We start from the raw sequence: 144179 nt of genomic DNA on the forward strand, positions 1-144179 counted from the left end.
AGATCAGGCTTGAACTGGGCTTCTACGTCGATTGCGCCAAGAGACCGACGGTCAACCATCTCAAAATCCTGGCGCACATCTCAACCACCTGCAACAGACTATAGCCGACAAAGATACCCTGCTCACAACTTATAAGGGCGATCGATCGGTCGGTGGCTAACAACGCAGCGTCAGTATGGTCGGCTGAAACGAGCGACACGCAGTGAATAAATCTACAAAACTGCCAGAATGCAGCACTACGTACGGCTTCAGGCTGTCATCTTATGTCTCCACGAATTAAGCCAGATGATGGTGGTGAAAGGGCGCAAAGCCATGCTATCGAAGCAATTCCTTATGCAAACCATCCTAACATTGCTCTGCTTCAAAACGATCCATTATGCAGTCAAAGACTTACCCAAATGGCGTTAGGGGCCGGGGTCTGAGCACAGCGCTGTCTTAGGCGATAGTTTGGTAAGTAAACTTTCACAAAAGTGCGAAGAGTTATAGACTGCGATTCAGCAGGGAGGGCCCAGCAACATTTGCTTTGTATTCGACCCAACCTGCTTACAGCTTCTGGCTACGACCAAATATTCTTTGAGTAGCATACCACCCGTATTTGGTAGCGAAGTTTCATAAGATAGCAGGCGTTGGCAGGACTAACACCATGTAAGCGGCTTAAGGAGCAGAGCTGACAATGTCTATGGCCCAGTAGTCACAGCTACAGTGGACGTCTGTTTGATATATGAATGGCTATTGACTAGGAACCCGTTAAACAAAAAAAAACATGAACAGACACGGCCATCATATCAATTCTGGAGGGGGGTCAGGCGCCAAGTGCAGAAATCGGAACCCGAACTTGTATTTTCTAACAAAATGTCCAGAGATCAATGGTTGATTAAAGTCACAAAAGGCTCGGCAACGTATAAAATGAATCTTCCTTTCATCCTACAGAATGGAACTAAAAGTATATTTCGTCTTTAAATACGATGGGTTTTTGGTCAAGCTCGCTACTTCGTACGTTCGTCCGGTCGCTTAACTAAATCTGTCGATTTTCATAACTATTTCAGGGCGGATTAGTCAAAGATCCCTCGACTAAAGTCCGCTTCGTAAAATTGCTCGGACGACTCCATGGGGCTATTGGAATTTAACGTTCTCTCTGAACTGGGGCATATGAATAATGCATAGAAGGCTTCACCAAGTGTCTGGATCTTTGCGAATTGGTGACGGCGAACGATCTAACAAAACAGCGCAGACGTGCAACTTCGCTGACTTGGTCATGCTGTCCAAATTAATACCAACAATCCAGTTCAAAATTAATTTTTTGACATTCCTACATGCCAGTGATGAAAGCTCTGCACGCGGACAAGGCGGTGCCCATCAACGCTTTCCTATCAAATTTAATTACAATTGAAGTCCTTTTAAGAAGTAGTAAGGTCTGAAGATCCTGCAGTTTTGGATTGGCCATGTTTAGCTAATACTCGGAAATCTTGTTCTTAATATAAATTTTTGGATAATAAATATCTATCGGTGCCAATTGACACGCTTACCGCCTCCGAGATATCCCCAGTAATAGTGACGCAGGTTGAGGACACTCTCCCTTGCTATCACTTAGTATTTTTATTTGGCATCTATTACTACAGTTCACATTAGTAAAAGGACGTGTAAACATGACATCAATTTCCAAGATGATCGGACAGCACGATTTTTCAGTCTGGTACTTTTGCAGACTAACAGCCTCATTGCGTAAGTCGTAAATTAGGCTAAGTTGTACGACTCGAGAACATTGACATTGGCTACTGTTGTGCTGAAATAAGAAAACTATACAGTGCTGCCAAGTTTTTCTGTTTTAATACACTAGTCGAGTGGAAATTTTAGACAATGACGTGAAACTTTCGATACGATTCGACTATCGAAAAATGACCTGCATTCGACACGACTCTCGCAATGAGCGTGTAAAAGCGAGTCTTAACTTGTCGCTTGATTTCTTTGGACTAGAGTCAGTCTACAGTTCATGAACTTAGGAATACAAAGTAATATCGATAATTGAATTAAAAAAAAAAATATCGATATATTTAATGAAAACCATATCGGTGAACATATCGATGAAAATTATATCAATAACAATATCGGAATTATATCGATAACTACATATATCACAAACTCATCGATAAAAATATCATTAATATAAATATCGATAAATGTAAAGAGGATGAAACGAAAGAAAATTATGTATAATTACGAAACAATAACTTTTCACGAACGTTGTGGAACTTATTTGCTTGAACAAGATGAGTTTGGAAGTGTTTTTATTTTCTTCTGTAAAACTTAAACAAATTGGACTTATTTAATTTTCACTCAAGGCCAGGGGTCCCCGAGATACTCGACAGGGGTCTACGTTGGCGTGAAAAAATTATGGGGGTTCACGAATTGAAATTGGGGGTCCACGAAAATTTATCTTGCTTCGATAGTAAAGAACAAAAATGGTTGCTTGGCTTTATCTTTCAATGTAGGCAGGCAATACACTACGCCAAAAAATTAAGGGAGAAAAAAATACCAAATTTTTCGGTGGTTTTGACAAAACATATTTCGTTAAAACATGGTCGTATTGAAGGTCTAATAGCCTATTTCCACCAAAAGCTTAACTGCAGTTAAGAGCTCAGAGAGCCCAAGGTTTTTTTCTTAAGTTTGGTTTTTTTCCTTTCCTTTGCTTCGACTTAATAGGTGCAATTACCCCCTTCGAGTTGTAATATTCGTTTTTCAAACGGCATTACCTGCAGTTAAGGCTTGCTGGAAATCACCTATAAGATTCTAGTTTTTCGTGGCTAACAATTTTTAGGAGTTACGGTTCTCTCGGTAATCCTGACAGACAGTGCGAAAAAATAATTTTGCAAATTTTTTGTTTTTTTTTTTGGTCCATGAGATGTTTCATTTAAATAGGCATTTGGATCATTATTTAGCTTTAGTTTCCTATTTTTAAAACCTCCCTTAATTTTCTTGAGTAGTGTTTAGTGATCTTGACGCACTGTCACTTACCGTCACTTACCTTACAAATCGCTAGATCTAATCTTCAAATTTTTTGACGAGCTTTGGGAAAATGTTTGAAATATAGCATAAGGGGGTCTACCAAAACCAGAAAAATTTTGTAAGGGGTCTACGAGAAGAAAAAGTTTGGGAACCTCTGCTCTAAGCGTTCGATATGTATGTATGCAGATATTCACTTTTCGTCTTTTATTTAAAGACACTCAGGTGGTCATTCGAGCAGTTACCCTTAACGACAATTAATAGAAAATTTATGCCATTTATGTTATGTTATTTAATTCGACACCTGTAAAGTTTGCCATATTCATGGGACATTGGCTAGTAATGCAGTTCGACAGGTCATTTGATAATAAATAATCACTTGAAAATCGCCTTTTCACACATTTTTCACTGTGTCATGTTGTTTTGGTAAGAGTGTCACTTACTCGCGCAATGACCGAATATCTTTGACTATATACCTCACATGTGTGCATGTACGAGGGCAATTTGAAAAGTCAGTGACTTTATGAATAAAAAATGTATTTCTCGGCCAAAAAGGATTTTATTTCTCAACATAGTCTCCTTTTAGCTCGATATATTTCTTTGGGTTTGAAAACAGGAAATAGTCGCTGGGTGCTAAATCTGGTAAATATGATGGATGAGGTAGCAGTTCGTAGCCCAATAGGTAGATTTTTTCTATGGTGACTACATGCGTGCGCTCGCGTGCGTTCTCTTGTTGTAACGGCACTTTTTCTTGACCAAATGTGGGCGTTTTTGTTTAAAATCAATGCCGAATCTGTCCAAAATTTCTGAATAATATTAGCCAGTGATCGTTTTACTATCGCCGCGTGAATGTTTGGCCTTTTTTGGTGCTCCTTGGTCTCTGCTGTGTAGTGGTGGATCCTTGTTTCGTCAACGGTTACGAAAAGGCACAAAAACTCGTTCGTATTGCGGCTGAACATCGCCAAAAACTGGTTTGAAGTGGTCCCACGGTTGCGTTTATGATCAAGTATGAGAAAACGCGGCGCCCATCCCGCATATACATACCTTATGTATATCCAAATATTTATGCAAATGGTGTTTCACCCAGTCACTCAGTTGAGATTCTCACAGCTTCAGCCACCTCACACACTTGTGCTGGTACGACCACAACGGAAATCAGTAAGCGACTTTTGAACCATTTAAATTGATGGTGCAGAATTCCCATAATACTTATCAGGCCTTTCCTTGGTTTCGGTAAGGGATTTTTTACGCAAAATATAATGCTTAGTTCGCACACGAAATACACTTTCATTCCTTTTAGTTGAAACTAACGAGGTTGTCTGCTTATAATGGCTGTCAAACACAAACTAAATGGCGCAGCTCAGTGTTGACGAAAAAAAGGGTCACCATATTTTTTTTTCTTTTCTTTAATAGTAAAAAATACATCTGAGATCCCAAGTCAAAATCAAATTTACATGTATTATAAAGTCTTTTCGCTGCTAGAACGTTCCGCTGTTTAATTTAAGAAGAAAATAGCGGGACAAGCTTCAAACAAAACATAGAAATCAAGTTACTGCAAGGAGAAGAGTTGAGTTTCCTTTAAAAGTTCTAAGTAGTGCATTTTCTCGTACTTACAGGAGGAAATATTTTTTAATGGCATGGTTCTGTTAACATTTCCTAAAACAAAATCTCTGAAAATGGGCAACAGTCGCACATAATTTAGGAAAAGGGCAAAAAAAAAAACAAATTTTCAAAAGTCGGTTCAAAGGGTATTGGCGCCTAAAAAGGGTCAAATTGCCCCTTAAGTCGCACAACGGCAACACTGGCGCAGCTTGCTCAAAATTTTAATCGATTACAGCTGGCTGACGGGAGCAGTATTGAATTTAAAGTTACGGCGCGGAAAATTCAAAAAGTTACTGGCCTTTCAAATTGCCCTCGTATTTATGTTCATCAATCTACATATGTATATGTGGCTACTTCAAAACCGGTGGTGTTAATTTTTAATACGAAAATTTCCGAGTAGTGACAACAAGTGTAGACCAATACAATTACCACAAACATATGTAAGTATAACAATAATATGAGTATCTATGTAATAGCAAAAAATACCCATAGCTACCCGTTTGCTTGACAATGGACGAATGATATCGGTACTTCACAGGTGACACGGACGCTACCAGCAGTGGTGGTGGAAATGCTGTTGACGATGATGAAGAATTCTTGAAATTTGTCACCTCGCTGGCGGCAAAGTGACTTTGTATTGACCACTGCAGCTACGCAATGCAATAAAAGAACATCCGAAGGGGAGTTTCTTTCATTTTATTAGTGCGCCCATGTTGCCCTAGAAGGTTTCAACGCAACGGTAAAGTACTCGTATGCGTGATGACTTATTTGCTTTAAAATTATTAAAAATATGCAACTACGTGTGTATACATGTGTGTGTGTGTGTGTGTGTCTGCGAGTTTGCACTTATGGATTTACGCTTTTATTTTTGTATGTAACTGTAACTGTTTGCATTTGTTGTAGTTTTTTTTTTTCTACCATTCAATACTTGTTTTGCTGTGCCAATTCTTAAACGAATGCGTCGAACGGAAGTCGGTCGGACAGTTTGGTGTACATTTCCGTTAAAGCCTTTGCTGAACGCTCAAAAAGAATTGGGGTTAACTACGGTTTTACAGACTAACATAGACACAAACATGTACATTTATTTGCAATTATAAATATGAATTGTCAGTTTTATGCTTCGGTGGTGGGGAAGCAAGCAGATTTATTAATTTGTGCTAAACTTCTGAATTTGGTGAGAAGAAAGTACTCGTATGGCTGGACAAATAACGACGATTTGCTGTTAACAGTTTTTCCTGCTTGAAATTGCATTACAAGGTTTCTTACTGAAATTGAGTTCCTCCAACAAGTTGAGTTAAATAACTGATCTATGAAACATATATCGTTGAAAAGCAGCTATGACTCACTTAGGCTGAAAAAATCCGGAACAGACAACACGTCTCGGACACAAATATATATAAAAAATAAAATACGTCTTGTCTGATCCGGTGTGTTTTCAGCCTTAGGTTAGGTTGCTCTGAAATTCAATATAGAAGAGAAGCAGACTTGGGCCGTGTGGGTACCAATTCTTCGCCTGCTTTGCTAGACAGACAAAGAGGTGGTTGTAAAATGAGCGGTTTCTTGTCCACGAAAGGGTAGGCAAACGACGGAGATAATGTTCCACACTCTAAATTTCTTCCTCTCTTAGCATGCTTGCCCATCAAGCAGTGTGACCCGTTATAACTTCGGTCACTTGCCTTAGAAGAGGGCGTTCTAATCGAATGAGTGTTTTGGATCTTTACTTATCGAAGCAGAGCCAGATTTGTCGAGTTGTACTCCACGTGAATTCTTCCGATCATCTTTTATTTGCCTTCTGGACGAAATGTGTTTTAAGCTATGCTTTGAGGTAGATGAGAAGGCTGGTCCTCTTCCTCGTAAGCTCGTCTGTTATGTATGTCAATGTGGGTAGTAGACGTTGGAGCTAGCTCCTTAAGGTCTTTTCTACATTCAAACGCAATTTCTGACGAGGTTGGCCGCTTAGCTATCGAAGTATAGGTTGCTGAGGGTAGATTAAGAGCACATTCGATAAACGTAAAGCCATTTTTTTTGGCCGCGTGGAAGCCACGACAGTGGCTTGTCAGCCGAAAACAGAGGTTTAACGAGATATCCTTCCAGTATATCCAACTCCCTATTCTTAGATCTGGTTTGAAGCCATCGGTTTAAATGGCTGTATGGTTAACCTGAATGTCCGAGGCCAAATCACCCTTCCAGTCTTAGGCTCAGATACTTTTCTGCTACATTTGTGGTTGACTAGTTATTTCCGGTCCCTAAAACCACCCAGTAAATGCTCTGCTGCCACTTTCTTAAAATGTTAAATTCAATTTAAATTATAAGTTTATTGAAATTTTACAATACGGATGCAAACGGAAGAGGTTTAAAAAACATGTTATTACCAAAATATTTTTTAAGAGGGTTGCCACCTGTTTAAAAAGCTAAATCCTATTTAATAATAGGTCAAATGAATTATTACAATACCGTTGGTGGACGAAAGGGATTTCAAAAGGATTTATTTGGAAAATATTTTGCGAAGGGTTGCCACCGGTTTAAATTAAAATTAAATATTTGTAATAAGCAAAATATAATACATATTACGAAACGGGCGAAAAACCTAACACTTTTGGTTAGAAAAGATTTATTGCGAAAATATTTTTGAAGGGGGTTGCCACAGTTTTAAAAGAAAATTTAATTCAGTTCAGAAGTTCAATGAAATGTTACAAAATGCATGTCAAACGCAAGATATTTTATTTAAATGATCAATTGCAAATTGAATAATATATTTATTAAGACAGCATTTGCAAAAGAACTGTTACCTATAAAATATGTTACAAGTTAATATATGTATTATAAATACTTGCTACGAAATACAATTTGTTCATTTTTATACTGACCTCACAGATTCCTATACAGAATCTAGCCTAGACAATGAGCCTGCTTAGTCTTCTCCAAAGTTACAGAATTTTGAAATTCCAGAATTAAGTAATAGCTCATACTCTCAAAGATCGACTTCCTAATCACGTATAAATGGGATTCCCTGCTTTATTGCTGCGCACAGTGGTTCAAAACTGGAATTTACTGTTCATAATTCACTGTAGCCTTAATTTTTTACTCAATTTGATTAATTTATTTTATTAATTGTTATTGATTAATTTTCTTAATATATATAATAAAAATATAAACTACACAATACGCAGATCTGTAGCCACCTGCAACTTTCACTTTATGCCAAAATTTCATGATCCATAAAACTACATACCCAACATTTTTCTAAGAACGAAAAAAAAAAAAAAATATTTTGGTGAATTTATGTTGGTGATTTTTTTTTTTAACACTTCAAATTTTTTCGTTTTGGAGGAACCCTACGATTTTTTCAACTAATTTTTATTATGTAACCTTTATTAACTGGAACAGTAGAGTCGATTTTCTTCAAAGTTAAGCAGGAAATTTGCACTAAAAAATTTACTACAAGAAAATGAAAATTCAAAAATCGGACTCAACTGGTCTTTTGTAAATTAAAGAAACAAACTTTCGTTAAAAAAATGCATCAAATTGACTGCAAAATGAAGGCTCCTGTGAATTACGAACATCAAATGGCAGTTTTGGTTCACTGTGCAGCGGGTGAGTACGAATTCTGCAGGCAACCGTCCATATAGCTGCCCTTAGAAACGGGCTTTCTAAGATTGAGCGTTGTGTTTATGGCCGTAACTATTATGATTTTTTTTTTCAAAAAAGTCGATAAATAATCGTAATTTTTTCATTGATATGTTTACGATCACAAATAGCAGTTAACTATCGATCTTCATATCTTATTTAAAGTAAATAGTTTCTAACTTAAAAGTTTACAAGCAGATGAAATAGCAATACAATTTTAAGTTTTATTTTTGATTTGAAGACAAAATTTTACCTTTTATAATTTATCGAAAAAAATTCAAGTAAAATTTTAACTATTATTTTAGACTGAAAAATGGCTAAATTTAAAAAGTACCGGTAAAAAATAACAATTAATTTGACTTGTTTGAAAAAAAAAAATTAAATCGTTTAAGATTAAAATTAATGAAATATCACACCGACAAAATCTTTATGCTCTTGAACAGAAATTTCGAAAACAAATAACAGTTATTTCGATCCCCCACATAGACCCACTTTATAATAGAAAAATTGACTAGGCAATAAACCCCCTCTTTTCAATGTGGTTCTCTCTTGAAGACAACACAGCCTTGAAAAGTCGGTAAGAAATTTGTAGACGCAACGATATTTTATCATCTTCCACTTTCACTCACTCGCTTTGTAGGCGCGGTCCGAAACAAATGAGCGATGGCATGACCAATATGCTTGGAGCGCACTTACAAAAGTTGCGTGAGCAATAAGCTATGATCTTTGGTCATACACTTAGCTGGCGACCGAAAGTAGTTTCAGGCACAACAGTTACTGTCAGACTAGTTTGCCGTTATGGGATAAGAAAATTAAAAAAAAAAATCAAAATTAAATCCATCCACCTTTGTACTTAGATAATACTGAAGTTCTTGTTCCATGATCAGGGTTTTTGAGAAAGCTATTGGATTTCGGTATACGCAATTATGGGCAAAATGGAAAGACGTTGCCTACAAGGATATCCTGCGTACATGGAGCATGGTTAATGTGACCAACCGTACTTCTTTCGGAAGTACAGTACTTCTTTTTTAGCTCTTGTACTTCGTACTTCGAAGTACAGTCAAATATACTTCTTTGCAATATTTTGAACTTCAGGTCCTGTAGTTCTCCGATCTTCCGGACGATCGCCTGGGCGATAAATTCGTTCAAACCATTCGCCTGTGACCGATGACATCATACTTGCGAACTGCGTGAGGCCCGGGTACATCCCCAAGGCTTGGATGATAGTCAGTGTTGCGTTCATCCCGAAGGCCGGAAAAGGCTCTTATGTTTCTCCTAGTGATTTTAAGAGTATCAGTCTGTCTTCGCTTTTGCTAAAACCGCTATAGAGATGGATAGACCTGTACATAAGCAACGCAATTCCTCGTGACTATCTTTCAAGAGCTCAAAATGCTTATTGCAAGGTCAGTGGACACCACCCTGCACACATTGCTAAGGTGGTCAGAGGAAGCCTTCACGCAGTAAGGGCCTTCCTCGTTGTCGAGAGGGCCTTCAACAATGTCACTCCAGAGGCAATAGTCAAGTCTATTCATAAACTTGGGGAGCGCCTGCACTCAGCGCAGAGTCAATAGGGGCACTCCCCAAGGTGGTGCTCTCTCTCCCCTGCTCTGGACTGCGATTTTAAACGACCATCTAGAGGAACTGGAAAGAGTGAGCTGTCGGGTGATCGCCTTTGTAGATGATGTGAAACGTTTTTTTTTAAGGGACGACTTCTATCCACCCTTTTTTATCAGACTCAAAGTTATCTGAACCAGGTAACTAGGTGGGCGATGAACGACGGCCTCGCAGTGTATCCCAGCAAGATGGAACTGGTCTTGTTTACCAGGAAGTACAAGGTACCCGTTGTGGCCCTTTCGTCTGCCGCTCTCAGACAGGGTCAAGTACTTAGGCTTGGTCCTGGATAAGAAACTGTCGTGCAAGCCTAACATTGAGGAAAGGGTAAGAAAAGGCGTCGGTTGTCTTGTACTGCTGTAGGGTTGCTACAGCTCTATGGAACCAGATTTAAGCTTATCTTGGTTCACCGAGATCTTGTCTGGCCTCTAGCTGCCATCAAGGAAGCGGTGGACTCACTGCTAAGGGCATTAGAATCGGTAAAGGAATGGTGCCGGGTCACTGTGACGTCGTGGAAAACTGCGTGGCTCATGACCTGGCGTTGAAAAGGCACCCTTAAATCGTTATCCCTAGACAAAAAGCAACTAGGGACGCCACCGTCCTCCTGCGGTACACTCTTGGATGGTTGGGCCTAGTGTGAGCTCGGCCCTTACCTTACTTAATACCTAATAAAATGGACAAAAAAAAACCATGCTCCTTTTGTGACATAAAGGAGGAAAATAAGACGTTTCTCCGCTGCAGCAAATGTTTTTATAAGGCACTTCAAAATACCTTTTGCAGCGCAAGTAACGTGTGGCCCATCGTTACCCCTTAAAGGGGCCGAATACCACGTTACCTCTTAAGAGCTAGTGATGAGGGTTCTGACAGGCTATTGTGCGATTGATATTCACTCGGTAAGACTAGGAATTTCAACTGATCTCTTTTGTATCAGCTGTCAAGAGGAAGATAAAGAGGAATCATCTCCACACTTTCTTTTACACTGCCAAACCTTCGCAAGGCAAAGATGGAAGCATTTTGGCTCGCTCTTCTGAACTGACGCTGAGCTCTCAGGAATAGAAATTAGCCCCATTCGAAATTTCGTAATCGGCTTGTGGTGTTAACCTAACCCAACCTAACCTGTACTTTGAGCTATGAAATAGTTGGTCACATTAAGCATGGTGCTCCAAAGACAGATCAACCAAACGACAGAAAGCGAATGTGAATCGACTTTGAAATAGATGGTCATGAGCAAAAGGGACAGCTATTCAGTATTGGCAGGCATTATCCCTTGTACATAGGTGGGCAAAGTGGCTACCATGAGCCTTTTGGACTTAGGAGCCGGCTTGGCACATTTAGATGGTAGATGTGGGGCAACATCCAAAGCCAGCATGAAGGGGGAACAAGAGCGTATTCAAATTTCTTGTATTCCGACTCTCATTACTAATATGTATATATGATGTTTTTAATGTATTTTGTACACCCCCTTTACCCTGAGAACTGATTTACCTCTTGCTGGCTCTTTGAATGCTTTAAGAGCCAAAAATCTGCCCATCCCTACATTAGACCATACCATCTTACAAGCAACCAAAAAATGTTCGCCGTACACCTCTGAGTTGTAAAGTGTTGTCGCAAGGCGATTTCGAAACAAATATTTTTTTATGGCCGAACCTTAGGGCCGACTTTTTAAATTTTTCGTCATACATATCTTCGGCATTTACAGACGTATTACAAAGTATGATTTATCGATGTTCTTGAGGAGAAAATTTTGCGTACCAAAAATTTATTGATCTCAAATAACCAGTTCTAGTACTTAAGTACAAGATCTCAGTTCTTTTCACGCCAAAGTTCTACCCTAATTCTGCGCACATATGTAAAAACCTCTAAAGTTGACGGATGCCATGTCCGTTGCTAATCGGTTACAGTGCATTGGTTACACGTAATCGACAAATGAGAATCATAAAAATGCAATAAAAGATATATGTACATGCATATACCTATATAAATATATTGTAGTAAGTGTTACCTAATAATTGACAAACCCATGTCGTGTGCATAAAAATGAGGACGAAGAAAGGATCAATGGGAAAATTGTTTGGAAATAAAAGGCGAACTGCGCACCGTAAAAAGGATCAATGACATCACGGCAGGCAACAACAAAGGCACACAGGAACAAAAGAAAAAATATCTAAATACATACATATGTATGGTGTGAAAAAGGTACAAAAGGGCACAAGCGGGCGGGCAGGTACTTCAAATCGTTCAAAGTAACCAGAAGTTTTGCTAAACAGATAATAAATAAGGTGTAATAAGTAAATGTACAAATTTTCATTGGAAGTGTTTTCAAATCGTTTGTTATCATAGAGTGTGCATATGTTTGGAAAAAATTTACTACACCGGATTTTCTAAGTCAGCTCGAGTGTAGCGCACATTTGCACCATTCTTTATAATGGCTCAAAATTTCCCTTGCCTTTGTTTGCAAGTAAATGCTTTCATGCATTTTACGCCGATTTTACTCACCGCTCATTTTCTCACTCTCCCTAAAAATGTGTGTTGTTTTGCTGTTTACCTGTTGCTGCAACACCTAGCATCAATTCGCCGCGGAAATTTTTCTTCAACACTGCTCAATTCACAATTTCTTAGCAGCGTTGTTTTCGCCGCCATTCTTCTTTAAACGCAAAGAAACTTTACCTTTACTACTGCATCGCTTGTTTGCAGTGGCTGTCAAAAAAAGGGGGTAATGAACATAAGAGAAACTACAGCAAAATTACCAGAAGACTCGCTAAAAATCTGAGCCCATGTTGCGGCAGCCAGTGCATGGTCAAATATTTTTTATTAAAAACATACCAAGATTATGAAAAACCCTAATATTTCACAGATATAGACTCCAGATCTACTGCTATAGTTTCTCGATAGCTCAAAGCTGATGAACCAGGTATGTAGGATTGCGGTTTTGCTCAGAAGAGCTGTCACTAAACCGCAGCTTCCAGCTCTGTGACCATTGCGGTGTCTTTCTACTTAGCCGCATTAAAGGTCATAATGTAAGGGTGCCTCCGGCTCAGTAGCATTTCAATTGGCGGGGAGCCTTCAGTTAGACCTAAGCTCTGAGACCGGCTATTATACATGGATATACATAGCTTAAGTCAGACCGCTCTTCGCGGTCAAAACCACAGTAGCGGATGTTAAACAGGCTACTGTGCGCATGTAGCGGATGTATCTCGCTGTATTTCGGAACAATTTTCCCTCATTCCTTGTCAAGTTTTGGTGGAAGTCACACCAAAGTTAGGCCATCATTAGTATCATTATTCGTTCTCATATGCTCTTATCTTCATTCATACTTCGATTCAGATCTATCTCTATCGAACTAATGAACGTTTGGTGGTCAGTCTAACTTACATCCTAGGTAATAAAGTACAGGTCAGGTTTCAATGAAGAGAGATCAGATATGCTGAACCGCCAAACAACATATCTAATGGCAAGGCACGATAAGCAAATGTGTTGCCTGGACTCTTGTCATGGCTCCAGAGACGAGAAAAAAATGGGGAGTATTGAGCTCTGTTCTTGAGTCGACACTTCCGGCACTCTTGCAATGCCTAGCCGACTCCGAGAAATCGTGGACATGCGGTATCCTCAATGTTTTAACGCATCGACAGCACCGAAATTTAGCACCCCCTGCTCTACGGGTGCATGGATTTCAAAGTCGCACTGCTCTGACGGCTGCAACGGCCTAAGTTCAAGTCCGCGCCTGGGCTTGGTTTGGTTCCAATGCGCGGATATACGTCGCTATTTTTTTAGGGTCCTGAGTTCTTCAGAGTTGAAGTGAGTGTGTCGCTGGTTAATGCCCATTCACTGGCTCCTTTCATCGTATAGTCGACTACTGACTGTGTGTCGTAAACACCTCTCCAACGGGTAGTTTCAATTGGTTCATCTGCCGATTGCATCGAGGGCACTCAAAGAATACATGGTGGACGTCTTCTTCCACGCCACTTCCGCAGTAGTCCCAGTACGGGTCGTGCTCATGTTTAAATTTAAACAGATAAAAATCTACGGTGATAGGTAGCAAAATCAACGTAAATAAGGTCAATTGACACTATTTCGCATAAAGTCAATCGACAGTATTACCTTTTCAAAAGCGAAATAAAATCCGTTGACATTATTGCTCTTTCAAACATTAAATTTGCGTAGCTTCGTGGCGGCCCGCGTCCGCGCCTTACGACTCGGTAATACCACACTGTGCTACTGCTAAAATATACAAATCGTATGATCCTTGCTTAAGAGTGCCGTTCTGCTTCCAGGAGAGTGGCAGACATCGTAAGTTAACCCCTAACAAACAAAAACTCTACATTCAAATTTTGCTTTTTTTTTTTAAATTTAAATTCAAACAAAGTGGCAATACTAACTTCAAACTCGCACTCGTTAAAGTCGAAAGGCGAAAAGACGAAGGCGAAAGCAAAGTAGGAAAACAGAAGAGTGCCTTTGCACACACACAAACCCATAAGTAAATCAACAGACACATACTTGCTGACATATGTCCATATACGCGTGTATGTGTGTGTCTGCATAGCACAATTTTGTTTTTGTTTTCGCGCGCCTTGTAGCCCGTTTTTTCGTTTCGTCTTGACTTGACTTGGCTGGCTGGCTGGCTGGCTGACTAACCGCTGCTGAGTTTCGTGGTTTCTTGGTCGTTGCCGCCGCCGTTGCTTGGTACTTTTGGTGTTGGGCTTGTCGGCCGGCTACTTGTCTCTTTGCTGGTTCACCATTTGGTTGGTAATTCAGATGTTTCCCAAGCAAGTTTTAGTGTGTGTTTGGCCTTCGTGTGGTATGGTACAGTAAACGGATAAGATATTTAGTGCTACCTACATAACTAACTGCTATGAAAATAAGAAATAACTAAGAGATTTTGCAATGCTTCATTGACTCTAAATACCTGATTTGTTTAGTGAACTGGCACTCTGTGGGCTATTCGTTAAGCACAGCGTTGTGTATAATTTATAATATTTTGAAGCCGATTTGATACTGTGTGCATATATAGAATTAATAAATCTGCTGATGAAAGAACAAAGCAAAAATAACTGATTTAATCCGATTGCGGCGTATAGGGATACGAAAAATAAAGCAGAAAAAACTGAAAAAAAATATATAAAAAAAAACTGTGAAAAAACGCAAGAGTCTGCGCGCGTATAAAGTGAAATTTTTACGATAGCGAATGCTGCAGTAAACGTGGAGTTGGTACGCGTTTGCCTTTGGCAAATATTTGAACGCGCGTTCGTTTCGTGAGTCTTTCGTTTGCGCTGAACAATTCAAATCGCTTTCAAACTTCAAATAAACTGTAGTGGATTTTCTTTGTGAAATAAATTTAATACAAATAATGATTCAAATGACTCGACTCCAGGCTCATCGTTAAGACCAACGCTCTTCAAAAAAAAAAAAAAAAAAAACAAAAAAAAAAACAATAGAAAATTGCACTCAACAGCAGCAACTCCATTTTGCACAAAGAAATAGGAAAAAGGAAAACTCTAAGCAAAAAAAATAAAATAAATCCAGACAAATACCATGAAAGTAAAGCAGCAAAGCTTATTGAGCATAAGAACCAGAAGAAGTAGAAGTAGAAGACAAAGAATAAGGCGAAGGAGCAAAAATTATGCAAAGGCATAAAGTATTTTGCAATTAGAGGTTGTGCTGCAAATGTGCAAGTGACTCGCCGAGGGGGGATCGGACAAGTGGCAGCAGGCAATAGGAGTGCATGGTGGTGCATGGCAGTGTACACAGGCGAACGGCGGTGCGGTTTAGCGCGAATGCAGTGCCGTAATAAAGTGGCCGATATGTGGTAGAAATATGCACATAAATTTGTTTGCATGTACATATGTACATATGTATGGGTACAAGCACCAGATATGTGGCAAGTGGCACAGCACATATATACCTACATATGTATGTATGTATGTAGTGCTGCTATTGGCACAACAATTTAAGCCACGAAAATCATCAGCTCATCCACTTCATGCAGCGTTGTTACTGAAACTTTTTTGCTATGGTTATGGGTGTGGGTGCGGCTGCAGGTGGAGGATGGCGGCCAGCCGCTAACTTGCACTTGCTCTGTCTATTCACATAAGTATGTAAGTACTGTAATCGATGCCGTGCGAATGGGCGAAATTGTGATGAGTGTTGTTAATTTACTGCTTTTTAGAGTTTTCATTTCCTTTAAGTCAAAACTTTAATGAGTGTTAAAAACTTGTAATGGTTTTGATTACACTTCGATTAGTAGAATTCTAAAAAAATCTTTATGATATAGATATTTAGAGCTTTTGTTCTAAAGAAAACCATTTTAGGATTTTAATTAAAAAATAATAATTCGCTCAAAAAATTTAAGACATTTTGTTCTGCAAAATTAAACTTTTTATAAATTTTTTTTTAAGTTAGAATTTTACTAAAACAAATTTAAGAAAAAAATGTGGTTGAAAGATAAAACTTGAATAAAAATTGGTTAGTGAAACTTTAATTTAAAAAATTTTTTTTTTGTAATTCTTTAGAAACAAATTACTTTTTTTTTTTTATCTGAAATGCTAAAACTTTGTTGGTTTTTGCTTTCTATATTTTTCAGAAATATTTTTAGGTGAGCTTTAAAACAAAAAAAATTAAAACAATAAAGAAATCAACCCAGTAATATTTTAACAGAAACAACTACCTTTTTAAATTTTTTGTTTCAAATTGTTTCAAGAAATTTATTTCATAAATATTTGTTTTGAAATCAATTTATGCTGTTATTTTTTATCTAAATCATCAAAAGACTACTTTTAGCTAAAATTTCATTACTTTTATAAAGCTTTGTATATACAAATTACCTGAATTTAATGCTAACATTAATATAATTAACATTTTTAAACTTGAAAACCTTTCATATGTAATTCTTAAGATCCTTGGACTCCAAAGATATTTATTTAAAAAAAAAAACGCTGAAGATATTTTAAACATAGGCAAAAGGTAAAGTTAAATAAAGTTACGTAAAGTAAAAAAGTTTAAGCTTTAAATTTAAATATGTTTTATCAAATCAAAAGAACCAAAAATAAAAATTTTAATATTTTATCAAATCAAACAAAAAAATTTATGATGTAAAGCAAGTAAAGTAAGGTTACGTAAAGTAAAAAAGTTTAAGCTTTATCAAATCAAAAAAAAAAAATATATTAAATATGTTTTATCAAATCAAAAAAAGTAAAAATACAAATTTTAATGTTTTATCAAATCAACAAAAAAAAAAATATGTTGTTTAATCAGTTAAAAAAATTTAACTAATCGCAAATGTTCTGCTAAAAATTGTTTCTATGACAAGCAGACGTTTTATCAAATCAAAAATATGATTTTAATTAAATTTTTCTTTGAAAAGTATTTGAAAAAATTGTGTAAAAATTGGTTTTTGTAGAGATGAACGAATATCTAACTATTGCATTTTTTTTTGATATTTTATTACAACGAAAAAAATTATGGTCCGATTTACCCAAAAAATAATATTGTCCACTATTTTATCGATTCAGAAAATTTTGTTTTACCATAGTCATGAATAAAACTAAATTAGAGTTTAAGAAGAAATTTACAAAAGCGATACAACAAGAAAATCGTTGAAAAATAAATTTTTTCTAAAAATACTTTTTTCCAGTTTATTTCTTCCTAAAAGCTGCAAGATTTGTAATGAAATTAGCAATAGCAAAATTGTTTTCAAAACTTTTTTTCCTAAAATTTTTCTCTAAATAATAAAAAATTTCGACGTTAATTAAAGAAAGCTCTATGAAAAAATTATTTCCAAAATTGGTTTTTTTTTTTGTATCTTCAGTTTTTCCTAACGAAATTTGACTTGGCAAGATCTTTTTGCGTTCTATTTTTTAAATCCCCTTTAAAAATGAAAAGTGTTGAAAATGTTCTGACAAAAAACGTTAACATTTTACGATATTTTAAAATGAGTTTTATTTTTAAAATACTTTTGATTGCGGAAAAATTTTTTCAAAAATGTATTAATAAAAATTTATCTTTAACAAAAAAAATGTTTTACAGGAGAGAAAAAAATCCCTAAAAAATAAAATGGTTTCTCAAAAGAATTGGATAAAAAACGTTAACATTTTACGATTTTTTAAAATGAGTTTTCTTTTTAAATACTTTTCATTGCAGTTCATTTAAATTTTAGTTCATAAAAATTTAAATTTTTTCAAAACCAAAACATTTTTCCTACATGTTATCTAAGAGAATTGAAGTTTTAATTAAAATTTTAATTTTTTTTTTGATGATTAAGATAAAAAAGGTGAAAAATTGTTTCAAAAATTTATTAATAAAAAATTTATCTTAAAATAAAAAAATATTTTACAGGAAAAAAAAAAATTCCTAAAAACTAAAATGATTTCTCAAAAGAATTATTTAAAAAGGCGCTCTTCACAACTTCATTTTTTTTTTTAAGTTTTTCTCAAAAACTGTATTAGAGATTTAAGAAATAATACTCATTTTTTCTTTAAAACCCCTTAATTGGCGTTGCAAAAATTGTAGAGAAATTATATTATGATCTTGAGACATAGAATCTTAAAAACGTAATTTTTCTAAAAAATACATATTTTCTTAAGCTCAGTTCCTTTAATTTTTTTTTCAAAAAACCAAAATTATTTTTCCTTTAGGGTTTTATCTAACATTTTGTTTTGTAAATGTGTGTAATCGAAAATTGGTTAAAAATTAGTTTATTTAGCTTTCTATTTATTTTTTATTACAAACATATAAGTATGTACATATGTAGTTAGTTTTCGCAGTAGTATACAAAATGATCAGGAAAACTAAAAAGTATACAGCTTAAAAAGTCCTCAAAAAAGGTTTTGACGAAATAATACATGAGTGGAAATTCAAGTAGAGCTCAGACACGCACCAACCCGCCTACTACGATTGAATTCATCATCCACTACTCGAAATACACCTTTTCAACTCTCTTCGAATAACAAGCCTATTTGAAGATCTAACATAGCCTCCAAAGCGATGACCCTAGGTATTAAATAAAAAAGCCTTGCCTGAAAGCTTCAATTTAGAAGCGTTACTCAGTTGAAAAGAAATCATTCAAATCGAAATTACTAACGACTTAGGAGGGATAAGTCGAATATATTTCATTATTACTGATTACTTAGTTTTCTTGATTTGAAGATTTCTAAGCCGGGCTGCTCTCATTTATGTACATATCTACATTTAACGATACATATTTACGGACATCTGCATAATATTACACGTCGATTTCTACTCGGAAGCACTAACTCACTCATCTTTCCTTGCTATGAGATACAGCGTCGTGGTGAATTCCACAAAATTCGAAATCTCAATTTTCAGTATTAACTGATAGAAATTTGAGATCTATTATACCAATAAAATGCACAAAAATTGAATAACCAAACACAAAAAAATGTTGTATAAATACGTATGTATGTACATCATTTTTTCACTTCGAATTATTCATTCCCTCTGCTATAATCCATATTCGCCTGCTGCTGTGCTTTACCTGCCACGCTATGTACCACAACCGCCGCCATGTCAAATCTATTCTGTGTATATGCCATTCCTCAATACCTTTTTACGCTATTATCGGCTTAAAATCACTATAAAAGAAATAGGAGAAATAAAACTAAAATAAGGAATAAAGTTGAAATAAGAAATAAAATACAATACAAGTACCAGTAAAAGGAAAAAACAAAGCGTTGATGGTCGCCTGCTGATGTATTGAAAGGTGGTCAGGGAGTGGTGTTGCTGCCGCTGCTGCCATTGCTGCCGGTGTGGCGGCTAGTGGTGCCAATGCTAGTGCCATGCAAAAGAAAAAAACAAATACGAGAAGCAGTGTTTTTAGTTCACTAATAATTCAAATGGCCAGCTAGCGGCTAATGGCCGTCAAACAAATTAAGAAAGCAAAACTTGTCGCATGAATAATTTATATAATTTATGGACATTCTTACACACTTTGCATACGTTTGTATATATATGAGTATAGTAGAAAATTATATAAGTATATATTTAAAAAATGTATGCTTTAGAGCATTCAAAAGACGTGCGAGTTTTTGTGGTATTTTTCAAGCATCGAACGCAATGATAGAGAGAGCTGCACTGCACTGTTCTTTTTTTCTGTTGTAAAATGTTTGTTTGCTGCTGTTGTTGGCATGTCGTTGAGTGCACGAGTGTGTTACTTTTTTCAATGGATTCTCGAATGCTGAAATTTCGTTTGCTAAAAGAAGTTACCAATTAAAAATTTTTTTTTTTTCACAATTTCACAACAGCTGCTATGTATGGCTAATCAGTTGTAAGCCAATAAGTGTAGTATCTTAGAAAAAGTGGCCATAAAACAAAAAACAAAATCGAGAAATTAAAAAAATAGAAATTAGCGAAGGCTACAGACAACAAAGCATTTTGCAAAAAAAAACGAAATTATTAAAATTATAAAAAAAAAAAACTGTCAGCAGCTGTCTGGATGTTATTTTATGAACGGAAAGCTACGGAAATTGATGGTGAGTTAGAAATAGAATTAGAAATAAATTCATACGTATGTACATAAATATTTAAGTCTACATGTATTTATAAGTATATGTAAATATATATTAACATACATAAAAATAGTTAAAAAACACAAATCAATATGTATGTTTGGATACAAAAAAATCATATTTTATGAACTAATTAACTTCGTCTTTCCAACAAAAGATACTGAAATTTTAAAATTTCTAGGCAAACAAAAAATTTTTAAATTGCTTAACTAGAAAGCCAAAAATTTCGTATTTTTGAAAGTTTCATTTTTTTTTTTTTTAAGTAAAAACCGGACATAAATTTTTGGCCCTTGGACATCGATTTTTTTTTTTTGAAATGTAACACGTGGACATGATTTTCTAAAGATTTACATCCTGGACAAAAAACTTTGAATTGAAAACTGGAAATCAATTTATGGTAATACACTTTTGGCTATTTAGAAATGGGTCATACATTTTTCGTAGTCATAAAAGTGAACATGATTTTTTATTAATTTAAAACCTGGAAAAAATTTCGGTAAATTGAAAACTAGTATTCAATTTATGTAATTTAAACACAACAGGGTATACTCTTTAGCAATCTCGAAAGTGGTCATACAATTTTTGTAGTCGAAAAACTGCACATGACTTTTTAATTATTCAAAAATACAAGTTCCCAGTAAATTTAAAACTGGACATCAATTTGTAGCAATTTAAATAGTTGGCATAATTTTTGGTATTATAAAAGTAAACATGACGTTTTGATAAGTAAAAACTCGACATCAGTTTTTAACAAATTAAGAATTGGACATAAATTTTCGTTATTTTGAAAACTGTACGGTAATTTAAAAACTGATGTCCAGGTTTTAGCAAATGAAAAATTGGACAAACATTTTCGGCATTTTCAAAACTGCACATACATTTTTGGGTACTTGCAATAGAGGACATATATTTTTGTTAATTAAAAACCTGGATAGACCTGTATTTAAGACTAGACATAAATATTTGTATTTATTTAAAAACTGGCCCATAAAAAATAAGCGGTTCATATTTTTTATTCAATTTTTAATGAGTTAAGATCTTATCCAACTTTTCTGTGCCAATTTTATATTTTTAGTTTTTCAAAGTATTCTCCGGAGTATGCCATCCTGGCGCCTTAGGCAGACGAGTATTTCGAAGGTTGAACATCCTGGCTAGGCTGTGCAAGAAGATTTAGATTAGCATGAGTTATTTGATATCCAAAAAATTATGTCCAGCTCTTAGTTAACCAGAAATTTATATCTTGGTTTTACTTTCAATCTGTTATACGCATTTGAGAGAAAAATATGCGAACATTTTAAACAAAAAACACATTTCCTACAAGCGTCGCGGATATGCACCTCTTTCTGAATTTTAATAGACGAATATCGACTTTGTTTCGCTTTATGTAATCTCTACCACGACATAATTTATAATGAAAAACTAGGCTAGTTTCATTAGCATTGCAATCGATTTGAAAGCATATCAAATCAATTAATTTTTTTTTTATTTTGTAAATTTATGATTGAGTTCAATAATGAAAATCTGTTTTAATTTAAAACGGCTTGATCATCTTTTATGTGTGTGTGTAAGTTTTAAAAAAAGTTTTTAAAAAAGTTTATCTAAGACGATCAGTTAAAGTGAAATTTCAATTCTTTCTACCGAAATCAGTAAAAGCAAAACTGATGCCATCCGTCACAGTTGTAATTGAACGCCCCTACATATTTACCCGTAAATAAAATTTGTTCATACTGAAAGTGAAGTTGAAAAATTGTAGACAATTAATTTTGTTAAATTTAAGCTTGCGTAAGAGGTGTGGGAAGTAAAGAGTTAAAAATAAACACGACTTAGACAAAAAAAAAAAAAAAAAAAAATTTGACAAGCACTGGATTTCCATCCGAGAGTCAAGCTAAGCCAGTATACCAGTATGCTACTATTAGTATTGCAAAGACTCCAATTAAAAGAGCGTTGCTATTGCACGCAAATCAGTAAAGCATCTGAAGTTACCGTCCAGGCTGGCGGTCCATGCCACAGTACCATTTTCCATCTTTGAGCCGTCAGTATTGAGTGTTTTCATCGAGCTTCCCGAGAGAGTGTCTGCATTTCTCCATTGATTCCTTTGTACGAAATCTAGCGACGTGCTTTCTTCCAAAGTATACTCCAGATATCAGAGGCGCCCGTAATGCCTATACATACACACGCTCCTTTATAGCCTGTTTAACACAGAAACCGTGCTTTTGAACATGGTTTTGTGCCACCATACTACAGCAGAGTTCGTGACGATTGGTCTGATTAGAATAACATGTACATTAGAGTGGTCCAGTTTTTGTGTGGAAAAAAATTCATCCTAGAAAACGCGGCACCCCTTAGTTTTTTTTCCTTTTGATATTTGCAATATCTATATCAACTTTCAGTTTTCTACTGCAACCGATACAAGGTGCTCAATGACCTTGAAATGCGCTACTGGATCGAGACTCAAATTTAAAAATAAATTTTTATTTGCAATTTTTATGCAAAATTAAAATAAATAACAATTATTTTTGATTTTTATATTATAAATCCAAAATAACAATTATCTTTGATTTTTATATTATATGTCTTACTGTTACTTTAAAAAGTCATCAATATAAATCAGTCACCGACTTTGAAATGTTTTATAAAAGTCATTAACATTTTTCGCAGTTAAGAAGGTGTTGGGAAACAAACGTTTACTGCCACTTATACAAATGACTTTTATAAGTGTTAACTAATAAAGGTAAGTGACTGTTTTTTATTCATGATTTTTATAAATGAAAGTCTTCGATAACTGTTATCCAAGACATATAATTTAAAAATCAAAAATTACTGTTATTTGCAAATTATTTAGAAAAAAATATAAAAAAATTGTTATAGTGGATATATAAAATGAAATTCAGAAATAACAGTTATTTAAGGAGTAATTAAATAAAAGTAAAAAAATAATTCTTAAAGAGCGATTTTTTTTAATAAAAGTTTTAGCAGTTACGGTCCCTGGGCAAAAATATTGGTGATTTTTATGAAAAGCTACTGTTGCCATGACAACTGAAATTTGAGTAATTTTAATAGATAATTTTAATTTTCTTTATTTGTCCACTTTAAAAATAAAACTCAACTCAAATTTTGCCGCCACTGATGCAAAGTGCACCATTTATCAATCTTATTCGGGATTCTCTGCATCTTAACACAGACCTCTCTGAGAAATTCAACAGATGACAATGCAAAAACATCATCCACGTGAGCTTGGATGTGAACGAAGTTTTGCATTGCCATTAGTAGGGAGTCTACTAAAAATTAATCTAAACTTGCAATTTGTTCAAATTTAATTTTTTGGCGGAAGATTTCAATTATACCAATTATTAATTGAGTAGCTCTTAACGATACAAAATAGATGAGCACTAATAAATTTACAACAACAGAAGGCGTTACAGCATAAAAAAAATGATGGCAAATAATGAGAACAAATATTTCAGTTTGCTAAAAAGCTCAAAACTTTTTGGCCATACATACACCTACCTGCTGCTTCCTGAACATTATTCTTTTCTTTCGCATTCTCCACTGGCGCTGAGTCGTTAATTGTAAAATTGAAACGCGTTAACCCAAATTCCATTGGCACAAAAAGTGTGAAAGACGGCGAGCGATGAAATGATGGGTTTGGAAGAAAAAAAAGGAAAACATGGACATATACTCATATGTACAAATACACAAATAAGTATTTACAAATACAGGCATCTGTTGTACTGCCCAGGTAGTAGGTGCTGTGGTCAATAAATTACATACTACATACACCACGAGGAGTTGGCTAAAGAAATAGTACAAAAATACAGCAGAACAAAAACCGCTATACTATACAACCCAATGGCCGCAATAAGCATTACGAATTATTGTTGGAGTATTGACTAAAAAAATTACCGCTAATATTTTACACAAATAGAAATAGCGAGCGTTTTGTGGAAGTACAGGGTATAAGGCAGAATTTGGTTGGAGCGGTGGTTGTAACGGCGAGTCATGGGCTGCGGCTGCGGCTGCCAAGCGATGGCGAAAGCAACGGAAAATGCTTGTGAGCTCATCGTAATTGCGTGGTGAATACTTAAAATGCATTAATATGAATGTAGGAGTATGCGCTAATAGCAGCAAAAATTTATTAAACACAAATCACGTTCTGAATAAAAATTCTTGTAATAGTTTTTGCCTAACTAAAAAAAAAAATCAGCGCAAAGCAAAAAATTCATTCAACGGCACGACTACATAAACAGTGGGGAGCAGAAATGAGTACATGTTGATTTTCGCTATAAATGTTCAAGGCTTTTAAAGTTAAAATTTTTTGTTACTTTTTTATAAAAAGTAATTTTTAGCATAAAAAACCGACTTCAATTCTAATATAAAAAAAAAAAAAATATATATATATATATCTCATGATCCACTGATCGGATCTGAACCAGATTGGTATGATGCAAAAAAAATTATCGAAATCGGTTGACGTGGTCCAAAGTTATGCGGTAACACACATAAAAAAAAAAAAAAAAATATTCCGACGAACTGATAACCTCCTCCTTTTTGTCGGTTAAAAATATGATTCATGCTTTAAGGGCTGTTTGCAGCTCACAAGAACAATCACAAGAAATATTTTTCATTGTTTTTGTTGGTTGAAAAAGTACTTTGCGTCCGCTGCAAATAAATTTACTTGCAAAAAAAAAATAGGTTATCCAAAATTTTTTTCTTGAGAGCTGCAAACAGATTTAAGATATTTTTATAGAAGAAAATTTCTTTTCCATTTTTTGAGCGTAATTTTATATCAAAAACTCTGTGGATGATTGTAAACTCACCGTATTATGTCACAAATAACCAACTCCACCGGGATCTCAAGATACTCACCGTTTCAGAAGAAATAAAAAAAAAAACAAGCTGCAACATACAACTTGAGACTACTGAGTTACCCTAACCCACTCATGACAGAGTTGACTTGACATCCCACTCAAACATTTTTACCCGACTTAATGCGGATTTACTGCTTTAATAATGTTAGCTGATTATGCACAGGAAGTGGTGGTGCCATTGGGTGCATTAAGCTAAATTAGTTATTAAATGTAAAAAGTACAGATTGTAATAAATAGCGGATATCAAAACAAAAAAAAACTATATGAAATTTTCGTTTTTCTTGAGAGATGCAAACAGCTCTTGAACCAACAACCATTTAAATTAAACTTTATACAGAGCCTAGAAAAATTTAACAAATTTTCATAAAAATTTTAATTTTTTTATCTGATTTTTTAGAATTGGTTTAGTATGCGCATTAAATTTTGGTATAATAAAATGCAAATTTTCAGCCGCAACTCGCGTTGATTTTTAATAAAAAAAAAATAAAAATAACTTTAAAACCTTAAAAATATTTAACAAAATCACCGCGTACTTTTTTCTGCTCCCCACTGTATGTACTTATGGTGTGTGGTATTTGTATTTGTATGTATGTATGTATATATTAGGGTGCTCCATATAATATCTACATCTAAATTTTATATGGGGCACCCACCCCTTTATTTTTTTTCTACGTACAAAGCAAAGGCTTTCACGAAAAATCCAAAATTGAAAACAAATTTTTAGAAGTCGCTACCAAGACTTGAATTTTTTTTAAATCGCAAAAATTCGACAAAATGCTAACTTGAAATCTGATAAATTTGACATATATTTTTATAAATTCATAAGTCAAAATTATATCGAATTTTTGCGGTTTAAAATATTTTTTTTTTCAAACTCCGCTAGTGACCCCAAGTTTTTTTGTTTAATTTTGAATTTTTCGTAGCTGTCTTTATTTTGTGCGTAGACCATAATAAAACGGTGCCCCTTGATGTTTATATTTCAAGGACCACCCTAGTAGGTACATATGTACATATGTGTATATACATATGTGTGTAAGCATACATATACCGTCTATTAATTTTGCGCGCTAATTAGCGGTAAACGCTAAATTTTCTCGCCATTAATAAAATTCTATAGTCAGTTACTGCAAAGCTGTTGATGAAGTTATTTATTGATTTATTTTAATGATTTGCGTGTTGAAATGTGCATTTTTTACAGCAGAGCAATTGTGTTTGTACTCTTTCATATTTCATAGTATACATACGTACATATTATAAGTACAATTGCAGTGTAGAATTAATCGAAAAATTTCTAAAATTTATCGCTCACTTTTTCCATATATCTACTGTTCTAATACTTTTGCTCTCTACATACATACATTCCACCTTATCTTGAAAGAATGTATAAGCTTCGATGCTTTATTTTAATAAATTAAGTGTTCTTTCTGAAAAGCAGCAAAGTATAAAAGAAATAACCTTTCAATCCTATAGATTTCAATTATTAACTATGCAAAGGCCAAGTTGTTAAACTTGCCGAACAGGATGCTAACAGCAAATGCTAACAGCGATGCTTTGTGCAAAAGAAACTAGTTTATTAGTCATATATTTTTACTCATAAATTCACATTTTATTTGTTTAGTGGATTTTGTTTCAACGTGACTTTGGTTTTTTTCTTAAGATTTGATGAAAAAAAAAAAAACTGCAATATGGTGCCAGTAGAAGATTATTTTTAATATTTAATCTTATGAATACTACAAACAAGGTTGTAAATTATATGTACACTAGCAGAATATCCCACGTCGTTCGAGGTGAATTAATATATAATAATAGTGAATTTAAAATTTCACACCTATAGCATGTGCCACGCCTCCTTGTATAAACTAATTTACTTATACATTACTAGTACGGTCTCACTCCCACGTAATGTGCAAGTGGTTCCGTGGAGGCAGCTTTTGAAGAGCTTCGCACGGGATAGGTTGCTTATACAAACGTCCTTAGAAAAATACCTTACTACAAGTATAAGCATCTTCCATACTTATGTCATCATGCCAAATTTCAATGTACGACAACCATGGATGCCACGCCCTCTTGTAAACACTCATCCCCTAACATTAATCTCATGCGATATATGGTTCCGAAACTGTAGCTGATAAATTTACGTCTATGGATTTGCTATGCCGCTTGTCTAAACTACAACCTTCATAAATATCTTTCGTCTGACACTCATATTGTGATACATATTTCAATTATCTAGTTCTCTTAGTTCAAGTTGATTTTGACTTTTTAAACAGGTGGCAACCCTCCTACATATATGTAGTTTTAAATGAAAGCTGTTTTCAAGTGAAGACTTTTTACAACCATTTCCTCATATCAAACCCGTATTATGACAACTCATTTAAATTATTAAATAAGTTTACTTTGATTTTTTCGTAACATGTGGCAACCCTCCTACAGGTATGTACTTTTAAAACGAAGACTTTTCAGAGTCATTGCCACCAGTATTATAATAATTCATTAAACCTATTAAATAATTTGGATTTAACTTCTTAAACAGGTGGCAACCCTCTTTAAACACTTCATTCATGTTCAAAATAAAGATTTCTTAACGCTATTTCATTTCACACCCATATTTAAATATTTCATATATCTTCTGTATAATTCACTTAAATTTTTTTTTCAAAGAAGTGGCAACCCTCGTCACAATATACATTAGCTATAAAACGAACCCTTTGATACCTATATTTTACTTTTTATATGATTTTGGATTTGTGTATAAATTACTTAAATTCGATTTCTCTCCCCCCTCTTCAAAATATACACAATCGTATGTACGGTGCCGACATATATAACTTTCCAACAAACAAACATCATTTTTAACCGACTTTAAGAAAGGAGAAGGTTATAAATTCCTCGGAATATTTGTTTTCATCTTTTTTTATGTGTGTTACCGGATAACTTTGGACCACGTAAACGATTTTCGATAACCCTCTTTTTATTGGATAGTTAGTAACTCAAGGGTGGTCCCATACTAATTTAGTTTAGGTCCGATCATTGGTTCATGAAGAAACTAATGGTACTCCTAAATTTTTATATGAGCATTGAAGTGGGTTTTTTCATAAAAAATACTTTATATATATATATATTATAGGTATATATGCGTGTACAAATATAAATGATGTTTAGAAAAAGCTTTTATCCTAAACTTTTCTATATCAGTGACGACAAAAGAGAGCTTTCACTCAAAGCGTGTCCATATAAAAAAAGAAAGACTAAAAAATATCGCACCGTGGAAGCTTTTTCAATCTTCAACGGGTTAGTACACAGTAAAGAATTTCTCTGTTCATCATTGGTGTAAAAGTTATAAATAGGTAATTTTAAACAGCTGCCTTCGTGGGCTATGTTTTGGGCGTAACTGATTTCGTCTATATCCATGACAATCAAAAGGAGCTTTTCCCATTGCTCACGCTTGCATATAAAATGAATAGAGAGCTTAAAAAGCCACGGCAGTGCCCATTACACGGAAAATTTTAAAGCCCCGGCGCACAGTGCCGCGACTCCATACAAATGATGGACAAAAATAGAAGGAGTGGTCAGAATTGGCTGAAACTTCACACCTAGAAGTATTATGCCCCTCTAATTTCAAAAATGAAATCGGTTTTTCTGTACCGGTTACTCATTTCGAGAAAACCGAGTTTTTCTTGCATTTTTATATGAAAATAGTCATTGTGGACATGTGTTGATATAAGTGGAAGGAGGCATCAGAATGGGCTGAAACTTTACACCTGAAAGGACTATATCACGGTAATTTAAGAAAAAAAAAAACGTTTTTCAGCATCTGTTACCATTTAATTAAAAACTTTTTTTTTTACAATTTTATAAAAAGGTAAAATAACTCATAATCATCGTAGACATATGTTTATAAAAACCGAAATAGTATTCAGAACTTGTTGAAACTTTACACCTAAAAGGACTAACCCATGCTTATTTCAAAAATGAAATCGATTTTTCGGTACCGGGTACCCATTAAAAAAAAAAGATTTTTTTTTACATTACTATATGAAAGACAAATAAGGCATAATCATTGCTGATTGTGGTGTTTACGAAAACAGGAAGGAGTCGTCAGAATTTATTGAAACTTTACATCTGAAGTGTCTATATTACTCTAATTTTAAGAAAGTAATCGGTTTTTTTTGTAACGGGTACCCATTAAAAAAACACCGAGTTTTTGCACATGATTATTTAAAAATGAAATATGGCATATCATTGTTGCGAAGTGTTCAGAAAAATAGTCTTAATAGTCAAAATTCGTCTAAACTTTACTTCCTAAATGAATACATTATGGTAATTTGAAAAATTAAGTCGGTTTTCCTTACATGTTAACCTTTAGAAAAAAAAATTCTTTTGATTTCATTTAAAATAAAGCATAATCACTGTTAAGTAAGTAAGTAATAATAACTGTTATATGGTAATAACATATAATATGTTAATAAAAACCGAACTAGTTGTTATAATCACTCAGTTTCAGAGTCCTCAGAAGAGGAGGAAGTGATCACTGATTCAAATGATTCCATGCTTTTGTCTGCTTCGTCACTTTCAACAATGTATTTATTAAAGCTGAGATCAGAACCCTTTAAATATTTGTTTCTCTGTTTTATTCTTTTAAATGCAACTAATGGATCTGACGATAATATCAAACGGGTCATTAAATCCGTATTGCTTTGTACTCTTCCAGTTTTTCGAGAACGATTAAGCCGATATTTTCTTATGTTTTTGTGTGAACATTCTAAGGCTTCTTCTGATAATGAACCTGATAAAATAGGTGGAAATACAGAATAAGAAAATAAATGAAAACATAGCTTTAAAATCATTACCTATTGGTAAATCAAAGTATTTAATTACATCACGTCCACGTACTAAAACTTTATGCACTGAACTTGGCATGTTATACCAACCATAATTTCTAAGGTATAACTCTCTTGTTTCGTTCAACAAAACACTAAACTCTTGGGTTTTTATTTGTTTTCCACAAGAGAGGACTCTTAGCACCAGAGAAAAATTCATGAAATTTTAAACTCGCGTTGAGCTACATTTTCCACTAATAGTAAAACGTTGAAATTTTTGCACAGGTAATGTAATTAGTTAGGTGAACAAAATTATAAAAAGACTCAAACAAAAAAAAAAAATATATAAAAAAATTGGACCTCCATGATGTGCATACATTTGTACTATCATTTTCGCAAGCTGTTTGCTGCTTAAGCAAAATAGTACTCTTTATGCAGATGAAGAGTAATAGGTATGTTATTTATTTTTATTTGCTTTTTGTTCGCCTTTCGTCTAATCATTGGTTAACATATTATTTGTAAACTGGTGTCATTGCTCTATATATATATATATATATGTATATATATATATATGTAAATCTTCGTATACCTTTGTTTTTGGCTCCCATACCGTGATGCATATTTAAGTATTTTAATTAGCTGATAATTTTTTTCATTTCAAAGCACCCTGTACCTCTTAATTTTTTTTTGGCACTTTTAGCTTTAATTCAATACCTTATTTTTGAAAAGCGAACCAAAAATTTAGATCTTAGGGCATTCAGAAAAAGTATTGTAAATATAGATCAGCTAAAATAATACCAAAAAAAAGGCATTTAGTCACTTTTTCAAAATTGAAAATTTTCAAATATTGGAAAAAGTTGGATGAGATTTCGATTGTTTCTGTTAGTAGAAGGTCCAAACTACCATAACCAAAAAAAAATTTCACGAACTTTCAAGATGTTTTTTTTTTTTGTCTCCAAAGTTTACCAATTTTCGGATTTTGGTATGTTTAATCATATATTTATTTATTAATAAAAAAAAAATATTTGTATAAATTTTTTTTCCATGAACCATACATTTTTTGGTTTGTCGCATATATCTTTATCAAAGTGCAAAAGTTGATCTTGCTAGGAATAAAAATGTATTTTTAACAAATTTTTAACTGCGACCACTTTTATGTGCGAATCGCCGAAATGAAATGGTATGTAGAAAATAGGTGTACTTTGAGGGGGTGTGTGAGGCTGAAAGTTGTTTTTATCACAAAATAACTTATGAACTTCTCTTAGTTGGAGATTTAGCTGTAACTTGACATCAAAACATCTAAGTTTCAAGACAGTCGATTTTTGTATTTTTGTCCACCTTCGCGGCACTGTGCGGCGGCTTGGTTAAGTATTAACCGATTTACAAAAAAAAAAAAAAAAAAAAAAAATGTTGGTCTACTTACCTGCAATATTCTTCAATCCTAGAGTTGGCTAAAAATAAAATATCGGACCACTCTAATGAACATTAGAACGTACTGAAAAAAGTTCGGCGTACGCCGCTTAGACTAGAGTATTTTCGCAAATTAAGATAAAGCTCGGCAAAAGTAATTAGAATTTTGGTAAGATTCTAGTACGTGCCCACCTCTGCTCAGTTCCTATAAACCTAGCGTACCACCCTAATGTCAGTAAATTAAAGCTCGCCGAAAATCATTAAACTTTTGTTAAGTATTTCGATTCGTAGGAAATGTCGATTTTTTTTGCAATTCATAAGGATTGTTTTTTTAATTTTTCATTATATTCGGCATTAACAGTCGGATCTTAAACTAAGATATAGCGATGTTCTTACCTCGAGAAGAAAATCGTTTTATTCCGAAGTATATTGAACTCAAGTACCCGGTTTTAGTACTTATCAGCCAGATCTCAGTTCTTATAACCCTAATGTCAGTAAGCGAACTTTTTTTGTTTACACGCAAGGTGGTAAGCTCCAATGTCATGTACATGGTATGTGCCACCACGCACAGAAAACGAAAGTTGTGGGTCTAATTTTTCCTGATTCTAATAACTAGTAATTTTTAGCAAAAAAAAAAACCGACTTCAACTCTCATATAAAAAAAAAAATATATATATATATCTCATAATCCGCTGATCGGATCTTAACCAGATTAGTATGGGACCACCTCTGAGACACTACCTTTCCGATGCAAAAAGAATTATCGAAATCGGTTGACGTGGTCCAAAGTTATGAGGTAACATACATAAAAAAAAAACTATTCCGACGAACTGATAACCTCCTCCTTTTTTGGAAGTCGGTTAAAAATACTAAAATTTTTACGAACATATTTTCTCGTATTTTCTGCGACGTGTTTAAATATAAGATAAAATCAGAAAGAAAGCTTGAAAGCTGAAAATGAGAGAATGCTAGCGATTACAGCAAGCTTACGCTATACGCTATAATAATAATAATATTAAAAAAGTGATAATAGATTTAGGTGTTCTGTTTGTTGTTTTCGAAGCTAATAATTCTGTATTTTCATACATAACAGTGAGCTTCTTAAGTTCTTTGTATGAACTTATTAAGCATTTATTAAACAATGAAAAGTGTGAAAATGATACAGAGCACTTTCGCCACCATCAACGTAATACCAAATTTTTCACACTTCCACTTTTCAACAAGCAATAGTGGTATTTCCTCCAATCATATATATACGAGTTGAAAACTTTATCTGTTTTTTTGGCATATACGTGCGAAAATGTACATACATACATACAACGCCAAAAGTGTAGCGCATTCATTCGTCCATTCCCGCAGCCAAAAATGTTTGTTGGCCAGTGAAAACTTTCTTCACTTTCATTTCGGCGCTTTCGTTGCATATAAGAAATGGTTGCCAGCGGCAGTGGAGGCAGCAGCTGTTACTAACTATGACGTACTGCTGTCAATCAACGACAACTAAATAAATACGTGCGAGTACAAGCAGCATTTGTCTGTCAAGAGCGGCGGCGCCGCTGACACTAATTGCATGGCGCTTTGTTCATAAACATTATAGTTAATATAGAGATATTGTGTGTAGTACGCGTACATATGTATGCGCAGGTCAGCGATAAGAAATTTGGAAATTTTCTCAATGAGGAAACCACAAAATATGTATTTCATAAACTGGCCTATGGGATTTATGATTCGCTAACTTAAGTAGTATTTGCTTCGGAAGCTGTTGTTTGATGGATTGTTGTGATAATGCACTTTCTCAGCGTTAATGGCGTTCGGTTAATGATTTTTTTTTGTTTATTAATAAAAACTGTATGAAACTCTGGAATTTAGTTGCATCACGCGCTCAGCTGAGGGAAAATTATTACATACATATCTTGTATAACTTAACTTTTCTTCATAAACAATAAGTAACATTATGACTGGGCAAATCTGTGGGAAATTGTTTATATAATTTTCGAAGTATAAATTATTTTATCTGAGCATTTAATGCTGAAGATTTGATGAAATTTATCGACAAGCTTTTTTTGTTTCCATAAGTGGAAAATTTATCTAACTGATGATTTCACAAAACAAGCAAGCCAGGCTCATAAGTTCGAACTGGCAACACAAAAAAAGGAAGTCCTTTGCCTCACCAGAAAGCCAGTATCGCAGAAAGTGATGAGACTCGATTCCAGTTATCTAGCCTTTCATCGGCTATTCCGTTGCCTTCGGTGCCGCCATGTCCAGAAACCCAGCAGAGAGCCGCTTTGCCGTGACTCCCTCCAGGCATTAGATATATGTATACCCATCTGACAAGTATACTGAATAGTTGCTCATTATAAGAGCTACCCCGGTACGCTACTTTATCTCTGTCTCTTATGCATATAATGCGGCTTTCCGATGCCTGGGCTAGAATTGAGGTCTAAATTTTATCAGTCAGATTCGTGCAGCATGAGCCATACGCTTTCTTTATAATTCCAATAGCCGAATAGGTTTAAGAAAATATTTTGTGGAGCCTCGATGATTTAAGGAATCTTCTTTTAAGGCCCTTCTTCGACTTTTGCTACTGCTTTTCCTATAGTTTTCCCAATCCTAGAATCCAAGATTGAGATTAAGGAGAAGATGAAGGTGAAGATAAAGATAAAGGTGAAGATAGGAGAGAAAGCTGGAGAGGAAAATGAAGAAAGAGATGCAGGTGCAGGTTAAGTTGAAAATGAAGATCAAGGCGGTGATGAAGATGAAGTTTCACTTCCTTCACGCGTAGGTACTACTCGCACTCAGTTTTTTGATTCGACTATTTTTTTAATCTAATTTAATGATAAATATTTCATATTTTTTTATATTTTTTTTTCTATTTAGAATTTTGTTAATTAACTCTTATTGAGTATTTATCTAGTATTTGATTTTAACTTAAATTTTGTATTATTTGAGATTTCTTGTTCCCAAAAGCTTTTATTTTTTATGTGTTTGTTCACTTCAAAATTTGAATCGATTTTCAACCAACTTCCCAACAGAACGCAGTCAAAATTCACTGCTAGATGGCGCAGGAGTCGAGATATTTACAAAAATAGTATTTACGGTATTCATTCATACTTGGAATGTATTTTACTTAGAAGAAGGAAGTAACCCCAATAAATATTAAGCCGATAGGTGGCGCGGGGTTGATAAATATATTTCGAAAACCTTCCTCCGTGGTCTGATTTAGTTTATATTTATAATATATATTACTTTCATGAAACGGAATAACTCCAAAAATAATTTTACCGATACGTGGGATGTTTGGAGAACCAGTATTTATGATCTGATTTATAGTAGTTTATATTTATAATATATTTTGTATATTACTTAAATTGAAAGAAATAACTTCGAATTGAACTTATTTTATTTCATTCTTTTAATTTTAATGCACATCTTTAATAAAAATGTGTTATTAATTTTTTTTTTATTATTATTGACGTGAAATTTTTGATAAATTTTTATGTTTCAATATTTGTTTAATTTTTTAAGCCATTTTGAATTTAAAAATTTCATAATCTTACCCTGAGTAACAGATTTTCATAGGGTCCAATTATATTTAAAATTTTTGTCCGCCATATTGGATCTGACACATTGAATTTCAAAAAACGCCACTCATAATTTAAAAGTTAATATTTTTACCGAAATTTTAAAAAATTCTAACGAACGGAACTAATTTTGGAGAGACGACTGCTTCAGTTGACAAGGAACGCCTCGTATTAATCCTCCTCCTAACATTTTCCAGTAGAAAAAAAGTACTTTCATTTGTTGTCTATAAATCTGACCAAATACAATCAGTAAAATCCAAGCTGCTTATGTACGACCAATGCCTTTTGTATTAACTCATGTACGTGCACACATACGTACTTATGCATTCACATCACTCCCAACTTTTACTAGTATTTTAATATACATATTTTCAAGGTTTCTTTTGTTTGTTTTTTTCTATTTAATTTGAAAGAAAGTGTCAACTAATTTCTAGCCAAAAATTCATTAAGACCTTTCATGTACACTACTCTGTAGCGCCTGTCCCTTTACCTTTTCAAAATAATAAGTATATTAGCGACGCTGCGACAAATCTTCGTTAAGGAAAGTGACTGCGATTATAATTTGTTTTTTTTTTTTTCTTTTGAAACTTAATGGGTGTATATAAATTGAGTTGTAATTATGTACATTTGTACATTTATATTTTGCTATTAAACCCCAAACATTGCGACAACATTTATGTATGCCGTTAAAGTTGCACAGACAGCTTAGGAATGCTTTGTTTACCACGAAATCAGTTCCAAGCCACCGACAAAGCATCAAGTAGCGAAACTGTTTGTTTTAATTTGCTTTTTCCTCTTAAACTATTTACTTAACTTACTTGAACTGCTTAAATTGCCGCGCATTATTTAGTTATTATTATTGCTTTTTGTAATGGGCAAGCAAATCAAGTGCAACAATTGTTGCATTATTGATTTGAGTGAAAATGCCACAGAGAAAATCAATGCGATTGTAAACATGAATACTTATATACATATGTAGGTATGCATGCACAAATAAAAAACTGGCAACAGCAACGCCTTGCATATCGCGAGTTGCCAGCGCAGGTTTGTGTCTTAAGTCTTTTGTATGCACAACTGGTCTGCAAACAAAAGCCTTGTATATATGTATGTATGTATTTACCCGTACTACGAATAGCTTAGCCGCATGTGTATAACCTGTCAAGTGGTTGAAATTGGAATTTTTTACAGCACAGCTGCAAGCGCGTACCATTAACCATTTTGTTTGATGTGATTTTTGTAAACAAGTTGTAGTTTTGGTCAGTTTGTTTTTCTGCGCTGACGCACATTTTTGCGCTGGGAGTAGGTGCCGCGTCATCGCCGAAAATGGTTGGTTGGTTGGCTGTTTGATTGTTTGGAAGGTGCTGAAGTTGGCTTTTAGGGAAAAGAAGCAAGAAAAATCAAAGAAAGCAAAAAAGCGATCAGCTAAAAGTAGCAACAACACTTCATGTACAAGCCGTGTGCAAATTATAGGCGCACCACAAGTTATAAAAAAAAAATTTTTGATTTTAATTTTAATTTTAGCTATTTTTTTTAACAAAAACTATATAAATTCAATTTTCAAACTGTGCGCGAAAGTAAATTATTATTTTTTGTGTGTAAAAATTAGAAATGTTTTGAGTGCGCAGTTTTGCAGCCCATTTTTTTCTAGAACAATAAAGTGCAAATTTTAGATAGCTTGGACCTGGCATTGATTTTTGGCAATTTTTTTGTGGAATATGTTGTGCACTTTGTGTGAAATTAAAACAAAAAAAAAAAAAAAACTTGAAAAAATTAGAAAGTTTTGAGTATGAAACTTTGTAGCGAATTCAATTCTAGTACAACAAAGTGAAAATTTGATGTAGCTAAGACCTACCATTAATTTTAGGCGTTTTTTTTTTTTGTGGAATGTGTTGTGCATTTTTCTCCACATAAAAAAATCGGCGAACATAAATGCGCTAAAATAAGTCCTCGCTACTTCAAATTACCTCTTAACTAAAATTTTATGGGCCATAAAATTGCATACTCGAAATCTTTTTACGATATTCAATTAAAAAATTAAAATATTTACGAAAGTTTATTGATTTTTTTTTGTTTGAAAGTTTAATTTATACAGTTTTTGTTAAAGTATTAACTATATAAAAAAAAAACTAGCCAATATCCGGCGTGCTTGTCTGCGCATTAAAAGTATTTTTGTGTGGTTTGATACCAGTATTGCAATATTTTTTTTATTTTGTCAATTTAATTGAATACCATGTTTTCAAACAGGTGGCAACCCTCCTCAAACATATTTTCGGCAGTAAACCTTCCTAAACCTCTTCAGTTTGATACCCATATTGCAATATTAAATTTACCTTATCAATTAATTAAAATTAAAATTTTCAAACATGTGGCAACCTCCACAAAAATATTTTCTTTCTTAAACCGCTTTCTTTTGACAGCCATATTGCAATATTTACTTAATCGTATCTTATTTACTTAAACTGCAATTTTCAAACAGGTGGCAACTCTCTATTATTTTTTTTCGTATAGTTTAAGTTATACATCTAGCAATGCACTGGTGAAAACTTTATTAAATTTCATGCATTATTTTTCAAGTGATGCGCGTACAAACATACAGATAGGCAGATAGACAAAAGTTCTAAAATATGTTGATTTGGTTTCTATTGCTCTAATAACGACCCCACATAATAATTTTTCTTTAATATCTATAATATACAGACATCGGCCTGTTACAATTTTATTATACAAAAATTTGTTAAAACTTGTGTTAGTTGCGCCCATAATTTTGACACGGGGTGTGTATATAGAAACGCAAGGCGCGCTTTGGCGGCTAGAAATACCTGTTTCACATATGTAAATGTATGCTATGTTCCACCACTTTGTTTTTATTTCGTTTTTCACATTTTTAGTAGCGCATAAAATTCAGGTTTAGTTTTGACTTACAAAAATAATATATGTATGTAAGGCGTCTTGCCTTTTTTGCTAAGCTGAATGCCACACCGAGGGCTAAAATCAGTAAGAGCAATTGTTTGTTAATTTATTTTTTTTCTTCAGGTATTTGCTTTTGGCAATTTAATTAAATAAAAGATTAATTTGGCGTTTCATTAATTTCATGTTTCATTGGTTTTGTTTTTATGTGTTGTGCCGCTTTTTCATTTGATTAATATGGCACAAGTGGCTTGGATTTGATTGAATTTTAAACGCCTGCCTCATAGCGCAATTTGAATTCCTCTCAGCGGCGGACGCGTTCGCTGTAATGGTTTGATGATTACAAATTAAGAAAAATAAAATAATGAAACTTAATGTTCGTTGTTGTTGTTGCATGTTAAGTGAAAGTGCTACCACTGACCAACATTTGTATACTAATGTTTTTATTTTTGCTTTAATTTACTATGAAAAACGCGTTTTCTTTGGCTATGGGCTTATTTACTTGCGGTGAATCAGGTGTCAGCAGCAATAAAATTAATTGCGGGATGGCAAAAATAGCACTGGGTGTTAAAAGATGAGCTAATTTGAATAGAGTCCTTGCCGGCCAAATTGTCCTCTGGATATAATCGCTACTTAAATGACTGAATGAATGACTGCAACGCGCTTGACCACGACCTCTGCTAGTGTGTCAAAAAGAACAATCATCACAAAAAAAAACTATTTTTCATCTCTTCGACACTGAAAAATACAAAGCTCTGAAACGTTGCCTTCTCCTATAGACGTTCACTATTTCTTATATTATACTTTCAGAAAATATCAGCAAAATCCGGGCTGGTTTGAATTGTCATAAAATTGTCGCACTGGAGCGTTGTTTCTATAATTTTGATTTTTAATATTTTTGAAGCCAATATTAAAAGGAGTGCTTGCCTTTGGAATCAAAATTTACATACAAATTAATTGCTTGCATTTGAAATGATTTTCCTAACCACTCATACATACATATAGTGGCGAAAATATAAATAGTGAAAAGACAATTTAGCATTCTTTGGCTATCTCCCTTTCGATTATTTAATGTTCATTAGTTTTTTTATGAAAGCGTATTTCATGATTTAACAAAAACCATGTAAGTCACAATTTCAAACTTTGTACAAAAATTGTGAAAAGTTGAAAAATTTCATCAAAATTTTGACCTTTTTAATTAGATTTTTTAGAAATATTCTTAAGCAGCTAGGACTTACCGTTGGTTTTTGGGCAATTTTTTTTTTTTTTTTATAGAAGATGATGCTCATTTTGTCCATGCGAAAAAATTGTCGAACATACAACTTTGTATGGAAAAAACGCTCGAAAAAAAATTGCCAAAAATCAACGGTGAGTCCTAGCCACTTTAGACTTGCACTTTATTGTACAAAATTGAAGGGTCTACAAAACTGCAAACATGCAGAATCTAAAAAGTTCTAAAAACTCTTATTACAAAGTTTAAAATTTTAATCAACATTTGTTAAAATCCGTCGAGTTTTTATACATATGTAGATATTCTACAAAGTTTGAAATTTTGATTTACATGTTTTTTTTAGATAGTAAGCTATGTCTTTAAAAAAAAAAAAACAATAACCATTTTTTAAACAAAGAAAAACAGCAAAGAATATGAAATGTAATAAAATAAAGTAAATAAATAAAAAAGTAAAGTAAGATATTTTATGCCCAAAAGTAGTTAGCTACAAGTTAGTTGACATCTAATGCAGAGAAAACCAGTTCGCACTATTTGTCGGCCATCGCCCTTCAAAAGTAGTTAGTTACGGCCAGAGGAAATTGTTAATAAATAGTCACCACTAGTCGACTGCTAGTTAGTTAATAGTTAGCTACTAACTGGTCCCCTTTCCCGCAGGGTTGCTAAAATTTCTGTTCCCTATTTACATTCTCGCCACCGTACATATGTATGTATGCTTGTATGTTCTACTGGGCAGTTTCTGCCTCAAACTTGGCTTAAGGCCATGACTGTCACGAAAACATAAGTGGTAAACATATTTGATGCCTGAGTCATTTCTTCGTATCTGCATATCAAAGGACAAAGAGCTTGATATTGGCTACCAAAAAAGTTTTTTACTGTCGCAACTAACACTACAACTCAAACTATATGCTGCCCATTATACTGTTTTCGTGTTGCCTGTTATCCGTTTTAAATCTCTAGCATCTACAAATAAATCAAAGCAGAATGAGGCGTTTCTCATTACATCGCCTCTAACCTTGCAACGATGTGCAGAAGCATAAAAGCAGTACTATAACTGGTTGTGGACCAATGTTCAACTGATCTGAGCAAAGTGGTCAAACGGTCAACCATTTTATTCTCTATGTTTTCCAACGAAATTTTGTTGAGACAGCAGTATTGAGGTAGTAAGGAAGTAGTGAAAGGGCTTGCCAATACTTTGAGAGATGCTTGGTTGTTAGTACAGCAACGTTAACTCTTACTTATCTATATGTTTCCCTTTAGGTAGGACATGACTTGGACGATTGCAAATAGCTTCATTTTAGACTCCAGACTCTGATCTAGTGTAATTTTTGTATCCATTAGTAAAGATTTTATAATGTATAATACCTGGATTAGTATCGGTGTTAGGGCAGCACTCAATTTCAGCGAACTCAGTTAAAGTTTGGCAAGCTGTTTGGAAGTCTTTTATTCAGCGTGATATATGTATAATTCCATAAAAGTTTACTAACTATCTATGAATAGGGGCAATACTGCTCCTTCCAGGGAAGCGCACAATACTAGTTTTGACTGGGTAAGCGGACATTCGACTCTTGTTACTCAAAATATCAATCAGATTCAGTGCTATTTCTACTTTCATGAAAACTACTGAAGGCAAAGGGCATGTTGTGTGGTAGTGCCACATCATGAGAATAGTACAGGGCGTAGATATTAGAGCCGTTGAGGTGGAGCGAAATAATAAGTTTTTGAACACTGTTAAACCGTTTTCCGATCGTATAATATTAAAGGTCACTTCAATAGTTTTAGACTTTCGAAAAATACCTCGAATTCAGAGTTTTTTGTATACCTATTTAAAGGTTTTCTAGAAAGATTGAGTAAGCAGGTGTGGCCCTTTAAACTTTAGTATAATAAAGTGAAGTTTCAAGTTGCTAAAAGATAGCGTTGATTTTTGACATTTTTTGCTGACAGTGCCACATAGTTTTTATTTGCAAAAAATGGCGTTTTTATAAAATACTTGTTTGATTATTTAAAACCACTTTTTTGTAAATTGTTTTTGTTTTTTATACATATTAAAGGTCATTCGAAATCATAAAAAACAACAAAATTTTTGAGTATTGGCAAACAATTGCGTTTATATATATACATATATATTTTTTTAAGTTATCTGTAACAATTTTTTGGTTAATATCTTCCATATATTAAACATTATTTGAAATCATGAAAAAATTTAATTTTAAATAAAAAAATATATTTTCGCAACTATGTTTAAGACTTAAAACTTGTATTAAACTTTTTTCTTGTTTCGAAATTTGTTTGTGGATTAATAAATTATTTAATTTATTATATTACATATATTTGTTTAAAATTTGGTTTTAAAAATTTTCAGTTCTATATTAAAAGTGTGTTTTTTCAAATTTGAAATTATTCGACATAAAGAAACGTATTTACTGTTTTATACAACTTTTATTTTTCTGATTTCAAAACTTACTGTTTTGGTTAAAAGTTATTTAAGATACATATGTATACAAAATTTTTGTTAAAAATTTGGCTTTAAAAATTTAAATTTATATTAAATGGAGTTTTTTATAAAACTTTTTTTTACATTAACACTTTTTTTAGGTTTAAATAAAATTTTTTGTTTTGATAAATTCAATGCAGATGGTATTAAAAAAAAAGAGATGGATTTTTGGGGAGTTTGCTTATCTGATAAACTGATCATATTTGGCTTATCATGTTTATTAATTCTGTGATGAGATCTCCAAAAACATAGATTTTGAACTAACGAACGAGAACAAAATGTAATGTCAAGAATGTTTCAACAAAAGAGCCAAACGGGAACAAAATGAGAACAAAAGGTTCGGGAACGTTCCCGTAAAAAACAAAATGCAAACAAAACTTTCGGGAATATTCTCAAGAAGAACAGAATGAGAACAAAACTTTCGAGAACGTTGCAAATGATAAAAAATGAAAAACGAAAGTATCGAGAACGTTTTCAATCAGGATCAAATAACAGCCAAAGTCTGTTTAACGTTCTGCTAGAGAACAAAATAAGAACACAAGTTTTGAGAACTTACAATGAAAAATCGTTTCAGTGAGAACAACGACTGTTAATTCTAAGCCAGAGGAAATCTGGATCATATCAACTTCCAGATCGTTTACCATTAGGGTGAACTGTCCGTTTATGAAATAATTTTTAATTTTTTCCTATGCACCAAAAGTTCGTGTCTTAAGTCTTTCGTTGACTTTATTTGCATAATTTTCTTTCAGTTATTTTTTGATATATTTTAATAATCCAACATTTCAAACTAATTGAGCGCCATGAGAAAAATTTTGTGCTCGCTTCCTTTCTTCGCGAATAGTTCATAGAAGCTTTTTCCCGTTCCCCAACTGTTCTTCGAGAGAAAGTTCCTTAGACTCTTGTTCCCATTTTGTTCTTTGCCAAAACATGCCGGAGTATTTTGTTCCCTTAGAAATGTTTCCGAAAGTAGTGTTCGCCTTTCGTTCTCCTTGGGAACGTTCCACAGGGTTTTGTTCTTATATAACTCGCATTGAGAACGTTCTCCGCAGTTTTGTTCAAAATCTCAATAAATATTTTCCATCATTTCCGTTGCTTGAAAAAGTACTTTGCTGTTGTTGTAAATTTTCTGGAAAGCTGCATACAGATTCAAGAAATTTTAATAGAAGTGATATTCTTTTCCGATTGTTATGCGTCATTTTCTATAAAATTTTTTATTTCTATTGAGAGCTGCAGACAGCCCTGTTACGTGTAAAGTTTTGAGGTATTGATTTACTTTTATTATTTAATCTACAAAAACAAGGAATTCTGAGCCACAATAAAAATATTAAAATTTACGATAAAGTTTACACAAATTCCTACTAAATCTTAACATTCCAATTTACATATCCACAAATTTTCAATTATTCCCCCAGCAAAGCCATTGGCTTCATTCGTGTGCTGCATAAATTTGCCGCTTTCTTTAAGCTCACGCAGCCACGAGCGCGGTTCTAAAAAACAACCGCCTGCCAAAAAAATCTTTCTTTTGTACAAGCGCTTTTCACCGTTTCATTACGTTCTACACTCTAAGCTGCCCACAGCTAGCCTAGCATCGCTGCAAGCGGTAAATTAGGTTACTCACTAAAAGTTGTTGCATAAAATTAAAACTAAAATCAGCATCCAGCAACCAGACCTGCTTATTGACTGCAGTAAACACCTGCTTGTTGTTGGTGCATACATATGTTTGTTACAGCGGCGACTGGTTAGGAATGGTTGGCAGTTGCGAGTATGGAAAACTGCATTCCACAGGCTGAACAGGCTGACTGGCGCTGGTTGGAAGCGCACAAAGCTTGCGTGGATTTTATAGAAAACTAGTTCATTAGGTCTGCTTGTAGGTTGGTATGTATGTATATATGTACATATATATGTATATGTATTTATATAAGCATGTATGTAAGCATATTTTGTTGTAGACAATCGTACAGCCGGCATAATTGAGCTCCTGCGGTGGGCCAAATGCTGCTAGAATTGATTGGAATTGCACTAGGAAGGTGTTTGGGGTGCGGTAGAGATCTGCAGCGAGAGTACTTATCTTCAAAAATTTTACACCTGCATAGCAACAAAAATAACAAAGAGAGGTGGATGTCTGCAGCGTTGTAAATCGAAAAGATTTTGAAATTAAAGTTTGAATTTAATTTGAAGTCCATAATGCTTACCGCAAACAAAGAAAAAACGTATCGCTGATGCTGGGCACACACACACACACACACAAACTGAGAACAACAAACGCTCCACCAACAAATGTATACTTGCCTGTGGTTGCTTACCTGCTCTGCTCCCATACCGGTTTCTTACTGCTGTTACTCGCGCATTTTACTTGCCTCTGCCTTTGGCTTAGTATTAGTAGCCGCACAGTTTTCTCACTTCTGAACGTCGAGGCTTGGAAGTCGCTAGCTCGCTTGCTTTCTGTGATTCTGGCATTCAGTTAGAAAACGCTACTCGTCACCGTCAGCGCTCGTAAACGTCTGAAGCGGAGCGCACGCGTACGCATTGTTTCGAATTAACACCTTCTGGTGGTGTTGTGACCGTTAGTTGTGCTTTATTTTTTTTTATAGCTTTTTTTACTTAGTCAAGTTAGAGGTTGGCATTGCGTGACTTGTTTGCGATTGCAGCGTGCTCCAAAATTACGGTGTTAAAGGGTACGAATTAATATATTTTTTCTTCTCATAAAAATTACACAGCTACTGTAATAGTCATGTGATTGTGTGCGTGCGATCATGCGCAAGGAAAGGTTTGATTTTATTCCGAAAAATTGTGTCAATGTTACGCAATTCATAAATTATCTTGAATCAAAACTTTTTCGGCGTACAGACGTTGTCCAGCAGGGTGGTGGCGACAGCAGCGAGCTCCGTGTTTGTGCATTTACCTGGTTGGCGTGTGCTCGGATGCTGTGCCAAAGTGCCGGTAACCCAAATTTTACTCTCGTGCTGTAAATTAATGCTGACCTTCATTGCTACAAGTAAAAAAATTTTGCTAAACACAAAAAAGTGTTTGTTAGTGAAATAACTAGAAAATAATGTGGCGAATATTTGCAAAAAATGTATGTGAAAAAAGATAAGCTAATGAGATAAAAAGCGCAAATGATGAAAACTTCAATTAAATTTTTGAAAGAAATAAAAAATAACTTTCCCTGCAAAAAATACGTGGGAGATAAAAATAAAAAAAAAATATGAAAGGAAACAATAACTAATAAATTACAAAAAATAATAAAAAACGAAATTTCTCTGCAAAATATTTTATATGAATGGAAACTAAGCTAATGAAATCGAAAGGGCTGCAGAATTTAATTTTAAAATAAAGCAAATTTACTGAACTAAAAAAAAAAAATAAAAATAAAAATAAATTTAAAAAAAATTTTAAATTAATTTGAAATAAATTTTGTTTATTTAAATTTCAAATATCTACGAAACGTTAAAAATAAATACCTTTTTATTTAAGTATAAAATATCCAGGAGACGTTAAAAACAATTAAAGGAACTGCACAAATTATACTTCACAAAAAATTTTTTACTAGAAAAATGAAAAACTATATGAAAAAAATTTGAAATTACATGAAATACCTAAGAAGAGAGCTAAGTTTAAAGGCTAAAAAATATGCTTACTACAAAAATGTTTAGCGTATAAAAAATACTATTTTGTTAAAAAAAAACAGCGGAGCTAATTTGGAAGTTATACAAAAGACACCATAAAAACTTGGGAGTACCGCTTTTTTCATGATACAATCATCGGATCTAAACTAAATGAGTATGGGACCACCCTTGAGGAATTATCAAAATCAGTTCATGTGGTCCAAAATTATGCGGTATCCTAAATAAAAAAAATTTCCGACTAATTGATAACCTCCTCATGGTTTTGAAGTCTATTAAAAATAAAACAAAAATATTAAATGGAAAATTTTTAGCAAAACTTAGCAGCGAATATAAGAACATAATTGAAGATTAAATCCACTTAAAAAAAAATAAATATAAAAAAAAAAAATTTTTTTTAAAGAAAATTAAAAAAAATGCATCATTTGTATTATACAAAACAAGCTTAAGAACGCTAAGTCGAACATTTTTAAAGGTCTTAAAATATAAATAAAGTTTAAAAATATGTGAAGCAAATAAAATTTTTTCAAGAAATTAAAACTAAGTCAAAGATTTCTGCATTTTAAATAGAATTTACAACAAAATGCAGCTTATACGCCTTGAAAAAATTATATTATTTTATATTTCTGTTTTTGGAACTTTTGTATGTGTATTTTTGCAGATAAATTACAAATATGTAAAATATCGAAATGTACGGACTTACGAATATTTTGGCGCAGTTAACAGTTTTTTTGTAACAAAAGCAGATAACAAAAAAAAAATTAACAAATTCTCTGTTCTTAAATGTTCAAAATTTCAAAGCATAATAAAATTGAAAAATGCATTTATGTACATAAATACATGTGTATATATGTATGTACATATAAAAAATTTGAAATTTAATTTCAAGGTACGCGTTTTTTAATTATAAATTTTCTTCTGAACTTTACAAAAACTGGCGATTAACGATTTGCAACAGAAATCCGTAAATGCGAAAAAGTGCAAAACAAAATTTGCAGAATAAATTTATATAAAATATTAAATGAAGGAAATATATATTGATTTTTTTATTTTTAGATTTTCTTTAGTTCTAAGTTTCTTCTTCAAATTAGAGAAAAGAGTATAAAACATGTTTTCAAAATTAAAAATGCAATACTCAAAATTTTATTGTTTCCATTTTTATAAATAAAATTTGTTGTTAATTAATTTTTTGCGGCTTCATTTCTAAACAAGCAAACTTGGGGTGTTGAACGAAAAAAAAAACACAGAAAACCATCGTTGGTTATCACTATTCGCGAAGATACCACGAGATGAGACGTAAGTTTAAGTAAAAAACAATAAAAAAAAATAAGTAAAATGATTAATATCATGCAGATTGCAGTGGAATATGCGCGAATTTTATATATAAAGCAACAATAAATATGACAGAAAATTTACCTTGCACACTAAAAACAGATCCCGAAAAACGTGTTCGCAGCACAAAATTTAGCAATAAAAAAAAAGTAAAACAAGAAAAACTGTATATGCATAGCAAAAAACACAAAAAAACTCTGAATGTGTTCGCAAATGTGGTAAAAGCTGGTAATGTCACACAGATGTGCATGCACACACATGCGCACCGACAACTTTACCATTTGTAGCGGCATCGCTGTATGTAAACTGTCTACACACCACATACCTTTGTACCACAACTACGCCAACCGCCAAACATTCCTCCACAGCGGGGCAAGAGAACTGCAAAACTTCTTCGAAAGAAGTCCAACCTGCCCAAGTGAAAGTTCAACTGATTGAGCGCAGTTGTGGTGTCGCTGTCGCTGTTGCGCGCTGCCACCATTTGAAATCCAATGACGATACCACTTGCTGCTTTTGACTTTTAACTTAACGCTTTTTCTTTTCTCTTAGCAATTTTTTTTAATGCCATTGCTGTTGTTGTGGCCAAATAAAGAGCCTCAGCGCGGCATCGTAATTTGCACGCAAGTTGGAGAGGAAAATATAAAGAAGCTTGAAAAATACGATAAGAACAAAAAAGAAATAATAATATTTAGTATGCGTGTATGTATGTATGAAGAAATGTCTTTGTACCAAAATATATATGGTTTCGTCTAATAGCTGGAAACCCTGCAAACCAAAGTTCCCGAAATCTTGACGAAATTTTAAGGAGTATCTCATTTCTGTAACGACTTTATTTCGAATCTTCAAAGAAAATTATATGGAGTGGTTGACACGAACTCGTAAAGAAACTTCTGTACGATAAATAAAGAAAATTCTGTATAACGACTATAAAATTTTTAAAAAATTTTACTGCAATTTTGGATCTACCATTTTGAATTTTGAAAATTTGGCTTCATATTGTAAAAATCGTTGTACTTTTGGCTCACTGTTCATACTAAGTTTTTGATTGAGTGACCTTCATCAAAAGTCTAGTGGATAACCTCTCTCTCTCTCTCTCTGCATTAAAATTGGGGCTCTATCTCTTCAGGCAAGTATAAATGTGCGCAAAGCTACTAGAATGACCACACAGACCAAGCGGTGGAATTTACGGAGAATGTCAGTGTAGCTTACTCGTTTATTTGTTGGTAATCAGGCTAATGCCGGATATGAGAAATCGGTTTTATCGCCGTATTGAATGACCTGTACGTTAATTTCGGCGTAATTCACCAAGTCGGATTGGGACTATCCGCATATTCGGATATTCGTATACATATACGGTTAATATCCCTTAGGTTTGCTATACGGATATTCGATTAATACCCGTTCGATTTTGCTATCCGGATATGCGGTTAATTTCCATTAATTTGGCTATCCGGATATACGGTTAATATCCGTTAAGTTTGGTCTCCGGATATCCGCTAAATATACGTTAATTTTGGTCTCAGGATATCCGGTTAATATCCGTTCATTTTGTTTTCCGGATAATTCAGTTTTTAGCCGCTAATTTTTCTATCCGGATATCCACTTAATATCCGGATATTTAGATTTTTAATCAGATATTTGAATATCCGGATTATCCTGATATTCAAAAAGTCCCGAATGGAAAACCTGAAGCTATTAGCCCTTACCTTAGGCTTTATGAAGCAATGATAAGAGTTTTAATCGACTACTGCTCTCAGCGTATCGCCTATCTCATCTTTACCAATCGCATCCATAATGGCAAGAAATGCAAAATAAGCAAAGCTAATTAATGGAAAAAAATGCGTTGAACGTTTTTTGTAGGAGATCGACCAGTTTTCTAAGCGCATTAGAATTTCGCGTGGGTGCGTTAAACGGCACTCAAATTGTATTTCGGTAATTATTGGCAAGCGGGTTGCTTTGGGGATTTTCGCTAGAGTTTTTTTTTAGAATGAAACAAATAACTATAACAAATTCCAGTGGAGATGTGGGTGCGTGAAATATGCGTGCTTTGTCAAAATATCCTATAATTGGCTAATGACTTTGAAATGAATGCAAATATTCGAAAACAAAAATACAAGAAAGCTAAGTTGAGCGCAAATATTTTGGAAGCGTAGGAATTTGTAACCGATGGTCGTAGCTTAACTATTTATATCACACACATAGCACATATGTACATAGTTTCTCAGCATTGATACTTACTGCCTTGGTTAGCGGTATGAGCTCATCTTGAATTAATAAACAAACCACAGACATATTAGCACTTTGCAAAAATGGTGACTCATCGGCATATAGCTTTTCTTTAAACCCATTACGAGTATTACCCAGTTACATATCATTGAGCCAGAAATACTTGATTTCCATTAGCTTTTTGGGCGAATGAATAATACTTTTATTCTGCTTTCTTTTATTCAAAATATTTTACTTTTGATGATAAACAAAATCACTTAAGCGATCACAGCGCCAACAAACGAGAAGAATAAACATTTGTTTGCATATCAGCACGATTTCTTTTTGATAATAACAACAATACTTCTGAGTCAATTGCTTTTATTTAATTTCGAAATATCTGACATTGCTTCACCTACGTACATATTAGGGTGAATCCAAGTGGGTTAAATTATTTTGGTATTAACTAATTTGGCAGTAAAGGGGAATTGTAATTATAGGTAAAGAGCATATATCAACAGCCCGATCACTGAATTCTTGATAGGCTTCGCCTACCGGGAAAATGCCTAGCAGAGAGCAATGGGTGCAGTACGCTCCAAAACCTACTGACTCTAAATATTCGGTTCTACTCTGACTTTCCAAATTGGACAACGAGGTCGGAAGAGGCATCTACAGAGTGAGTGCACAACTAGAACTATAAAAGTCGTACCGCCTATTAGAAGACTGCAGCTTTTTCCAAATAGAGCACACTTGCGCCTATGCAGGAAACTGTTTAGTGATTACGGAAAAGGGGTTTTTTTTTTATTTTCTCAAACAACCAGACAGCTTTTATAGATAAAAACTCGGTCGTAAATAATTTAGAAAATGTCGAAAAACTGTCGCTTGTAGCGCCGGGACATTGGGACATAACAGGCATTGAAATAACGTAGGAACTTGTATGGTTGAGCACTTCCCTCCTTCGAAGATGTTGGCCATGTCGTTTTTCACCTGCCTAGGCTTTACATAAAAGCGTTCTTCTTATCACAAGTCGATGTAGGCTGAACCGAGGAAAAAGTTCCTTTACCAGGGATCTGCTGACCGCGCACATTATTATTATGAATGGCACGCAGGAACTGCCAATACGAGAAAGTCCCTGAATTCGTAAGCCCCCTACTCTTCCGAAGTCTCCCATTTCGAAGGAGCGGAGTGAATTTTATACGTGCTGGAACGCTCGGGGATCTGAGGGATATATCCGTGTGATATGTGTGTGTTACGACGAATGCTCAAGTATAGGAGGTGAAATGCAAGGATCCTGTGCAGTGACGGGCATACTTAAATACTTTTCCACCTAAAGTACATGTCTGCTAAACACTAAGGTATTTAGTAGATTTCTAAATAATAAAGCGTTCATGAAATCGAGGAACACTAGGTAATTTTTGCTTTTTTTTTTAGAGATTTACAATTAAGTGCTTTGTGTTTTTCGAGATTTTTCAAAAAATGTTTCGGGAGTTTTTTTCTAGAAATCTTTCATAATTCTTCTTACCATACTTTTCGGGATTATTTTTTTAAGAAATTCGGCATATTTTCTGGATTGTTCTTTATTTTTGCAGAAGTTTTCAGAATTATTCGTGCTATATTTTTCAGCATCTTTCGGGCCTTTTCGGTAAATTTCGAATCGTTTCAAAATTTCTAGAGTTTTTTCAGAATTTTTCAGGATTTTTGTGTATTACTTTTTGGAGTATTTTTAAGGAACTTTGGGTATTTTTTCGGAACTATTCTTTATATTTGAGAACTCTTCGCGATTCTTCGTGTTATGTTTATCAGAATATTCCGGGATTTTCTGATACTTTTTGATACGAGAAGAATCGTTATAATGTTCTTAGAAAAGTTTGGGGGTATTTTTTGGACTTTCCTTTCTTTTCAGAAATATTCGTGTTATACTTTTCGGCATCTCGCGGGATTTTTTCCGGACATTTCGAAGCTTTTCAAAATTCCTCAAATTGTTTCGAAACTTTTCAGAATTTTTCTATTTTAATTTTCGGAGTTTTTTTTTTCAGAACTTGTTTTATTCTGTAGAGCTTTTCAGAGGTCCTCGTGATGTACTATTCTTGGTTTCGGAATTTTCGGAACCATTTCGGGATTTTCAGGACTACCTCGGGATTTTCGGAACTATTTATGGATTTGCGGGACCATTTCGGGATAACTTTTGTACAAAATATTTTGAGAAGCCAAAAATGCTAAGAACTTTTGTACTCCTGTAAAAGTTACTAAATACTTTTATACTCAGTATTTAATCGTGTAAAAATAAGTAGTAGTTAATGTATTTAAACTTAAAATATTTATAATACTCGGTATTTAGTGACATCCAAAATACCCACGTGCATAGTGTTTCATTATTAGCTAAATACGAAAATGCATTTTTGCCCATCACTGTTCGGTTGTGATACCACAAGGGAAACGTTTGAGGTTTAAAGAGTGCTGGTGTGACCACTAGCAGCCGCATCAACGTAACCGAACCCCGAAAAAATTGTTGACGCTGCTCAAGTCACTGCAATCGGTCTTTGACTCACAGTAATTTCAGTCATTTTATTCCTATAAATTTGGCACCCTAATGTGTAACAATAAAGTTGCCTTTATGTAATAAATGTGAAAAGAGTCAATTTTTTTTTTTTAATTTTTTTGTATGCAAATATTTTTCTTTATTATTAATACCGCTTTCCAGCTGCTTCGCATTTTAGGCTGCACTTTTCATTTTTACTACTCCAAAGTGTGCCGTTTTAAATGCGCTCTAGTAGCGTGCGGCTTTGTTATAGCTCATTCGTCTTCTTTTTTTATGAATTTTTTCTATTTTTCCAATTTTTATTTTCCTATTTTGAATCCGCTTGCTTATTTGCATGTGAAAGGCGAATTAAATTGAAGAAGACAACACAGCAGGAGTGGCGGCGTTGCAACTGCTGCATTAATAAGAGTTGCATAGCTGCCGATGATAATAATGAACGTTTTAGTTAAAAAATAAACCGTTATTTGTAAGCTTGCATTTGCTTATGCAAATATTGCATTAACCTACTTTTAAGTTTTGGGTTTGTTGCAAAACACAACATAAAAATATTATATAAAAGCTTATGGAAGTTATAAACAGCTTGTGAGAATATTTATTTTTGTTATTCAGGCAAACAATTCAATAAACAAATGATGTGAAAATATACTCAGAAATCCGGCATTGCCTACTGAGGGGCGGTCATTTCATTACATATCGAGTTTGTCTCGTGACCGATATACATATGTATATCTGCTTTTGCTTAAGGTTTTATTTTTCGTCTTTTTTCACATGCATATGTTTTTCTGTTTTTCTTTATCTTCATATTTATCTTTATACTCTGTCGATAACAAAATCGATAGCAGCATAACACCACCGATAAATATATCGAATCGAAAATAGTTAATAACATCGACTAAAATATCGACAATAATATCGGTAACAAATTCGATAAAAATGTCGATAGAAAACCGATAACAATATCGACAACAAAATCGTTAAAACTATCGATTACAAAATCGATAACAAAATCGTTCAAAAATATCGATATTAAAATCGATAAACATAACGGTTATTATATCGATAAGTTCCGAAAATATCTATAGCAAAGTCGATAACAATATCGATAAAAGTTTCGTTAACAAAATCGATAAAAATATGTATTAATCTTTCTTCCTCTATCTTCATCCTTACTTTTATCAGTATCCTCATCCTCATCTTTTTATTTTTTCTTTCTTTTTTTTTTAACATCTTTGAGTGTTACGCGGCTCAGGGAATCAACTTACATAGGTCCTATCAAACAGTAATGGGCACTTGTAACCATCCTTCGTCTATGGCGATCCCCAATTGAGTAAATAAAAAAAAAAAAACAATTAAGCATAGACCATTAGTCATTTTAAGATGTGAAAATGTTGAAAATGTCGGCTTTTTAATACCGAACTTCCAAGTACTCATTTGGTATTTAAAGCACAACATTTTTAATATTTTTTTTTTGTTTCGTTGAGCCCAACACACTACTAAAATTGTGCCATTAAATGTTTACATTTTTACTTAAAGTATCTAAACATAGTGTCATTTATGATATGTACATATACATATATGAATGTACTACCTGTACTACGATATCTTTTTCATTGCCTGCACCCATAATTCCAAGTCTGTTTAATAATGAAATATGACTTTGCATTTAGCTTTAGCTGTGTTTGAAGGACAAATCATTTAAGAGTAGTAAAATACTTAAGCAACTTACCATTTATTATACTTAAAGATTAATACAAAAAAAAAAAAAAAAACGGAAAACAATAACAAAAACCAAAGCAAACAGTTTCTGTATGAATAAGTTGCTGCACCTTCCACTACTTAAATACAGACAAAGTTATGGCTTTGCAGATTTAACGATATAAAGTCTATTTTTTCCTCAAGTACATAAGTTTCAATGATTGATGATAAGTTTACATTACATAAAGTCAAATTACTTACATGCATACATACATACCCACTTACATGTGTATGATATTTATGTATTTTGCTACCATGCATTCACCCAAACTCGATTGTTTTAAGAAAATATTTATTTGAATTCATATTTATTTCCCTGACCTCTTGGGAATATTTGTATTTTAACAAAAAAATTAAACCAAGAATGATTTGCTAATAAAAATTAAAATTCAGGCAACCAGCTGCAAATAATGCGTTTTCCCTTTCCTCTTGTATGGAGCATGCAGAGTGGTCGATAAGCTGATAGCTTACCAAACGGCTCACCCGGCTTGGGAGGGTCAAGAAGCTTCAGTTTTTCCTTAGGCGAGGAAATACCAGCTCCTGTAAATAGATATTAGATAGAATATCTAATTGAGGTATGCACTGCGACCAGTAGATCTATTGTACATATACATATATGTATGCAAAAAAGAGCTGCGCGAATAATGATTCCCGCTCTTGTATGGCTACCCTAAGCCCTATATTTTGAATTCCGTGAGTTAGGGGCTCTTGTCGATTGATATATAGTACTCGTAGCTCGATACAAAGTGAATTTACGTTTCCGTTCATAAATTTGTATGAAATTAATTCAATGAAAATTCTCACGCAAAAATTTGGAACCAAATTGAGGGTAGCACAGTTAAATATCTTTTATTTCGAATGGCCGCTGTGGTATAGTGGTAAGCAGTGCGCGCTTTAACTAATCAGCACCTGGGTTCAAGCCCTGGTCAAAGCAACATCCCAAAAAATATAGAAAAAGGTTTTTTCTTAACAGCGCTCGTCCCTCGCCAGGCAATGGCAAACGTTCGAGTGTATTTCGGCCATGAATAACAGCTTCTCATAAAAATACAATCGCCGTTCGGAATCGGCGTGAAACTGTAGGTCCCTCCCCTTTGTGTGACAACATTAAGGCGCACGCCAAAAAAATGGAGAAGAAGCTCGGCCAAACACTAACGTATGTGTAAGCGCCAATTTATTATTTTAATTTAATAATTATTTTTATTATTTCGAAAAAGCCGCCGACCTACCTAGTAAAATCCATTCGGTTACGCTTAATTTAGCGGCGATTCTAGGTTAGGTCATTTAATTTAGTAATATGAAATTCAAGTTTTTATGCGGGACCCGTTTTTGAGCGATATTTTACAATTTTCGTTTGCTCTGAAAATTCGTGTTGGAGGGTTTATTGATGCGAGGAATCCAATTTGAATTTACTTTTGCAATCCGACAAATATTTAGTTCAGCTTTAATACAAAAAAGCAACCAAAAATGATCGAAACGGGCAAAATTTTTTTATGGCAATGGCCCAATATTTGTTGGAAATACATTTTTTTTTTTTTAATTTTTATTTCTATTAAAATACAATCCTAAAAATTTCATCGTAACCAGAGAAGAAAAAATATACCACGCATAAAAATTGTTTCGATTTTCTGCAAAAACTCCGAAATTTTGTACGCTAATCACGCCTACAGTGACGGGCAAAACTGTAATATGGTTTTTACTTCAGCCATCGCTATCTAAAAAATTGTTTTGAATTTCAATAATTAAAAATGAAAAATATTTATAAATATGTGTATTTGGTTATACCTATTCTTTGGTCATTTCTACCAGTTTTATTGCTGCACCAGAGGCTCATATTTTGTAGTTAGTTTGTTTTTCCACTACAACTACAAAATATGAGCAAAACTGGTAGAAATGACCAAAGAATAGGTATAACCAAATACACATATTCACAAATTTTGTTCATTTTTATTTATTGAAATTCAAAACAATTTTTTAGTCCAAGACCTCAAAAAAATTGGACTGATTTTCAAAAAACATCGCTACACTGCCCATCGTCAAGCTAACACTTTAAATATTGTAACTAAATGTACTAGCTCAGCGCTTCCGTATGCTTTTTATTCATGCTGCTGCACATTTGTGTTCGTTATATAGGCTTTTGCTGAGGTGATAGCGGTATAACCATCGTCTGGTAAAAAATCTCTACCAAGTACTTACACTACATAGTACTTTTATCGGAAATCAATGAGAAGAAGAATTGCCTCCGTGACCCTTCTCTGTGCCTTTTGTAGTTGCAAAATTTTCAATTTTGATATACTGCTCGCTTAGGAAACAACAAAGTCAGTGTTTTTTTTTCTCTGCCGTCCTACTAGTTAGTTACAATAAAGAACATAGAAAACTAAGAACTGGCTGCCTTCCAGCAACCAGCCGAGTGGTCAGTCACAAGTCGGCAAGCTTTTTTTTACTAGTGAAAGTGTTATAAAAGCAGAGATTTTTAGTGAAAATTATAAAACAATGACATTATATTTCTTACATTTTTCTATAAAAAAAATAAATCACTCCTACTAAGTCTGCAAGAAAAACGGAAATGAAATCATTGTCTACATTTTGTCATAAAACAAAAAAGGCAATGTCATTTAAAACAGCTACGAACATACGTACATATTCATGTTTATATGCACATACATATCCATACCCTGGTACGTATTCTCATAAAAAAAGACACACCAAACTAGCGCTACAAAACGTTATAGTGTCACGCACCGCTTGCTCGCTGCAAGTGGATATCGAGCTGCAAGGTTATGCGTTGGCAGTAAGTACTATCTACAGTTAAAACAAACACAAACAGAGACAGCAATGCGGCAGTAACTAGCTTCAATAGCATCAGCTGATAGCCACCGTCTCAATTGTCTGCCAGCTGTCTGTTTGTCTGTTGGACGTCTGGTCAGCGACGCGTTCGCTGCTTAAGTCTTTTGTTCCTGCTGCACTCGCGCGAAGGTTAGGCGACGAACTTTATTAAAGTGAGATCATCGGTGTGGGGAGGGAATGAAAAGCACAAAATAAAAATAAAATAAAATAAAAATTAAAAAAAAATGTGCAGCTAAAATATGCATCCGCTTCGTAGATATGCATGTATTTGGCAAACCAGTTTTAATGATGCTTCTATTTAATTTAAATTAATTGCTAAAAAGGGTGTAAATAACAGTAAACGTCTAAATTCGATACAGCAGCAGGCAGCTATGAAATTAAAGCTTTTCATTTAAGCAATCGCTGGTTTTTGTACACCTGCTAATGTATTACTTACATATATAGCTAATTGCTTACCACAAACAGTATTAGCCATTTGTGGCTGCGCGCTTGGTGGCTTTCTTCATTCAGTACGTGGTAGAAATTTTTAAGTTTTACCATTGCAGATTTTTAATTTAAGATTCAATTGGCAAACTTACAATTAGTTATAGCTGGAAGTGGCTTTCTAAAATTACTTATTTTGCAGTTAGCCACAAATGCATGTATAGAGTATTGAATACTTACTACGTATGTATATGTAGGTCTCTAGCTCCTCGCTGGTGAAGTAATGAGCCATTTAAAGCCGCATAAATTGGGAGGCGTTGCAATCGAAGTGAAATTACATATGTTTGATGAGGCTGTTGCACACTCATTGTTTATTTTGTTTTTGTTGCCTTGCTGTTGATTTGTTTTTGCATTTCATTTAATATATGTACATGTATGGCAGCTCGCTTAATATGTACATATGTATGTGGTAAAGCGGCGTGCACGTGCTTGGCGAAACTATTAAAACACTTTTTTCTTTAAAAAATGAGTCGGCGCTTTGTGTGTGACATTTGATATGTGAGTCATCTGGTATATATCATGTCGGTGCGCCTGTTTTGAAATTTAACTTCATCGGTTAAGTGCTAAATGCCACACTACATTTTAAACTAGAAGGGGCTTGATTTTAATATTTTTATTTAGTTTTATTTTTTTTTAGTTATATTCATTTAGTTTTATTTTAGTTAATTTTATAAAATTTTTTATTTCATTCTTTTATTTTACTACTTTCTATTCTATTTTAAGCTTTTTATTTAATTTGGTTTTTTTTTGGTTATTTTAGTTTTATTTAGCTAAATTAATTTTTTCATTTTATTTTATTAATTCAGTTATTTTATCTTATTTTATTCCTTTCTTTGTTGTTTTTATTGTATTACTTTATTTTATTCATTTTGTTGGTTATTAATTGGTTTTTATTTTTTTTAATTATGCCTTTTTTATATTATGAACTTAATTAAATTTTTTATTTTAATACTTTATTATTATATTATTTAGTTTTATATTATATTATTTTATTCTGTTTTCATTTTCTATTTTTACATTTTTTAAATTTAGTTAAATTTAATTTGATTTTATTTTATAAAATTTTTCTATTTTTATTTTATTTTGTTTTTATGTATTTATTTATGCAGAACACTCTTTTATGAAATCTTTGTATTTGTATTTTACTTTTTTATCATTCTTTGTTTTGTTCTATTTATTATTAACCGACTTCCAAAAAAGTAGGAGGTTATCAGTTAGTCGGAATATTTTTTTTTTTATTTTATCTTTATTTTATTCATTAAATAATTTTAATTGAGCTTGAGGCCGTTTTTATTTAGTTTTATTTCATTTCCTTTTTCATTATTTTATTTTATGTTTTCTTTTATTTCATACTTTAAATTTCTTAAATTTTAATCAGTATATTTTTGAATTTTTTTTGCTCCGTTTTATTTTGATTTGTATTTTTTTATTCGCTTTTTGGTTTTCTTTTATTTTATTTAATTTTCATTTTATTTTATTTCACTATGTTTTTTTTTACATTTATCTGCTTTATCTTACATTATTTTCGTTTTGATGTATTTGATTTTCTTTTCTTTTGATTTAGTTTATTCTTTTTCACCTTATTTTACTATTTTTTAATTTAATATTTTTTTTTTTTTTTTGTATATAGTTATTGTTTTCTCCTAGTTAGTTTTATTTTGTTTGTCTTATGCCTGGTTTCACTCGAGTTCAGTTTAAAATTTATCAGTCTCTTAATATTTAAAATTACACAATTTTGTTCGAAAAATTTTTAATTTTAAGTTGTAACAGCCTATCGATAACTGTTTGGGGAAACTGGGGATTAATAACACTATTTTTATTTAATTCAAATATATTTTTTAAAATATTTATTTTTTAATTTTTTGATTTAAATTATTTCCAATTAATTTTCCAAAATTTTTTGCTCTATTAAGATTTTTAGTTTTTTGTATGTAATTTATTTATTTTTTTTTTGAATTTAAGCAATTTTTATTTGATTGTTTTACTTAATTAGTAAATTTTTTTTATTTTTTTACATGTATGTCTGTATATCAATCGATCTTATTTTTGTATTTTTTACTTTATTTCATTTTATTTTTATTTTACTTTGTATTCTATATTTTTTCCAAAAAAGTTGTTTAATATAATTAATATTTTGCCACATTTTTTCTAATTTTTCATATTATTTATTTTTACCCTTTCAGCGTCTTCTTCCCAGTAATCAACTTTAAAAGTGTTTATTAAAGAAAAAAAAAACATATTAAAAATAATTAAACTGGCTGCAAATCGCATAAATCAGACGGCGTGAAGTGGTTAAAGCATCGCAAAATGAGCGGTTCAACGGCGGCCAGTTTAAAATGGCTGTCCGCTATTTATTTTCTGGTTTTATTAGTCATTACCTCGAAAACAACGAAAACATATGCAGCTATTGAAGAGGGATTCTCGTGTCCAAATGGTGAGTACAGTATGCAAAATTGCTCCGCAGATAATAATATTTAGTTGATGGGCTACTTTTATGATTATTTATTTATTATGATTAAACTACACTAGATTAGATAAGTTATACTAAGAAAAAAGGGCTTAGTGCGTTGAGCCTTACACTTGACCAATCTGTATTCACATACTACCATCGCAGAGCCAACGCTGCGTAGTTGGCCACATGAGTTAGGTTTGACCTGATTAATAACCAGTTGAGAGCACTGGCCTTCCCTACGACATTTAAGTATAAGGTCCACTTGCATATCATCCCTCAGCCTTGATGATTCCTTCTATCTCTCAGGACAGAAACATAACACTAGAGTATTATATCTTATACTTATCCTTAGTTCATATTGCTATGCCTGGTATGTCCATGGTGACTGACATATCACCTCTGAGGCCCCTTCTCCACCGAAGAAGGCTTATGTGGCTTATGTTTACGACAGTTCTTAAAGTTATGTCACTAATGTAATGTAAAGTTACATAAATGTAGCCTCCTCGTCACCGCTTTCCTACGCTTCTAAATTTTCTCTAATGGAATGCGTAACAACACAAATAAGGCTAAAAGAATTGCCTGTCGGTGGTTCTTCTTATTTAGCTGGTTAATGACTTTCTATATTAAGCATAACTATAACTTCAGAATTACCTCACTGGGCTCAATATCTATACTCGCAAGTAAGTCTGTGTGTGTGTAACTTACACCAAAGCCTGATTGAGTGACGGAGTGAATGATGGCAAGTCAAAATAAGGCGATGCGGCTTTGGTGGTTATACGTACGACGTACGTATACATATGTACTTACATATATAGTAAGCACAAAATTCTGTAAGTTTGTGTTTACATGCAGAGTTACAGTTACATGTATGTATATGGCTACGTAAGTTTAATATATACATTAGGGCGATCCTAAAAAAAAAATCAAATGAACGATTTTTTTCAGTTCCACCCCCTCAATCGGTAAAACCACGGTCACAGATATCACATATAAATTTTGTTCCCGATTGGAGCCGGTTAAGACGTGTGGCAAAAGGGTCAAATGGACTTAAAAAATTAAAAATTTTTTTTTTTCATAAGTAATCTGAACTTTGACCCCTGTGTGACACGCCATAACCGACTTCAATCGGGACCAAAATTTATATGTGATATCTTCGACTATAGTAGCACTGACGTATGGGGTTGAGGCTTACGAAGTACTATGTAAAAATTTGCTTTCCAGATTTAAGGACCACCCTAATATACATACAAACTCATGCGTGTACATATGTACATACATATGTGCTATAGAATGCACCAGTTATATGAAGCCGCTGGCCATTCCGCTGTAGAATCACATGTGGGGAGGTATAGCATGTAGCTTGATCTGTATATGTAAAGATATATGTACATACGTATGGGTTTGTGCCAGTGTGCCTCTACATACATACTTACATATATTCATATGCCGTAACTTAATGTAAATGCAAGCTTCTGTTGCAAGCGAGGCGGCGGGCATGTTGCTTGCTATCGAAACACTTGTTCGATTGCTAAAGACTCCCAACCACCACCACTACCACCACCACCACCACCACCACCACTACCACCAGTATTAACAGCACAACTAACAACACTACCAACAACACCACCGCCAATGGCAACATGTTGCTAGCGGCGTGAATAGATAACAACAAGTACAAGTGCTGCTAGAAATGCGGGCATAGTGGAGCTGGTTTTGTAGAATCAACATCGATCAGCCGTCAAAAACAACAACTATGTATGTATGTATGTATGTATGTATGTATTTATTAGTACTCGTATGTAACTGCCTCCAACGGCGTGCTGTGCTAGAGAAATGAAGTCAGCAAGAAGGCAAACTGTAAAGCCAGAAACTGCAAACTAGAATTTTTAACGGTAATTTTTAAACACGATAAAAAGTATGCGCTCATCGTATATGGAGTTAGTTAAGTGAAAGAGTAAAAACGAAAAAACAAGTGCACAGAATAAGAACAAGCATAACTACTATAAATAAGGTGCATTGTAGGAATACCAGTGCGACTGGCTAGCTGTCATGTGCAGTGAGTTACCAGATATGCATATGTATGCACACTAGGCTGGCGCACGAACAAAAATAACCTCTGGCTCAGTTGAATAAATAAATTGAGTAATTTTTTTTTAATATCTCAAAATATTTTGCCTCAATTTTGCGGCATTCGTAGCCTCTTAAAAAAAATCCTTTTAATTAATGCCTTAAAGTAAGAAATGGACTACGGTGCCACACATCTCTAGTTGAGATGAAATAAAAAAATTGAGTATTTTTTCTAGACTATCTCAAAATACTTTGCCTCAATGTAGCACATTCGTAGCCTTCCTTTAACTTAATGCCTTAAAGTGAGAGGTTACTTAAAACTGGACATAAGTTTTACGTCACTTAAAAGCTGGACATAAATCTTTAGGTTATTGAAAACTGGATATACTTTTTGGGTTATTGAAAACTGGACATAATTTACTTTTTTGGAAACTGGACTTAATTTTTGGTATTTTAAAAACTGAACATAATTTTTTGGCACTGGACTTAAAGTTTCCGTGCTTTTAGGACTGGAATAAAATTTTGAGCTATTTGTAAACTGGACACAAATATAAAGTGATAGTTATTTAAAAATTGGACATTTTCTAATACTGAAAAATAACATATAAATTCGTTGTTTTAACGACGGTACTTTACAACGTAGACATATTTTTTTGGTAGTGCAATTGGACGTACATAAATTTGTAGCTTTCGAGAAACTGGTTATAAAGTTTGGTCGACTGGACATGAGTTGTTATTTGTTTAAAAACTTGCAAAAATTTAGTTTTAACCGAATCATATAAAGAACGAAAATAAATTTTTGGTCATAAAAAATTCGACATAAATTTTTGGTCATACAAAATTGGACATAGTATTGTTGCCATTAAAAACCGAATACGGAGCTTCATTAGCTTAAAACTTCACTCAATTTCAAGTTTTTGTAAAAGTGGAAATACATTTTTGTAAATATTATAATAGACAGTATTTGGATTTTTTTCACAACTTTCATGATTTGCGTGTGGTTCCCCCACACAACTTTCCCAAATCTTTTAGCTGATACATAGATATGTAAAGTTAATAATTGCCATTTAATAACTGGACATGGATGTATGGTAATTTAAAAACTTGAAAAAAAAATTTTAACTGGATAATTAATGTAAAGAACGAACATAAATTTTGGTTTATAACTGACTTTATGGTCATTATGACCAAGAGTTGTATATTTTTTTTTTTTTGTCAAAAAAATGTACATATTTTTTTGGCAATAAAAACTGGACATGAAAGTGGACATAAATTTTTGTAAAATTAAATATTGCCAGTATTTGTAATTTTTCACAAATTTCATGATTTTCATGCAGGAGAAAGCACATTTTTTGTTTGATATACATATAGAAAAGTATGTAAATTTAATAACTGCCATTTAATAAATGGACATAAGTATATGGTAATTTAAAAACTTGACTTAAGTTTTTTAACCGGATGGTTTAAGGAACGAAAATAAATTTTGGTTGAAAACCGAACACATGTTTTTGGTCATAAAAAGTTGGACATAAATTTTTGGTCATAAAAATTAGACATAATTTCTTTGCCAATAAAAACTGAACATGAATATTTAGTAGCTCAAAACTTCTCGTAATTTTTTTGTGGACAATCATTTTTGAAAAATTAAAAATTAGCATTATTTGGAATTTTTTCCATAAATTTTATGATTTTCGTGTGGGGCAGCACACATTTTTTAGCTGATACATGTTTACATACATATGTAGATATGTAAATACATGCAAGAAAGTTGCCACCTTTTATATGTTTTAGTTGTTTTGTGAATTTATGTATTTTTTTACTAAGCGAGCAACTTAAATTTTGCAATTAATTTTCTCAACTTGTTGTTGTAAAAACTAGCTTCTTCAAGTTGTTCGAAGTTGGCTAAAACTTTGAAGGAGAAACATGTATGTATTCGTGTGCTCATTTCTCATAGGCATTTCAAAAAAAGGCTTACAAATATAAATTTTGTGTTATTTTAAAGGTAGCTTGATGGTTTACACTTATACATTTGCAACTATTAAAAAATGATTGCAAATATTTATTTGCCACATATTATTTGTTGCAACAACAGCTGCCATTGCATGCCGAAGCCGGCGCTGCGCTTTAACCGGCGCGTTCTTTTATTAGCTGATGGCGCCATTGCTGTAATAATTTGCAAGTAAATTTGTGCAGATGCACACTTACTTAAATACTTACACTTATGCCAGTATGTATATGACTACAGGCTTGCCCACCTGCATATTTTCACACACACACGCACACTACGTATAATTGAAAGAAGATGTTGCCACAAATTGAGTTGGTGGCTTGAGTTGGTGGCTTGAGTTGGTTGGTTGGGTGCGACTGCGACTGCGACTGCGACTGAGCCTGCTGCTTCTTCACTTTAAACTACAGCTACTTGCATACAAGTATATAAATATGTAGGTGCAGCCATAGCATTTTTTTTTTGTTGTTTCTTTGGTTATTAAAGCGCCTGCTACTCATTGCTGTTGCTACATTGCTTAGTTACTTATTACCCGGTTGACGATTCTTCAGCTGATAACATTGATTTGTTGTTGATAGCGAGTGTGGTAGCTTCTACATATACTAGGCGAGTGTGGTGAAGAATACATTTTTATCTCTTCTGTTTTTTATTTGTTTTTTTTTTTTTTTTTTTTTTTTTGTGGCGCAAATGTAGGTCAAACTGTGAAACTTGGTGCAACCGTTGAAGTTCAGTTATTGCATGAGGCTAGGCAAACTGTGATCACACCGCGCGCTGGTGCATAAGTTTATATGTATGTAGAGTATAACTACACTGAGACGTTCCAGCCGCTGCCACATACCACATAAATACCTACTTCACTATTCTTGCAGCAGTCACGGTTAGCTGGCATAGCTTCTGGTAAATTTTGTTTGTATCTATGCGAAACCTGCCAGACAAATCGATTAATATTGATGAGTGTCTTAAGTGAGCTATATATGTAAGAAAGATAAGAAAGAAGGTTGTGAGGTTAATATTTCTTAATTTCCTAGTGTCTCGGTGGGCATGGAAAGATTTTGAAAATAATTATTGGCTTTAGATAGGCGTCGTAAAAAATTAGGCCAACAAACAAGTGATTAACCTTTAGATAGCTTATGAGTAGTTGAGTTTAGCTGCTTGCTGTTAAGATAGACGTATTTAAGACGCTTATAGGTTTTTTTTTTTTAATTTCCGCAAGACTGCAATTCTCAATAGGCTTATGAAATAATTGAGTAATATAGACTATGGTTTCTCGGAATCAGAAATGTTTCCAGCAATGACTACCCGGACGCTATAAAAGCTGTCAATTGAGCAACCGTAGGATTTCAGTTTCAGGCCTGCAAGATAATCTTAATGCAGGCAGCGGGATAAACTAGTAAAATATTTCAATATATCTTTATTTTAGACCCCCAAACCACGCAGCGTATTGTCGTTTACAAGCTGAACCCATAGCTGACAAACCCGGCCCAGCTTCTACAGAGAAAGGATTTACTAAAATGAGCGGAATTAGAACTGACCAGAATGAGGGGCTTATGCCACCCATTTCACTATTACTGCTTTGGCTGTCTGGCGCATCCAAGAGTAATAAGCACTCTTGACTCCTGGCAGACAATTGGTTAGATTTTTTTAAGAGAGCCTACGGATATAAAACGAGCTCCTCAACCGGTACCTCAACGAAGCCACTGTGCCTAAGTGTCCTTGATTTGTTCACTCGTTGCAGGTAGCCACTTCAATCTACCACCTTAGCCTTATTAGAAGCAAATCTTTAATTTTTTTAAGGAAGCTTCTGCACTGGAAATCAGAGAAGGCTTTCATGGAGCTATACAAGGCGTAAGAAATCCACTTAACAGCTGTCCTTTTATGGCCTAAATTCTCTTTTGCTGACCAGGCATGATTTTATCGTTGAAATTGGTATTGCAAATCGATATGGACGTTGATAAAGAATCGATACTATCATCGATAAGATAAATATATCCATATAATCATCAATAAATGTATTATCAATGATAGCGATAATATGTCGATAAAGTTATCGAAAAAGAAATAAGAGTCCGTATGTATGTACGATATATCGTTATTGACTTCTTTTACATCGACCACACTAAGCGCACTTACTATATAAAAATGTGGATAACACATCGATATAATTAGCGATAAGTGCATCGATAATTAGTTGTACATGCTTATCGATAACCTGTCTTATAATGATAAAGTTCTACCAAAAGAATGGAAAAGCCATATTTATTGATATACACTGTGGAACAAGTTTCCAAAAGTTGGAGGTGATGGGAATCGGACCCACATTTGATTAAGCTGTTCAAATAATCAAAAAGTACTAAAGGATTCGAAAAAGTTGGTTACCATTTCTTTTTTTTATCTAAGTTCGAAGATGGCGAAATGGAATGGAATAAGACCCTAATAAGAACGTATGTAGGTATGAAATTCGTGAGCGAAACCAAAAAAAACAAAAAAAAGAATCATTACTTATTTATTTTTGTTCCTTAAATTCACAACTTCCAATCGATATAAAATGGAAATGGGAGCCAACTTTTACAAATGCTTTGGTATTTATTCATATTTTCAACCTCTTTTAATGAATGCCATTGGTCTTGTTCCCAGCACTTTTTGAGTTTTGCACTGTGTATATCGTTAGTGATTTCTTCTACATCGACAGCTTTTAGCTAAGCACACTCATATCTCATTTTTTAAGAGCATAGAGCTGAATTATGGGCTACTGAGAGACTACATCAGCGGTCCTAATAGCCCAGGCTAAACCCGTAATGGACTGTTGCAAGAAATGTAGAGTAGATTTTTCAGTTTTGAAGAGTGGGAGTATGAAGGATCTCGTGCTCCTTGTCAAATATGCCTATTTGCATCCCCACTAACTACATGGTTTATCAGGTTTGTCTTTTCTAGGCAGCCATTTTATTTTAGATCCTTATTTTTTCATTTGACTCATGACCTTTAACGAGAATTGACATTATTTTTAAGCGACAATAATCAAAAACATTTCATATTATCGACAGTATAAAAATATAAATTTATCGTCAAACATAAAAAAAAACATAAATCTAAAATTTTTCGATAATAACCAAATAATAATTTAAATTTCAAACTGTCGATGAAACACAAACGTAAACAAAAATTTGAAATTTATCGATACTCATAAAATAAATAAAAACAAAAAAAAGAGTTTAAAACATAATTGGAAAACAGCTGCAATTTATCGATAATAATAGTAAAAATAATTCAAATTATCAATCAAATATTATCGAGAAATAGAACTGTGTTTTTTTTTTTTTAAATAATAATGGAAATTTAATGTTATCGATCAAATATATTCGGAAAAATCGATAACAATTAAGCGATAGTTTAAATATCAAACTGCTGATCAAACATAAACACAAAAAACCCTTAAAACATAATTGGAAAGATGTCTGCAATTTTTCGATAATAATTGTACAAAAAAAAAATAAAATTATCGATCAAATATTAACGAGAAAAAAATTGGGTTTTTATTTATGATAATCATGCAAATTTCATGTTATCGATCAAAAATTTTCGAAAACAGAAATTTGCAATTATCGATAATAATCAAACGATGGTATAAATTTCCAACTATCGATCAAAGATAAGGGAAACCAATAATCTAAAATTTAGCGATAATACTTAACTAAATAAATTTAAAATTAACGTTCAAACATAATACAAAACAAAAATCTAAAAAATTTTAGTAATATTTAAACGTAGAAAAAATTACCAATAACCATAGAATAAGTTCGCATAAATAATGTGTATGATACTCGTATCGCTTTACATTTAATTTTTTGGCAACTGAATTCTAGAAATAATATTTATGTAATACGTATTTTAATTTCTTTGTATTCTTTTATCAATCTTTTCTTAAACGCTCTCCGCGAAAGTCACCACCGCGTTCTCTCCTTTAACTGTGCACTGACGCCGTTACTCCATTTTTTTCTGGCTATACGTGACCACTTTGGCACTTTTTCACTTTTCCATATTTCACGCATAAAAGTTCATTCAACTTTTTTTTCGCAACTTCACCAAGTGATGATGAGTTGAGTTGAATGATGGGTTGCCTGGTTTTGGTTGACTGGCTGGCGGGCAGTTAGTTAGTTAGTTATGTCGTAGTTACTGCGAAGCTCACACGAAACTTATTCAAGCATTAAAGCACGTACATACATATTTCCGCAATACCTTACAATAGCAGCAACGGCAGGAACTATCTACACAAAAAAAAAAAAAAAAGCCAACAAGCCACTGTAATGGCAGTAGATTGCGAAAAAAAATCGCAGCTAAATTTTATAAATTATTACACGCCTGCCTAAGCACTTACAAGCAAAATACATACAAAATTTACAAAACGAGCCATTAGCAGTAAATATGTAGGCATGTCATTATATGTAAAATGTAAATTCGCTTGCTTATATTTATGTACCAGTATTTATGTAGTATGTATTTCTGTGCATCGCTTAGTTTGTAAACTTTTGCGCCTTTTGGTTTTGCGGTTTAGCAATTATGTATGTATATATTTGTATGTATGTAGTAGTACCTAAGCAGTTAACCAATAGTTATATACATTTCTATGGCGTGTGCGTGCGGCGAAAAGCGCACACAACAAATCGAGAACAAAACTTGTTTTGCGTAAAGAAGCGGAAAATTAGTAAAATTGAGAAAAAATTAAAAAAAAAATTTTAAGGCGATAGAAAAAATGTTGTTCTTGTACATATCTGTGTTCATATGGAAAAGTAGCTTATGTCGAAAGGCTGGCTTTAGTATAAATCGGCATTCGCAGCATACGCTTGCGAATGACTCACTGGCGGTAAGCCGTTGAACAACTTTTAGCAAATAAACGTGGAAGAAATAGTTCCGATACTAGCAAGTCAATATTCTTATTAAGTCTCATCAAAAAATTCCTTGCCGTTTAAAAAATAAAGGGATTGCCGCATTATACTAAAGCCAACCTTTCGACATAAGCTACTTTTCCATACGAACACAGATTTGTACATGGAGGTGTGTGTGACCCAGAAAATTAGAATTTTTTTAATATTTTTGCTTGCATTTTTGTTGCTAATTGCGCTAGCATACTTGTATTTGCATATGAATTGTATTTGCATATGAAAAAAAAAAACAAAAAAAACAAACACAGAGATAACTCATTTACTAGTTTCCTGTCTGTGTTGCCACTATTGCTATAGCTACTCAACTTGTTCTGTGACAAAAATTCCTTACATATATATGTACCTACATACAGTTCAAATACAACTTTATTTTATACCGGCTAATACCTGGCGAGTGTTGCCACACTTCTGTACAAAAACATTGTTCAAAAAGTTTTCAAACCTGCTTATAAGTATTTTTCAAATATCTGGTAATACTTTTTAAACAAATTTGGATGACTTTAATTTAAAAAAAGTGGTAGCCCTCTACAAAGCTATTTATAGATTGCAATTTCGCATTCACTTTTTACGTAAATATTTTTCATGATTTAATTTTTTTTTAATTTTAACCATTTTAATAGGTGGCACCTCTATTCAAGAATATGTCTGTTTTAATGCCTATTTCAGCACTTTTATCTGGTGTAAATTTTATATAAAATTTTTATGTGACATATTTAAAGAACTTAACTTTTTTTTTGCAAGGTGGCAACTTCTTTAAATAATTATTTTGGCCAAAGTATTTTTTAAAAGTAGTTCGTTTTACGCCCATATTATTAATTTATTCCTGCATGCAAAGTACCTGCTTAAATTATTATTTCTTACTTTAGGTGGCAACCCTCTAATTTTTAAAAGTAAATTTTCTGCATAAATTGTTAAGGCTTTTGCAAGAATATTTTTGAAGTTCAAATTAAATCTTTTTTTTTCCAACATTAAAGCGCATATTGCCTCTATATTATAATACAATATTACCTAACTTGACTAAAATTTTTTATTATAAGTATTAAATTTCTAAATAGGAGCAGCTCTCTTCAAAATACTTTTGGTTTAAAGCGTTCAGGATTTTATTTTTTACATTAATTTCGTTATATTTTTTATTCATGCGTTGGCATATACATTTAATAAGGTAATTTTATGGCAGTTTTTTGCAGACTCAAATATTTTCATATTTTTTTTTTAAACCTTTTGTGAATATATTTCATGTTGAAACTTAGATTTTTTTTTAACTTACTTTGTGCATACATTCTATAAGGATTGGTTAAAAAATACAGCTGGCAACTCTATACAACTTTTTTGTAGACTCAAATATTTTTTGTTTAATTTTCTTATCCTTTTTTTATGAATATATTTCATGCTGTATTTACATACATTTGCATATATTTAGAACGATTCAGCTAAATGTGGGTGGCAACTCTGTAAAAACTGTTACCAATATTATCTCAAAAATGTTTGCTATATTTTTACGAATATACATACATATTTCATTACTAAATTTTTAAGTATTCTTATCTATTAAAAATTTTGCCCTGAATACTTCAAAGACTTTATTATACTTTAAACTTTTTTCTTTCTTATTTAAATTCCATGTCCGAAAGATAAATTTTTCTAAATAGATGGCAGCTCTGTTGATAAATATTTGCGCGTGCTTCAAAAACTATATTTTTCTGTAAACTTCATATTTTTTTTATAAATCTCATTTTTAAAAAAAAATTTCTAAATACACATGTAGCTGGCAACCGTATTAAAAAGTTTGCCTTAGTACTTCAAGAACTGTATCATTCTTTAAAATTTATATTTTTTCCTTTAAATTTCATGCCTAGAAAATATTTCTTTAAATAGGTGTTAGCTCTGTTGATAAGTATTTGCTTATGCTTTAACAACTGTATTTCTCTGTAAACTTCCCATTTTTTGTATAAATTCCATGTTAAAAATTTTTTTCAAACGCACATGTATGTGGCAACTCTTTAAGAAAATATTACAGGTATGCAATTTTTTGCCCAGGCTTCGTTAGATAACTATTTTTTTTATTATTTTACTGAACTCAAACATTTAGTTTAATCAAGAAATTTAAGAAGATGGCAACGCTGTTAAAAAATATTATTATTAGTTTTTGCATTTTTTCCTACTATTACGATACCAATAAAATATATTTTTTTTAATATTTTTTATTTGGCTGCTAACAATGGCTGCAGCACCATAGTTGGATCTATATGTCGAGGCATTAAAAAAGTACAGTCCTCAAAATTTAATACTTCTTTACCTAACGAGGCACATATATGTACATACATATGTACATATATAAAGTGGCACTTTCTTAGAACTCCTCTACTTTGGTTAAACGATATGCATGTCTCTTACTTTTAACATTAACTAGAAAATATTTATTCCACAAATTTGTTTTGCCAATTTAGTTAACTGTGTATGATTGGCATTCTCGAGTGTTTCTCACTTTATTCAATACAAATTTTTTATATATTATTTTCAGTTCATTCCAGTCTTATCTTAAATATTTAACAAAGAAAAAAATGCTCTTCTAGCGAAACTATCTCAGCTTGACGCTAAGCTTCATTGGCATCTACAATTTTGCTATCAGCTTTCTTTGCCGCTTCTCCATCGCTGGTTCACCGACTTCATTCCAATGCTGCCACGGCCATTAACTGTCCATTTGCTACTAGCTTTCTTCTAGCAATTAACTGTTCATACTAGTTATTCACATCAACGGCGGTTTCGTGTCATAAGCCAGGAGTGTTCGTATGTCTGTTGGCCGGCGAAAGAAAAATGTAGAAAAAATAAAAGAAAAACAAAATAATTTGGTTGCTTGTTAAGTTAATGATTTTAGATGTTTTGCGCTATCGGCACAATCAGGGGCATTCATTTTGTTAAGATTAAGAATTTGTTTGAGTGCAGTGCCAGAGCTTCCTAGTTTTTTTATTTTTATTATTCTACCGTACGTAGCAGTCTTTCTTGCAACGCCGTTGAGTGTTACTGCGTGATTCTAGGTATTCAACTGACTTCAAAAAAAAAAATCAACTATCATAGAACGTGCGTAGATATTCTTAATTATTTAAATTAAAATTCAAGCATTAAAATTCCGACTTTATGTTTTTGGACCACTCTAATGTATGTTTAATGGGATGAGTAGTTTTTTATAGAGCAAAATGCCTAAACTGGCAGAAACTCTCAGAACTAGCTGAAGAAAAGGGTCTTTCACATCTTCTTAATTTTTGTTTTTGGACATTTATGAACTTTTATTTCTTTTTAGAAGAAATTTGTCTGTTTATTCCTTTTGATTCGATGAATTAATTTTTAATGGTTAGAAATGGTATTTTTTTTTTTTTTTTTTTTTAATAAAACACGACGAAGTTTGTGTATCCAGTAATATACCCTTTTCTAACAAACATTTTAAGCAATAACAGAACATTTTCATGCTCCTTTTATATTCAATATCACACTCAAATTATAGGCACAAGCATTCCATGCACCGTCTTTAACCGTAAAACATTCTTCATGTCACACAGCTTTTCAGCTTGTCGTGACATTTAGATTGGCAATAATTTGTATTAATCTTTCATATGCGCACATGCACACTTCCATGCATACATGTAATCAATAGTCAATATATATATATATATATATATATATGTATGTATATTTATGTATATGAATACCACTCTTGCTAAATATATGTATAAATATTAGTTTTTTTTTAATCACAATTCGCCTGCAATATGAAGTCAGATTTTTACGTAGATACACTTATGTACATTAGAGCGCACCACCTTACAAACGGTAAAAAAAAAATTCGCTGTACACATCTGAGTTGCAATTAAAGTTCGGAAAAAAATTGTACCGAGCCTTGGGGCAAATTCGTCGTGGCCTTTTTAAATTTTTAGTGACAACTATGCGCATCCGGCAATAAAAAAATTTTGTTTAAAATAGTTTTACTCTAATAATCAAAATACTGCCCTGGCAAAGTTCACTGTCTTTTGATGAGCTATAATCTACTGGCATTAGGGTAGTAAGCACTGAGATCTGGTGCCTAAAAACAAGAATGGGTCACTTGAAAAAAATCTATTAAAAAAAAAATTAAATTCTGTATACATAATTGTATATACGGTACGGTCTAATGTACATACATACTACATTGCCACATACACATCAAACCTATACTTATACATATACAAATCTAACCGTAGCCGCCAACAGAAGAAGTGGCATAAACTCTTGCCAAGGTTAACAGGTTTCATTGTGATCATTGTATGATTATTATTACTAGTAAGTATTTTCGCGTTTGTACACAGCAGCTGTTCTTGGCCGCTTGACTACATAGCTAAATGAATGATTGCCATTATTGAATTGGTACTGTTGATGATCGTGATTGGTTTTTCAAACAAAAATTGGTTAGTGTTGCCAATGCTGATGTTTTTGCTAACTAGTTGCTTACTTACACACATATGTATGTAGTTAGTTCTTGCGCTTAGCTTACAAATTCTATTTGGCCTTAGAATTGTATTACGAGTATTTGTTTGGTTGCTGTATGATTTGCAGGCTTTGGCTATGCATTCTTTGCGTGCCACAGCGCAAACGTAATTTGTGACAGCATTGGTACAAAAACACTTGATTTCAAGTGCCGCAGCAAGCGTTTAACTGAATGAACTGACTGACCAACTGATTGGGTGTATATTGTTTGTGTTGTTATTGTTGCTTTGTGAGCTCGAGAACTCTATGCGTCTTTGTAGCCAACTGTTTTATTGTACTTCGAATAGCAGCATGCCAAACTGGTTTCTTTTTTTTTCCATTTGTTACAGAATACATATTTATCATAAAAAGAAACTTGTATTTATAAAAAAAAAAAACAAAAAAAAAAAATCTGAGTCATTTTGCCATTTTGAATATTTTATGCTCGATAAAAGGTCTTTGTCTTTGCAGTTGTTGAAATAAGCCAGATTTCTTTTCGATTAAGCGCAGAATTAAATGTTAAAGAAAAATTCGAAAAACTTTTAAACAATTAGCTGGTGACAAAAAAAAAACTGGTCAATGGAAATAATCGTTTGTGTCCGATATACATACATACATATGTATATACTTAACGTGAACGTATGTATGTATATGTACCTGCTGAGTACTTGCTGTTTAAGTTTTGGACGTAATTAGGCTTAGCTGCAGCTAAAAACTTGACTGTTTTTTTATAAATAGTTCATAGTTTCAGCGCAAACAAGCTTTATGAATTGGGACCATGGTACAGTGAAATGTTTATAAATTTATATTTAGACACACTTCGTAAAGCGACATGATGAAATTTTCGTTGATAGAGTCGAAAATTATCAGTTTTATGTTCATAAAAAAGGAGTGAAACTTTCTTTCTACTTGCTTTCATACTGCAGAAATTTGTATTACTCTTCATTTGATCTTTCGCATCTTAATCTTCATCTACGGTGTTCTATTGGTGTTCGTCTAAGTCTTTCTCTTCGCACCCGCCTTAGCTTTCGCCGTAGCTTTCGCCTTTGCTTTCGTATTCGTATTCTCATTCTTCTTCGTATTCGTAGTCGTCTTAAAATTCATCATAATCTACGTATTCGTGTTCGTCTTATTCATTGGATTTGTAACCGTGTTTATCTTCGACTCATATTCATCTTCGTATTCGTGTTAGTATTCGTATTCGTATTCGCTTTCGTGTTCGTATTCGCTTTCATCTTAGTATTCTTGTTACATGATTTATTTTGGAACGAATTTCCGTCATCCCTTGTCAGGTTTAGTTTGCAGACAAACCGGTTTCGGCATTGTGCCATCTTCAGTGTCATTTTTCGTTCTGTCTGGTTCGAGTTTTTCTTCATACACTTTAAATTTGTCTTATTTTTCGTATTCGTGATTCACTTTGCAATCGCTTTTCTCTCCGCATTCGTCTTCGAATTCGTTGTGGTATCTAAATTCGCCTTCGTCTTCATCAAAATCTTCGTTTTCTGCTTTGCATTCGTATTCGTATTCGACTTCAACTTCGTATTCTCCTTCGAATTCGCGTTCGTTATCAAATTTGTTTTCTTCTCATCTATATATATTTGTGTTCGTCGTCGTATTTGGATTCGTCTTCGAAATCGTCTTAGTCTTAGTATTCGTCTTTGTCTTTTTTAGCCTTTGTTTGTTCTAGGCTTAGTGTTAGGCTCAAACTTTAAAAGTAGAAGATTTAGATGATTGATTCTAAAAAGTCACACAATTTCTGTAGCGATTTTTTTAATTCAGTACCCTCGTGTGTCACTGCACCACGTCTGTAGACATTAAATTCATTAAAATATCGAGAATTTGGTAACGTCAATGAGATCGACGGGTTGATTTCACTTCTACTTAGTAGGTAAAAGAAGTTTTACGGTATTACAACGGGCTAATGCGTCATTGGGATGTTTTTTCATACATATTAGTTGAGGGCAGCCGCGAAAATCTAAGCTAAAATAATCTAAGCCAACTTAACCTTCTGTCGAACGCTGGGCTCTTCAAGATCTCATGCCTCATGGTTAAGGTTGATGTGTTTTACATTGCTTGCCCTCATTGTTCTCTACTAGACATAATTTGAAAGCGTGTGCCAATACGAGCTTGTGTACCGTTAGCAGTCTTTGCAAAAGCCTTGAGTTCACTTTCCGACGTTAGTTGAGGAAGCGTGGACGTGTACTAAAAAGTTATCCACATATGTACGTATTGAAAAAGCGAGCTGTTTTTGTAAAACAGATCATTTGTTCTTAGACGAATTTTACATTCCATTTGCTCCAAACTCTACGTTGACTTCATTCTATGCTAATAATTTCTTCATATGCATAGTAGTTCAGTGTTTATATGTATGTACATATGTGTATCTTAAAATTGAAACATTAAAAAATGTAAATTTACATATTCTGTTCTTTGGGAAAGCTCAAAAAAGCGTGGGAAAACAAGAATTACATTTGCATATTTATGGTTTGTTTGTGTAGAACAATTCACAGCCGAAGGTGTGTGACCAGACAATTAAGTCGCCAGGTATGCGTGAAATTATTCAGAGATTAAAGAGGGTCGAAATAAAAGCTTAGTACCATGACCTTTGTTCGCAAGCAAATTGAGAAATGCCAAAAAAGACTTAGAAATGTTTCAATATTTAAATTAAAGAATTAAAAGAGACACTTCTGTAGAATTAAAAAAAGTTAAAAAACAAATTTTAGTTCACGACCCTTTTTCCCTCGAGGGAGGAATGGTTAATGGACACAGTCAGGAAAAGAGGATCAACCCATGTTTACACGGGTGGAGCGTAGCTCGAAAAAAGAGTTGGAGGTGGAGTTTATTCGGAACAGTCAGGCATATCGCTCAGCTTCCGCCTTCCTGACTACTGCAGTGTTTTTCAGACGGAACTGATGGCTATCTCAATGGTCGCATCACTGGTACGGCGTGAGACGATTCCTAGTCATGATATCTACATTTTCACTGCGAGCCAGGTGGCAATTCAATCTCGCCGATCGCTCAATGAGATAGCTGAGGCATTCAGCACACACATTGTCTGGATACCTGGCCATTGCGACATTCAGAGGAACTGCAATGCTGACGAACTCGCCTGGAATGACATTGGCTGATACAGATATAGGCGATACTCTCGGCATCCCTCATCAAACATGAAATGAAAAATTCATAAAAGTTGCCAATGAAAGATGGCGAATGGAACCGACTTGTCACATTGCCAAAACACTCTGGCCAGCCACAGACGCCCAACGCACAAAGTCTCTACTTAACCTATGGAGGACATTGTCTGATTAGATTACACGCAGCTAGATTGGGCGCACCTTCAAACGGATACTGTAGAAGCTCCATGAATGAAGACGATGGGGAAAGCAACTTCTCTGTCATTGCCCGGCTCTACCAAAACAGAGAGAAAAAGCTCTTGGGGTTCATTTCCTCAAGGATCTCAATGACCTCAAAGCGGTGAACGTTAAAAGCATATGCACTCTTTTGCTAAGCACCAAGTGGTTTACAGGGGAAGCGGGTTAATTAAAAACCTCATGATATCACAAAGGACCCTGAGTCTAAGTGAGTCGTATTTAGGACTGCCGCCCAACTAACCTCGAAGGACGAAGGTCGAAGGACGAATAAGTACTTAAAAAGTCTTTTAAAAATTTCATTTATTTTTTATTTTTTGAAAAAAAAAATATATATATGTTAAAGACTAATATACACACGACCACATCCTCGAATTTCGCTTCTCTAAAATTATTAGTTAAAAAAATAAAATCATTTGAAAGAGAATTTTTAATACCTAGTCGTCCTTGGGAACCAAAAATTTTTATATATTTTTTTTCAATTCTAAAGAGCTTTCTTTTTCATTTAGTACCCACAATATTATGGCCTTATTCGTAAAAAATAAAGTAGCTTTAAAAAAGGTTTATAAACTGAAAAATGTATGAAAACGTCATTTTATAAAGCTCTTTAAACCTACTTTATTTTTTATGAATACATTGCACTGCACTTTTTTAAATATTTTTTCTTTTTTTTAATTATTCATATGTTTGAATATCCAAAGTCCTTTTCAAATGTGCCTGGACATCAGAGAGAAAAATTAAAAACTCAGTGTCACTATATTTGGGCCATAGTTTCGTGAGCATATTGATAGTTTCGTGTGTTTTTAATTTTTTTCTTGTTTTTGTCGCACTGAATTTTACCCAAATTGATATTCTTAAATTTTCACTGTAAATGTATCATTTCATCTTTGACTATTTTGTTAAATATATGCCGTTGCCGAGCACAAAATTATGTTAATTCACTATAGGAGATGTCGTTAACTTCAAAGTGAATACCCACAGCATTTCTCTTTCAAAAATTTATCTTTGCTGCCTGTAAAAAAACCTGTTTGATTTCTTCCAAGATTTCTAAAAAACAAGTAAGAGTAATTAATTTATTCCATTTGACAGTCAGAAATCTTCTTTTTTATTATCTATTTTTATTCTTCTTTCTTTTTTTTTATTATATATAATTGTTTTAAATGATGTACTAAAACGCTGCTGCCTCCCCACCACATACATACGAGCTGCTACATATGTACATTTAGTATCTAAGCTACAGCAGTGATGTCCAATTTTAGGTTACGCGGAGTGTTGTACTTAAGTAAAATTTAGCATCAGTTTAAAATTATGTAGATTAATAATGTAGAAATCTTAGTGACACTATGACATGCTTACATTTTATGACAATTAAACTGAGCTACAAAGATACATAAAAAAGAGTAAAATGACAAAAAAAAAAAACGAGGATGTACGCACAAAAAGCAGCGCAGGTCAACAATAAAACACTCAGCTCCATTTATGGCAATTAAAAAATGCGTAGTCATTTATAAAAAAAAAAAAAAAAAAAAAAAAAAACAGCAACAAAAGTTGGCTACGAAACAGCTGCAGCATCACTTATTTAGTTAACAACTCGTTTGCGTTACAATTACGCATCAAAAGCTTGTTATATATATATGCTTACATACATACATACATACGTATCTCTTTCAAAGAGTAGCCACAAGCTGCTGCATAAACTTTCCTACGCCAATTTATAGCAATTTTATTTAAAAATTTTTCTCATTTATATGTGTCATAAAAGTCAGTGTAACACACAATTTTAATGTTAACAAAGAAAAAAATCACCAAAATAATAATAGAGCACCCTGCATTGCGATAACTAAAAGTGGTGACTGCCAGACCGAACCAAAGACAAGTGGTCAAGTTCGTTGCTTAAGTCTTTTGTTTGTCAGGTCATACGAGCGCAAAGTAGAAATACATTGTACACTGTATATATGTATATATATACATAGTAATGAAATTGATTACGAAATAAGCACGCACGCGTTTAAATTATGCATTCGGAGCAATTTTTTATTTAGTAATAAAGGCATTTGCCTTCGACACAAGTCTTCTGCAGTTTAAATGAAAAAAAAAAAAAACTAGTACGGCTGTAAAGAACATTCGCTTTTGCGGTTGATTGCAAAGCGTTACGCTTGAGCAGATTTTCCATTCTTTTATTTAGTAAAAAAAAAAAAATTACTTTTTTCGCTTTATTTTTCACTTGCCATTAAATTGTTTACGAGCGCTGCATTCACTCCTCGACATTCTGGTTTGCCTGTCTGTCTGGCTGCCAGCCGCCATTATCTTGATAAGCTGCGGCTGCTGTAGCAAAAAAAAAATATATTATATATATAAAAAAAAATCTGTACATATATAAAAGAAGTTGTCGAAAATTCAAAGCTCATGCGCGTTCGCAACTTTGCAGTGAAATCTTTACACTAATTATGGGCTTTTGTGTTAAGCCCATCAACAATCGGCCTTGTCGTGACTTCTTAAACCTTAAATATGTATATACATGTGTATATGCGCATATGTACGTATTTTGTATGGTTTTTGTGGCTTGATCTTTTATGAAATCGCGCATGCAGTTGCGTCTGCGCATCGTTCTTATGGCAAAATCTTCCCAAACAGCCTGTTTTTGTTAGCCTCACATGTTGCATTTCAAATTAAGCGCAGCTTCGTTTGTGCTACGAAATTGAATTGATGTCGTGGCGGTGCATCGTAAAAAAATTCGTGCTACATTTAGCAGATTTTTTTTTTTTTGTGTTGGCAAGCGCAGCTAGTTAACTTTTTTGATTGCAGCGCATCGAAATGTCAAAGTGTGGTTGAGTTTCAAGTTGATTTTGATTTTGATTACTGTTTGATGCGCACAGAGTTGCTTGCTTTAAGGTGGCTTCAGACGGCGCTGTAGTGCTCTAAAGTTGGTGGGCTTAGGGTTTTTAAGACAAAGTAAAAAAAAAAAGATGCCTATTATTTGCATACTTGAAAGTGATCTTCGGTGTTATTTCATTCATGGCTTGTGCGAGTATCACCTAAATTTCAAACCACTCAGCTAGGCGTGTGATCAATTTTACCAAAATCGTACAAAAAATTTAGCAAAACTCTCTGTAGTTAAGCAAATTATTTCAGAGACAAAATCGGTAGAAGCAATTTAAGACTCCGTTATTGAAGTTAGTGAGGTTTAGTCCTAGGACCTAGGAGCGATAAGCCTTGCTGCTTTATTTCTCAAGGTTCTGGAACGACTTCTACGCTCGCAGATCCGACAGGAAATTGATGTAAATAATCTCTCTAGCTGTCAACACGCACAGGAAAGGTAAATATGTGGATACAACTTTGGATGGTATTGTCAGCACCATTGAAAAGGCACTCGCTTTTAAGGAATCTGCACTAGGCGTGTTCCTAGATATCGAGGGTGCCTTCAATACTGTTCTCCCGGGGGCGGTTCTTCAAGCCCTAACTCGCCTTGGCCTGGATCACTCCCTATGGTCGAGTTTGTTCATCGCCATTTAGGCAGTAGACCTAATTATTCCGAAATGGGGGAGGTATCTATAACAAAGTATGCACCGCCACAAGGTGGTACTCTCTCCCCACATCTTTGAAATCTAACGGTGGATACCTTGCTGTCACGGTTGCAAGATACACGTTGCCAAGTCATTGCTTACGCAGATGATCTTGCCCTAAGGGCAATAGGTAAGCATGCCCAAGTTCCAAGTGACTTAGTTCAAGGCGCCTTACGCGTCGTGAATACCTGGTACAAAGAAGCAGGCGTTAGTGCCAATCCGGCAAAAACGGTCATGGTTCTCTTTTCAAAGAAAACGAAAGCTTTCCGGCTACAATTTGCTTCCTTGAACGGCATCGCAATGACTTTCTCGGAGGAGGTTAGATACCTGGGCATTATTCTTGAACAGAAAGTTAACTTGGCGGCGCAATATAGAAGAGCATTGCAAGAAAGCTATAACTGCCATGTATGCCTGTAAATCAGCAATAGGGAAAAATGGGGATTGGAGCCTTACATGGTGAACTGGATGTAGACAGCGGTTGTGCGTCGCATTCTGTGCTACGGCATAACGGTTTGGTGGCCGTCCGTAGATAAATCTACAATAAGAAACAAATTAACAACGGTCCAAAGGGTGGCGTGCATGATGATCACGGGAGCGCTACCATCGACGCCGACTAAAGCCCTAGAGACCTTGCTTAACTTTCTACCTATGGACCTATAAGGTAAACTACAGGCAAGCTGGAATGCTATTAGATTAAATGCACTAATCAAATGGAATGACACGAGGTTTGGGCACTCTAGAATTTTGGAAGGTCATCCAGAAGAGTTTAGACGCCTGGACTACACAGTCCTGCCTACGGGACTAAAGAATCACTTCCAGACAAGGATCCTCTCAAGGAAAAAAATGGGAGGAGAATTCGGTCCTGATCTCGTACTAAAGTTACTAAAAAATTCACACAATTTTTAGTTTTATACAAAAGTGTTTTTTTAACGTGTTTATTTTTTTTTTTTTTTAGTAATTTACTTCGCCCTACTTCCACGATATCCAGTCTGCGATACGTGAAATCAAAGTTTAGGTGCGTCGCCTTTTAGATAATGCATCTGAACAATTATGCCATATTGCAAGTGAGGCAGCGCTCTCTTCCTCCTGGATCTTTCCATCACTTTCGCCCTCTTCCTTCTTTCTCACTTAGTCTGTACACCGATGCATACATTCGATTGTATGCCTTTGTTGTCAATGAGGTTACTCGAGCCGCAGCTCCATAAAGAAGGGACGGGCATACGACAGTTAAGAGCAGAAACTTCCTTTCGCTACTTCTTATGCCGACCACATTTGGAAGAACTCTCGATAGTGAGCGATTAGTTTATGTAAGCGATTGCATTATTATTGTCGACGAAGCTTTAACCCACTGTAGGCGCTTAATGATCTTTTTTGAACTTAAAGCTCTCCATGATTCCTTTGGCTCTTCTAGAGGTGTAAGCTCTCGATAAGTGGAATGATTTAAATATTTTCTTTTGACCTTTTCTATGCTTTTTGTTAACTTTTATAGTGAAAGTTGCTTAAGTATAATGACTGAGGCATGCTCTCTTGGCAGGATGCCGCTTGTTACTGAATGCAGCTTTAATGATAAACTAATTTTTTAAATAAGAAAAATATATGCAAAGGAATATTCAATCAAGGCAAGGTTCAATAGTTTGGTGGTACGTTAAATGATATGACACGATAGGAAGGAAAATGTAAAAAAGAAAATTGTTTGCCAAGATTGGGACAAGGCCCGACATTTTTCCATCACACGATTGTACTGCTAATTTACATCAAACTTTTGTCTGACTCAGCCTTTAGAAACATACAAATTTTAATCACAAAAATGTTGTAATGTAAATTTCTAGACACTCATGCCTTTACACATGATTTGCCATTCCCCTCCGCCACTTTCAATGACTCAATTACCTAAACAATCATTGCGTATAGATAATTCCAAAAACCGGCAGTGAGTGGCGGGCGAATAATTGAGATTGACCCAGCTTGCCATAACTCGCTTACTTTCATTTATTTCCCAAGCAATAAATTGTCACTCTAAAGGATCTCGCATAACAAGTTCCGCAGTCGCAATTACATACATGCCTCCATGTGCCTACTTATGCATATGTACATACCAATGTACAAATAACCACAAAGGAAAGTGAATTTTTATTCTGTGAATTTCATTGAATTGGAAATGACCAGAAAAGCGCAATGCTGTGCACAAATAGTAACAACAAAAATGCTGCTACTACGCGAGTACAAACAACAGGCTGGCGTTTAACAGCCAATAATAGTAAATTTATTGATAATTTATTAGAAAGTTACGGACAAACCGACACGTTGAAATGAGGTGCAGCAGCAGCAGCAGCAGCAGCAGCAGCAGCAATAGCAGGCCGCTATGCATATGCCACGGCGATGACTGCTATTATTGCAACACGAGGACGCGCTTGTGCCAGCGCTGCAACTGAGCAAAGGCAAAAATATATGTATGTATATACATAAATATGTGAATAGTATATAAAAAGTTACATACATACATGCATATAAAAACATGCACTCAAATGCATTTCTTTGTATGCCAGCCAGTCGCCAGCAGTTGCACTATTGCTGGCTGACGCGCCTGCGTCGTTGCATATAAACGTGAAAGTGTGTGAGCGTTGAACATCGAAAGGTGCGGTGAAACTTTTCCGAAAATTTCGTTGGCTGCTGTTGTTATTATTCTGTTGCTGTGCAATGCTGCACACAAATGTGTGTGCCGCCGGGTACCGGGTGCCTCTCTTGCATGCACCGCCTGCGTATGCGCATCGTCACTACATTGCATTACAATCACGGCGAGAAGATGGTTATGGTACTCAAACATACAAAAAATGGCAGCAGAAAAATAAATACAAATTTAAATAAATAAATAAAAAGTGTAAATAAAATACAAATATTTGTTAATGCTAATCATGCGCTGTGGCGTCGATCGTTGTGGCGACTGGGTGCGTGCCGAAATGGCATCATGTACATACGTATATATGTACATATGTACTTATACGAAGGTATACATATGAAAATATGTACATATGTACTTCTATATACGCACATATGTATGTTAATTGAAACAGGCGTAGAGCGGAGAGGAGACAGGTAATTGATTTGATTTTGGAGTCTTGAGACTTCGCTCTGTGTGGAGCTAGAGAATTTTGTATCTTTTAGCCATAATACATGTGTAAATAAACGAGTAAACACATACAGCGTGGCGACGAATAACTGTTATCCTGTTTTTTTTTTTTTTTTTTTTTTTTGTGAGAAATAAAAGGGTCAATTTATAGATTTTGCGAAAAAAGTATTTTATTGTTAATTTTCCACAGATTTTACTTTAGTTGTATTAATTAGTTATTAAATTTTAATCCCTATTTACATTTGCCAGCAGTTTAAACTTTGTGAGAAAAATGCATTTGGCACGTAAGTCTTTTTCAGGTGTATTTTTTCTTAGGCTTTGTATACAAAAATACAAAAAAAGAAAAAAAAACTGTATAAGGTTGGTCGAATGAATGGCCGTCCTAGTCACCAGTTCCGAGTCTATTCGATACTTGAGTATGAGGCTTTATCTTTGACAAAAGGGGGAGTATAAGGGACTCAAAATGGAGAAAATTTGCCTATGGTTACAGAAGATATGGAAAAAATTAAGTGACGAAGACCTGTGTGCCAAATTAGCCTTTCTCTCAAAGTCTAAACTGCTGGCAAATGTAAATAGGGATTAAAATTTAATAACTAAAAACTAAAATTTAATAACTAAAATTTAATAACTAATCTACTAAACTAAGTAAAATCTGTGTGTTTTATTTTACCGATCGTATTGTATGTTACGACGTTACGTATGTATATTATCGATATTTTCATCAAGAAATATATCGATTTTTTTGCTATATGTTAGTCGATTTATTAGTCGCTAATAACGCCATGTTATACGATATTACCTTTGCTATTTATAATTTCTTGAAAATATTTCTGTGTTATCGATATTATCATATTTTTAAATTTCGATATACATAGACGAATTTTATTGTTATTTTTTATCGACATAACTATCGGTTTGGAGCGGTATATGAAGCGATATATTTTATCGTGAATAGCGCTATGTTTATCGATATTCTTTTTTCGCAATGCATTGTTATCTATCTTTCGAGCGATTTATTAATAAATACATATATATGTTTATAGTTAGTAGTGCTATGCTTACCGATACCCTATTTGGCGTAATTTTTAGCATCGATGTTTTGACGCTTGTTACATATAGCGCCTTGAATATGTGTAAGCATTACCGATATTTTATCGATACTATTACATTTTGTATCGGCAAAAACTGGTTAGGTCTACAGTGAATGTAATCTAAAAATATATTTTTCGTTTTACATTTTTCTACACACATTTGAAAACAAAAGCTGGAAATCCTATTTTTTGATTGCTTAAAAAATTTACATAAAATTTTGTTTAATAAAAAAAATTATTTATATATATTTTTGGTTATTTTAATATAAGACATACATTTTTGTGCACTTAAAAAATGAACATATATACATTTTTCACTTAAAATTGGCTATACATTTTTGATGCTTTGGAAACACATTTTAATTTACTTAAAAACGAGACATAATTTTTTGGTAACCTTAAAAATGGTATTGAATAGTTTAAAACTGAGCACAAAATTTTGGAAATATTAAAATTCGATAAATTTTTGCTCATTTAAGAGCTGGGCATTATTTTTTGGTATTTTCAAATTGGACATAAAATTTCGTTCACACAAAAGCTGGACAAACATTTTTGTTCATTTAAAAACTGGTATCAATTTTAGCCAATTTAAAACTGTAAATACATTTTGGTCCATTTCAAAACTGGATATAAATTTTTTTTTATTTGAAACTACATGAAAATAGTTGTTTATTTACTATAAACTCGACATAAGCATATGGTAGTTTTGAAATCGGACATACATTTTTATTAATTTAAGACGTGGAGTTAAATTGCTTCTCGTTTAAGAAGTGGCATACTTGTTTCATTTCAAGACTGAACATAGATTTTGAAAAGCTAAAATTTTTGGAAATTTAGAAATTGGACATGCATTTTTATTAATCTAAAAACTGTTCATAAATTGCATTTCATTTAAAAACTGGGCATATATTTTTGTGGTAGCTTTAAAATTAAACAACAAATTTTGTTCATTTAAAAAATGGAAGTAATTATATTTAATTTAAAAAGTAGGCAATTTTTTTTCGTTATTCTTTATAAATGTTTTTTAATTTAAAAACTGTACATAAATTGTTTTCTTTTAAAAATTGGACATAAATTTATGGTTGATTCAAAAGTGGACATACATTTTTGTTAATTTATATACTGGAGGTAAATGATTTCTCATTTAAAAATATTTTTTGTTCATTTAAATGTTGGTTGTACCTTTGTTGGTAGTTTTAAAGTTAGACATACATTTTTATTAACTTACAACACGATATATAGTATCGGTCATAGCTATAGCACGCCATTTCAATGTGATATTATGTGCCATTTATGTTTATTTATTTATTTTTAAGAATTTTCAATTAAAATATTCTCAGACAAACCCCATATAAACCCTAGTTTAGCAATTTGTAGAAAACTACAAAAAAGTGCAACAAATTTTCATCTAAATTGAAAAAGTTTTTTCTCGGAAGTGTTAGAATTTTTTTGAGTACACAGTTTTTTAGCCCCTACAATTTTAGTTTGATAATGTGTAAGTTTCACGTGGCTAAAAGTTACCGTTGATTTTTAAGAATTATTTTCGCCAAAGGTGTTGCGGATTTCTTCCATATACAAATGAACTGAGTTTATTCATTATATGGAAGCCAATGCGACAAAAAAAAAAATCTAAAAAATGAACGGTAATTCGTAATTGACAATGCTTAAAAATAAATAAATAAACATAAGTGGCACACAATATCACTTGGAAATGGCGTGCTATAGATATGAACGCTACTGTATATTGCTTTTCAATCAATAACTGGGAATACATTTTTTAGTTGATTCTAGATTGAATATCAATTTTTGTTCATTCGAAACTCGAAATTGGACATAATTGATGGCAATTTTAAAATTGGACATAAATTTGTATGAACCTAGAACCTCTACATAAATTGCTTTTCCTTCAAAACCTGGGCATACATTTTAGGCAGGTTCGAAATTAGAAATAAACTTTTGTTAATTTAAAAACTTTTTCTTTAATTGCACAGTTTAATTTTATTTTATTTGCTGCGACTTTTAAGACATTAAAAGAGCAGTATTTCCAGTTTTATGAAGTTTATCATAAATTTTCCGGTTAGTAGTCGCATAAAAAAAGTTGCTTTTAAAATTGTGTAACAAAATAACCGTGGTCAGGACTTATAATCCAGTGTCTAGGTGCCATCATAAAAGTGCCAGTGCAAATTGGCTCCTAAAAATATGTTTTGCCATTAAAAATTGTAATTTTTTAGCCCCTCATATGCCACACATGTCTTTGCTAGGTTTCAGCTAAATTGCTGAGAAAAAAAAAACACTTTTGTAACAGTTTGAACTTTCGTTTGGCCCTTGGTGACCCCCAGTGGTTATTCACTAGTCACAGCTACCAGCAGAGTGTGGAGAAAATTGATGAGAAATATGCTGAAGTAGTCAGTCATAATAAATCAAAAGGTATTTGTGGCATAGGTAAAAAGAAATTTATATACACAATAAAAAGTTCAATTAACATGAGTCAGCCAGCGGAGACGTTTGCAGCAGACTCATTTTGTTTATTTACATAAGTTTATTAAACTTATTTGCATTTCAATTTTGTTTTTTTGTTTTTTACTTTACTTTGCAAGAAGTCATACCTAGTTTTTTTTCAGCCATATTTTTACATACTATTCATTTAATAGATTTGCTTCAAGCTGAAGTTATTAAACTCGAAAACTCGAATATATATTTATTTATGCACTCATTTATTTATTACTAAATTTTTTTTATCTTTATTATTTAGTTTTTGTTTTCCTTTTTTTTTTGTGATTTGATTAATTTTTTTCTCTGTGCTTTATTTGCTTTTCAGGTTGGGAATTGCGTGGCCTTAACTGTTATAAATACTTCAACATTAAACATTCATGGGAAAAGAGCGCTGAGCTGTGTCGAAGGTGAGCGTAATTAAAATGCAATAATACTCGTAATAAAGCAGTTAGCGGAAAAATAACTGAAACAAATAAAAACAAATATATTAACAAAATTTTTCAAATTAACACATTTGCGCAGAAGTTTCTATTGCGCTTAGTTGCTGATTATTAAATTGTTTGCTAATTACGCTCGAATGTGTCTCAATTTGTTGCATAATTGACATGTCACCGCAGTATAATTATAGAAATTAAATGGGAAATAGCTGTCTGCAACTTATCCGGTTGCTTTGAAATATTTTTGGCAAAACTTGGCAATATTTAAGTGAGCTCGGTTTTAGAGTGTTTTTTTTTTTTCATAAATAGAAAAAATTGCCTTGCACTAAAATTAGTTATAGTTTCCGGCTGATTTTAGAATGTTTTATTCCTTGTCGTTTTTTCAACCTTCCAAAAATTTTAAATGAACTACTTGTTGTGGACTGGTGTGTTACTACATAGAGCGAACATTTTGCCTTTTGTTGTTGTTGTCGCGGTATTTCTTAGCTTTGTCTAAATCAGTATAAATAATGAAACTTGTAGTCAATGTCATTTAATGCTACGCCATAGAACGTTAGTATCCTGCAGCGTTCTTTCACACGCCGTACTTACTCTATATCGCTGCGGAACACAAAATAAAACCTAGAGCGCGCACTATCAAGTTTGATAGCTGTTGGCCATACGAACAATGCCTCATATAATAAAATAAGATAAATCTAAACTAATTAAAAAGACTATCTACGAGAGATTTGTTGATCTGTTGTTGATACTGAAATGGGTGGTTCATATGAAATTTGGAAGGAATAAGGAAGGGAATTCGAGACTGGCTCGATTATCACCTATAACCTTCTGGGTAAGCACCTGAAAATGATCAGCATAACGCTATAGCGTTGATACCGTTAAACCGTATATCTCGCGGGCGGGGCCGCGGGCAAAAGCGTGTATAAGTAAATATGTAAATATTCACATATCATCATTTACTTATCCACTTAAAGAGAGATAAATCTGGGGGATTTATTTACAAAAAAAAAAAAAAAAAAAGTCAACTAACAAACACGCTAATTGGTATGCGCGCCTGTACGTACAAGCAAATATTTACATACGTATGTACATATGTACATAATTTATTTACAAAGAGCTACATATGTATGCATATATATTTACAAGTGCGTGCGTAAATATGTATGCACAGACATTCCTATGTATCTACTTAAAAGTGTCTCTTTAAGCGGTAGTTGAACTCTATTTTACAGTTATACGTAATTGTATTTACACTACGATTACCTCGCAAGTCTTAAAGTACATAGCTACTTATATGAGTATGTAATCAAACCGCAGATCGATTTTCGTCTGCGAATTTCGCTGGACGATCACCAGTCTAAACCGTTCAAATATTAGCTACACGTCGTCAAACGCCATGCGTGCGGCATGCTAATTTGTGGCGAAGTTTTTTTTTTTTTTTTTTTTTAATTTGCGATATAACAGCAAGCACGCATGCGCAAGTGTATTTAAAGCATTTACACTGAATTTGGCTTAAAATCGGCAAAGTGAAATTAATGAAGTAGCAACTGTGATTTAATTCTCTGGCTGACAGTACTGCCATGCTTCATTGTACATACATAAATATGCAGGGTGCATGTAGGTATGTACATACATATGTATGTCCATGCGGGCGACATGCCGTCGTAATTGACCGTCCATTAAACATCTATTACGCTGGCCATATTTACCTGGTAACCGCTTTTGCACTTACTATACTAGTTGTTCAATGCAATTTGGTATTAGAAAGTTTGTCGCTTATTGTCAATGCGGCAAGGAAGTGTTCAACACTAATAACCACCAGCAGCTTTAAATGCGCTAATGTAAAATTTTAAGTGGTCACCAGCACATACGCTGTTCAATATGTGTCATTTTGTGTCATTTGGTCAACGAAAGCGTTTTGCCATGAGGAAACAATGAAAATCCATAAATACCTCAGTTATTTATTGCAAAAAACTTATAGTTCGTTAAATGGAACGGTTTCTGCCACCATATCATAAGTTTCCTTCTACTTAGTCTATAGCTACCGATTGAAGCTCTTGACTGTCACTTTTTATATGTAATTATTATTTACTTATTGATTTGTTATGGCTAAGTTCTTTACATATCTCAGCCTTCTAAATATACTTTGAAAAATTTACGATCTGAAAAACCAACAAAAATTGTTTTAATCGCAGTTACGGCAATGGGAATACATAGAAATTCATTTCTTTAGTATGTCGCTGATAATTTCACGGAAGCGTAGTGTGCATACGGCTGGTCCCGGTTTTAATGCTCCAAGATTGTTCTATGTATATCAACCTGGTTTTTTTATCAAAAAATACTTATTTGGGTCCCCCTATTGCATTTTTCGGTTTCTAGGGGAGCTATAAGAAATAGTTAATATTATAAAAATAGTTAAATAAATTATTTAGTATTATGATTGAAAGGCTCCTGAAGACAAGCAGAGTTTTCCGATGGAAAAATATTGATTTTGAAGAATTTTGTATAATTTTTACGAAAAACAATTGTTTTTTCCCACAAAAAAACAAAAAACGTATGGAAAACTGTGAACGTTTTGAGCGACGTCTAAATATTTTTTTATTTAAAATTTAGGAAAACAGGGGTATAATTTTTTTCCAGGGGTTAGAGCATTAAAACTTCGACTTCACTTTTCTTTGGACCACCCTGCTGTGCATACATCCAAAACATTATTTACTACAACTGTATCCGAAGGTATAAAGCTATTATCGCCAAATTGTTCATAGAGCAAGTTTGATGGGAGAAAAATGGAACGTGGATGGTTCAAAAGGTTGAAATAGCAAAATTTGCCTAAGGTCCCATCGACTTTTTTACGCTTACTTTATGCGTGGGCAATGTTAAGGATTTGGATGCATTTGTTAACGTTAGGAAAAATTAATTAATGAATGAATAGGAACTTAAGATTTATTGATTAAAATGTTACTTAATATTAATTTGCCCAATTTATTTCTTTATGATTTTATGATAAGAAATAAGTTCCAAATTTGATCTAGACAAGTCGTTGTAAAAATTTGAAAAATTGGTATTCCTAGTCTTAGAACCGGGATTTATTTTCTATAATAGGCGATTAAAATAGCACAATTTAAGAACTATACAATTTCGTATCAAACATTTTGTGTTTTTCGACCCGCCCTACTGTCCAATCTGTTTACATATGACACATACGCCAGTTAAAAAATGTTCTAGGAGGAGACAGGCATAGACTCTACTGATACAGATATCCTCTAAAAGCTTAGACAGACGGCAGCGTTAAACCCGATCAACTCGTTCGGGAGTTGTAGGACGGCGATTCGGCACATCTTTTCCTTTAGGCAAAGACGCAACAATATTCCAGGCGGAAGTAGCTCCCATACGTTGTATTAAATAGACAAATATATCTATATATTCGGTCTGTCAATCTGTTCTCAAAGCTCTTGATAGCTACCTATACTCATCGAAAACTGTTTTGAAGTGCCATAAAGCACTCAATGGCCTAGCCAATCAGAATAGAGTTCACCTCAACTGGGTGCCTAGTCATGAGGGCTACAATGGTAAGGAAAAAGTGGACCAACGAGCTAAAAAAAAAGGCAGACACCCATTCGTTGCACCCAGCCCATTCCTTAGATTAAAAAATAATGGCATTAAAAAAGATCTTAGCAAGTGGGCAAAATCTTGCACTGCTAGCCATTGGATTAGTCTAGAGCAGTGATGTCCAACAGAACTTGGACAAATGGCTACTTTGAAACTATCGCTATAATACGCGGGCACCCCTGTAGCTTAACTTCAATCTTAACTGCGTTAACTCGTTTCACTCTTCTTATATTCAATGTATATATTCTACTAACTGATCCTTTTAAAATATTTATTTATTATTAAAGTTTATACAGTTAAGTTTTATTGCAAACATATGGGAATGTGCTGCAATTCGTACGATTTGAGATCGATGCGATCTGCAAAACCTTCTTCGGAGATTGATTAACAAAACGGCAAAATTTGGCACTGAATCGATAGATATGACGTAAGTTATGTATTTCTCGCCGTTTTCATTTGAAATATTTATTACTTTCCCTAAAAATAATCAAAAATAGTTTGCCAATCGCACCGATTTCAAATCGTACGACCCGCAGCACATGCCCAATAAACTTAATATGATGCTTGAATCTTCATAGGTATTTTCAGATAACTTCCTTAAAATCTGGTTTATATTGCATAGTTGTGCAGGATAAAATCATGGTATTTTTGACATGTTCGTCAGTCAGTACGTTTCGGTATTTGTTTTTTATAAACATTAGTTATGAAAAAGCCTGTTCCAGAAGAGTAAACGTCTGGAAATGTTGAGAGTTTTTCTTTGTCAACTGCTCTATCCATACATCGATTTCGAGATTGCAAAGTTGTATTGAAATCATTTAGTTTTGCAGTCACATCAGTTAAAAATGCTGCCTTTGGAATTCAGGAAAATCTTTATTTCTGTCATCAAAGCTACAAAGCACTTTACCTTGACTCAGCCATCTTACTGCAGAGTGGTGGAATATGTGACCGAATTCACTCCCAAATTCATCGAGCAAGACTTTGAATAACGGTCATCCGCAAAACAAATTCGAAATACGAATGATCGTGCTCCAAAGTCCCCCAAAGTTTCCAAAGTCAGATTGACTAAAAGTGTCTTCTTAGCAGAAAAATCAGAAAGTATCACTCTGGTGAACACTAATAAGTGCGGAGAGTCTGAAACATCAGTCGACTCATCCATTTGTAATGAAAACCTAGTCACATTTCTTGAAATCGCTTTTTATTTGGCCATGAATATCGTTTGGTAGGTCATCAGATGACGACACTTTTTTTTTATTGCTGAGATTACGTTGTTTTTGTTTTGAAAATCCTGAAACAGAGATTGTGTCATGTCCAGCATAGAAAGATAAGAAGCGAATGAGTTCATGAAAATTCAAAAATAAAAGCTTACTTATGTACCAAAAAAGTTTCCAATTGTTAAACTTTTCAATTCCATACAAAATATTCTGTTCATCTTCTTGTTTGCGGGCGCCTAAAATTTAGGTCGCGAGCTACCGGTTGGACACTACTGAAGACTTAGCTTTACATAACTATAACCAGAATATGCAAATTTTAGCCGTTTTGAAACCACAAACTCGTCCAAATCAACATATAAAGAGACTACCGCACTCTGAACTATTCTGCAGGCAAGGTTGGCCAAGTGTTTCTAGCCTCCCTATTGCAAGGTCCGGAATTCGTCGATAAAATGTTGAACTGTCTCCATGGAGCACGGTTCCATGCAGCTGCGGTAGTTTTCGGCAGACCGTTACTTTGTAGGTGCATATTTTCTTTGCTCATTCCTACTAGAATCGTAGTTTTAAGTGTGGGTCTTCCGTGGTCTGGTTGACGAACGCACTCATGGCAGGGCTTCAATCAACGTTTATATTGAAGGATTATTGCATCAAACATCTCGAGTGGTTGAACCAAAAATTAAAATTTTTTGATTCCTTTTCAGTCACTTAACGTTTTTATACTTGCTAAGTTATCAGTTAAAGTTAATGCCTTATAAAAACCAAAAGAATAGACAAAATAGCATAGATCAAAAGGAACGCTAACGAGTAGATGCTAGATAAGCATTTTTCCTACGCATTTGTTTGTGTGTGTATTTACATATGTATGTACATTAGGATGGTCCAAAAATAGTAAATTCAGAATTGTAATGCTCTCACCCCCTAGGATTGTTCTATATTGAAAAATGTATACCCCTATTTTTTATTTTAAAATCAAAAAATATTTAGAGGTCGCTCAAAGCGATCAAAGCAAAGTTTTCGATGTATTTTTCATGGGGAAAAAAAACTTTCCGTAGAAATGGTGTAGAATTCTTGAAAATCAATATTTTTCGATCGGAAAACTCTGGTTCTCTTCAGGAGACTTAAAATAATAATACCCAATTGTTTATTTAACCATTTTTTAATACTAACGATTTTTTATTTGTCCCCTCATTGCATTTTTTGGGGTTTTTGTGGGTTTTTGGCGGACCTATAAATTATAGATGCGATAAAAAATGGTTAAATCAAAAATTGCGTGTTATTATTGCGAATCTTCTGCAGATGAAAAGAGTTTTCCGATAGAAAAATATTGGTTTTTTGAAATTCTATACCATTTCTACGAAGAGTTTTTTCTCCAAATAAAATACATGGAAAACTTTGGGTGCTTCGAGCGACCGCTAAATATTTTTTGATTTCAAAATAAAAAAAATAAGGGTATATTTTTTTCGGTATAGAACAATCCTAGGGAATGAGAGCATACAAGTTCCGACTTTACTTTCTGACATGCATTTTTGGACCACCCTAATGCACATATGTTTGACAAAGGCATCTCTTGTTCTAACTCATTAACTATTTACCTCACCGCTGTCTATTTGTTCTCAACCTTTACCTCAGCGCTTAGTGCAACTCACTTTTTATGGACAGCTTCTTCAATCTCCCCCCCAAAAAAAAAAACAACAAACAACTAAAAGAGAAGAGCGTTAACCTATTTAAATCTTATTGACCATTGAGTTCAATGACAGGTTGCATGAAATTCAATGAATAACATGTAAGAAACTCATGGCACATAGGAAAAAAGAAGTTGAAAAGAATCGAAAATTCAATTCAATTAAATGAACAAAAAAATAAAAAATGAATTAAAAAAAACTTAACTGGCAGAAATTGAAAGCCACTAATTCTTAAGTCAAAACTCTTTTGTTCGTCGCCACCCTGTCGCTAGCAGGTATGTACATCGGATACTGAAATTGAATGCTTGAGCTATTAATTTTGTCTACAATTACCTTTTTTACTTTCTCAAATTGGCTGCTGCGTGCGGGTATGCGGTTTAACGACATTCATACATACATACATACATACATGGATAAATACATACATACGAGTATGTGCATTGGGGAAAAAAACTTTTTGAAGTGATTGATTGTCTTTTTTTGTTTTTCTGTTTTTTTGTGATAAAAAAGGTAGGGTTTTTTCAGATGAGTTGCTTTCTCACAACTCATCTTATCAAAGAAAATGTGTGTAAGATTTTTAAGGCACATATTTTTTACTAAATAGTATAGCTAATAGAATAATAAATAGTAAGCAAAGAAATCACTTGGCTTAGTGGAATAATGGCCACCACTGAATTGCGTAGCCTTAATCACTGCATCTAACCATTCTTGAATAACATAAACTTTGGTCAATGCTTTTTGGGCTCCGTGAGCAGCGTGCAACACAAAAGCGGCTGGACATGATCTAATTACTTGAAGTAAAAGGGGTCCTTAGACTAAGAGAATCAAATCTATGGAAGCACACCAATTACGGGCGCGCAGCGGTCTTGAATGTAATTAATAGTGGACGGCGTAACGGTATCAAGGCCGAGGTAGATGGCAAAACTGATTACTATCCAGTCTGGAGGATAGAAAAAGGAGTCGGCTTGTGTTTAAATACCAATCGGACGAAGGTCTTTGCCATTGCAAAATAGTATAGATCGGATCGTCACTATATTAGGCTTCAAGGTAGCAAAGTCGGAAATATCGTGCAAAACAAGGCACGAAACGGCAAGAAATGGCTCGCGAATGCAAATTAGCGGCGCGGATAACTACCAACTACCACCAGTTTATGATCTAAAGGATGGTCCAAGAATACAGCACAGCCGTAACTTATGACTTACGGATCAGCCGATACTGTGAGCTCTCAATATCCTTATGCCCAAGACTCAATAGGAGTCGTACTGAAGAATAATTTACGCTAAAAAAATCTGCATTAAGGACTCCATCGATAGCGTTTTTACTATGCTGCCTCTGCAGAAGTTATCAGGATATGGAAGAAGAGGAATCGATTCACCATTTCCTATGCCAATGCCCAGCTCCCCAGACAAGCGTTTCAAGCATTTGGGAGCACGATTTTTCTATAGTTTAGGGGAAGTCAAGATATCACAGCTGCACAAATTCATCCGGAAGAGTCGGTTTTTTAACAAACAACAGACTGACAATTTAGAATAACTTCGGTTAGGACTATGTGCCTACTCCTGGTATTCCTAACCTAGCCTGACCATGAAAAGAAAGTCTCCAATTTCGAAATTTTGTATAAGAGATTTTATTTTTCAACCCAAAGTTTTAGTACTTTTAAGTTATCTAATTTTAAGTGCTAGTGCGTGCCACTTCAACCAACCGACCCTTCTGGCCACCCGCTTAAGTGCAACGTAATTTTCAACGCGCCAGAAAGCGAAATTGGTTGTGAATTTTTAGTTTTTTTCTTACCTTTTTTGTTGCTTATTAACACATATTTACAAAAACAATTAACTGCCTAGTGCTACATACATATGTACCAACCATTTGATTTTGTAAGATTCATTTTCTTGTAAACAATTACCGCTGCTGCTTAGCCAAGTATTTGTCTGTAAATTATCTTTTTTAAAATTTTTTTTTAAGTGTCGTGTGAATATTTCAGTTTTCTTCACGAAAAAATTTCTACCTGAGAGAAAGTCACAGCTGCCATGCAATTTGTACAAGTATTTGTAGAAAATTATCACAAAAAAAAAACAACCAGTTGCAATATGAGTAGCTGGTTCTGAAGCGTTAAGTGTTGCATTTTGAAATCTGTAGAAATGGAAATGGGCTAAAGAATTTGTGACATGTGAATCTATAGAGTTTGGAATTTTTGCGCTGCATCTGAGAATTGATAATCGATTATTGACTTTAAGTGGAAATATGTTTTAAAAAATGTGTTTCAATTCGAAAGTTGAAGTAGTACCAAACACTCGAGTTCGTTAAAAAGCGAATTAAGTCTAACCCGATTGTGGCATTAAATTCTGATTTACCGTCATTCGAAATGATGAGATTTTTACCGTAAAAAATTACTTCGGGAGGAAACTACTTGTGCTTGATTTAATTTTAAATCGTGAATTTTGCAGATCATTCAAGTGTGCGGTGTTAGTCATAGAGAGCTTTTATTTTATTCCAGCCATATGAAAATTGTACACAAAGCTTATGGCGCGCACTTCACAGGTCAACCGCGCTCGGCAAGTTTTTTTCTGTCTCAGCCTTAACTAATGCCGTGGTTGATTTGACGGTTTTTATACCAGTAAACCAGTGTTGGCCAGAGAGATTTTTTATTTTGTATTCCCGCTTGTAAAATATACAAAAAGCTTAAAAAGCACTGCACGTGTGCTCAACTTTGCTCAAGCGATTTCTGCTTGAGTTTCGAGTAGTAGGAGTTCATCTGTAAAATTGTACCACAAATTGGAGGGGAAGCTCGCCGAAGCACTTAGCAAAAAAATAAGCACCAAAATGTTATTATTAATTTTACTAGTGAAAGATTTTTACGTTTCCCTGATTTTGCTGTGTTTTGTGAGAATATTTCATACATGCGCTCATTTGTCCGAAGCAATGAAAAACAGCTCTATCTGATTTTAGACAACAATCAAGACTATGCATATCCGGCGGGAGAAGCTTCCTCAAGTTTTTTATGAACTTTATATGGACATGCATAAAGTAAAAGCTCGATAATCCATATGAGTACACAATAAAGTGACGATCAGGGATACAAAATTTATAAAGCTTTAAAAAGCTTCTCCCGTGGGATATGTTTTGATCGTTAATGAGAAATGAGAGGTTTTATGTCAGTGACGAGAAGAGAAACAGCTTTCACGTTCTTCAGAACTTCCTCTCTGTAAGCGTCTACATCAAAAACGTGAACAGAGGGCTTTTATCGTTTGCGCATTTATACCATCGATGGGCAGATAGAGCTTTTACTCTGCATGCGCCTATACAAAATGTATAGAAGGCTTAAAAGAGCTTTGCCCGCGGGCAAGGCAGTGTCCATCAGTTATCTATACAAAACTTATACAAAGCTTTACATACATACATATATGAAAACTTATAAAAAGCTTTAAACAGTTTATATACAGTCAATGCTATAGCCATTACCGGTTTATATAAATCAGCGACAACTACAGACTGATTTTACTGTGCGTGCATATATCTATCTAAAGCAGCTATGTCAACAACGTGCAGAGGGTTATGTTATTATTTGCGCATCTAATATATACAAACTTTCCTGAAAGCTTAGAAAAGCTTTTACTCATTACGCTTTTGTACGCAACTTTCAGAAAGCTTTAAAAAAACTTATACGCGAACACGGATGTGACTTTCACCGGTCTATATAGAGAGAGCTTTTATTCAGCGTGCATACAAAATTGCCGACCGACTCTAAAAAAAGCTTTAAAAAGCTTCGCTCGCGGAATAATTTTTGATCATAACTGATATAAGCTTATATAAGCTTAGAAAAGTTCCACATGCTGGCGTCGCTCTTTTAAAGCTTGCAAAAGTTTAGCCTGCGCGCCAACTTTTGAGTGTCACTTTTAGAGATGGCTTTAGAGAAGTGTGGGCTAGTGGAAGCTTTTACCTTGCGCCCACCTAAATAATCATGTACGCATGCAGGGGCCAATTCTGTCTCAAGGCGGCAAACATCAAAACACGGGACGTGTGAGAAGCGTTTTTTAAGCTAGCTATGGGTTAAAAGTTCTCTCTACGTATGTGGTAAAAGCTCGCGCTTTGTTGGCTAAAAAAAAAAAAATAATAATCCAATTGATATTATTTCTCTCGCTTCCCATCTCTTTTAATCCATCTTATTTGAGAGGTTTTGCAGCTCCTGTTATATCTCCGGACTTTGTAGGATTACAGAAGGCTAACCCTGATCCTACACCACGCGAAAACTTGTCTGTAACTTCAAAATAATAAAGCGTTTTCATATCGCTTTCGGTTGAATACTAATTTTGTTGTTTATCTGGTTTAAAAAGCACCGGCTTCGACGTACAATACTAAAGGACCTTGCTTGGGAATATTATCTTTTTTGTCAATTGAAGAGTCTTTACTTGAATGTTAAATTCGCTGCCGCCTGTATGAAATATGCAATCCGGACAAGGCGCCCTTACTATTTATACCCGTTTCACTTCATACGTCCCTCTGTGATGGCAAATCTACTGAGCACGTCTGACCTGTGAGCTCAAATACAAGAAATCTATACATACATACATACATACATTAATAGATGCTTAAGTATATCTGTATTTTGATTGTATATGTACATATTTATATGCATTTTTGAACCTCTTTGTATTTATGTATGCACGTGTATGCAACACACTTAATGCCTATGGACAGTTGCTTGTTGTGGTTGCAGCTGTGCAGATTTATGTAAGTAAATATGTACGCCTGCATGCGTTTTTGAATGCTTTTGTGGCATTTAAGCTATTCCAACAAATGCAACAACACCAGCAAGGAGGCCAGCCATAAAGTTAAAAACCTTCGATCCTTATTGTTGTTGCTTTAGGGAATGTTTTATGATATTTCGACAGTGTACATTAAATTCAAAAAATTCCAGTCGACGAAACCTGTTGGCCACGTACGCAGAGGTGTGGCAATTGTCAATTGTGTCTTGTATCAAAATATGTTTGTGTGCACGAAAATGCTTGCGGTTGCAAGCTTTTGTAGTCGCATAGATACTCTTTGTCATATTTAAACCCACATACATGTGTACATATGTATGTATGTATGTATGTATGCACTATCTTGCATGCTGTTTTTCGTTGCATGTGCAATTATTTTGGCACAACTTGTTTGTTTTGAAGAATTCTTTAAACATAATACCTACATACAGAGGGAGGTTTCTTAGGTGCTACGAATACGCTACGTTACGAAAGCAGACTAAAATCCGGTTTATGGATATTTTCCCTTCGCGATTGGAGGAGGAGAAGCTCGGCCAAACACTAACATATGTGTAAGGGACAGGGCTGTAAAAAATTACAATCAAATTGGATTGCAATCGCATATTTTACGTAATATTGCAATCTGGTTTAATTGCAATTAACATTGATTGCTTATATTTTGATTGAAAAAATTTAAATTTGTAATTATTTAGAAGAAATTGATTGCAATAAGTTTTTGATTGCAATTAATTTTTGATTGCAATCATTAATTGCATAAAAATTGCTAATTGCAATCTATCTAAATGACATTTATTTTGATGAATAATTGGAAGTACGATGGCGAGGCACACAAGTCCTCAGTGGGTTAACGCATCGCATTAGCAGCGCAAAGTGAACCCCCCTTCTACTTCAGAATTTGACTTTAGAATGCCCTATCCCAGAATTTGCCGATGCAAAATGCCCTATCTCAGAATTCGGTTCAGAAACGCCCTAACTCAACTGCCCTATCTCAGCACATTTTCAATGTATTTTCGTTTGAGATAGGTCACTTTTGAACCGATTTCTGAGATAGGGCGTTTTCAACCAAATTATGAGATAGGGGGTTTTTCAATAAAATTCTGAAATAGGGCGTTCTTCAATCAAATTCTAAAGTAGGTCACTCTTGAAAAGTTTTCTGAGATAGGGCGTCTTCGAACTGACTGCCCTATTGCAGGTCACGAGAATGAAAACGAATCTTAAGCAGCTGAATAAGTGGCTATGTACGTTTCATGGTATGTTTTAGCTGAGCCGGTAATATTTCATCTCTTTCTGGCAATTTAAGGATCTTTATTTTAAATAAAGCCCAACTGATTTTCCGGTCACTTATCGCTTCGGTGATAAGCTGTGGTGTAACTTCTACTTAAAGGAATAAATAAAACTTGGTTTTCAAAGGGATTTATTGAGTCAAACTGTAGAGATTTGATGAAAATTATTGAAATTTTGAACTTTGCGTAACTCACTTTTGATAGTCTAAAATTGTAATATTAATCCTCAATAAAAAAAATAGAGCCAGCTTAATATTTATACATATACATTAGACTGCAGCACCAAAACAAGTTGCGGTTTTTCCGACGGGATTACAAAATCTATTATATTTTAAGACTGCCATCAAAATGTTTCGGGAAAATATTTAGATTTACGTGAGCTGGACCGGTTTGAAAATACCTCTAAAAATGGAGTTTTTTATGAACAAAAATAGTTTTTTTTTTTTTGAGAAAAATCCTCTCAGATGACGAAACAGTTTAAGCTGAAAAATTCTACATAAAAATATTTAAAAATCTATTTCAACGGAGTTATAATAATTAGATTTTTGGTAAGTTTTTCTTAAACCAGTCTTTGAAAAAAGGCCCAAAAACAGCGCCAAAAGACGAATTATTATGACTCCGTTGAATTTTTTTTTTAAATTTTTTATTCAAATTTTTTAATTGTAATTTTTTCAAAAAATACTATAACTATTTCGATTAATAAAACACTAAATTTTTGAAGGTTGAAATCGGTCCAGCGCAAGTAAATCTTAACATTTTGGCGGAAGTCTTAAAATATAATAGATTTCATAATTCCAGTGGAAAAGCAGTACCGATTTTTATTTTATTTTTTTTTTGTAATGGGAAGTGAATCAGTCTAATATACATATACATATGTACGTGCATTCACCTACCACCTTTCGATACACGAATAACATTCAAAAAAATCTGAAAGTGAAAAATACGCCACCGCCTACTTCTCCTAACTGAAGTCAGCAGCATCGAACTTGCAGAACACCATTCGAACTAGATTTCGCGAGTTTTATTCCCACATACAAAAGAAAAAAAGAAACAAATAAAAAATAACCGCAGCAAAGCAAACAAAATATCACATACAAAATAAAAATACGAAATGTGTAATAAAAATGGCTGTGGAGCTGACTCTATGGCCTTCGCTCTACTATTTCCGCGCTGTTGCTACTGCTGATATTATCAATGGCGTTTAATGGCGGCTTTGTTATTCTTAAATACCATAAAATGGCATACCATAGAGCTGGCGGTTGTAAGTGGCACAAGATCAAGCTACATATACATATGTACACATATGTTTTTTTCTTTTATAATTTTTATTGCCACTTCTCATCTCAAAAGTATTCCAGTTGCCATTGATTTGGAAACGAAAGTTTCCATTACTGACGTTTCTTTGTTGTCGCCTGCGTTTGGTTGGCAGACTAAAATTAGGCCAAAATTATGATGGAATTTTTAGAAGCGCAAGATGCGCGGCAAAGAATCTTAAAGAAAATAGAAAGTTGTCTGATGACAAGTTAACTGCGTGATTTTTTGCGCTGATTTCCGTTTTTCTTTTCTGTTTTTTTTTTGCAAACAAAAATTAGCGCTCGTGTGGCCGAAATTCCGCATGTGCAAATTGATGCATCAATAGTTCCGCAAATGTGTTAAATTCTGAAAAAAAAAAAAATTCACTACCAGTCAACTTACACTTTCTAAGCACTTTTTCACCTTTATCATTTTATCTCTCTTCTCGCTTCTCCCCAACGCAGATATGGCGCCGAACTGGTGGCAATCGACACGTACGCGGAGAACAATGACACGCTCGCTATTGCGCGCAGCAATGATCCCAACCGTCGTGCCTCCGACAAGTACTGGCTCGGTCTGGCATCGCTGGATGATCTGCGCACCAACACGCTGGAGTCTGCCTCGGGCGCACTCATCTCCCAATATTCGGGCTTTTGGTCGCTCAATCAACCCGATCCCATGTCCGGTGAGTGTGTGGCCGCCACCTTCGCCTCGCGCATGCAGTCTTGGAATTTGGATACCTGCGATAGTTTACTGCCCTTTATGTGTCGCGCACCCGCCTGTCCGCAGAACTCCATACACTGCTCGAATGGCTTGTGCGTGAATCAGGCGTTCAAGTGTGATGGCGCTGACGATTGTGGTGATGGTTCGGATGAGTTGGACTGCCCGGCGCAGTGTCACTATCATATGCAATCGGGCGGTGATGTCATTGAGACACCCAATTATCCGCACAAATATGGCGCGATGAGCAAGTGTAAGTGGACGTTGGAGGGCCCGTTGGGCAGCAATATCATACTACAGTTTCAGGATTTCGAAACGGAGAAGACTTTCGATACGGTGCAAGTGTTGGTCGGTGGTCGCACCGAGGATAAGTCAGTGTCGCTGGCGACGCTGAGCGGTAAGCTGGATTTGACTATGCAACCATTTGTGTCTGCGTCCAATTTCATGATCGTGAAATTCACTACTGATGGCAGCGTGGAGCGTAAAGGTTTTCGCGCCACTTGGAAAACGGAAGCAAAAAATTGTGGCGGCGTGTTGAAGGCGAATCTGCAGCGTCAAACTTTGACCAGCCCCAATTATCCCAAGCAATATCCGGGCGGTTTGGAGTGTCTATACATAATTAAGGCACAACCGGGACGCATTATTTCTATCGAAGTGGATGACTTGGATGTGGCTGAAGGTCGTGATATGCTGCTGATACGTGATGGTGAATCACCGATGAGTCGACCCATTGCACGCTTAACCGGCAACGCTAATGACAACGAGAAGGTTATTATTTCCACTGGCAGCTCGTTGTATTTGTACTTCAAATCTAGTCTGGGTGAGTCTGGCAAGGGCTTCAGCTTGCGGTACATACAAGGTTGCAAGGCCACGATTACGGAACGCAATGGCACTGTCACCTCGCCGGCTTATGGACTGGAGGACTATCCGAAGAATCAGGAATGTTACTTCACCATACGCAATCCGAGCGCTTCACCACTGTCGCTGAAATTCGACAAGTTCATGGTGCACAAGAGCGATTTCGTGCAAGTCTATGATGGCTCATCCACTGCAGGTCTGCGTTTGCACTCAGGTGACGGCTTCACTGGCACCGTGGCGCCCAAACTTACCTTGACCGCTTCGTCAGGGGAGATGCTAATTAAGTTCACCTCGGATGCGCTGCACAATGCGGCGGGGTACGTAGTGAAAACTCCCCTTTTAAGTTTGCCTATATTTTCATATTTTCTGTTTGCAGTTGGTCTGCGACATTCTCGGCTGACTGCCCTGAGCTGAAGCCAGGTATTGGCGCTTTGGCGTCGAGCCGCGATACAGCTTTCGGCACTGTGGTCAAGTTCACTTGCCCGATTGGACAAGAGTTTTCCACCGGCAAGAATAAAATCGTCACCGAGTGTATGAAGGGTGGCAACTGGAGTGTGTCTTACATACCAAAATGTCAAGGTAAGTCCTTAACTTTGCTGTCGCCTTGCAGGCTCGCTCTAATAAAAACTTTTTTTCTACTACCCACAGAGGTCTACTGCGGTCCCGTGCCACAAATCGACAACGGCTTCTCGATCGGCTCATCGAATGTGACGTATCGCGGCGTTGCGATGTATCAATGCTATGCTGGTTTCGCTTTTGCCTCGGGCGCACCTATCGAAAAGATTTCCTGCTTGCCCGATGGCCGTTGGGAGCGCACACCTACTTGCATGGCTTCTCAGTGCTCACCACTGCCTGAAGTAGCGCACGCCAATGTGACGTTGCTCAATGGCGGAGGGCGCAGCTATGGCACCATCGTTCAATACGAATGTGAATCGGGTTACGAACGCACTGGTCACCCTGTATTGATATGCATGTCGAACGGCACTTGGAGCGGTGATGTGCCACGCTGTACGCGCAAGCGTTGCTACGAGTATCCGGAAATCGACAACGGATTTGTCGTAGACGCAGCACGTCCGTATTACTTTGGTGACGATGCACGCGTGCAGTGCTACAAGGGTTACAAGCTGATCGGCAGCAATATTATACGCTGCAATTCGGAGCAAATCTTTGAGAATCCACCAACTTGTGAGGACATCAACGAGTGCACGTCCACACAATGCGATTTGGCGACTACAGAATGCATGAACACGAATGGTTCGTTCCACTGTCAGTGTCGCGGCGGTTTCGCGCCGACGCCTGAGTGTCGTCCAGTCGGCGATTTGGGCTTGGCTAATGGTGGCGTACCCGATGACAGCATAATGACTTCTTCTAGCGAGGAAGGTTACACAAAGGGCTTGGTGCGTCTCAACTCTGCCGGCTGGTGCGGTGCGCTTGTAGAACCGGGCGCCAATTGGATTTTGATCGACCTTAAAGCGCCAGCTATTCTACGTGGCTTCCGTACAATGTCCGTGCAACGCTTTGACGGTAATGTGGCCTTCACCTCGGCCGTACGTCTACAATACACCGACGATCTGACTGATGTGTTTAAGGACTATACAAATCCCGATGGCACAGCTGTGGAATTCCGCATATTAGAGCCCACTCTGTCCATTTTGAATCTACCGATGCCGATTGAGGCGCGCTACATACGCTTCCGCATTCAGGACTACGTGGGTGCGCCTTGCATACGCATGGAATTGATGGGCTGTACGCGTTTGGACTGTGTGGATATCAATGAATGCGCGAAGAATAATGGCGGCTGTGATCAGAAATGTGTTAACGCACCCGGCAGCTATGCTTGTTCCTGCAATACAGGTTATCAGCTCTTCACAGGCAATGGCACGGCTGGATTTAGCATTGAACGGTCAGAGACGGGTGAACGCGATGGCGATAGCTATCAGCGCAATAAGACCTGCGTGCCGCTCATGTGCCCTCCGCTCCTAGAGCCAGAGAATGGCAAGCTGTTGACCGACAAGAATGATCATCATTTTGGTGATATTGTGCGCTTCCAATGCAATTTCGGCTATATTATGTCCGGCAGCGCGGCTGTACTTTGCCTCTCGAACGGGCAGTGGAATGCCACTGTGCCCGAGTGTAGTTGTAAGTTACAGATCGTATACTTTTCATCTAATGATTACTAAAAAAATACTCCTATACTTTTCAGACGCCAAATGTGTATCGTTGCCCGATGACAAACTCGAGGGTCTTTCTGTTGAGCGTCCAGATCCAGAGTCGGTGTTACTACCATTCCGCGATAATGTGACCATCACTTGTAGTTCCGCAGGCCGGAAGCTGCGTAACACTGCCACCTCCGGGTTCCGTCAATGTGTGTATGACCCCAAGCCTGGGTTGCCTGATTATTGGCTGTCCGGTTCGCAGCCTTCTTGTCCACGTATCGACTGCTATCAGCCAATGCCAACACCTGGCGCTGAGTATGGTCAATTCGTGGACACGCGCTTCCAGAGTTCTTTCTTCTTCGGTTGCCAAAATACTTTCAAGTTGGCCGGTCAAACGTCTCGTCATGATAATGTTGTGCGTTGCCAGTCCGATGGCATCTGGGACTTTGGTGATTTGCGCTGTGAGGGTCCTGTTTGCGAAGATCCTGGTCGCCCTAGCGATGGCCGTCAAATATCGCGCAGTTACGAGCAGAGCTCGGAGGTATACTTCGGTTGCAATCGCCCCGGTTACATACTGATTAATCCACGTCCGATTACCTGCATACGCGAGCCTGAGTGCAGAGTTATCAAGCCACTGGGTGTGACCTCGGGCAAGATACCCGATTCTGCTATTAATGCGACTTCCGAGCGTCCAAACTACGAAGCGAAGAATATACGCTTGAACTCGGCAACTGGCTGGTGTGGCAAGCAGGAGGCTTTCACCTACGTGAGCGTAGATTTGGGACAGATACACCGCGTCAAGGCGATTTTGGTGAAAGGTGTGGTCACCAATGACATTGTGGGTCGCCCCACCGAGATACGTTTCTTCTACAAGCAAGCCGAGAATGAAAATTATGTCGTCTACTTCCCCAACTTCAATCTAACTATGCGCGATCCCGGCAACTATGGTGAGCTAGCGATGATCACATTGCCTAAGTATGTGCAGGCACGTTTCGTTATTTTGGGTATCGTCAGCTATATGGATAATGCTTGCTTGAAATTCGAGCTCATGGGTTGCGAAGAGCCAAAGAAGGAGCCACTATTAGGCTACGACTATGGCTATTCGCCTTGCGTGGACAACGAGCCGCCTATCTTCCAGAATTGCCCACAACAACCGATTATTGTGCGTCGCGACGAGAACGGCGCTGTGCTGCCAGTCAACTTCACCGAACCCTCAGCCGTTGACAATTCCGGCTCCATTGCACGTCTCGAAGTTAAGCCGCAAAACTTTAAAACACCGTCGTATGTGTTCAAGGATACCGTTGTGAAATATGTTGCCTTCGATTATGACGGCAACGTTGCCATTTGTGAGATTAACATCACCGTGCCAGATGTCACACCTCCACTGCTGCAGTGCCCACAGAGTTATGTCATTGAACTGGTCGATCGGCAAGATAGCTACAACGTCAACTTTAACGATACACGTAAACGCATTAAGACCTCCGATGACTCTGGTGATGTGCGCATCACATATACGCCAGAACGCGCTCTCATACCGATCGGCGCCTATGAGAATGTCACTGTTACCGCCATCGATAAATTCAATAATCGTGCCTTCTGCCACTTCCAAGTGTCAGTGCAAGCTTCGCCGTGCGTGGATTGGGAGCTACAACCACCCGCAAACGGTGTTATTAACTGCCTGCCTGGTGATCGCGGTATTGAGTGCATTGCCACCTGCAAACCCGGTTTTCGCTTCACCGATGGCGAGCCCTTGAAGTCATTTTCCTGCGAGACCTCGCGTCTATGGAAACCCACCTCTGTGGTTCCCGATTGTGTATCGGAGAATACCGAACAAGCCGATTACCAAGTCACTGCCACCGTCACCTATCGCGCCAATGGCGCTGTTGCGCAGGCCTGCCTCGGCCAATACCAGGAAATGTTGTCGCAGCACTACGCCGGTTTGAATCAGCTGCTGTCGCAACGTTGCTCAGCCGTTAATGTGAACATGAATGTCTCCTTCATTAAATCAGTACCCAGCTTGATGGAGGAAAATGTGGTTAAGATGGATTTCATACTCTCGATTTTACCCGCAGTTAGACAACCACAACTCTACGAACTCTGCGGCTCCACGCTTAATCTAATATTCGACTTGAGTGTGCCCTATGCTAGCGCCGTTATCGATTCTCTCCTGAACATCTCCAATATTGGCAACCAATGTCCGCCACTACGCGCGCTAAAGAGCAACATATCGCGCGGTTTCACTTGTAGCATCGGCGAAGTGTTGAATATGGACACCAGTGACGTGCCACGTTGTCTTCATTGTCCGGCGGGCACATATGTGATCACTGGCCAAAGTGTTTGCACGAACTGCCCACGCGGCTACTATCAGAATCGCGACCGTCAAGGCACCTGCATGCGTTGTCCAGCTGGCACTTACACGAAGGAAGAAGGCTCCAAGGCTCTCAGTGACTGCATACCCGTCTGCGGCTATGGCACATACTCGCCGACTGGTCTAGTGCCCTGCTTAGAGTGTCCACGTAGCTCTTACACTGCTGAACCGCCAAATGGTGGCTTCAAGGATTGCACGGCTTGCGCGCAAAATACATTTACTTTCCAGCCGGCAGCTTCCACAAAAGATTTGTGTCGTCAAAAATGTCCAGCCGGCTTCTACTCCTACACCGGTTTGGCACCCTGCTCGCCCTGCCCTGCGAACTACTACCAGAGCGCGATCGGCGCACAGACTTGCAATGAGTGCCCGACAAATATGCGCACAGATGGTCCGGGCGCTAAAGGACGTGAGGAATGCAAACCTGTGGTTTGCGGCGAGGGCGCTTGCTTGCATGGCGGTTTGTGCGTACCGATGGGTCATGGCGTGCAGTGCTTCTGCCCAGCTGGTTTCTCGGGCAGACGTTGTGAGATTGACATCGACGAATGCGCTTCACAACCTTGTTACAATGGCGGTTCCTGTACCGATCTGCCACAAGGCTATCGCTGCGAATGCCCGGCCGGTTACTCGGGCATAAATTGTCAAGAGGAAGTGAGCGATTGCAGCAATGATACCTGCCCAGCACGCGCTATGTGCAAGAATGAACCAGGCTATAAGAACTTTACCTGCTTGTGTCGCAGCGGCTATACTGGCGCGGACTGTGATGTGACCATCGATCCCTGCACCGCAAATGGAAACCCGTGCGGCAATGGCGCAAGTTGTTTGGCCTTACAACAGGGCCGTTACAAGTGTGACTGCCTTCCCGGGTGGGAAGACATACATTGCGAGCAGAATATCAACGACTGCGCAGAGAACCCATGTCTATTGGGGGCGAATTGTACAGATCTGGTGAATGACTTCCAATGCTCTTGCCCGCCTGGCTTTACCGGCAAACGCTGCGAGGAGAAGATCGACTTATGCCTGTCAGAGCCTTGTAAACATGGCACCTGCGTGGACCGCCTCTTTGATCACGAGTGTGTTTGTCATCCGGGTTGGAGCGGTGATGCTTGCGACAAAAACATTGATGACTGCGCCGACAGTCCGTGCGCAAATGAAGGCGTCTGCGTGGACTTAGTGAACGGCTATAGCTGCTCATGCGAGCCCGGCTACACCGGAAAGAACTGTCAGCATACAATTGATGACTGCGAATCGAGCCCTTGTCAGAATGGCGCAACATGCGTGGATCAATTAGATGGCTTTACTTGTAAGTGCCGCCCTGGCTTTGTTGGACTCAGCTGCGAAGCCGAAATCGACGAGTGCCTGAGTGATCCTTGCAACCCTGTGGGTACTGAACGTTGTCTAGATTTGGATAATAAATTTGAATGCGTGTGTCGCGAAGGCTTCACAGGCGCCTTCTGTGAAACGGATATTGATGACTGTGAGTCCAATCCTTGCTTGAATGGTGGTCAATGTCGCGATCGTGTTGGCGGCTTTGAGTGCAGTTGCAATGAGGGTTGGCGCGGTGTGCGCTGTGAACGTCAGATCACTTCCTGTGGAGGACAGTCACCTTGTCAAAATGATGCTAACTGCATTGACCTTTTCCTGGACTACTTCTGTGTGTGCCCCAGTGGCACGGATGGCAAAAATTGTGAAACAGCGCCTGAGCGTTGCATCGGTAATCCCTGTATGCATGGCGGTAAGTGCCAAGATTATGGATCTGGCTTAAATTGCACATGTCCAGCCGATTTCTCTGGTATTGGCTGTCAGTACGAATTCGACGCTTGCGATGCGCATGTGTGCCAGAATGGCGCTACCTGCATTGACTACGGCAACGGCTACTCCTGCGCTTGCCCAACGGGCTATACAGGCAAAAACTGTGAAGAAGATATCGTCGACTGCAAGGACAACTCGTGCCCGCCGGGCGCCACATGCATTGATCTGACGAATGGCTTCTACTGTCAGTGCGCCTTCAATATGACCGGCGATGACTGCCGCAAGACCATACAAGTCGATTACGATTTATACTTCTCCGATCCTTTGCGTTCCACCGCCGCTCAGGTGGTGCCATTCTACACCGGCGAATCCAACAGTTTGACCATCGCTATGTGGGTGCAATTTGCGCAAAAGGATGATACTGGCATCTTCTTTACGCTCTACGGCGTGCAATCAGCGCATATAGCCAACAATCGTCGGCTGCTGTTGCAAGCGCATTCGAGTGGCGTGCAGGTTTCCATCTTCGAAGATCTACCCGATGCTTTCCTCTCCTTCGGTGAATACACATCGGTCAATGATGGCCAATGGCATCATGTAGCCATACTGTGGGATGGCGTGAGCGGGCAGCTGCAGCTGATTACCGAGGGGCTTATCGCCAGCAAAATGGAATACGGTGGTGGGCGCGCTATGCCCGAATACGCGTGGGCTGTACTGGGACGTCCGCAGCCGGATGATACTAAACATTCGGCCTCCTATGCCGAATCCGGTTTCCAGGGAACAATCACAAAAACACAAGTGTGGGGACGAGCGCTGGATATCACTTCGGAAATACAGAAACAAGTGCGTGATTGCCGCTCCGAGCCAGTGTTGTACCACGGACTCATACTAAACTGGGCCGGATATGAGGTGACATTAGGTGGCGTCGAACGTACGGTGCCATCAATGTGTGGACAACGCAAATGTCCCAACGGCTATCAGGGACCGAACTGCCAGCAGTTGGTTGTGGACAAAGAGCCGCCAGTTGTGGAACATTGCCCTGGTGATCTGTGGGTGATTGCCAAGAATGGTTCGGCGGTGGTGACATGGGATGAACCACACTTTAGCGACAATATTGGCGTAACAAAAATTATGGAACGCAATGGTCACCGTCCGGGCACTACACTGCTTTGGGGCTCCTACGACATAACCTATGTGGCTTCTGATGCGGCAGGCAACACGGCTACATGCAGTTTCAAGGTGTCGCTGTTGAGTGAGTATTCAGTAGTCCGAAAGACGCTGTTGTCTCGAAATCTATAAATAACAATCTTCCTTCTTCCTTCTTCATAGCTGACTTCTGTCCACCTTTGGCAGATCCAGTAGGTGGTGTGCAAGTCTGCAAAGACTGGGGCGCTGGCGGTCAATTTAAGGTTTGTGAGATATCCTGTAATCCTGGCCTACGTTTCTCTGAGGAAGTGCCTGATTTCTATACGTGCGGTGCCGAAGGTTTCTGGCGTCCCACGCGTGAACCATCCATGCCGCTTGTTTATCCATCGTGCTCACGTAAGCTCTTGAAGTTATGTTTCGCTTTTGGTTCTATATTTATTCGGTACATATTTGTTTAACTTTTTTCGCGTAGCTGCTAAACCGGCGCAACGTGTCTTCCGTATCAAGATGCTCTTCCCATCGGATGTGCTCTGTAACAAGGCTGGTCAAGGTGTATTGCGCCAGAAGGTGACGAATTCCGTGAACGCACTCAATCGCGACTGGAACTTCTGCTCTTACTCGGTGGAGGGCACACGGTTAGTAGAAAATTTGTTTGGGAGTAGTTAATTTATATAGAGGAGATTTTATGGCGCATATGTATCTGTTCCAAGTTACTAAGAGATGAGCCAGATATTTCAAAGAGGGGGAAAGCTAGTATTCGAGATAGGTTTTTACGAATTTAATGCCGTTTTAAAGGTGTTTGGAATGTAAAAGCTTTTACACTGACCTTTCGCACTCCATAACATTGCATTATCCTACTAAGCTTTTTTATATATCTATGTTAGATCTCAGCTAGTCGATAAATGTAGGTGAGAGCTGGCCTTTATATCTGATCAATACGAAATTACCCTAATATGGATCCCGGGACATAGGGGCATCTCCGGAAACGAGGCAGCGGACGAACTAGCAAGGAGCGGCTCCGCACTGGATGTGTCCCACGCGGTGGACATGGGCGCCTCGCTCAGGGAGATTAAGACCAAAATTACCTGAAATTTATCATTCGAAGGCCAAGCAGAGGTGGAACTGCACAGGATCCTACAGTATTGCCCGGCAGTTCTGGGTGACCTACGACCCACTCAAAACCAAATCTCTCTTAGGAATAAGCAAAACAAATGCCTACAAACTTACTGCAGTGTGCACAGGGCATTGGTCCGTTGGGGTACATGCCGAAAGGATAGGACTGCCCTCCAATAGGCTCTGTCGCAGCTGCGATGACCCGGGCTCAAAAGAGACAGTCTAACGCTTGCTGTGCGAGTGTCCAGCCCTCGCAAGGATGAGGCTGAAGACGCTCGGCAAACCATTCCTGCAGAATATTTCAGAGTGCAGCTGCCTTCTCTGTATGACGTACTGCAATTTATTAAAGCCGCCAAATGGCTGTAGGTTGCACGAGTTGTGGAATCAAAATGGCAAACTTGCTAATTGCTTGTCACCGGAGTGACAATCCACTTAAACCAACCAACCAAGCTTTTTTTATAAAAACGCATCAATTCTCTCTGGTCGTAAAAGCTCTAAGCACACGCTCTGAGTCTAGTTAATCGAAATTTTCAAGAGTGAAAGCTTTATTTTAACCCGAAATAAAAAAAAAAATTGTATATCCAATAGGGATACTCAAATAATTTGAACTTTTTAGTAATAACGCTTTTACTTTTGACTCGTATCATTGCTAACTTTCTTTTGGAGCTTCTAGATAAATAATATTCAAACTCTTAAAAACTTTCAAAAAGTTTAGGTGAAAGTTGAAATGTCGTACAGAGAAGCTTTCATGCCTAGAGCCTTTAAATTAAAAACTTTCGTATATCTTTCTAGTGGTTTTAATTACAAAAACGAATTTAGTTTCAGCAAATATGTAACAAATTTAGCAAAATAATTGGTTTAAATCTAAAAAAAACGCAGCTTTACAGTAACAAATTTTTAGTTGACTGTATGTACTTTGATTTAACTTAAGGCTGGATATTATGAATCGCTAGGTCTAGATCGAAGTTTTACATAATAAACAAATGTAGCAGGACTGATTCAAACCTTCAAAGTTTATTTCAAAAACTTGAATGCAGCTTAGAAAAGGTTTCAAGCTTTTATTTATCTTTCAAGGGGTTTTAGATACGAAAATTAGTAAATTTCAAACAACTTAAACTCGATTTGGTTAATTACTTAGCTTAAAGCTTACAGATAAAGTTTTTCTATACTCACCTAACTTAAAAACCATTATGGTGATAGGTGGAGGCAGCTTTTACTCTGCACAGGTTAATAGAAAATGTACAGAAAGCTAAAAAAGCAATGCCCGCGGGCAAGTTGATGCCCATCACCGCATTATTTTTTAATTGAAAGCTTATATGGCGCTTAGAAAAGCTTTGTACAATATTTATAAAAATTCTGTGAATTTTAACAAATCGACCCCAACCGCAAAAAGACGTAAGAGCCATTTTTTGCGAAAATGTATTTTTTGATGCAGAATAACTCCTAGAGTTTATAACGGTGGTGGGCACCGGCCTGCCCGCGGGCAAAGTTCATTCAAGCTTTACATACATTTAGTATATAAAGCTTGACAGAGCTTTGCCTACGGGCAAGAGGATGACCGCCACCCATCTAGATACATTTCTGCGTCAAAATGAAAATTTCGAAAAAAATGTTGCTCAAGGTTTTTTGGTGGTTAGGCTCGAAATTTCTGCAAAATTTGAAACTTTTTAATCAGTTTAAATGGAAAACGGTTTTTTTATTTTCTGTCAATTTTCATATAAGATTCAAAAAATAAAAAAAAATTGCTTTCGTGAAATTTGCTGTAAAATTTAATGGACTAAAAAATTGCTTACACAGAATGTTTCTAAGAAATCTAATCAAAAAGTTCAAAATTTTGATGAAGCTTTTTTGAATTTTGTTAGATAACGAGCTACATTTTTATAAAAAAAAAAATAATAAACATTAAATACACGGAGAGGAATTAGTCAAAGAATGCTCTCTTCCCTATTTATGTTTTCGTCACTGTATTTAGGCTCCCTTTAGAAAGCTCTGATTTATCTTTTAAGTAATTCAAAGGTACGACGAGTAATTGATAATAATGACAGATAATCTAATACGGAACTGGGAAATTCATTGGTTTCAAACTATACTATGCTTGACTAATTATACCACTCTTGAGCTAAATCGAGGTTTTGAGGGCTTTCTAAGTCCTGGCCAAGATGTCGCTATACGGTTGGATTCTGAGTTCCACTTGGCCTTTCCATTGTGAACGTGGGTTCCGAGTGGCAACACCACTGCCACGGTGAGACTCTCCGCTCCACTCTCAGTCCCACACAGACAAATTGAAGAGGTATGCGACGCGATTTAACGGATCTATTGTGCCCCTCGTACCCACATTTATTAAGAATATTCTCTTTGAGAATCCTAGCCCCAGCTTTTTAGTTAGTAGCGGTGTTTCTTGCGGCTTCTAGTTTTCATTGACCATTGACCCTGATTAACTTGTTTTATGGGGCCCGATTCAGCAGTTTACTTTTTTATTTCGTTTTAAAGCTAATTCTTTTCTTTCCTTTTCCGCACAGCGAATGCAAGGATATCAAGATCGATGTCAAATGTGATCATTATCGTGCTGCTCAAAGTCAACGCGTCAGTCGCCAGGTGAAAGATGGGGGTGTGTATGTGATGGAAGCAGAGATTCCAGTGCTCAAGTGAGTATAAAAACACGAGTAACTATTTATATTAAGGAATTTTGCTAAAACCGTATACTTACATATGTATACATAAGTAAGTATGTATAATTTTCCATGTAATCGGTGTGTTTATATGTCTGTATGTATTTCTATATGTGCGTCTCTATGTGCCATTATTTTTATGTCTATGTGTTTTATGTGTAACCAACCTAATCACTGATTTACCTATAGCGAAAGCGATGAGGTCGATACGCGCGGTCGGCAAGGACGCCAACAAGCTGGCGGCGATACCTATATGCTGGAGATACTCTTCCCAGCAGTGAAGTATGTTCAAGTTGAATTTCAAATTCAAAGCTCAATTTGCAGTAGCTTAAATAGGCGCACCTTTGCTTGCTAACCTGGCTGGACGCAGGCGCTTCACTCACAAATCATGCGATATTCTTTTGCTATTTTTTTGGTGGCTTGCAGCTCTTCTGATTTTTGAGTTTTGAGTTTTTCATTTTATATTCGGTTGATGGCTGGTTTTATGCGGAAAATACGTTTAACATTAATGCTAACCAAACACCCTGTTGTCACAATGCAATCTACCTCCGCATTACTCACTAAAACTAAACTCACACGCTGTGCTCACAAGAACCAAACCAAATAATGCTTAGCTACCCATATTTGCTCTCATTTGCATACAAATATAATGGCTAATTTAAATTTTTCACATTCACAGCGACCCGGTCATTCACTCGACCACAGGCGAACGTTCGACAGTTAAAAATCTCTTGGAGAAACTCATTCTGGAAGATGATCAATTTGCTGTGCAGGAAATTCTACCCAACACTGTGCCTGATCCCGCCTCACTCGAACTGGGCTCGGAATATGCCTGCCCTGTCGGTCAGGTCGTCATGATACCCGACTGCGTGCCATGTGCCATCGGCACCTATTACGATACGGCCAACCAGACTTGTGTCGCCTGTGAACGCGGCACTTATCAGTCGGAAGCCGGTCAGCTGCAGTGCAGCAAGTGTCCGGTAATTGCTGGCCGTCCAGGTGTTACTGCGGGCCCGGGCGCACGCTCTGCCGCCGACTGCAAGGAACGCTGTCCTGCTGGCAAATACTTCGACTCGGACACGGGGCTGTGCCGCTCCTGCGGTCATGGCTTCTATCAACCCAACGAAGGCTCCTTCGGCTGCGAGCTCTGCGGGCTCGGCCAGACTACACGCTCGAGTGAGGCTACCTCGCGCAAAGAATGTCGCGATGAATGCAGCTCTGGTCAACAACTCGGCGTCGATGGTCGTTGCGAACCCTGCCCACGCGGCACGTATCGCACACAAGGTGTACAACCTTCATGCGTTGGCTGTCCGCTGGGCCGCACAACACCAAAAGTGGGCGCCAACTCAGTTGAGGAGTGCACGCTGCCAGTGTGCTCACCCGGCACATACCTCAATGGCACACTCAATATGTGCGTGGAATGCCGCAAGGGCTACTACCAGTCCGAATCGCAGCAGACGTCATGCATACAATGTCCGCCAAATCATAGCACCAAGATCACAGGCGCCACCGCGAAGTCGGAGTGCACCAATCCCTGCGAACACATTGCTGAAGGTCGTCCACATTGCGATCCAAATGCGTATTGTATATTGGTGCCTGAAACGTCGGACTTCCAGTGCGAATGCAAGCCTGGCTTCAATGGTACCGGCATGGAGTGCATTGACATGTGCGATGGTTATTGTGAGAATTCTGGAACTTGCGTCAAGGATTTGAAGGGCACACCATCGTGTCGCTGCATTGGCTCGTTCACGGGACCACATTGCGCTGAGCGCTCAGAGTTTGCTTATATAGCGGGTGGTATTGCGGGTGCGGTAATCTTTATCATTGTAATTGTGCTGCTCATTTGGATGATTTGTGTGCGTTCGACGAAGCGTCGCGATCCGAAGAAAATGCTGACACCGGCCATCGATCAGACTGGCTCACAGGTGAACTTCTACTATGGCGCACACACGCCATATGCGGAGTCTATTGCGCCGTCGCATCACAGCACTTATGCGCACTACTACGATGACGAGGAGGATGGCTGGGAGATGCCGAACTTCTACAATGAGGCGTACATTAAGGATGGTGGTGGTGAGTAGCGATTGCTTTCGCTTTGATTTTTCTTGTATTCATGTTATATTATGCTAGGTTGCGTAATGCTATGTTTTGTTATGCTATGTTAATGTTATGTTCGGTCATGTTAAGTTACGTTATGCTATGCTATGTTTTGTCATGTTAAGTTATGTTATGTTACGCTATGTTACGTTGTATGATCGCCCCATTTCTCTGCATAACAGGTCTTCATGGCGGTAAAATGAGTACATTGGCGAGATCGAATGCCTCGCTTTATGGCACTAAAGAAGACTTATACGATCGACTGAAACGACATGCGTACACAGGCAAAAAAGGTAAAAAGACACTACTGCACGAAGCACTACACTGAATGAAAGCTATAATATCACGATTTATCATTTACAGAAAAGAGCGACAGTGACAGTGAAGTCCAATAAGCGCTACACAGCAGCAGCAGCAGCAGCAGCAGCACAAACACACACACATGCGCACATCTAATAGTAGCCCAACAATGGGAAGCAATAAAATTGTGGTCATAAAACTAACGAATCAGCGTCACTTAGTAAACTTAACGACGTTGATACATTGTATTTAAATGCGAAATAGTTTTTAGCTTAGTCGTTCAAATTTAGAAGTGAAGGGAAATAGTGGTCGAGCAGTTAAGAGTTGAGTGGTAAAGGGGAAGGAACAAAATGCGAAATCACTGCCTTCGGTTATGAAAATCTACGATGTTTTTAAATACTCATTATAAAACAGCACAAAATATTTTTGAAAGAAAGCAAACAAAAACTAAACCATGAAGAAAGCTTTATATTGAATTGTTGTAATTGAAATTGTTTAAATTTTTAATAATTTTTAAAAACACTGGCATTTTTTCTTGAAGCACCTAAAAGTATGCGAAACACATTTATTAATTTGCATATGCGTTGTATAATAATAAAAATTTTTTGTTTTCACTTAAGCTTTTTAACTACAGATTACAATATTTAATGTGAAGCTTTTAAAGCTGCGTTAATTAAATTACAACAATACGACGAAATAGAAGTAAAAGGAAAACAAGACCATGCGTATTCTATTAAGCTGCAAAAGAGCTTTGGGAAGCCCGAAAGTTGAAAAAAGCTCGAGAGTTGTGAAGCTTTTACCGAGTTTTTAGCATTTTTCGGGTAACGCATCTTTCGGGTTTTTTGAGTTCAAACACAAACACCAATAACTTGCAGAAAGCTTGAAAGTCTCCCTGCTTTTACCAAGTTGTCAAAATTTGTCGAGTTTGAAATTTTACGGTTATTTTCGAGTTTAAGTGAATATCCTCACAAACAGTAATAATTTAAATTTTAAATGTAAATTAGTTATTAAGAATAAAAAAAAACAAATTTTCATTTAGCTTGTATGTATAAACACCTGGAATAGTAGCGTCCCTTAAATTCAGCGTTAATTTGTATAATTAATCATAAACAATTAATAATAATTAAGTATAATTTACTTATTATGCTAAGCGCACTTAACGAATTGTCAACGTGATGAACAAAATGAACAAAAATGAAATAGCATAAAATAGCAGCTTCGCGCAGAATGCAACGAAAAGTGAGCGGCAGTTGACGTATTGTTGCTGTATGCTCACATAGTACTTAACTTAAAATTTTTTTTTTAATTTTTTTATAATTTTTTTTAGTTACAAAACATTTTTTTATTTCGACTTTTCTATATTTATAATTTATGATTTAGATTTTTATTAAATTTTAAAATTTATGCAAATAGTAAACAAACGAAATTTTTCAGCTGCTATAAAAATTTTTATCTTAAAATTAAATAATGCAAGTTTAATGCAAAAATCATAGTCGTCGTTATATGATAATTTTAAAAATAAAATATGTAATATGTAATGTTAATATTATAAATATTAAAATATTGTATTTTGTACTATATGAAAATAAAAAACAAAAAATATATCAAATATACATACATATGTATATGTATGTAAAAAGTTCTTGGAGGAAATTGTAAGAGCAGAGGTGCACAATAGATATTAAGGGTCGTTTTCTCAACTAGTCTTTAGAATTTAACTACCCTTTAAAAACAAATTTTAATCCCAAAGTAATACGTAGAAAAGGCCTGTATCTTAAAAGATTCGTTGAGGACACACTATTTAGTCGAATGCTTTCGTCCCGATGTAAAGAGCTGTCCATTTCTAACCGGCCATATTGCAGCTAGGTAATTACGGGTAAATTTTATTTTTATTTTTGAAGTGAAACTTCTTTAGCGGCGGTTGGTTGGGTGGGAGTAAATTGTCAAATTCAGAGGAAATTGCACACGGAAATGGTGCAACGGAAATGATGCAACGGAAATGATGCAATGGAAATGGTGCAACGGAAATGGAGCAACGGAAATGGTTGGGGCTGAAACAAGTACTTCTTGTGTGTATGCATATGGTATGAATTTAACAAAAACTTACTAATAAAAGGTTAGAGGATAACACTTAGAAATACCAATACAATAATGAAAGTAAAGGTGAGTACGTACATAGATAAAGAAAATTATTAAGGCAAAGGTAAAAATAAAAACCAAAACAAAGATGTGTAAAGATATAGGCAAAAATGAAGACCAAGGTAAATTTAAACACTTCACTTATATATATAACGCCAAAGGTGAAGGGGAATATGTTGATGGAGAGAATGATAAACATAAAAGTAAAAACAAAGATGAGGATGAGGATACCGATAAAAGTAAAGATGAATATAGGGGAGGAAAGATTAAAATAAAGGTAATTAAAGAGGAAAGGATATAGAGAGAGACACAGATACTCAATCTGGGAACTATTTTAGCATTTTGGAGATTTTCGAGATTCGCGAGACTTATCGATTAAATAATGGATATTTTTATCGGTTTTGTTATCGATATTTATCGATTTTGTTATTGATATTTATCGATTTTGTTATCGATATTTATAGATTTTATTATCGATATTTATTGATTTTGTTATCGATATTTACCGATTTTGTTATCGATATTCATCGATTTTGTAATCGATAATTATCGATTCTTATCGATTTTGTTCTCGATATTTATGGACTTTGTTAGCGATGTTTATCGATTTTGTTATTGATTTTGTTTTTGATTTTGTTATCGATATTTATCGATTTGGTTATCGATATTTACCGATTTTGTTATCGATTTTGGTATCGATATAAATCGACTTTGTTATCGATATTTATCGATTTTGTTATCGATATTTATCAATCTTGTTATCGATATTTATCAATTTTTTATCGATATTTATCGATTTTGTTATCGATAGTTATCGGTTTTGTTATAGATATTTATCGATTTTGTTATCGAAATTTATCGATTTTTATATCGACATTTATCGATTTTGTTATCGACATTTATCGATTTTGTTATCAATATTTTTATTGATTTTCTAATCGATTTAGCTACCAATGGTATTATCGATGTTGCTATTGAAATTTTTATCGAATTTGTCATCGATTTGGTTATCGATATTTTGATGGACGTTATAATCGATTTTGTTATCGATTCAGTATGAAGATAAAAATGAAGATAATGGAAAAACAGAATAACATGAATGTTATTAAAGCGAACAGTGGTAGAGGTAGGAATTTACATTGATAGAAAAAAAGCGAAAAAATATAACCTTAAGCAAAAGCAGATGTGTATATGTATAGATAGATAAGTAACGTAGGTTTCACTTCTACAGTGTGGCCTAGGCGCACTTACTTTTTTTTTTAATTGGGCGGTCTATTACTGCTGAGTACACACAATAATCACTAATATAGTATGTAAATGTTACACCTGCTCATAATTAATTAAATTAGATAAGTTTCAACAGTTGCAGGATCTGAAGTAACCACCACATTCGCTAGCAAATTCGTACACATATGTATCTATGTATATTAAGGTTGTTTGAAAATATATGAGGGAAAATAAGTTTACCATTTTAAGCTTCCAACCTAACTAGTAACCAAATTTTCTACGTACGCCATAAACCCCAGAAAGTGCAATGGGCGGACCAATAAAAAATCTTTAGTATTAAAAAAAGGTTAAAAAAAATAATTGGGTATTGTTATTGGAAGTCTCTTGAAGAGAACCAAAGTTTTCCAAAAATATTTCAAGAATTCTATACTATTTCTACGCAAGGGTATTTTTTCCTTGTAAAATAAATGGAAAACTTTGAGCGACCTCTAAATATTTTTTCATTTCAAAATCAAACAAGTAATTTAAAAACAAAACCGACTTCAATTCTCATATAAAAATTTAAGATTATCGTTAATCTCTTCATGATCCGATGGTCGCATTTAAACCAAATTAATATGGGATCACCTGTGTGAGGTAACAACTTTCGTTTAACAAGTAATTATAGAAATCGGTTAATGTGGTCCATGTTATGCGGTAACATACATAAAAAAAAAATATTCCGACGAATTGATAACATTTCTCCTTTTTGTGAAGTCGGTTAAAAATAGGGGTATATTTTTTCGATATAGAACAATCGTAGGAGTGAGAGCATTAAAATTCCCACTTTACTTTTTTTTTTTTTACCACCCTAATGAGTACATGTAAAAATCTAGTACACACATTTAGTTGATTAGGAATTTTGCTTAGCTACAATCAATGCCGCTGTCCCACGCACATTCTCTCAATCACTTACATAAATAAATACTTAACATTTTTAAAGCGAGCCTCTGCCTCTAACCATTTCTGTTTGCTATTAACCTCTACCTCAGCCTTTCTATTACTCAGAGTATGTACTCACCCTCCTCGATTTGTTAGTCTTAGCCTAATTTTTCATGCCACAGACAGTACTAGAACCATTCACACACCAAATTTGTCACGTTTTGAAGAGGGTACATACTATTTATTCGCCAGTGTTGCACATTCGTCGATTCAGTCGTGCGTTGACATTGTAAAATTGATTTTATGAAGTCTCCAGCATAGACAATTTGCATGGACGCCCCAAAGCTTCTCACTTCACTCACTTTCAGTTATTCAGGGCGGACACTCGGGTGTGCATTGTTTGTCAAGCTGTTTTTTTGTTTTTCAAATATTTATTTTGTTGCTTCTTCCGGCTTTGGTCTTTGAGTTGTGTAATGGTGTTTTTTTTCTTCTGATGTTGTTTGGCAAAAAGAAACCCACGTCTATACGGCCTTCCAACAAATAATGCTATTAAAGGTTGCGCTTGATTCTATGAAGATGTCTATGTATGTACATAGGTATGTATATTTTATTGCTTCGCATATTTTTGGTAGCTCTCCTGCCTGCTGCTTCCGGCCTAACTTTTCTACGCTACGCTTAAGTATCTTTTCTAATACCCAATTTGTAAGTGTCAACAAAGAGATTATCATTCACTGTAAGTGTACATATTTTGGGGGGCGTTTTTTTTTTCTTTTTTTGTTACTGAGGTTGTTGTTGTTTTTGCCTGCTTTTACTAGTTTAACATGTTTGACTTATGTAAGGCTGGGTACATAGGCAGCATGTGTGTGTGTGTGTGTGTAACAGTTGTTAATTTGAAATGAATTAAGTACTTGTCGTTGCGTGAATGCAACGTTTTTCATACGAAGCCCCAACTGGCAAACGGTATTGGAGGTAAAGGGGTGCTTTATTTATAGTTACATGAAAAGGTATTAATTTGCAACCCTCCGGAAAAGCTGAAGGCTTAATTAAAGCAAATTGGGTGGCCACAACTACCTGTTAAACACATTTTCTTGGAGGGTTGAATTACTTTTGCAGAAAAGGTGATAAACGATGGGGTAAGTAGTGGAGATTTTAGTTAAGGTATACTAATTTTGGCAGACGTAGAGTAATTTAGATGAGTGGAAAAGAAATATTAGGTGTCCTGTTGTTGCATGGTAGCTACGTTGTTACGTATTAAGCAAAATAATAAAATTTATATACAATTTTGTTTATAGTTATGGGGTACATATTTTTAGACTTCGTTTTCTGCATAAACATCCCAGTCGAATAATATCTATAGTAAATTTTAGTTTTCTACTGTAACCAATACAGGGTGCTCAATGAGCTTGAATTGCGCGACTGCATCCATATGAGGATGATAAAAATATTGATGACTTTTATAAAAAGCTGGTGTTGCCATGACAACTGAAGGTGGTAATACTTTTTCAGCGAATTTAAATTTGAAGTGGTCTTAGGTTGCTTAACCAATTATTAGGTTAATGTATGAACAATATACTTTGTCAGTAAAATATACATAAGCATTTCATGAGCATCCCCTAACTATATACTTAGAAACGTAAAGTTTGGTGCACCTCTTTCGGCAAGAAGAAGCGTTTTGGAAGGTGCCTCCAACCCTAACTCGGATTCTTTTTTTTACCACTCTAATGTACATATCCAAGTCTATTGATAAAAAATACAAAATAAATGATAACTTCAAATTCAAATAATTTATTAAGTTAAATGAATTATCCCAATATGGGCATCAAAAGAAATGGTTTTGAATAAACTGTATTTTTTAGCTAAATGTAGGAGGGTTGCCAACTGTTTGAAAAGTCGAATTTAGTTAAATTGTACAGAAGTCGTATGCATGAAAATACTATACAGTAAGCGTGAAGAGAAAGAGCTTTAAGAAAAACAGCAATTGAAATATTTTTGAAGTGCTTGAAGAGGGTGGCCACCTGCTTAAAAAGTTAAACTCTAATTATTTAAGCGATAAATATTTAACGCCACCGCAAAGGTAGTATATGGCGGGTACAGAAAAAGAAAAGACTGATGCAAAGACAAGAATATAAACAAAAACAAAAACAGAGATAAAGATAAAGAGAAAGATAAAGATAAGGAAAAGATAAAGATGAAGATGAAGATGAAGATGAATATGAAGATGAAGATGAAGATGAAGATGAAGATGAAGATGAAGATGAAGATGAAGATGAAGATGAAGATGAAGATGAAGATGAAGATGAAGATGAAGATGAAGATGAAGATGAGGATGAAGATGAGATGAAGACTAAGATAAGTAGACTGTTCTGATCGATCTGTACTTCTCGCAGGATATTTCAATGTCAACTTTTCGCTAGCCGAATCTGATGAACTGTGAAAATCTTTCAAAGAAAAATTTTCATTGGAAATGGTTTATGGTAAAAATGATCCAACAATCAAAGGAGAGTCTACCATTGATGCAGTTTTTGCCACAATCCACTAGTTAACATTGTAGATATGAATGTTTTCTCAGCCACAAATAATGATTAAATTTAGCAAAAAATAAAAACTTAATGCTCTTAAAAAAAATTCAAAATAAATATATTTTGTATATTAGAAAATATGCACATTATATATTAAGTTTCACTTCTTCCGCGCGTAGGGACCACACGCACTGAGTTTTTTTGTTTATTTTCTAACGTAATGTCACAAATATTTTTTAATGCCCAGCTTTGTCATTACAGTTTTTGCCATTTATAGCCTAGTAGAAATCTAGCATAAGCTAAGCAGTTTGTTTTACCGACTTCCAAAAAAGGAGGAAGTTATTAGTTCGTCGGAATATTTTTTTTTTTATGTATGTTACGGCATAACTTTGGACCACGTCAACAATATGTGTATATATATATATTTTTTTTAAGTCGCTTTTTTTTTTTTGCTACAAATTACTTGTTGTATGAACTGCTTATATGACCTTTTTCCACCTAACTCCATATAGTCGAAACACTGTGCGATAGTAGGCAATGCTAAACATCGAGGCATGCAATTTAGTTAGTCTAATCTACGATTTGTGCAATGAGGTTGATAGGCTTGATCCAGTGATACCTAAACCTGATGATTAAGTAGTCTGCGGACAGTGGTCTTTTTTCTTTTTAACCGACTTCCAAAAAAGGACAGGGTTATCAGTTCGTCGGAATATTTTTATTTTTATTTATGTATGTTACCGCATAAATATGGACCAGCGGTGGTCCCATACTAATCTGGTTAAGATCCGATCAGTGGATCATGAGATATATATATATATATATATATTTTTATGAGAATTGAAGTCGGTTTTTTTTTGCTAAAAATTAGTTGTGTTTTTGTCGGTACGAGGCACAAAACAACGCATGCAGAAAATAGCACTCAGTCTACCTCAACCTGGAAGACCTAAGCATATTTTAAATTAAGATTAAAGTGAAGCTTTTCCCCACTATCTACGATAAAGACCCCAGAACCTGTCCCAGAGTCAGGCTTGGAGCCATGTGATTGCTGAAACTAAACCACAATTCAGCTTCAGAGAACTCTACATTATAGACTAAACCACAATTCAGCTTCAGAGAACTCTACATTATAGAATATCTTCAAAAAAGGTAATGCTGGCGTATTATCCTGTGGCATTAAAAAGACACAAGTTCTAAGATCTCTGCCGTCAGCGATTTCCGTCTCGCCCCTCACTCAGTGTTATATTTACAAATATCCTTTTCTTTTTAGTCTGCAGGTGGCCTTTATGGCCTCGCCGCGTATGAGGATACAATGTGCACTTACTTTAGGTCCTAGCAAAAGACGGAGCTTGTCTTGTTCAAATCTCTCTTAAGGTAACTTCATAGTGAAGATCATAATAACTATTTATATCTACTAGAAGGCATCAGAGTGGGCTGCGTTTGTCAGAAATCTGAAGCAGTTACAACGTGCCACCATCAAGTTTAACATAGCGACCCTAGACATCTTAGGTAGAGCTGGCAACAAATTTTTTTTCTGAGTACACAGTTATGTATATAGCCCATTAAATTTTAGTCTAATAATGTGCAAGTTTCAAGTGGCTAAAAATTACCGTTTGATTTTTTAGAATTTTTTTTCGCCGAAGGTGTTGCGGGTTTCTTCTATATAAAAATAAATTTTGGTTCATTCGTTACATGGAAGTAAATGCGAAAAAAATAAGATCTAAAAAAATCAACGGTAGTTTTTAACCACTTGAAACTTGCACATTATTAGACTAAAATTGAATGGGCTATAACACTGTGTACTCAGAAAAATTCTAGCACTTGGGTTTATATGAGTTTTGTTAGAGAATGAACTGTACTCTAATTGAAAATTCTTAAAAATAAATAATTATAGTTATGTCCAATACTGTATAAGCAGACAAAAATTACAATTTATAAAGGCTAACTTTGACACGTTTTATGGACAAAAACTTTGTTTTCTTCGCCTGCTAACTATAAAAAAAAATAAAGATCGGAATCTTTTCTTTCGATTTTAGCAAAAAAAAAAAAAAAAAAAAAAATTGGCTCATATTTGCGACTTTTAATGTATCCTCATGATGGCAGTTATGGTATTTTTACGGCGTTTTTGGGGTTAAGTTTGCATGGGAGGTATGTAATAGAATAAACCGATTACTCCAATTTTTTTGGATGTTTAGTAATAATATAATTACTAACATATGGGAAAAACTTCGGAATGATATATCTATCGGTTCGCTTTTTATGGGCTTTTTAAAGCGTTTTTGAGGTTAGGTTTGTATGGGTGGTATGTTTTGAAATAAAACGATTACGCCCAATTTTCGAGGGTTATTAAGATATATGGAGGTTATTAAAAATATATGGACAATATTTCAGAGTCATATTTATATCGTTAAGTGTGCTTTCGGGGCATTTTAAAACATTTTTCAGGTTAGATTTATATGGGAGGTATGCTTTAAAATAAATCAATCACGGCAGTTATTAGTTTTTTTTTCTTAATGTATGTCTATAAATGATACATACGGATAACTGGGGTACCACGCGGATTCCTTCTAATTTTGTCCAAGTAATTTATGGTGCTGTACCACTGTGCGTCGCGGTAGCGTCATTAAAACGACATATCGATGGTGCTCTGCAATAAGTACACCATTAAAATTTCAAAAAATAAAAACACTTACTACTGTTAAGTGGCTCATGTCTCCAACCCATGTCTAATTCACTTCCAGTCCTTACCAAAGTAAGTAGTAAGTATTGTTAAAGTAAATAAATAGTAAGGATTAGACATGAATTATACAAGAATTTCAGACATGAACCATTTAACAATAGAAAGGGTTTTATTTTTTGAATTTTGAATTGTGTCGTTATTGCAGACGACCATCGATATATTATTTTATTCGAACTTTTCCTTAGAAAATAAAAGTTCTTTAATAAGTTAAGAATGAGAAAAACCAAGCTGGAAATGTCGAACAATGCGTAAACATGTAATAAACTAAGTTTTATTATGCACACGAAATTTTTATTTAGGATTAAGAAAAATTCTACCACCACTCGCATTTCAAATACTCTACCACTTTATCTAACCTTTATTGTTTCTCTGTCCGATAACTCAATTCACAACTTATTGAGCAAGTTTCTAACTGAAATAAATCTAAAAATTTTCAACTGAGTTTTGGTTTATTTTGCAAATCTGCTCACAACTGCTTTGTACTGATTTGCAATAATTTTTCTTATATTTTGTTTTCGACAAGCGCATAAGCGCTGAATCAGACTTTCTTTTACTTACGTATTTGCCTCCTTTCAATTTTTTTTTTTTTTACATACACAACAAATTTACTAGCTTTTCATAGGAAGTATTTCAGCAACTTTTCATTACCCTTATCTCGTTGCTCTTCTGCATTGTGCGGTTGCAGTTGCGATTTAAGTGCTTTATTGCGGTCATAAATCTTATTAATGCCGCAACTTGCCAAGCAATGCCCATTACACTCACACATGGTTGAGCAATTGCCATGTCCATGTCCATTTGGCGCTTTGTATTACTTTGTACAATATTAGATTTGAAGTTGCATATGTCGATTGTTTTTTGGTTTTGTTTTTGTTTTTGTTTTTAACTAAGCACAGTCATTGTAACAATGTGAGGTATTTATCCTTAAAGCATCATAAAAACTTTGAATTTTCGCTAATAAATGTTTTCTTCTTCTAAATTTCTAAAGAGCTGTAGAAGAAATAAATGAGGAACTAAAACGAAAAGTAAAAAAAAAAAATGTTCTTGGACATAGAGTTTCCATATCAATCACAGCAATATATGGAAACTCTATCAGTTAATGCAGCGCAGTACAACTTTTTGTCATTAAAATCGGGTATCTACTGCTGCATCTTCTGTGGGGGAAAAGGCCTAGTACCAACCAAGGATGTTTGGTATCCTCTAATACTTTAATGTAGATAAGACGGAAAGTCCCGCATTCGCAAAATTTTACTGTCACATCTACTGTCTCAGCTCTCTTTTTATACATAGCGATGCATCTGTCATGAAAATGGCATATTTGGTACCGTTATGACAGGGCGACAGCATCAGATGACAGTAATAAACATTTAAATATAATATTTTAGTGTTTGGCCGAGCTTCTCCTTCGATTTGTGGCGTGCGCCTTGATGTTGTCACACAAAGCGGAGGGACCTACAGTTTTACGCCGACTCAGAACGGCGATTGTATTTTTATGAGAAGCTGTTTTTCATGGCAGAAATACACTCGGAGGTTTGCCATTGCCTGCCGAGGGCAATAATAATAATAGTAATAAAAATTTACGCCCAGAAAAAACTCTCGGAATCGGAAGTTATATACTTAGATATTTTTAGTCCCTGGACGTCAGAAAATAAACCTACTTTGTCTGTTTGATTAATCGTAAGCTTTTATGTATCATTCAGTTTTGAGCAAAATGTATCAATAAATACAGGGACTCAAACAAGTGTAAGTGTTCACGTGTATTTTTTTTAATATTCATACATACTAGAGCTCTAGATACCCGGGTATCGAGCAATGCGAGTAGCTCGATACTCGCTCGAAACTCGTTCATTGCTCAACTGCTCAAATGTTTGTTCAAAATTTTCGAGTTTTTGAACAATTTCATAAACAAAAGAAAATTTGTAAATTGTATTTGTCAGCAGCTGCTTTCTATTTCATGCTAAATAAACTGTATTATTAAATACCAATGTAACGATCTTTGCATTATATATCAATAATTTGAAAAATTTAAAAAGTTGGTACCAAAAATGTCAATATAATAAAAAAAAAATTGCTCAAATTACTCGAAAAAACTCGAATTGCTCGAGCTCATGCTCGAAAATTTTCGAGTAATGAGTATTGAACAAGTGTGCGAGTACTCGCTGCTCATATACCCGGGCTGTTAGAAAATGTGCGAACAAAATCGAGAGCTCTAATACATACACATGTTTTTCAAGCTTAAATTTGTTTGTGCTTCTTTAATAATATTGTCTAAGCTTTAACCAAACCCATATAAATCAGAGGGCCAAACTTCATACAAAAATAATTAAAATTAATGTAATGTAATGTAATGTTCTGATTTCGTTAGTTTCACTTGTAATTAATGTCCGCACATATTTCTGTAGCATTTGTTTCAGCCTGAAAAATGGAAATAGTAGGTCCTGAGTATCTCATTCTCGGTCCTATTGCACTTATCTTCAGTCAATTATTTACCCATAAATGTACCAGGCTAACATGTCTTGGATTAGCCGATATGTCTCATAAATGCCCATCTAACTCTTCCTATTATTTGAATCGGTTTTAAACTTCTTGGTAAAACTGAATCTCAGATAAAATTTTAGGGCACAACTTCGTCAGAATATTGACCTTCCTATGACTTAGAAACCCTTCTGCGCCGATGTTGAGCCCCTTCGCCTGAATTTTGTACAAGTTCTCGTTGCTCTAGTTATGCATACGCACGGCAGCCTTTGTAACTTGGTGAGCGGTTTGATTGCCAAGAGGTGTATAGTTCTATTGACCCAGATGATGGCTTCATTATAAATCCTGCGTCGTAGTTTTGGCGTATATATTCTCCTCAGTATTTTCGTCGTGCAGACCCAACTTTTTCCAGTCATGGCGCAAGACGTCATAAATGACGTTCCAGCTTTCCTCACACCGCTACCTCAACGTGAGTTTTCCAGATTAATTTTTGATATATTGTGATTCCGAAATTTCACTTCCTTTGATGCAAATTATTTGTACCCCTAGTTTTATCGTTTTTAAGTTTATATTTTCCTGTGAAACGTACTAAGGTGTTTTTTTTTCTGCACTCACATTCAGGCCCTATTCAGTACATTACTTCACCTGCCTTTTTGTGATGGACATGTATGTGGTTTCTTTGATGACGGATGCTTCTAGGCTCAATAATGAAGGCTAGAAGGGGGCTTCTGGGCAGTGGAAATATGTATTGCCGATGATGATCACTTGGCCATCAGACAATTCGTAGGATTTCAACAATAAAGAGCAGGATGCAACCGGCGACAATCCTTGTTCGAAGTCGAAAGCATTTAGCACAGTTGATCCTAAATGTAGCGAACAAATCCACGGCCGATAGTGCTGATGAGTGAACAACCACGTTCATCCATGGGTAGTTGGTTAAATAGCGACTATCCTAGTCCAAAGGAAGGATGGCGTGTGGCTCGGCATAATCTTCATAGATAAGCACAGAGTGGGAGGAATTTTTTACTGGAATTCAGCACATTTCCGTTGGTACGACCAGAGACGACAGAATCGACAGAACAGCATGGCTGGCGACATACACGGCGGATGTGTTGAAGGTTTGTAACATGATATGTGTCATCTTCTCATGGTTAGCCCTTCGTTTCAAGAGGGTTTCAGTTAGCTGCACAGAATGCTCTATTTTAGTTTTTACCGTTTAAAAAAGTTGTTCACACAAACTGAGAATTTTTGATACCATTTGCAAACGGAATCAAAATACTTAGTATGTGAATGAATACAAGTTCTCTCGACATCACCACTTGATAGTAGTCCTTAGATCGAGTACAACCCCAAAGAGTCTCTAAAAATTAACAATACCAAGCATATACATAATATTCTGAGGCACTGTATATTTGCTAATAGCTTGAACTGCCGGGCAGTATTTCAAATTTCTATAAAAATAATTCTCCAAAAAAAAAAAACAAAAAAAAAATTCCAAATGTTCGCACTTACTTACACAGCTGCGTATCGCTAAACCCCACAGCAGCGCTCAGAAATGGACATCTGTATGCAGTGATTAAATTTATCGACACTTTGCGCAATATGTTGACACTTTTCAATTGTGTGTAGGCGCGAGCGAAATAAAAGAAAGCAAAAAAAAAACAATTCAAATAATGGAAGAAAGAACAAAATTGTTTTTTTTTTTTTTGACTACAGTAAACACTGTGTTCAAATGTATGAACATTGGGGTGCCTCACAAAAAAAAAAGTAAGGACTTTTCCACCGGAATTATTAAACCTTTTATGATATTTTAAGACTTCCGCCAAAATATTTCGGAAAAATATTAAGATTTATGTACGTTAGTTAGACCACTTGAAAATACCTTCAGAAATTTCAGTATCCTCATGTCGTTTATAAAATTTTTACACACTTTTGTGTAGACCAGTGATCTGCTTCGAGCACTCATAGGAATGAGTTGCACTCCAGTAAGGCAATGCAAGCGAAGCAATTATATGTTTCATGAAAAACTGTTCATTAGGAAAGCTTGTTGAAAATATAGGCAACCAAGATTTGGTTCGAAAAAAATGTACATAACAAGGAGTTGAACATGAAGCAGAAAAGTACGTGTGACTCATGATTCAATAATAAAAGGTTTGCTCAGAAAACAGTTTTATCGCTCCTTCTGCACAAAATCGGCTCCATTATACTTAACATTGAATAATGAGTAAAGTGGAGGTCTGGTAAAGAGTCGAATAAAGCAGGGACCCAAAATAACAGTTATTTTTTTAACAGTCCAACAGAAATAGCTTTTAAATAGAAATAAGGAACGAATATTTTATTTTTTTTTTCATAAATTAATACAAAAGAAATTCATATACCTGATTAATTGAATAAAATTTTTGATTAAAATATTTTTCATTAGGTGGCTTTCCCCGTTTAGAAATTTCAGTTTTAAAGTTTTTTTAGTCCTCTTTCATTTAATACCAAACTTGTTCGATTTGGATAAGCGATTTGTTTATTATTAGGAAAGGACTTTTATTTTGCACTTAAAAAATATTTGGCCTAGTTTAACAATTAAAAAAAAAAAAAACAATTTTTTTTTCGGTCCCTGGAATAAAGTGCTGCATACCTTTAGTTTATTTTCTACTAGTAACACTGGATCACAAATTTTAATTTTGTTCTCCAGACGCCACTATCCTATTTGTATGTAATCGAGTTAATTTTTGTATGGATATGTTTTCGTGATATTTGCTATTTACCGTTATTCAGCTTACAAAAAACTAGTGGTATCACGTATATCTGGCGAACCTAGTGAATACGTAATTACGATATGCGGTAAATCGAAGCAAACGACATTCTCCATAAACCTTATATACATAATTTTTCGATAGCCCTAATAGTTTCTGAGAAATTAATTAATTATTCAACATTTTTTGTTTTTTTTTTTTTTTGTTAAAAAAAATGCAATAAATTCAAACTTTAACAGGAAAAAAATAAAAAAAATAAAAACAAAAACGGAACAACATATTACATATAACTCTCGAATGAATCCACCAAGTCGTTTATTGCGTTGACTTGATATAAAATTTAACACGCAAGTTGCGGCTCGTACGCTTAACTTTGTTCATGTATCAAATTGTACGTAACCTAACCTAGTTCAGTATAAACAAACTCCGAATTCAAGTAGCTTCATGCTCTTCTCTGGTGTATACCTTTTTCAGCTTAAACTCTTCTATGCTATGAGGTGATTTTTTGAAAAAAAAAAATATATTTTTTTTAAAAACTACATAAACTACTCGGTCTTACTAGCTTTTATTAAGTTTCACCTGTGTGTAATCAAATCTTGCCATCAATTTTTAACTAACCTTAAAAAACTTTTTAATCACTTTGTTTGAGGTATTTTAAAATCATTCCAGCTGACGTAGATATTCATATACGTGGCCTTAAAATATAATAAATTTTGAAATTCCAATAGAAAGAGTTCCGGTTTTTTTTTTATTTGGAGAGTGTAGCACCCTAATGTACATAGATGAATATGTACAAATCTCCGCCTATATTTTTATTTGTAGTCAATTGCGTCTCTATTCAATTACCGGTTATCGCTTTTGACGCCGCGGCTAAAGCAATAAAGACATACATACATATGTATGTATAAACACATTTGTCCAAGCGCCAAAACGTGGACACTTTAGAGAGTACTTTTGAGGAAATAAGAAAATAAATACTGTGCATGAGTATAAATGTGTCTGCCTGTGGCTTTTGCTTAAATTAAATACATAAATTAACTATGCGGTTGGTCTCGACGTACATACATACATATGTAGTTAAGGTTACTCATACGCCCCGTACGCCAATTGGAATTTATGTTTATAAATTAACTGTGCAAGGTAAGCAAACAAACAAACAAATGTGCATAAATTCACGTAAACTTATGCAAATAAAAACCAAACCAAATACATGCACACGTGACTACATAACCTTACATGTGAATATTATTTCAGCAATGCACTTTACGTCATGGCTGGAAGCGTTTATTGGTTGGTTTGCTGGCTTGCTGCCTGGTTGGCTGACTTGTGGGCTGCCTGCTAGCTTCATAGCTTCCACACATCTTCTGCTGCTAGCGGTTGTAAAGTTCATTGTCGGTTGGCGTAAAGCGTTACGGTTGCGGCTGTGGCTATGGCTGTGGCTGTGGCTGTGGCTGTGTATTGCGGCTTTAGCAATCATCACAATTAGTGGCAATGACAAAATTAAATGGGCGTGCGATTAATTTAATTGTTGGTTGATGGTGGTGATGACGGTGAAATGTGGCGTTGGTTTCTGCGCATTGCCGATGCACGTTTTTTTGGCGCCTGAGGCTTCTGTTGCACGTGCAACACCTCATTTGCATTGAAAGCATAAATTTTAAGCTTATTATTGCTGCGTGAAAGATAAACAGTAAGCAAATGTTTGTAAATTGTGTTGGAATAAGTTTATCGTCACGCAAGGCCATGTGCCCGTTGGGTTGCAAATGGAAGCGAGTTAAAGATGAAATTTATATTGATTTTGTGTAACCTACAACTTGCATTGTGTCTGGTAATAAACGCAAGTAACTATTTGGAATTATCTTTACAATGGTAGGCAGAACAATTAAACAAATAAGGACATGGAATTTATGTATATTTGTTTATTTACGCTCTGGATAACGTGCGAAACCGCAGAGCCCTGCACCCTGTAGCCTATATGACGCGCGTGACAATTGAGTGGTACCGGAGGGAAGGATAAGGAGGGAAGACAGACGTGTATGTGCGAGGAACTTAAAATGTTCGCAGAAATTCGTCTTGAAAACTCCACCAGAAAATAAGGCAACAGTCAAATAGCTTTAAGGTGCGGCTAGTTTCTGCAAAGATGAACATGGAAATCTGATAACAGATGACCGTAGTATACTTGAGATGACGAGTGAACATTTCCTCCGCGCTTTTGTTTGCCGACATCGTTCCCATGTTTGATGAACCACCCCAATACCAATGTTTAGGGATGTAGCTCTCTCTACTCGACTAGAACGATATAAGAACAGTAATAATGCGGCTTAGAAACAACAGAGCCTATAGAGTCGACGGTAAACCCGCTAAGCTGTTCAAAACTGTCGGCAAAGAGCTAATAGAAACCGCGCACCAGCTATAAATCCGAATTCGGTCTCATGAATACAAACATTCCCGAAGATTGGAATCCCAATGGACCTTGCCGAATCCAAAGGAATTAAGATCCTGCTGCATGCATCAGTTACCGCGGAATTAATCTTCTAAAAAATTGTAAATGAGGTTCTAGCGAGTACACTTTGTGTACGGCTGAAACCCCTTCATGTATGCTATAAGCTCATGAGACCCCATCAGTTTTGCTATAGACCTTGCAAGCCCACAATTGATCAGAGTTTTCATGGTGCGTCAAAACATGGAAAAGACTTGTGATAGCTAATCGACACAAACGAACTATTTGCCGATTTTAAAGCCGTTTTTTTTCTTCTTCATTTCAAAGAAAAGCTGGCTCTGCGTCGACCTCAACATCAAGCTTTTAGCGTAGCATTTTCCGGCTTAGAGAGGAAGGAAACAGAGGCAAAACATAAGGAGTTTTCTTGTATTGAGATAAGCGGCACTGCAGGTAGTTAGAATTTTGAAGTAGTGAAGGATTTTTGAAATTGGAAAAAAGTTAAATGAAATATGTCTGCTTGAAATTTTTTTCGCTTACGTTACCTTCGCTATTAGGGCCACACGTAGTAGTATTTCAAACATTTTAAACAATTTCTGAGTTCCCAAAGTTTTCCCGCTGTGTAGCTGACAAAATCCGTTCTGCGCAAACTCACCATTTCGTCGGGTGACAGTACCTTAAAAGCTCACTTTGTTTTCATTGCAGAGGAATATTCATAGAACAGCGTGATGGCGGCCGCTATGAGGGCTAATGTTGCTTGGGATGCTGTTAGTTAGGGTGCCTTTTTATATGCCCTTTTAGTGAGTGTACTACGCATCTGAACCACAGCAGCAACACCTTTGATAGTAAATGAAAATAGTCATATGTAGTATAGTGATACATATACATATACGACTGATAGTAAACGAAAATACATATATCTACATAGTATTGTGATATACATATATGTATGTATTGCCATCAAAATGAGTAAAAGATATGTTTGCCAAACTAAAAGCGTAGTTATTCTACTCGCTATTTAGTTTTGGATCACAACTAAGTAAATAAATTATTATATCTCTTGTCCTTTGACTCCTGCCTTAGTTCAGTTCTTATTTCTGCTGCAGCTCTTTAATATTCCACATTCTTAATTCCCTTGACTGACCTCCTTAGTAGAGCATAACGCTGTGGTGTGTGTGCCTTTGAAGTATCTCATAGTTCAAATTTGTAAGTACTTACAACTATTATACCATAAGCAAGCACCAAAAACATACACTTATACACTTTATTCCACGCACACAGCAAAGCCATGGAATCTATCGACATTTATACATAAAATACAGCGACATTGCGATTTGCATAAATGTATTTAATATTCAAATTAGTTCCACTGCTTGCATTATACCATACCGTGGTAATACCGGGATATTGTCCTTGTGGCATGCACCAGGGTGCTGCAATTACGAAGGCAGCAAAAAGGGCTAAAGAATAGTATAAAATACATAAAAAGGCGAGACAAAGAGCGAGAAGGAGAAGTGAAGTAGATTGAAATGCATACAGTTACTCAAAAAAAAAAAGTATTTAGCAAAATATAGCTGAGTCTACAAAAAAAAAAAAACATGTTAATCTAAATTTCACACTTTGGACAAACTTAAAGAATATTACACAAAGTTTCGAACTCCTTAATTAGAGTTTCAACAAAAAATTGGAGTATGTAGTTTTTTATCGTGCACTTTCTTCAAAGGTGTACTAATTCAATAATTACATTATCTTATCAATTTTATTAAATTTAATTTTTGAAATAGATGGCAACCTGCTTCAAAAAATATGTACGACAGTATACTTTCTTAAACATCTTTAGTTAAGCACTAGTTTTGTAATATCTAATTTTTTTTTTTTTTACCAATTTAAATGAATATATTTCTTCAAATAGGTGGCAACCCCTCAGAATTATTTTTGTTAGTAAACTTTCCTAAACCTTTTTAGTTTGATACCCATAAATTAAAATTTTCATAAAGGTGGCAACCTTCGGTAAAAATATTTTTGGCATTTGTTGCTCTAATAAAAACCCACCCATATTAATATTTCTTTAATATCTATAATGTACAGACATCGGCCTATTAAAATTTTATTAAACGTATAGCTTCACTGAATTTTTTAATTTGATTTTTGTGGCAAATTTTGATTTTTGAGGCAAATTTCTTTAATTATCCTTAATTTTTCCAAATTTATAGGTTTGTATTTACATGTTTTTTTGCAGTAGAATGAGCTTTATTTTTATAAGAAATTAACATATTATAAAAAAAAAAAATTGGCGAATATTTACTATGAAACACATTTGTAATATCGTAAACAAAAGCAATGCAAAATACTTTTGTGAGTGACTGTACATAAGTACAAACCGAGAAAAATGTGCCAAACTCAAAACAAAGTAGGGCAAGCGATATGCATAGTGGCAAGTATTTCGCTTACAACTGATTTTGTAAAAATTATAAGTACGTAGATGCATTCTACTATTAACTAGCTAAGTACGAGCGACAGTGTGTTTGTGTGTGCGTATATATTTCTATGTAAATGCAGCAAATCGCAATGGCTTTTAAGCACAACACCGCCACCACCACGGCATCATCAGCAGTGAATTTTAATGTCGCTTTGAAATGTGTAAATGACAGCGAGTGCAATATTTAGCAGAGAATATTTTGGCTTAGTGCAGCATTTGTGTGTGAAAGCTCAGTGCCCATTGTCTATGTATGAGTCTGTATATTAATCAAGTTGGCTATTTAATAGGAGGAAAATGGCTATTAAGCGGAGAGTTGCGGCTTTGAGGATATGCATGCATATTTAAAAAAGGGCTTACATACTATTCGTAAGTGAATAATTTTTATTAGTTTTTTGTGCAAGACTCAAGAAAAAGACACTATAAATTCGCTTTACCGTATTTGTGCATTTGTTTAATTCATTAATGTTTGTAGAACAGTAGAAGGTGCAATGACAATTGAAGAGGACTACGCTGTTTCGAGTACATATTTTAAAATGCGAGTATTTTGCTGGCAGAAGAAATGCATAAGGGCGCAGCAGTCATCTGTAGCTAGGGTTGCCAACCGTACTATAATATATAGTATTATACTATATGTTGAGTCGGCGTACTATATACTGTTGGAAAAAATTCGTATGCAAAAATACTATATTTCTTCGATTATAAATATAAATATTTTTCAGTAATTGTATATAGTATATATATTTGAAGTCTACTATATTTTTTCAGAAAAAGTACTATAAATTTCTTAGAAAATGTTGGCAACCCTATCTGTCTTCTTCTTCTTCTTTATTGGCGCTGTAACCGCCTAAGCGATTTTGGCCGAGTCCAAAACAGCACGCCAGCCGTTTCTCTTATGTGCTAACTGACGCCAATTGGAAATGCCAATTGAAGCCAAGTCCTTCTCCACCTGATCTTTCCAACGCAGAGGAGGCCATCCACTTCCTCTGTTACCAGCATCGCGGCCCGCGTTGAATATTTTCAGAGCAGGAGCGTTTCTCTGTCCATTCGAACGCCAAGCCAGCGGAGCCGCTGAATTTTAATTCGCTGCACTATGTCTATATCATTGTAAAGCTCATACAGCTCATCGTTAAATCGTCTGCGATATTCGCCATCACCAACGCGTAAAGGTCTGTAAATCTTTCGCAGAATCTTTCTCTCGAAAACTCCAAGAGCTGCCTCATCAGATACTTTCATTGTCCATGCCTCCGCGCCATACACCAGCACAGGCATGATGAGTGACTTATAGAGTGTGGTCTTTATACGACGAGAGAGGACTTTACTTCTCAACTGCCTACTCAGCCCAAAGTACAACTTGTTGGCAAGAGTGATTCTCGGTTGGATTTCAAGGCTGACATTATTATTGGTGTTAATGCTGGTTCCCAAATAAACGAAGTTGTCTACTTTTTCAAACTTGTAACTGTCAACAGTGACGTGGGTGCCAAGACGCGTATGCTCTGACTGTTTGTGTGATGACAGGAGATAGTTCGTTTTGTCCTTGTGCACCACCAGATCCATTCACTTTGCTTCTCTATCCAATCCCGAGAAGGCAGAACAGACCTAGCCCTTTTTTTTACCGATAATATCGACCTCGGAGTGTACGTACGTTTAAAACGCTTGAAGCATGCCTTCCGTCTATCACAACATGATCGATTTGGTTTCTCGTTTTTCGATCTAGAGACAGCCATATAGCTTTGTGGATGTTCCTATGCTGGAACCTAGTACTACATATTGCCATGTTTCAGGTCCCGGCGAAGTCGATCAGCCTCAGTCCGTTATCGGACGTTTCGTGGAGGCTGAATTCTCCAACAGGGGCGTCAAAGATCCCTTCCTTGCCCACCTTGGCATTAACATCGCCAAGCACGATTTTGACATCGTGTCGGGGGCAGCGCTCATATGTACGTTCCAAGCGCTCATAGAAGAGATCCTTGGACGCCTCATCCTTCTCTTCCGTCGGGGCATGGGCGCAGATGAGCCGGATGTTGAAGAATCTAGCTTTGATGCGGATTGTGGCTAGACGTTCGTCCACCGGGGTGAACGCCGGTACTCGGCGACGGAGTCTCTCTCCTACCATGAATCGAACACCGAATTTGCGCTTCTTTACGTGGCAACTGTAGTAGAAGTCGCAACGCTTCACGCTTACTTTTCCTTGCCCCGTCCATCGCATTTCTTGGATGGCGGTGATGTCAGCCTTTGTCTTCCCGAGGACATCAACCAGCCGGGCAGAGGCACCTTCCCCATTAAGGGTCCGGATATTCCATGTGCATATCCTTAAATCATAGTCCTTTATACGTTTGCCGTGGTCGTCATCAGAAAAAGGGGGTCTCATCCGAGGCTTTTTAGATTTTTTCATTGGGCGGGGTTTTATCGTGGCGGGACCCAAACCCAGCGCACGCGAAGTTTTACGCCTTCTCACTTTAGCTTGCTCTCAAGCGGGTGTTTGGTTGCTACCCAGAGGATGCGTGGATAAAAATATCCGGACGGTTTGAGCTGCGATTTGAACCGTACGCACAAGAATCGCTTCTGGCCACCCCCAGGTGAATGCCAGTCAAAAGTTTTCCACTTCTGCGCACGGAACCCTATCTGTAGCTTTTACTAACTTTCAAATATCGTATCATGATAGGTAGCTTATAGAAACTTGAGCATACGTCCCGACTTTTAAAAAATATGCAGCGGGACAATTTTCCCAAAATCTGTACTGTTCCGCCAAAATCGGTATGAATGGTCACCGTACATCTAACTGGACTTATTAAAGTAATGAGTTGATGCACTTCAAATCATGCTCGTCCTAGCTTGACGTATTATGAATGACAAAAATGAAAACTTTAACAAGGAAAATGGTACACATACGCTATGTACCTACGAGAATGTACGAGTAAATATGTCTATGTACGTGGCATATGAGTAACATTCTTTCGTGCTCATATTTCATTCAAAAAAATCAGTGCGCATTTTCTTTTCACAATTCACAACCTTTTTATTTTTCCATCGAACAAAATTTAATACAAATGAAAAAAATTTAAAAGTTGCTGCTACTTTTTAGTTTTTTCCTTTAAAATAGGACAGCTTTTATGCTTATTATCAAACGTTCAGTAAAATTTCGGTTAGGCAAAATGCAGATTTGAATTACCATAAAGTTACTAAAACTGAATGAGTACATTACCACCAACTTAAGTTTTCGCTTTATGGTTCCAGTTTTGCTCTTTAATGTATGTATACAAATACTAAATTTTTGCTATTTGATTTCTGATCAAAATTTGTGAAATGCATATTAAAATATTTAATTAGAAAATGCTTTTTCTGTTAGGTTGATTAATTGGCAGTTCTTACCAGAATTGAAAACCTGGAGGCAGTATGCTATATTTTAATTTTGTTTTTATGTATGTATGTACATTTGTTTGCACTCCTTTTGGTGTATAGCATGACCAGGGTTAGGATTTTAAGGCATTTGCCTATTTTGTCAGCTTAGTCGTATCTGTAAACAAATTAAAGAGTCACGATTCATGACTTCCTTGGTTAAAAATTTTAATTTAAATTTTGCCTTTTTTGACTATATTGCCTTTTCTGCATGTTTTGCCTTTTTAGTATTTATTTATTCATAGGAGTTTGCTGTATTGTACCAATCTTGTGACTACAAAACAATTGTCGTCCCATTTTTTATTTATTTTTTTTGTTGGTACAACAACATGTAGAAACCTGTACAAAAGTATCAATCGTGTTACACTGAATTAAAATTTGTGCAATTTTTTTAAATAATTCAACAAACTTTCGTAAAAATTTCAAGATTTTTTCCTAGAAAGATTCTGAGTATGTAGTTTTATAGTCAATTAAATTCCAGTAGAATAAACTACAAGTTTCAAATGGCTCAAAATTACGGTTGATTTTTTAGAATCTTTGAAAAAAGCTCGAAATTTTTACGAAAGTTTTTGAATATTGCATTAAGCTGGAAACTTGCATTTACACGGGTTTTGTTAAAGAATGAACTACGTTTTTATAAAAAAAAATAACCAAAATTAAATAACAACAAAAATAATATGTTAAAACTTGGCAAAAAGTGGTGCGGCTATAATTTTTTGACTCCAATATGTATTTATATACCCGAGCGCACTTGTGAACAAGGGTATATTGAATTTGTTCGCAAAACGGTTGTTTGTAACAGCCAAGGCAAATCGAGATAGATATGGAAAAATATATACATAAATGCTCAGAATGAAAAAAATAAATCGATTAAGCCATGTCTGTCCCTCCGTCCCTCCGTCCGTCCGTCTGCCCGTGTACACGACAACTAGAATAAAAATTGAGATATCCCAATGAAAATTGGTACGTAGGTTGCCCTTTATCCAAGGTAGGTTGGTATTGAAAATGGGCGAAATCGGACTGTAACCACGCCCACTTCCCATATAACGGTATTTTCGAAAAATGCAAAAACTACAATATTTCAGTTTATATTAAATGTTGAAAATTGGTACGTGAAAAGAATTGTGGTAAAAAAAATATTATTACGAAATTTTTAGAAAATGGGCGTGACCCCGCCCACTTATGATGAAATGCTGTATCTCAGTAGCCGCTTCACCAATCTTACCAAACTCGGTATTAGCCTTGCCTAGGATCTAGCTAAGAAATCTGTTAAAAATCTTTGAAATCGGACAATAACCACGCCCACCTTCCATATAACGGTAATTTACAGAAACATGAAAACTGCAATAAATAAGTTAGTTCTGGAGCTAATTCACTTAAAATCGATGATGATTGCAATAAACACTTAGCGGGAAATTAGAACATTTTGGATAATAGGCATGGCGCCGCCCACAATTTCTACCAAACTCCATCCGTCCACCGCGGAAACAAGTTGACGCAACAATATAGTGGACAGCGTACCTGGAGTTCGACTGATGAGGGTTATTTTTTTTGCATTTTTTTTCAAGTTTTTTGTGCCTTAAAATCCTAACCCTGACCATGACATTTCGAGTTTGAAACGCTGTGCTGCCCCCTTGGCTAGAATATGAGTCACAGGGAAGCACTTGGTGAATAGAAAATAAAGGGCAGCTTTCGTAGCTACCCTGCAGGGAAATCCCAAACTAGTCAGCAAAAATACTTGTTCACAACTAGAATTTCCTGGCATAAACCGAACTAGTTCGAAAACGACCAGATTTGTACCAAGTACAAAACGATTTATTCATGCCCTGTTTTATTTGACTTCGACAGTTTAATATAATAAAGTAAACAAAATATTATAACTTTTATTTGGGTATATTGTAAACCATTAAATCGAGTACGTACTCAATTATACTAGACCTGTTAAATAATAGGCGTCTTCCCTTAAACTCGTAAAAGCCTCGTAAACCTCGTAAAGAACTGTAAAATTACGAGGCAAATTAGAATCGCAAATAACCTCGTAAACTTCAGTATTGCCGAGGAGCGGAAAATTATATACTAAAATGTATTTTATAATATTGAAAAAAAAGGAAAATAATATGTGAATAAAAATAATGAATTTCATCCACTAACAGTACTAACATGAGTTTTCTGCTAATTTTCGGCATTTTTTATTTTATTTTAGCCAATAGTGATAGAGACAAGACGGCGGAACGTTATGGAAAATACAAAAAAACAAAAATTGCTTTACAAAATCCTGGTTGATCTGTCAAACAGTCAGTTTACGCACAAACGTCACAGTCACAAGGCGTTTCCGTAAAAGCCTCGAAAACTTATGAGTTTTACTTAAGAAAATTTTAATTAATTTTTCTGTCTATTTTCAATTAGTATGAGACTGGTATATTTCTGACCGAAATCTGACAATTGCGCCATCTCGTAGGACATCCCCATGCGAAAAATACCAGTTGATTACATGGAAAAAAGATAGTTGGCTGACTAGTTGGGCATGCGGTTCATACTAGTTGTGAGGTAGTTAACAACTAGTTCATTTGACTACAGGGTATGTATATGTACATGTGTGTGTGCTTATGTGCTCATCAATTTCCACGACTCCCTCATCAGCTGTATTGCCAATCATTTGGCATTAACGTTGATGCCACCGCGCGTGATGCTCAGCTTAGTGTTGCGGTAATGCAATAATGTGTGTGCTGGCATGGCTGTTTGTCTATCTGTCCGTTTGTTTATTTGTTTGTCGCTTGGCTTCTTTATTCCATTTGTTAATGTGTAAGTAAGTAAGTACACATATTTATCAATCGCTGAAATTTTACGTTTTGACAGTGTTTGACAATTACTGACAATTGCATATCACCACATGCTGCAGATGAGAATCGAACTACACAAATGTGTACAAATATGCTGATGAAAAAGCAGTACAAATGCTGCGGTATATTTGTTGTTTTTTTTTTTTGGACATAATTCCTTCATCATTCTAATATCCTTTGTACAAGTACGTGGGCTCTAACCAGCACAAACTTTTAACTTTAATAATACTAGGGGCACATTGTAGCGCGTCCGGTTCGTGTGTTTGTAGAAATGTAAAATTATACAAATTCGCATATGTGTGCATGTGAAAGTATATGTTCACGTTTTGCGCTGCTCCATGCGCCATCCAAGGGAAAACGATACCTCTTTTCAATTGTATCATAATCGCCTTGCGCGCAGTGGAATCATTGCAGCTACTAAGCTTTACGCACCATTTCAGATATTCCGTAGCAAAATGTTAATTGGAATTGAGTGTGGAATTAAGTTGCGTGAAGACTTAACTGTTATGTGCGCTGACTTCTACATACATACACACATAAGTTCACATAAACACACTTAGCAATATGAAATACTTCTGATTCATTTGAGCTCACGTAACAGTCTAGTTTTGAGTTTTAAGGTTTTCGAAATTCTCTCGTTACAACAATTTTTGGAGACTCTATAGACTACGAGATCAAATCTTACGGTGGCTTTCTATTTTTTTTTTGGAATGGATTCCTCTACAGAGACTTAAATGAAAAATAAAAGTAATTTTAAATTTTGAAGACAAAAGAATTATCTCTATAATGGAGGAATCAGGGACCGAACATAACAGTTATTGATGAAAACTGTAATGAAATGTTCTACAACTAAGTGATACATTCAAATCGATTTCTTTTTTCAACGAAACTCTAATTTGAAAATAAATTTTTACTTGCAATTTTTATGCAAAATTAAAAAAAATTACAAATATTTTTGATTTTTATGTTATAAATTCAAAATAACAATTATTTTTAATTTTTATATTATATGCCTTAGATAATAGTTATTGAAGGATTTTATTTATAAAAGCCAGCAATAAAAATCAGTCAGTAACTTTTACTTTTAAAAGCCATCAACATAAATCAGTCACCGAGTTCTATTTTTTAAATCATTCGTATAAAAGTCATTAACATTTTTCGCGGTTAAGAAGGTGTTGGGCAACAAATGTTTACTACAACTTATACAAAATGACTTTTATAAGTATGATTTAAAAAATAAAGGTCAGTGACTGATTTTTATTTATGACTTTTATAAATAAAAGTCTTCGATAACTGTTATCTAAGACATATAATTTAAAAATCAAAAATACCTGCAGATTATTTAGATAAAGATCAAAAATAGTTCTTATTTTGAATTTAAAAAAAGTCAGAAATAACGGTTATTTAAGGAGTAATTAAATAAAAGTGAAAAAAATAATTGTTAAAGAGCGATTTTTTTAATAAAAATTTTAACTGTTACGGTCCGGAAATTCTCCAAATCTAGGCAAATTTTTATAAAGTTGAAGTTAAAGTAGAATATATAACTCGGAGCGGTAACCTACAAAATTACTTTTTCAAAATAAGCCCCGCACTAATGTAATTTTGTTACAAACGCACGCTAGGGAAATCTTTTTCTCAACTGCTTAGTCTACTTTTAGGTGTTGAGTATAGGTTAACAACTACAAGGCACTGCCAAGCGATGCTCTTTCTCCCGATACCCATATCGTCGCAATCGGTCTACATTTGACCGATTTTTAATCAGAAAAAATTAGGTCGCCTAAACTTTACTATAACTCCTCCAAGTCTGAAACGAGGGACTGATAGGCGAACGGTCGAGCAGTATGTTACAGCATTTGTGTTACGAAATAGCCTCCACATCGATGTCATTTTCCCACAAGAGAACACAAGGGAAGGATTTTTCTGAAATAACAGGTCTACTTTTACAATGACGGAAGCTTCTTTTTGCTTTTGGTTGACTCTTTTCAGGAAATACCCATATGCACTAAATAAGTATAGTGATGAATACTATTGTAGTTCTATATATTTTTAATTAGCCACTATTCAGTTCAAAAATCATTATGCTAATGTCCACCGACTGTCACGCTGTCTATTTTGTCTATGTTGAAAATGTGCGCTCCAAAATAATTAAAACTGGCAACTATACATTAGCATATATTTAGGCGCGCAAGCTCGCGTACACAGCAGCCTGTATAGCAGCACATTGTTTTGGGCTCATTTAGAGGTATTTTATTGTTCCATATTCCAGCGTAATGTGGCATTGACTATACTAATTGATTTAAATGTCACTGCTACTTAAGTAGCTAATTAAATCACAGTGGCGAAATTTGTATATAAAAGTGAATTGTTTATTTTCTATTGTCTGAACAATATGTGACTATATACATACATACAAGTGTATTGCACTTGAATAGAAAAGATATTTTCGTTCTCATTGAAATGGAACTTGGAGCTGATTTTAAAAGAATTTAGTATCAATATTTATATAAGAAACTGTAGCAATAAAACAACTTCAGAATGAAAATAAATTCTAACTATTTAGTACAGGAAACACTTGTTGCCTGTCTTTTTTTAATATTAACAATAACATTAACACTCACAATAACGGTAACATTTACAATAACATAGTCTGTTCCTTTGAACTTCGGACTAAAACCTGTGGAACTGTCAAACTACAATTTTACTCTCTCAAATGAGAGTAAAAGGAGAACAGATGCACGTCATTTTTGAAAATCGGGAGAACAGTGTAAATACCATAATTTTAAACG

The 144179-nt window shown here is 35.3% G+C and overlaps 1 protein-coding gene and 1 long non-coding RNA gene across 9 annotated transcripts; one reads left to right on the top strand and one right to left on the bottom strand.

The window, feature by feature from the left end:
- Positions 1 to 13967: 13967 nt before the first annotated feature.
- Positions 13968 to 14838, bottom strand: LOC118735679. Its single transcript, XR_004992628.1, has 3 exons — positions 14744 to 14838; positions 14217 to 14672; positions 13968 to 14139 (listed from the first exon to the last, which is right to left on the bottom strand). It is a non-coding gene; the product is annotated as an uncharacterized LOC118735679 (long non-coding RNA).
- LOC118735677 (sushi, von Willebrand factor type A, EGF and pentraxin domain-containing protein 1) lies at positions 14573 to 116457 on the top strand. Of its 8 annotated transcripts, none has more exons than XM_036465590.1 (15): positions 14573 to 14640; positions 20094 to 20321; positions 58627 to 58877; positions 86366 to 86447; positions 100777 to 102207; positions 102267 to 102469; positions 102539 to 104029; positions 104094 to 109412; positions 109490 to 109702; positions 109779 to 109941; positions 112939 to 113064; positions 113278 to 113370; positions 113768 to 115161; positions 115368 to 115478; positions 115549 to 116457. In XM_036465590.1, the coding sequence occupies exons 3-15, from the start codon at positions 58751 to 58753 to the stop codon at positions 115578 to 115580; spliced, it is 10785 nt and encodes a 3594-aa protein (XP_036321483.1). In that variant the 5' UTR covers positions 14573 to 14640; positions 20094 to 20321; positions 58627 to 58750; the 3' UTR covers positions 115581 to 116457. The 8 variants fall into 8 exon arrangements, with proteins under 8 accessions (XP_036321483.1, XP_036321478.1, XP_036321485.1 ...); XM_036465585.1 differs by having other exon boundaries at positions 115368 to 115476; positions 115545 to 116457; XM_036465587.1 differs by having other exon boundaries at positions 14584 to 14635; positions 115368 to 115476; positions 115545 to 116457.
- Positions 116458 to 144179: the final 27722 nt, after the last annotated feature.

Source organism: Rhagoletis pomonella, unplaced genomic scaffold (genome assembly GCF_013731165.1).
Source record: "Rhagoletis pomonella isolate Grant_MI unplaced genomic scaffold, Rhpom_1.0 Rhpom_scaffold_00003, whole genome shotgun sequence".
Classification (NCBI taxonomy): Eukaryota; Metazoa; Arthropoda; class Insecta; order Diptera; family Tephritidae; genus Rhagoletis; species Rhagoletis pomonella.

Coding starts and splice junctions, on each gene's coding strand:
- LOC118735677 (XM_036465585.1), top strand. CDS start 58,751: ATGAGCGGTTCAACGGCGGCCAGTTTAAAATGGCTGTCCGCTATTTAT. Junction 86,448..100,776: donor AGCGCTGAGCTGTGTCGAAG/GTGAGCGTAATT, acceptor TCCCCAACGCAG/ATATGGCGCCGAACTGGTGG. Junction 113,065..113,277: donor GCAGAGATTCCAGTGCTCAA/GTGAGTATAAAA, acceptor ATTTACCTATAG/CGAAAGCGATGAGGTCGATA.